The sequence below is a fragment of the Phyllostomus hastatus genome, unplaced genomic scaffold (genome assembly GCF_019186645.2).
Source record: "Phyllostomus hastatus isolate PE091 unplaced genomic scaffold, TTU_PhHast_1.1 phas_scaffold_46, whole genome shotgun sequence".
In the NCBI taxonomy this organism is placed as follows: Eukaryota; Metazoa; Chordata; class Mammalia; order Chiroptera; family Phyllostomidae; genus Phyllostomus; species Phyllostomus hastatus.
Genome location: NW_025334032.1, coordinates 43,045,043 through 43,159,738, shown reverse-complemented (window position 1 = coordinate 43,159,738; position 114,696 = coordinate 43,045,043). Strand labels below are relative to the sequence as shown.

Genomic DNA, 114,696 nt, shown 5'->3' with positions numbered 1-114,696 from the left:
AATAAATGTTTTCCTTAGCAATGAGATGTGGAATTAAATAGCATCAGGCAGACTAGTAACTCCTTTCATGTCTAGTGAGGAAAATAGGATCCCTACAAAATGTATGCAAAAGAATGCTCACTGGTCAGGGTGAACTGTGTTTCACTGTACCTTTAAAATTGGTTTTGTTCATTCCATACTAATTAATTTGACTTTGTATTTGCAACCGTATGGGACACAGGTGTTTTTAATAAGTAGTTGTTGACTGGAACTAAAAAAGAAAACCATGTTCTTCCGCACGATGGTGGATAGGACACCGCTTTACTGCACTGAGCGCTGAAGTGTACCCCAGGGAAGAGGCGTCTAGTCCTTCACTGGGGCGGGCGGGGCTGGCCTCACTTCTTCCGGCCCCTGCTCAGACCTGATGGGCTCCACCACAGACTCCCAAGGGGGCGTTCCAGAGTGCTTCCCATTCATGGTTTTCATTGAGCTGCCATTGTCGTTTATATTTGCTGGAATATTAAAAAAAAACAAAACAAAATTAAAACTGATTTGTGGTTATTGAATATTCACACAACCATCGATGTCTCTAATACACCAAACATACTCCCAGGGAGAGCAACAGGCTGAGACAGGTTGATCTAAACGCCCGGTAAACAGAATGTTTAAAGCACGCATTAGAGTAGTCATAAATAAAAAACCTGAATGTCACCCTCCCCCTAGAAGTCATCAGCAGTACCTAAAAATACCCAGGGCTTATTTTGGTCCATCTGATCCTGAATACGACTCAACTATTTTTAAATGTTGCTTCAGAAAGCAGCTGAGGCCACTGTGCCATGATTCTGACGGAGCCTCGATTTGACACGCACGTAACTCGTACTCCCGTCTCAGTGGCACTGAGGTGACCAGTCTGGCCCCCCAGGCCCCCGCAGGTCCTGCTTCCTACCAGGAGCACGACAGGCCACCAACCTGCGGCACCGTTTTCGACCGGATGCCAGACCAACATTTAACTATGGTTAAAAATTCAAATGAACAAAGATCCAAAAAACCATTTTAACAGGGAAAAAGAAAGGTAAACATAGAACAACAAAAACCCTTACGTAAAGCAGGAACCGCTGTCTGCCTGGAAATCACTGATTTAGGCTTGTTTCGAGGGGCCCGCGTAGGAAGGCGGTCGAGAGTGAGTTCTCCCACAGTCGGTTTGACCTCAAACCGTTCTATAAAATAAACACAAATGTTGCTTCTTAAGGACCCATTGTGGCCACTGACAAAACAAATTGCCCTGATTTAGAAATGAAGCAAATGATGTAGACGTCTGTTTTATCGTGTTCCAAAGGGCATGGGTACAGGGGTTAATAACCCTCTCCCGACCTCACTGATGCACAAAATAATTGCTTTAAAAAAGTTACTTTAAGGAAATGTCTCTATGTTCCTATACATGTTTTGATAAATGTTTATTCAATAACAATTCCCATACAGAAAAATGAAAAAATCCATGTGTTTGCAGCTTGATAAATGTTTGGAAGGAATACACCTGTGGTACCATCACCCCCACCCCCACCCCTCATCTCCCCCACACAGTACCCCTACATAGAAAACAGTGTCTCAACTTCTGTCTTCGTAGGTTTGTTTTACCTTGTTTTGTATTTTATACAGGCGAAATCATATGGTGTCTCCTTTTGCAAACATTTCTATGCAAAAATAATGACTTAAAATTATTTCCATTTCCGTATTTCTTATTCACTCACCCTACCGGCTGCCTCACTTGGGCATCAGTTTCCTCACGATTCTAGAGCTTTCGAAGGTCACTTCTCTGCAGCTTGCCCTTCACCGAGGCCTGAGGCATCTAAGGTAATTTCTACTCATCAGCCATGTCCTGCTAAGGCTAGATGCAATGCTGGTCAGTGACCTTCCCTGCGTGGTAATTATCGTGATTAATGACCTCGGCTGCTGAAAGTTAGCAGGCTGAAAAATGTCGACTGGTTATAACAGAACACTATCCAAGACCCTGAAGGGTTGAGGTGACCCACAGCTAAAGGGAAATTGTCTTCAAAGGAAGGCAGCTCTGAAGATAACAGTTAGATAAGAAGAGTTAGCTTTGCACAAAGATGGACTTTGAATAGAAGATTAAGTAGAATAGCCACGTTTTGTGCTAGGAATCCCAACTAGAGTCAATGAGCAGAAGTAATAATGAGATAGCTTAAAGTGAACATTAGGAGTAAAAAAGAATGATATCTGATTTGCAGGGTTAGAATTGTGACTCATCCAAACTTCAATGCTGGCTATCAGAACTTCAGTGGGGTAGGGGGCTCACAGGGTGTGGTAATGTGTCATAGTACCTAAGGTCCTTACAGTAAAGATATTCATTTTGACCCAAGACAAATAGGCATGTTAAAATTTCTGCAGTTAACACTAAAAAGTAGAAGTGTAAAATTTTCCAAATTAGTAGAGGGGGGAAAATGTCTTTAGAAAAAAAAAATCAGTCCAAAAGAAGAAAAGGTAGGTGAGACATAAACAAGAAATAGAAAGAGAACTTAAAGGCACAAAAGAATGTTGCGTGAGTGCACACGTAACAATAAGCAGTGTTAGCATGTCCATAACCATGAACATCACAGTACGTGAGATCACAAAGGGCTTCGCAACAGGGTCCTCCATAGAGAACACATTGCAGCGTTGCTACACCAGGGGCCAGCACTTGTCACAGAGCAACAGCAGTTAAGACACTGTGGCTGTTGACGTGGCTCACACATGGACAACCTTCCCTGGAGCGCAGAAACAGATGCAAATACAAACTGGAACTCGAACCATTTGAAAGACGAGGGCATTACAGATCCGTGGGAAAAGAACAGACTACTCAAAAGCTGGTGTTGAGACCCTTGGCTCTCCATTTCCGCTGCAGACAAGACCTTACAAGGGAAAGGCTTGTCTCTTAGATGTCTACGCTTTGCAAATGGTTTCTCCTTTGCCACAGGCTTCCTTTTCACTCCCTGGATGGTTCACTTTGCTGGGCAGAACTTTATAATTTCATGCAATCCCACTTGTCTCTTTTTGCTTTTGCAGCCTGTGCTTTCATGTCATACCAAAAACATTGCCCATGCAGACACCGGGAAGCTTCCTTCTTATGGTCTCTTCTGATAGTTTTAAAGTCAGGTCTTATATTTAAACCTGTAACCCAGTTTGGGTTGATTTTTTAATATAGTGTGAGATACAGGTACAATTTCATTCTCCTGGATGTATTTATTTAGTTTTCTCAATACAATTTATTGAACAGTCCATTCTTTCCCCTTTCTGTGTTGTTGGTAACTTTATAAAGATCAGTTGACTGTATATGTATGGATTTGTTTCTAGGTTCACTATTCTGTTGCATTGGATTATGTGTCTGTTTTTATGCCAGTGCCATACTGTTTTAATTGCTATACCTTTGTCGTATACTTCAAAATCAGGAAGTATATTATGCCTCTAGCTCTGGTTATTCAGGGTCTTTTGTAATTCCATAAGAATTTAAGATTGTTTTTTCTCTTTTTGTAAAGACTGCCACTGGAATTTGAGGGACTGCATCGAATCCATAGATCACTTTGGGTAGTATGAACATTTTAACAATATTCTTCTAGTCCATGAACAGGGAGGTCTTTCTATTTATATCTGTGTCTCCTTTTATTTTCTTTCTCAATATTTTATAATTTACAGTGTACAAGGGGCTGATATCCAAAATATATAGGGAACGCATAAAATTCAATAGCAAACAAAACAAATAACCTACTTAAAAATTGGGCAAAGGACCTGAATAGACATTTCTCAAAAGAAGACATACACGGTGGAGATGGAAGATGGCGGCTTTACTCTAGGCAGCATTTTTCTCGGCTTCTATGAAGAAGGGGGAAACTCGCAGATCGGTGGAGAAACAGAGCAAGTGGGCTAGGTTACTGAATCACTTTTGAAAGCAGGACATCAAAAATTATTGCACTCACTGGAAAACCACATGGTAGGGAGACTGCTTCAGGACAAAAGGGACCTGGGGATCAGCGCAGGGTCTGGGGGTGTGCAGACCCCAGGCCCGCCCAGTGCTATGGGGTCTGCCCCAGGGCTCCCGGGAGAGGGAAGTCGCTGCTCCCTCCCCCGAATACGGGGGGTGAGCAACTCCAGGGGAGAATGTGTTGCTAGAAGGAACAGATTGGCCAGTTGGACTGGGAAAAAATCGCCCAGGGACTATGAACGCCCGCCCAGAGACCGAGGAGAAGTGAGGGCCTCCAGCCGACAGGACCAGGGGCAGCCTGGAAGAGCGCCTGCACCCCTAGCCCACACCCCTAGCCCCGAGGAAGTGCAGATCGGTGGAGAGCACAGAGCCTGGCCGCACTCGGCTGGCGCCCCATAGGGAGGCCTGAATCACGCGCTGCGATCCCTGGAGGGACGTGGCGCTTTGTGTGTTCCTACAGTGGTGGCTCAGAAATTTCCAGCCAGCCCGACCGGGGGAGCCGGGAAAGGCACCGACACCTGGTCGGAGTGTGGTTCGGTGGGGAACAAGGAGCTGGAAATGGCTGGGCTCGCGCACCGTCGGGAAGACTGACTCTCGCGCACTTTGAACCTGGAACGGGCGCAGCGAGGCATTTAGGGCGATCCTAGACCCCGAATCTCAAAAGTGTGGGGGAGGGGCACACCCTTTTACGATCCCCAGGGAGGGCGCAGTGAATCCCAAAACATCGCGGATGCCTCCTGAGATCATAGAGCTGGAACCCTGCAGGCCCCCGGAGTCTGGAAGAACGTGGAAGTGAGATCCAGAGAGCCAGTGTGCTCGGGAGCGCCCAGGGTACCTGACAGACTTGCTAAGATCTGGCTGGGAGAGAAGCATTTCAGAGGTCCCTCAGCCAGCTGAAGCCAGATCAGAAAAACTGGTCTGGCCAGTTAGAAACCAACAAGAGGTGGGGTTTTTTTGTTTTTTTTTGGGGGGGGTTTGGTTTTGTTTGGTTTTGTTTGGTTTCTCTGGCTGTTGTTGGTTGATTGATTTTATCTTGTGTTTTATGTGACATTTTATTTTTCAATTCTTATTATTTTTATCTCGCAATCCCTTATGTTTCTCTTCCATTCATCCTACTATTATTCTTTCCACTCCAAACTTATCTCTCCTGCACTACATCTTCTGCTTTTCTTTCCTTTTTTTTTAATCTTGCAAGTTACTGTAAATTTGTATTATCTTTTTCTCACTTTTCTGACATTTTTTATTTTAATAATATTTTGGTATTCTTTTTCTTTCTGTATAATCTTCTTTGCTTGGCTGGTTATACTGTCATTTGATAGGTTCCCCCTGATATCTCAGTCACAAGGTGTTGATAAGTTACTATCTTTCATCTGTGTTCCATTAATACACCTCTCAAGGTTCTATACTCTTTATTCTTGTTATCTAGACCTCATCGATTCTGCCACAAGACTGTCACTTTAATATTAATGCTAGTAAGACCTAGCCTATACAATTGTAAATGCTTCTCAATACCCCTACCTGATCTCAGCCCACTTTGCAATTTTCTGAACTATACTATTGTGGAGGTTGTCTCTATTCTTTTACTCACTACTCCTATATACTAATCTTTAGTCTAACCCTACCTTAGAATCTGACCTCCCACAGCCTCACAGCTTTCTAGATCCAACTAACAATCCTCTCGTCCCCAATAAGAGTCTTACCTTCTTTCCACCCTTTCTAAAACATGGATAGTGGGGTGAAGGATCATGGTTAACACTATAAGGAGCCAAAGGATAACCCATCTCTTCTCTACTGGCTGCTAAAGTAAATATCATAGTATACTGTCTTGCTGTTTTAAACCATTTTTCCTTACTCCTCCAACTGATCACAAAAAAAGAGTAGGGGGAAGCTGTAAACACCAGGATACACGAAGGAGATTGCACCACTGAATCTCACAAATATTCTACCACAGAAGTTCACACCATAATTACAGGGAATCAGAACAGATCAAATTAACAAACAAGAAGAAAAAAGAAGAAACCCACGAGCAATGAGAAAACAAAGAAACAACCCCCAATTGAAGGGAAACGAGGAAGCCTCAGAAAAAATGCTAACTGAAATAGAAGCAACTCAACTATCAGATAGTGAGTTCAAAACAATGATTACCAGGAAGTTCAATGAACTCACAATGAGCTTTCAGAAATTAGAGGGAAACTACATCAATCTCACTGCAAACTATATAAACATGAAAAAGGAAATAGAAACTCTCAAAAAAGGTCAAGAGGAAATGAAGAATACAATTTCTGAACTGAAGAACACAGTAGAAGGAATGAAAAGCAGGATTGATGAAGCATAAGATTGGATTAGTGAGCTGGAGGACAAAGTAGAAAACAGCATCCAGAAAGAGCAAGAAAAGGAAAAGAGGCTCAGAAAGAATGAAGAGGGATTAAGAGAAATGCAAGACAATATGAAACGTAATAATATCTGTATAATAGGGATACCAGAAGGAGAAGAAGAAGAGCAAGGGATCGAAAACCTAGCTGAACAAGTAATGAAGGAGAACTTCCCTAATTTGATGAGAGAAAAAGTCACACAAATCCAGGAAACACAGAGAATCCCAATCAAAAGGAACCCAAAGAGACCCACCCCAAGGCACATCATAATTAAAATGACAAAATTTCAAGACAAAGAGAGAATCTTAAAGGCAGCAAGGGAGAAAAAGGAAGTAACATACAAGGGAGCCCCAATAAGGCTAACAGCTGACTTCTCAATGGAAAAACTTCAAGCCAGAAGAGAATGGCAAGAAATACTCAAGGTAATGAGAACCAGAGATCTGCAACCAAGGCTACTATATCCAGCAAGGCTCTCAATCAAGATAGAAGGCCAAATAAGAAGCTTCCCAGACAAGAGAAGTCTAAAAGAATACACCTCGACCAAACCAGCTCTGCAAGAGATTCTAAAAGGACTGCTTTAAGGAAGGGAGGGAAAGAGAGAGAGAGAGAGAGAGAGAGAGAGAGAGAGAGAGAGAGAGAGAGAGAGAGAGAGAGAGAGGAACACACGTATATAAAAGACAATGAATAAGTACCTATCAATAATAACCTTAAACATAAATGGATTAAATGCTCCAATCAAAAGTCATAGAATAGCTGATTGGATAAGAAAAAATGACCCACATATCTGCTGTCTACAAGAGACCCACCTCAGGATAAAAGACCTACACAGGCTGAAAGTGAAGGCCTGGAAACAAATTTTCCAAGCAAACAGACAGGAAAAAAAAGCTGGGGTAGCAATACTCATATCAGACAAAATAGACTTCCAAAAAAGGTCCATAAAGAGAGACCCAGAAGGTCACTTCATAATACTCAAGGGAAGAATCCATCAAGAAGACATAAATATTGTAAATATATATATGCACCCAACATAGGAGCACCGAAATACATAAAGAAAATCTTAGAGGACTTCAAGAAAGATATGGACAGCAACACAATTATAGTGGGAGATTTTAACACCCCACTATCAAAAATGTACAGATCTTCTAAACAAAATATCAACAAAGATATTGTGGCATTGAACAATACCCTCGATGAAATGGACTTTACTGATATATATAGGGCCCTCCATCCAAAAGAAGCTAAATATACATTCTTTTCAAATGTACATGGAACATTCTCAAAGATAGACCACATGATAGGACACAAAACAAGCCTCAAGAATTTCAAAAAAATTGAAATCATACCAAGCATTTTTCTCAGACCACAAGGGACTGAAGCTAGAAACCAACCCCAAGGAAAAAAAAACAAAAACACTCAAATTCATAGAGATTAAATAGCATGCTATCAAACAATAAATGGGTCAAGAATGATATTAGGGAAGAAATCAAAAGGTTTCTGGAAACAAATGAAAATGAACTCACAACAACCCAAAACTTACGGGACACAGCCAAGGCAGTCCTGAGAGGGAAGTTCATAGCGATACAGGCCCACCTAAAAAGGTTAGAAACATTCCAAACAAACAACCTAACCCTACATCTACAATAACTCGAGGAACAACAACAAAGGCAGCCCAGAGCAAGCAGAAGGAAGGAAATAACCAAGATCAGAGCAGAATTAAATGACATAGAGACTAAAAGCACAATTCTAAGGATCAATGAATCCAAGAGCTGGTTCTTTGAAAAGATAAACAAAATCAACAAGCCTTTAAGCAGACTCATCAAGAAAAAAAGAGAGAAGACCCAAATAAACACAATCAGAAATGAAAGAGGAGAGATTACAACAGATACCACAGAAATACAAAGTATTGTAAGAAATTACTACAAAGAGCTGTATGCCAAGAAATTTGAAAACCTAAGTGAAATGGACAACTTTCTAGAAAAAATATAATCTTCCAAAACTCAATGAAAAAGAAGCAGAAAGCCTGAACAGACCAATAACAACAAAAGAAATTGAAGAAGTAATCAAAAAACTCCCAACACACAAAAGCCCAGGATCAGATGGTTTCACAGGACAATTCTACAAAGCATTTAAGGAAGAGCTAACCCCTATCCTTCACAGACTATTCCAAAAAATCCAAAAAGATGGGAGTCTCCCAAACTCTTTTTATGAGGCCAACATCATCCTAATTCCAAAACCAAATAAAGACACAACAAAGAAAGAAAACTTCAGGCCAATATCACTGATGAACATTGACGCTAAAATCCTCAACAAAATACTGGCAAACCGCATCCAACAATACATTAAAAAGATCATACACCATGACCAAGTGGGATTCATTCCAGGGATGCAAGGATGGTTCAATATTCGCAAGTCAGTAAATGTAATACATCACATAAACAAAAGCAAAAACAAAAACCACATGATCATATCAATTGATGCAGAAAAAGCATTTGATAAGGTACATCACCCATTCATGATAAAAACACTCAGCAAAGTGGGAATAGAGGGAGCATTCCTCAACATAATAAAGGCCATATATGAGAGACCTTCAGCCAACATCATACTCAATGGCCAAAAGTTAAAATCTTTTCCACTAAGATCAGCAACAAGACAAGGCTGTCCACTTTCACCACTTCTATTCAATATAGTACTGGAAGTTTTAGCCACAGCAATCAGACAAGAAAAAGAAATAAAAGGCATCCAAATCGGAAAGGAGGAAACAAAACTGTCACTGTTTGCAGATGACATGATAAAATCCTACAGACTCTACCAAAAAACTGCTTGACCTAATAAATGAATTTGGCAAAACAGCAGGATACAAAGTCAATATCCAGAAATCAAAGGCATTTCTATACACCAACAATGAAACAGCAGAAACAGAGATCAAGGAAAAAATCCCATTTGAAATAGCAAAAAGAAAAATAAAATATCTAGGAATAAACCTAACCAAAGAGGTAAAAGACCTATATTCAGAAAACCATACAACACTGAAGAAAGAAATCAAGGAAGACACAAACAAATGGAAACATATACCGTGTTCATGGATTGGAAGAATTAATATCATCAAAATGTCCATACTCCCCAAAGCAATTTACACATTCAATGCAATTCCTATTAAAATACCAATGGCATATTTCACAGACATAGAACAAACACTTCAAAAATTTATATGGAATTATAAACGACCCCGAATAGCTGCTGCAATTTTGAGAAAGAAGAGTAAAGTAGGAGGGATCACAATACCCGACACTAAACTATACTACAAGGCCACTGTAATTAAAACAGCCTGGTACTGGCATAAAAACAGGCACAATAGAGCAATGTAAATATAGACCAATGGAACAGAACAGAGAGCCCAGAAATAAGCCCAAGTCTCTATGGTCAATTAATATTTGACAAAGGAGGCAGCAACATAAAATGGAGTAAAAATAGCCTCTTCAACAAATGGTGTTGGGAGAACTGGACAGCCACATGCAAAAAAATGAAACTTGAGCACCAACTTACACCATATACAAAAATAAATTCAAGGTGGATAAAAGATAACACAGCACTCCAGAGAGCATCTAGGGGTAAAGTACTTGTAGCCTGACGAACGCTTACACATGCCCATCCTCTTTACTAACTTGAGTTGATATGTGAACATCAGAATTCCCACAAAATTTTACATGAAAGATTCACTGAATAGACCTCTGGCCAAGATGGAGGCATAGACAGACACACTGGGCCTCCTCACACAACCAAAAGAAGAACAACAACAAATTTAAAAACAAAAAACAACCAGAACTGCCACAAAGTCCAACTGTATGGAAATCTGACAGCCAAGCAGTTAAAGAAGAAACACTCACCCAGACCAGTTGGAGGGGTGGAGACAGGCAGCCGGGTAGAGAGGACTCGAGGCAAGGCAGCAGATGGAGGACCAGGGCAGTTCCATATTTGTATGCAGATAAACCAAGAGGAACAACTGGGGAGCGAGACAGACCCACAACCCAAGGTTCCCACACGGGGATATAAAGCCTCAAAGGTGTTTCTCCCGCTGCTGCCTCAACCCCCACAGGTGCTCACTGAGATTCTCACTGAGTGAGAACACCTGTGGGGGTTGAGGCAGCAGCGGGAGAAACTCCCAGCCTCACAGGAGAGTCCATTGGAGAGACCCATGGGGTCCTAAAACATACACAAGCCCACCCACCCAGGAATCAGCATCAGAAGGGCCCAATTTTCTTGTGGGAAGTGGGGGGAAGTGACTGAAAGCTGGCAGAGAGCCCAACAAGCCACATTGTTCCCTCTTGGACCCCTCCCCCACCTACTGCATCACTATGCAGCCATGGGGGTTGCCCTGCCCTGGTGAACACCTAAGGCTCCGCCCCTTACTACATGACACATGCATGGAGACAAAAAAAAAGTGGCCCAAATGAAAGAACAAATCAAAGCTCCAGTAAAAATACAACTAAGCGAAGAAGAGATAGCCAACCTATCAGATGCAGAGTTCAAAACACTAGCAATCAGGATGCTCACAGAATTGGTTGAATATGGTCACAAATTAGAGGAAAAACTGAAGGCTATGCTAAGTGAAATAAAGGAAAATGTACAGGGAACCAACAGTGACGGGAAGGAGACCAGGGCTCAAATCAATGGTTTGGACCAGAAGGAAGAAACAAGAATTCAAAAAAATGAGGAGAGTCTTAGGAACCTACAGGACATCTTTAAATGTTCCGCCATCCAAGCCATAGGGGTGTCAGAAGGAGAAGAGGAAGAGCAAGAAACTGAAACTTATTTGAACAAATAATGGGGAACTTCCCCAATCTGGCAAAGGAAATAGACTATCAGGAAGTCTAGGAAGCTCAGAGAGTCCCAAAGAAGTTGGATCCAAGGAGGAACACACCAAGGCACATCATAATTACATTACCCAAGATTAAACATAAGGAGAGAATCTTAAAAGCAGCAAGAGAAAAGGAGACAGTTACCTACAAAGGAGTTCCCATAAGACTGTCAGCTGATTTCTCAAAAGTAACATTGTAGGCAAGAAGGGGCTGGAAAGAAGTATTCAAAGTCATGAAAGGCAGGGACCTACATCCAAGACTGCCTCCAGCAAAGCTATCATTTAGAATGGAAGGGCAGATAAAGTGCTTCCCAGATAAGGCCAAGTTAAAGGAGTTTGCCATCACCAAGCCCTTATTATATGAAATGTTAAAGGGACTTCTGTAAGAAAAAGAAGATAAAAAATATGAACAGTAAAGTGACAGCAAATTCAGTTATTAACAACCAAAACTAAAACAAAAATAAAAACAAACACAAACTAAGCAAACAACTAAAAAAGGAACAATCACAGAAATGGAGATCTCCTGGAGGGTTATCAGTGCAGGAGGGGAGGGGTAGGGAGGGGGAAAAGGTACAGAGAATAAGTAGCATAAACAGTGGATAAAAAATAGACAGGGGGAGGTTAAGAACAGTATAGGAAATGTAGAAGCCAAAGAACTTACATGTAAGATCCATACACATGAACTAAGGGGGGGAATGGGGGTGGGAGGGGGTGTACAAGGTGGAGGGGAATAAAGGGGGAAGGCAATGGGACAACTGTAATAGCATAACCAATAAAATATATTAAAAAATAACTCTTTTAAAAAATATGATTCACTGAGTAGATTTTCTAAAAAACAATGGTTGTATACACTGTTAACCTTTACTTTCATCAAAAACGATGCCTCGCAACATAAACCACTGCAAGGAGAATAATTCACCCACTGCTAGAATAGCAGAAGAATGTTCCCGTTAAACCAGGGACAAAGAGAGCAGATAGGAGAGAGTGGCAGGTTTTCCTTTCTTCCGTGCCCAAGAAGACTGTCATTAAGCTTGGAAGAATGCAGGTGAGTATTTTGAAGGAAAACTTACTTGGATTCAACCTTCTGCTTATTTTTCTTCGCAACATTTGTAAAAGGAAGAGGAAATCAACTTTAAATTCATTGCTGAGCATGTCGGGATTAGTGATTAATTCTGACATCCTAATGTTATCTTTGATAGACTTCGAAGCCGTCGACCGAGGGACCAGGGGCAACTGCATCTGGTAACTGTAGTCCGTGAAATTCACAGGGTCATCCTGGACACTTTTAATTCTGGAAAGAAAAAATAAAATACTGTTGACAAGGCATGTTTCAGGAGTGAGACTTACACAGTATTATCAACAGTTTTATAATAAGTTGTACTACTAGAAAACTCCAAATAACTCACTCTCGCTGTGTTAACAAGGTGTAAACTTCTTGTATCAGTATTTCGGGTACTCCTGACTTACAGTGAATTGTTCCATAGATTAGTTCTTTAGGTAACTTCAGGTTCTTTTTGGCCAGGAACTTTAACAGTAGAAAGAAAACATTTCCATCATAAGAAGTCCTATAAAAATACCCAGTTACTATAAATTCACTCTCATCCCCCTTGTACCTGTCAGCTAATTTTATTAACGTGACAATTATTAAAAGGCCTTATTTAGCAGTAAAACCCTTACATCCCACTCCAACTTGAAACAAGTATGCTCCGTTTCATAGTGACTCTTGACCTAAACTTTAATAACCTTCGTTCCAATACGAGGAGACAGGCTGCCAACTCGGTCACATTATTTCCTGGCACAGTCATACATGTCCAGAAAGAAACCCAGGGCCTTGGGAACACACCTTTTAAAACTCACGCCTCACAGTTAAGAGTGTCAGTGACTGCTAATTTACCTTTTTCAACTGGGCCCAGTTATCCAACTTGACTTTCAAGGAAGTTCCGTTTCTGAAGGAGGACAGTCTAAGTTCCCAGGGAAAGTGTATAGCGAATATTTCTGCGATCAGGAAGCCATTGGAAAAATCCCTGGTCCAGCGCAATAGGGAAATGAAATGAAATACAGTTACGTACACCATTCGTGTTACAGTTACCGCCAGTCTAATATTCTGTACGGACAGCAGGTTGCTTGTCCGGTGTTCCTGAAGAACCTCGACTCGTTTCTTTCAAGTTACCTGACCATTCTCTATTAATCTGCTCAAGTCTAGACTGTGAGGATGGGTTGGAGCGACACGTTTCATCAGACTGTTTTCAGGCCCGTGCCCTAGGAGTCCAGGGGTGTCTGTGGGTGTGGGTGTGGGTGTGGGTGTGCATGATGGGAGGGGCGGGTGGCGCGGGTCCACCTGGCCAGGCTTCCCTCGCACCTGTTGACGTTCCTGGGGAAGAAGGTGAGGTCCAGGCCCTGGAGCCAGCGCAGGAGGGTCGGAGACAGGCGGCAGCTCTTCGGCAGGTTCGGATACACCAGGTACTTCTTAGGCCTCCTGGGGGCGGGTGCTGAGGGCTGTGGCGGAGGTGGTGGTGAAGGTAACTTGGGTGTGTCTGCCACGGGCACTTTCAAAGTCACTGTCTTGCCACCGGCGGCAGCCATGGGGCATCTGGGTTTCTATAGCAGCACCAGTAGAGGGCGGGGCTTTTGTGAGGGGGCGAGTCTCGTGGGTGGGGGCGGGGCCTCGTGGGGGCGGGGCCTCAGCAGAGACGTGTGCCGGGCCTTCTGTGGTCTGCAGTTTGAGGACTCGACACTCTGGGTTGCACGATACCTTCCTGGCGCCTTTGGGCACAGATTCCTGGCTCCTTTGGGCACGGAGGTGCTCTAGGGAGCTTCACCCGTGGGCCGGCTTTCCCTGTGTTCTAGTTGTCCTCGCTAATTTGGAACACCCTTGAGGTTTACATTTGGGGGGGAGGGTCTCTAAGGCCAGCTGGATGGCCTGTTTTCAGCGTTTTTTATTCTCAGTTACAGGTAACCCACATCGCGAAGGCCTGTTTCTGGCCAAGCACGTTAGGGAGGCTGCGAGGAAGCTGCAGAGGACGAGGGCGGTTTTGTTCGGCGACGGGAAACGATAGGGTTTTTCCCTTCTCAACACCAAGCCCAGACCCAGAGACCGAAGTAACCACACGCGGTGGTTTACAAGACAAATTCCTAACTGAAGGCAAGTCGTGGTGGGTAGCCGCAAGTTCGGCCTGTAGCTCCCTGGACAAAGGTTATCTGTGACTTCGAAACGGTCTATCGTCCCTGTGCCTCTAAGATAACATACCTTTGCCACGTCAGGGCAACCTTCTTTTGCACACTCCTCAGTGGTCAACTGCCCGCCCGGACCAGAGCAGGAGACGACAATGACCACGTTGTCTTGTCTCCCCCACGGTACGCCACCCCCACACGCAGTGGACGTTAGCTCTCCTGTCCCCACCAACGTAAACGAAACGTGCCTCCACTTCAGTTTTCATCCAGTCCCAGGGACTTCCCCGCTTTGCATTCTCCCACCTCCCTAATCTGCCACCAATGACTTCCATGTCAACCGGATTCTAATGTGTAAAATAAGGTTCAAAGTTGCTTTCTCTGGAGCATTTTCTCGGTCTGCTGAGATTTTGCTCCTCACTGTCCGTTTGGCTCAAATAAAGTCTTGTAAGACTTTGTCTTAGGCTGGGTACCCTTTCCCCAACGAAACATGGGAGAGATCTTGACGGCGGAGCTCTGTAATATTTGGTGGAGTGTTTATTCATTATGTGTCTTCTTAATGAAGGGTGTGAACCTGTGTGTGGTTAAGAAGAAACACAAACATGATGCTATAGACACGCTTTCTCTTTGCCCAGTGAAGCTTCTCACGGGCGAGTCTTCCATCCAGTGCACATCTTCTGAGGAGCTGTGCTACTCACCAGGTCTTCTCTGTCTACCACGACAGGCAGTAGTCACAGGTGCCTATTTAGATGTAAATGTAAACAAATTCAAATAAAATCAAATGGGTAATGCTGGCTGCACTTCAGCCGCCCGGTAGTCCCAGGCTGCTGGCGGCTACACCCCCCGTACAGCCCAGACACAGGACTGTCAGTGCAGGGAGTTCTGCCGGGCAGCTGCGCCCTGGATGACGCACAGAAGGCGCACAGATACAATGATCTGTAGAAAGAGCATGTATCCTGAACAGCTCTGCCACAGTGAACATATGTGAGTGTCAGGGAGGAAGCAAGTAATCTGGCCCGAGGGATTCTCGGCGCCCTCTCAGAGGAGGTGACCTTGGATTTGGACTATAGGCGGTATGATTTGGCGCTATGAGCTGGTGGAGACACAGGTGTTGGAGGGCAGCCCTGCTTTGGGCCAGCTATGTGGCTTTGGGCAGGTTGTTAAACCGGTTTTGTGGGTGAGAGATGAAAGGAAGTAGGGTAGACCTCACAGGGCTGTGTTGAAGACGAAATGAGGCAGACACGCCAGGAGCCCAGGACAGTGTACGGCACATGGTAAGTGCTCCATAAGTATAACTCATTGTTCCAAGACGATCATGCTAATCGGTGGGATAAAGCAGGGAGGGGATAGTTCCACACAGAATGGCTAACACGATCAAAAACACAAGGGACGTGGTCTGTGATGTGAGAGGTTTTTTTGTTTGTTTGTTTTAAAGACTCTTAGGGAATAACCCACTGGGGTTGGAGAAATCAATCACTCAGGCTTTCGAGTGAGGGCTAACCCAAGATTTAGGGGGTAATGTCCAGAGAGCCAGATGAGGGCTGTAGACTGGGGCTGCACTGAGAACAGCCTTGCTAGGGAGTTAGAGCTCTCTCGGCACAAAGGAACCAACTGATAAGCAAGCCCGCCTCTGTTTCGAACACACCTTTCTGTATTCATTCAGCCCATTGGAGTTGGAACTCCTCAACGTGGTCCCTCCTTTGCAGGGTGTTTAGTTACAGTCTGCCGATAGGGGGAGCTAGAGAGGGGCCACCGGAAAGGCAGAGGGAGGGAGCAGGGACGCATCCAAGCACAAAAGCCTCACCTGCACTGGCAGCCGGTTCCTGTCTCTCCCACTCCTTATTTAGCCACCCCCCCCGCCCCGCCCAGAGCAGGTTTTACCATGCCCACTCAGTCAGAGGTTTTGGCCACCACCGGGAAAGTGGCCCTGGGAACCCGAGGCCCAGGTGTGCCTCCAGGACGGCTCCTCTGAGCTCGGGAAGACTCGGCCCCTCCCGTCAGCCTGGAGGGCTGTGCCTCGGGGTCCTCGGCTCCTAGGGCCCCCGAGTCTTCTCTTTGTTCTCTCGCTGTCGGGGGGGACGCTGCTTCCCGAACCACCTTTCCCTGTGACCTTGATGCTCCCTTTTCAGCTTCTCTTCAGTTTTCTTCAGCGCCTGTTGCATCCGTTCTGTCTACGAAGTTCTTGCTGGATTGGATGCTGAGTGATAGCCCGAGGTTACCGGCCTAGAGTGGAGCCTTGTTACCAGACGGAAGGGGCCCGTGTGCCTGCGCCCACCAGAGCAGGGTTTCGCAGCTCAGAAGGTCAGGGTTCATCTGCGGGAAGTGGCCCACCCCAGGCACAGCTCATGCTACAGACGTGGCTCCCCATTGGCTAGGGGAGTTGGGATCCGGTCAGGGCTGTGGTTGTGGTCTCTGACTGGTCAGCGCTAGGGCGGGCAGCTGGTCATTGCCTCTGCTCCTGACCTCGGCCATAGCCTCACTTCGTATGGCTTTGCTGCTTCTCTGGGCTGGGAGCCGAAACACAAACTGAGCCCCAGTTCGACAGGAACTCTCCCTCTGTGCTCAACAGGCCCCAGGCTTTGCCGCCAACATCACTTGATGCTGACCAGCACCCCGCTGTCCCGAGGGCTTGCTGACTGAGCGGACCTGCAGGGGAGGAGGAGGCCGGGGACTCAGGGTGCCGGGTGACGCCCTTTTGAATCAAAGAGAAAGACTGGAAATGAAGTCTTATTAAAGAAATGAAGTTTCTGTGAGTTACAGTTTCCCCCTCCCGCGAGCTCATACACATCTCACTCGGCGTCTAAGAACCTTGCTACCCCCTGGGCATCAGACCCGGGCAGCACGCTCTCATAGACGGAGTGGGCCACGTGGTGACCTGTGGGAGGCCGGGACACTCGAGAACCCCTGCTGCCCTTGTGGCAGAGAGCCGGAAAGTTGACTTGACTCGCGGCAAGATCGGGAACGTGCGGTGCCGGCCCCGCTGGGTCTGAGGACACGGATGTGGTGGTTCGTGCAGATCGACACAGCGGTGGAACGTGCTTGCCAGATGACAAGCCAGAGGGACAGTCACCAGGGGCCGTGGCAGCTGATTCCAGGAGATACTTCAGATGCAACGCAGCTCTAAGTGGAGCCACCTCTGTTGAGTTTCCAGTACTCTGCAGTCACCCTCTGTGGTCCATCCACTTCCACCTCCGCCAGAGAGCCTTCAGAGTCGGTGCTGGTTACCCACCTCTCAAAAGAACACACACGGCTTCACGCGATGTGGATATTTTGTTGAGAGGGAAACGAACCGTTCTCCCACGGGGGCCGTCCATCGGCAGGTGTGTGGCGCTGGCTGTCAGCGGCTCGCGGCACGGGGCACACGGGCCAGTGCGTGGGGACGCTGTTCTCTATTGTGTCTGGTCGCTGGAAGCAGATGCTTTGTCATTGCGTGAACTCGCTTGTCCGTAGCTGCTTTACTAGGAAGCCGTGAAGCCACACTGCCCTGAAGGAGGCTTCGAGTTTTCTTTACGGTCCGAGTATGGGCTTTTGCCTCCTTCTGAGCTGTGTCCTCCAGCTTAGCCTGTATCCGCCCGGAGGGGATAGCTGGCTTCCCTCGCCATGCTTTTGTTTTACTTTTCAGTGTGGTCAGAATCTGGGCAAGGAGGAGAAGTGCTAATTATCGGGTCCCTCCAAGATCCTACTACTTCAACAGATGGAAAAGAATACATAAAGCAAGGAAGGGATTAAGAAATGGTGGAATGCAGTATACACATTTAAGATGGAAGCCTGGTGATGCTTATCATAAGTTCTGGTATTTTCTTTCCATATTCATCCTAGATACCAGAATGCAGGATTTTTATACATTTTAAATACTCAACTCATTGAATTTTGATGGAAACATTTTATGTCTCTATTTGTGATCTATAAATCAACAGCACATGGATAAAGTTTCTCAAAAGTTTGAGGCGTCTGTGGGATTGTTTGTTAAAAAGTTGTTTTATTCTGTACCATAACCTTAATTTAAGATTCACTGAGATCTGCTGGTTTCATCACCTGGCTGTGGCCTTGAACTACCTGTGTCTTCAGCTGTATTTAAGCTGAACTTCTTGAAGTCTCATGCTAGAACTACACATTATTTTATAATTGTCAATGGACGGTGGACTTTCAAAGGTGGTTATACAAGAAGACTCTGGTCCAGTTTCTAGGGTGCCAGTGATGAAGAAATAAATAACTTTCCCCCATCATACTGTCTCCTAATAATCGTTTTAAGTTGAAAGTCACAGCCGTAAGAGGCAATAGGTTAAACATGAATTGGAAACACCATTTTCAGTTAAACAAGCAGAACTATAAGCTTAAGAACACATCGACTACCTAAATTACTCCTTCCCTATTTCATATTTCCATGTCAGAATCAACTTCTTAAACAAGGCTGCAAGGTAGAATCATTTACTTAAATATTTTAAGATCTCACATGCTAAAAGTCGTCTGAGCTCATTTGGAAGCCGAGAGTCTCGGGAGCGTTTCTCCCCCTCGGGTGGTCCCCGCCATCGTGATCGGGCCAGACGCACACCAGGGGCACTTCGCTCAACAGCGCGTCAGCGCGAAGTGCAGGCCACTTCGCGTCTGCATCCGTGCAGATGACGCCGGATAGTGTTCGCCCCGTAATTGTAATTACAGCTCCTGGTCCACTCGGTCACAGCTGACAATGACTGTAACGGGCTATAATCATTACTTAACAAAGGAAGACAGCAAGAGGAACAGGTATCTTTCTCCCTCCATAAATACCCAAAGATTTGAAACGAAACCTTTCTCACCACATGTACTGTTTGAGTAGAAATGAATCAGACTGCTACGAAGTGACTGGCCAATGTGTGAGGCCCTCGGATCTTCCACTCTGGGCCTTGCTCACGCACTTGGCAACTTGCACTTGGCAGTCAGTCGGGGCTGCCGTTGGCGGGGTTTGTCGTCTCCAAGGAGGCCAGCCCGGACTCCCAAGAGGACAGAAGCAGAAACTCAACATCACTTCCACCATGTGTTTCAGTCCCAACAACAAACAGGACCCGTCCAGATTCAAGAGATGCGGAAAAACCAGACTCCCACTCTTGATGGAAAGCGAGGGAGAGTCACATTGCAAAGGGGCGTGGCAGCGGGACGGCAGGGAACACTTTGCAAACAATCTACTCCCGTTCTCCTGTGTCCTCGGGCCTTCACCAAATGGAATCTGGGCTGGCGCAGGGGATTCTCCCACAAGGGATTCAAGACAATAGAGGGAGCAGGTGCATCTCCTCCCGAGGAGAAAGTTCATCCTGCCTTTTGCCTGTGACTGTACCTTCTACTCCAGTTCTTGTTAAGTTTGTAAGTCTCGGAATAGGGGGAAGAGAAAGGTCCATCTGACTTTCCTAGAGAGAAAAAAATCCCCCCAGAAGGATGTTATCTACTGGTGAGTTAGCAGTGTCTCAGGAGAACGGGAACAGGTACGGAATTTATGGGACACCGTGCAAAATAAAAAAGCAGGCATATTGTTCAAAAATGAGAATCCCCAGATTAAGACATCAGCCAAGCATGGGGCCCTCTGTGTGCAGGGCCCTGGACCAGAGACGAGCCCGTGGCTACCAAAATAGGCACAGGTGGGCGGGTCGGCCGTGTGATCTCCCTTCTTCACACACAACCAGAGGAGGACGTCTGTGAGATTCTTCTCAATACCTTTCATGGTTTTTCCTAAGGAGGGTGTAGCTGGAAGTATAAAGCTGCTGCCTTCCACTCCCCTGCTGGAGACGTGTTCACTGAGGATTATCCAACTGAGTTCTTCCCGCAAGGAGTGGCTCCTTGCCTAGGCCGCACGTCCGTGGACAGAGGGGTATGGACGTGCATGGTGATGGCAGACCGAACAATGCGAAGTGCTGGCTGGCCTGGGAGGGGGACGCCTCAAAAACTGTTCGGTGAGGAAGCAGAAGAGAGGCAGACTTGTAGGTAGGGAGCAGGCTGGCGGCTGTTGGGGAGGGGGAGGGGAGGGATGGAGCAAAAAAGAAAAAGAACTTGTGGGCATAGACAGTCATGTGGTGATTATGCGGGGGAGGGGGAGGGGGAGAGGGGATAAGGGGGATAAACAGTGATGGAAAAAATACAACAAAAAATTGTTAAGGGAGGACACTATTTCTTTTCCACCTTGTGTGTTTGAATGGCACTGCTGTCCCTGAGAATTAATTTGTCCCTGTGCGCTGCAGGGGTACATGTGTTTGTGTGTGTGTGTGTGTGTGTTCAACTTCCATTTGGACAATAGAATTGAAAAGGACATCTGCCCTTCACCCTGCTGGGGCGATGCCAACCTTGACCAGATTCTGAATGCCAAGTCCACCAGCCTCCACCACAGGGCTGCTGGCCTCGTGGGGACGGACACTGTGCGGCGGTTCCAGGTCCGAGCCAGTCTCACCCGAAGGTGACTCCAGAGGCCCGAGGTCCGTCCCACTCGGTGGCCACGGAGGGGTCATTCTACACCACTGACCATTACTCCCGATGCCGGTGACGCGCCGGTGATTTGGACATGGGCGGTTAAAGAGATGAGCACAATTGACTCACATTCTCCAGGACCTTCCCCGACAAAATCAAATACTAATTACAACGGAAAAAAAAAGTGTTTTATTCCAGGGATGATAATCACACTTGAACACATTAACAGACGTATGCTAGTATTTAAATTAGAAGAGTTCTTTGATAAGACAATCACATGCAAGGTAAGATACAAGGCACCGGCGCTCAAAAATTTGAAAATGCCAATTTTCTGGTTCATGTTTGATCTTTCTCCCAGTGGCCCGAGGCCAGTGAGGAGGGTACACGTGTTGCTCCCAGTCTCAGAGAATACCTCCAACTCAGGAAAAATGCAGGAGAAATCTTTTGTGTAAAAGCCATCTTCATACCTGATTGTAGTTCATGAAGTTACTCTGTCATACAAACACTCACGAGGACATTGCAGACCTTTCAGAGATGTTTCGGTAAAACAGGCACACTGAAAAGTCTCTAGCTACATAGGGGACACTTTAACGAACATGCTACAGCCTTGTTTCTGCTTTTGAAAAATCTAAACAAATGGTTTGTTTTCAACGCGATGTTAGTGACCTGGGCATTATATACAATGAAGGTTTATTTCACATGGGTCTCTGGAAGTCAGCCAAGAACTAAAAAGAAAGGAAAACAGGCCCCTGGGTTATTAAAATAGTGGTCACATGATTTTATCAAAATTCGATAAATTTTAAAAACTCATCAAACTATTTTCTTCTGCTTTACACTGACTTGTACGTATCTCGATTATCTTATTTTGAAATCCATAACAGACTCAAGTCTGGCCTAAAATTACAAAGGGGACATAAAAGGTTTGTATCACGTTTTATATTGCACTCGAGACCAGTTAAAGCAGAAGAGAATAAACGGAGTATTAACCCCCGCAAGGGACACTATTTTAGGAATATCTTCTCCGACCCAACACTCCCTTACCAACTCAGTGTGTGCTGAACCCTTGCTTTGTGTAAGAGTTAAGAGCACTAGTATTCATGTCTACACAGAGGGCACATTTTTAAGGTCTCTAAGTTCCCTAAGTGGCACCCCACAGCTGGAGGAATAATTCATCTCCTGTCCCCTCCAGCCCCGGACTGCCCCGCTCCCAGGGTCTGGCCGGGGCCTCTTGATTGAGGGGAGAGGAAGTCCACTTGCTCCGTTCTGGTCTCACCAGCTGTTGGCGATTCCTGAAATGGAAGAAGGCCGGAGGGATACAGACAAAGGCACTGAAGAGAGACCTGGAGAGGCCACCCTGGAGAGAGAGGCAGTCTTAAAATAGCCCTAGTGGGTGCGTGATGTTCTCCACACCTCCGGGGGAGAGAGGGCGGGAGCGTAGCTGTCAGTCCTGCCCTTCCTGGACCAGGTCCACTTAAGGTGGAGCAGGGACTCGTGAGGTCTTTGCAAGGAGGGGACCATTTGCCTTTTTCTCTACAACCAAACGTTCTGGTGGCAGTGTGTGCATGCAGCCCTGTGGGTTTCCTGAATGAGTGGTCTTCACTTCAAAGGGGGCATCAGCTGCTCTTCTCTAAACCATCTGCATATTTTGTATTAATATGCAAAATACAGAGACTCAGTGACAATGACCAACATTAGAAGGTTAATGCACTATTTGAAGAATATAGACCATTTAAAATGCAATATGTGAATAATTTTGGTTCGAGTTCACGTTTTTCCTTTTCGTTCTAAAAACATAAAATGGGGAACACATTTTTTAAAAAGTCAGCAGAAGTGCATATGGGAAAAACACACGGATATTTTAAACACACTGCGTCCAAATACAGTAACCGTGCTACAACAGTGGTACCCGCTAGCACACTCACGATGGAAATGGATAGCTCACTGCTTCCCTGGTGTTCTCACACTCGCTCTGACCCTAATCTTGAGCACATTCGAACATGAAATATACGCGGTGCCGGTGACATAGAAACCTCTGCGGCTCTGGGTGTTGGAATCGCTTTACTGCCTTATCGGTGCTGTAGGAAGTTCTGCAGCAGCGTGGGCAGCTGGAGCTGGGGGATGAGGTGCAGGCGCGGCCTCCCGATGCAGCTGCGGATGCACAGCCGGCAGAGCTGGCTCAGGGAGCTCGGCGTCGCTGCGCGGGCAAGAAAGTGTGTCGGTTAAAGTCAGACAATGAGGTTTGCTATGCTGCAAGATGCACTACACTACGTACAAGCAGAAAATAGGTGCAGGGCTTTGTAGCCAAGTAGGGCGGGAGGACCCCTGTACTAGGGAAATTCATATATGCCTTTATGAGAGCTCATTGGAACTGAGACCGTATATTCCATATATGTTCTTTAAAACATGTAGTCTGCAGGCTTATGAAATGATGGCTGCACTCAAAACCTCAGAAACAGATACTATTTTTTGAAGGAGATATAAATCAAAGAAGGGTCATGCACTACAGAAAGGAATTCTTAAGTTTTTTTTCTCAGGCTAGATTTACTATTTAAGCCAAAGCTTAACTTGATTGTTGTGCTTTGACCAGACTTAAGAAACCCTGTTTTAGAACAAAAGTAAGTGTGGAACTGTTTCCCAGTTAGGTTCCTACGACGCTCGAGGGGAGGCGCCCGCCCCTATAAAACAGGGCGTGTCTGTAAACATTTATCCGCAGACACTAAACAGAATCCCATACTATGCATTGCCAAACACTGGATGTATTTAACTTAACCAAAGGAATAGACAGCTCAGGTAAGATGGAAAAAAGAAAATGAAGATCACTGTAATGATCTTTTCCATTCCCCAGAAAACAGTCCAAATCTTACGCCACTACTATTCTGCATGCCAGCAAAAGGGCCTCCGCGTCCCAGGCCGACATGTCTGCGGCTCCGACGCCCGCCTGCCTCCTGCTCACCTTCGCGCTGAAGCAGTAGCCTCTCCACCAGGCTGCTGGAGGTGGCCACGTCCACGGGCCGCAGAAGTTCCGTGTTCTTGGCGTTGATATCGGCCCCGAATTCTAGCAGTAAGTTGACGATTTCCGTGCTGGACTGCTGAGCGGCGGCGTGTAGCGGCGTATCCCAGTATTTGCCTTTCTGCACGTCAGCGCCTGCGTGGCGACCGGGATGGCCGTGAGCACACACACGGGTTGTCCTCAGAGACACCTAAGCACGAGGCGTGGCAGGAGGGGGCCCTCCGCCCCTCTGTCGGGAGTGCTTCGCACCCACACACACTGTACATGTGCACTACCTTAAAGCTTGGTGCATCTGGATGGGAATGCACACATTTGTTACATTTTCTAATATCTTCTGTATCCTGAAAATGTCTACTAATAAAAAATTTAAGTTTGAACAGTTCCGAAATTAATGGTACTATTATATGTGTTATAAACAGTGTGCAGTTAGGTTGACTCGACTGTATTCATCGTGATTGACAGCTCTTAGGATTATTCAAGACCGTATTGCTTTTCTTCTTTCCATTTATTTTAAGGCAAGAGGGCCCTTTTGTTGTTCGGAAAACCCATGATTCTAGTTATGTGAGCTCTTTACGTGAAATGCGTATAGATTTTCCTGTCACTTCTCACTCACGTAGTTTAAGTCGATAAACACATAAAGGCATTGAGCTTCTTGACTGGAAAGGCACATTATATTTCTGCATGCAAAGTAAAAGTTTTAAAAATGCTTAACATTTAAAAATACCTCACAGGGGAAATCACCTACTGCACAGCTTTTTGCCTTAGAGCAAGCCCTAGCACGTGGTGGTCGCTGAATGCATTGGTGGGGAATAAACGCTATTTAAAGTGCGAAGAATAACAATCCCATTTTCCGGTGCGTAAATGGTTACAACGCCAAGAAATGTCTATCAATAAAAATGCACCGGTCCTTTCCAGCTCCGTTTTCTGGGACGTTCTGTCAAACTAACATTTGTATGAGGCAGCGCCTTCTAAGAGTCCCTTTATGACCCTCCTGCTGCTTTCAGGTTTCAATAAATGTAATCGCTTTCAATATTTTTAACCCAATGTAAAATGTTTAGCGGGAAAATTACAGTGTACAACAAAACCTCCATAGAGAAAGCATGCACTCCATTGGTTGTATCCGTTTTCTGACACAACAGTGCCCAAGAATAATAGTCCATCCACAATTGCTACCTACTTTTCAGTCTCTTCTTTTACCCAGTGTGAAATACTTGACAGAAAGAAAATATTCTGAGCCAACTGTGGAAAGGTGGTAAAGAATAAACTCCTCTGGTCGCATAAACTCCTCTGGTGATCTAGATGGGAGACCATGGAGAGGGAATGACCATCGGCCGACAGTGAGCAGAGTTCGCCTGGAGGAGCCTTACTAGCAACGGGAGTGAAACAGGCGAAGATGGGTTTCAGACATTTCGAGCTGAGCTAAGACACTGGGAGTAAAGGGAAGGAGTTACTAAAGATACGTCAGGGTGTATCAGAGGCCAAACGAGTGTTGTGCACAATGGCACGCAGAGACACCCCTTTACTCGTGTTGCGTACACTTTAAGTGCCCACCACAGGAGAGGCACCGTGCTAGAGGAAAGAGATGGCAGGGAAAGAGGGAGCCTGCACCCTGCAGAAGCCCCCAGCCCTGGACGGGGGCGACCGCCCTGGTCTCAAAGGCCAGGAGAAGTGTCTCAGGGGCTACAGCTGAGCCTCGAGGAACTGGTTTGTTGCCCGTGAGCGGGCACGGACTGTCCACCTCTGCAGGTGAGTGGGACAGAGCTCGCGGTCCGGGAACGTGGGGGAGCCCCTGTGTCTGCTGGAGGATAAGGCTACCGAGGCAGCTACTGGCCCTGCAATTTCTTCTGAAGGTTTTCTGCACAGATCTGTACCTATCAGGCAACACTATATTCCACCTTGAAGATCTGGATGTTAGGATTTTTGTAAGCAGGGGTTTTGGAGCTTTGGGGTGAAGCAGAGTTCATCCAGAATGGCGTTCTTTTTATTGGTTATGTGCTTATGTGCGGGGATGCTTAGCATGAGAACACTTTTAGCATGGAGATGTAATTTTTAATGAGGCTAGCGCAGAGATATAAGCGGAGAGCTGAGTAACTGCTCGTGGGTATGCATGGGATGCAAGAGGCTCTAAAGATAATTACCAGCGTAGAGAAGCTTCCGGATGCAGTGGAACTGCTGCGACTGGCAGGCCGTGTAGAGAGGCGTCCCCAAGTGAGGAATGTCCTGGTCGACGTCTATGCCCCATGATATCAGTATCTCCAGACACTCGTGGTGACCTGCACACACCAAGGAGAGACAGTTTCCCTTTGCTTCACGCCCGCCCCACCCCCCACGCCTCCCCCGACTGCCCCCTCCCCTGGCCCGGGCCCCCTGTGGCTGTCACCTTTGCTGGCGGCCTCATGCATGGGAGAAGGAAGGCAGGACTCCAGCTGGGGTTTGGCGCCGTATTCCAGCAGGAGCGCCGTGCAGCTCGCGCTGCCCTGCGAGCAGGCGTTGAATAACGGGGTCACGCCGTCGATGGTGATCGCGTTGACCTGTACCAACCGACGTGTGAGTGGGGGAGTCGGAGAACCACAGGGACTCGCTGCGGGGCATTTCTACAAGTGAGGTGATCTGCTCACAGGCGTAACCGGGGAACCGCGTGCCGTGAATAGCACACAGTGTACTTAGCTCCGACACATGGGCAAGGATCGCTGGGAAACTTCAGGGGGTACCCAGAGACGGGATGTGGTGGAAAGTTCACAGGAGTGAACATGCAATGAGTAGGAGCCATGAAAACATACCCACTCGAGGATGAAAACACAAAACCGGATTCCACGGCCAGGTGCCTTTGAGTTGGGAAACAAGGCAGCGAGTGTGACGGTGGCGACAGTGTGAAGGAGCCACTTTGCCGGTGGCAGTTTAGCTATTTCTGAGAACGTATCTAAGGAAAACCGTCCGGGAGGTGAGCAAACACCCTAGGCGTAAAGATGTCCATTTACTGTTACTTGGAATCTCGAGGGCAGGACGCAGCCCCAGGGCAGTCCACATCGTGATTGGAAACCCTTCTTCCAGTGCAAACGAGAGGGGGCGGGGGCAAGGGGACAGCTTTCTTTTCACTCCGCCGCCGGTGAAAACTACTGAGGAGGAAGGGGAGGCGGAGGGAGAACTGGGCCGGGTCCGCCTACTCGGGGGGAGACGTCACAGTGTTCACGTTTGGGGCGGGGACTCACATTAGCTCCAGCTTCCAGAAGAGTCCGGGCACACGCCACGTGGTCGCCCAGGCAGGCCTCGTGCAGCGGGGTGACATGGTCGATGGTCACCGCGTTCACGCTGTACCCCTAAACGGGACGGGGATGATTTTGAAGGGTGAGCAGAGAGTGCTCTCAAGTCATCTGTACGACTGTCGTGAGAGGCGGGTGTGAAAAATCAAGAAGTCTCGGGAAGTCAGGCGTCAGGGGAGCACGACAGGCCAGGCCGACGCCAGAGCCAGTCCGCTGTCAAGGAGTCTGAGCTGCATAATTGTCACACTGTCCTATCCAGGCCCCAAACCGCTTTAAGTATTTTGTTCAGTGCATTCTGAGAGTATTATTTAAATTTGGCTTACTCACCTTTTTTTCTCTTTAGGGATTGTTTGGGTTGCTACTATTTTTTTAATTGTTTTGTTTTGTAGAACTAGAGACTATTCAGAGCCCTGGCTGGTGTGGCTCAGTGGACTGAGTGCTGGCCTGTGAACCAAAGTGTCACCGGTTCGATTCCCGGTCAGGGCACAGGCCTGGGTTGCAGGCCAGGTCCCCAGTAGGGGGCGCAGGAGAGGCAACTACACACTGATGTTTCTTTCCCTCTCTCTTTCCCTTCCCCTCTGTCTAAAAATAAATAAGTAATCTTTTTTTTTAAAGACTATTTAGAATCTGGATTGCTCGCTTTAACTGGGGCTATAAAATCCCCACTCAGCCCACAGTGGAGGAAAAATGCCCTGAACCGTAGTAACCTGCCGTGTGAACGTTCGCCAGAAAGCAGGTCTGACGAGGCCCTGTGCTGGTGGGCGGCTCAGAGCTTGATGCGGGGTCACACTCGGGTTGCAAGCCTTCCTCCGTAAGTCAGAAATTGTTCTACCTGGATGAGCCCGTTAACCTCTAAATTTTGGGGTCATCATGAGTACTGAATGAGATGATGCATAAAGAAGCAATTGCTGTTACTGTGCCCAGCGTCCAGAAAAGGGTGGATGTTATTATTCAAACCCTACAACTAAACATGTGTAGGGTTTTTGTTCCAATTAAACTAATGATATGGGACTAAAATAATGAAGTATTATCAGGATCTTAGACTCTTCGCCTTCTTGCTATTTTTGGGAAGTCATGGCCGGTTGACAATCACGCTAAACCCTATAACAAATGCAGATGCTCAGGGCCAAATCCCGGCAACATATTAGAGATTACCAAGCTCTCTAATGCCTGGTGGAGGTGAGGCATCTCCAAGTGAAGGAAAGAAGAGTCACCCTAAATCGTTGCCACTAGCAAGTGGCGATTTTTAAGAGCCCTGATATGAACCTTTCGGAGGCTCTGAAGGGGCCGGCCGGCAGTCAGACCTGGAGAACTGATTCGAGAATGGCCAGATGACGGGAGCACCTGCAAAGTTGGGATTCCCTTTCCCGTGGGGCTTAGAGGCAGCCCCTGACTCTGCCTGGCCGGCCTGGCCGTGGACAGGACATGCATGTTATGGAAGATCCTAAGACGTCTCGCCTCTCAAAGACCCACACAACCCCTTGAGGGGGTTCCCCTGTGGACACTGATGATGTTTCTGCAGGTTATTTCTTTTTCCATCAAGTGATGAGCAAACAAAACAGCCACATGGTTATCAGAGGAGCAGACGGCCTAAAGGGGACATCTCACTCTAAACCTTCCCTTCACAGAGGAGACAGGGCGCTCAGAGAGGTTGGGGTTCACCCCTAGCACCAGCCAGCCTGGTCGGGAGGCCCCCAGCCCCAGGGTGGTGCCCTGCACCCCGGGCCACACTGCCCTTCCCCCTCAGGGCTATCGGGCAGAACCTCCTCTCTGATCATGCTGGGGAACACGGGGGCAGTGACTTTCTGGCCCGGGTGTGCAGCCGAATCATGCTGGGAAGGTGCAGAAATGCATGGGCCAGGCCAGAGCACTTTTTCTGCTGAGTCTGAGGAGCAGGCGGGTGCAGAAATGACCGTTCTGTCACTCTCACAGGCACACCCTGCTGTGTTCCAGACACCCTGGCGTACAGAGGGTGGCCTGGGCGTCTGCTCTCGTCACCCGTTTGGATATCTCAGGCTGAGCTAAGTCTGCAACAAGCTGAACACATTGTACAGAGCGAAGGATATTTAAAATGCTTAGCAAATAATACACGATTCTAATTATTTCTTGCTTAAACATGCCTATCAGTAAACAAATGTACTGTATGCGAAATCTGAACCGTGAAGACACAAGAACATGATGTTTCACCTGTGATAACAATGTTCGCAGGGCGAGGAGGCGACCTTGACTCGCTGCTTCGTGTAGCGGTGAGCGGTCTGCCCAGGAACCTGCCGGAAAAGAAAGGAAACAGGCGCCTCTGAGCCCAAGTAAACCCTACTACATGGGGTCAGTTCCTGGGGAGCAGAGACTATGTATCTTCGCGGCCACAAGGGGCCCCAGGCGTGTGTACATCAGGAAGCTGGATTCCTCTGCAAAGGATCCTGACGGGCGGTCCCCGCATCCAGGGGCACCCGGGTCTGGACTTGCCCTGCCCCAGACGTACCGTGCCTTTGGAATTCCCTGCAGGGAGTAAGGGGGATTAAGGTCTCTAGATCCATCGCCAAAACAAACAAACTAAAACTTACCTCTGCCTCCTGGTTTTTCGGGGCAGACCCTCTCCCCCAAACCTTTTTCGGCACCTTCAGCGGAGAAGGCAGCCGGAGCAGCGGCCTCCCCATGCCCCCGGCCCCTCCATGCCCCCAGCCCCGCTGTGGTTTCCCGTGTGGGGCTGTGAGGGGCTGAGCCCCGAGGGTCCTGAAACGTGGAGCAGCCAGTGGGCCCTACACAGGGGCGGCACAGGTCAGAGGAGCACACTGTCAGCTTTGTCGGGAACGGTGCCGACGGTGGGGCCGGTGGCACCGAATCCCAACTGCCCTGAGCCTTGGTTGGGGGTGGGAGGGGATACTGACCCGTCACATCCCCGAGTCCCCCCCTTCCGACATGCCTTTCGTGACCCTCCCCTTAGAAAAGTGCCCGCCCCTGTCCCTCTCTCCCCAGCCCCCCCCAGGGCACCCAGCCACCACCCAAAGGTGCACCCTCCCCTCCCATCTCTTCCCACCGGGTGGGTGGTCCACAAGGTGTCTTTGTAGGTTCCTAGATTGGTCCACGGTGATTGTCCTGTGATTCGAACAGGACCCGCATTGCTGGTTCCATTTAGTGGACACGCGAGAGCACGTCCCCTGTTTTAAAGGGACTCAGTCCGCAGACTACGCTCACCAGAAAAGCATTCACTTAAAGGCCGTCGGCGGCTGATGCATGCATTCCTGCAGTGCTGACCAGAGAGAAAACCCTCCCAGGGCAAGGGGACCACGGTTGCTGGCGCCCGTCTCCTTGTCTACTGCCCCCTCCCCGCTTTTGGGGTCCGCGGGCTGCAGTAAATAAAAGTACTTTTTAAGAACTGCTCATCAACTCCCGTGCAGTATAAACAAAGTCCTCGAGCTGCTTCCAGACGTGAACTTCATGAAGAGCGCGTCTGAAGCCTGTTTCAGTGGGTCATTGTCCTCTAGAAACTGCCGCATTGTTCCTGCACCGCATGCCTCGGGAAGGGCCCTCGCGTGCTTCTCTGCTCCTGCAATGTGGTCTGACGTTGGGACTTTCCCACCACACCGGTGGCGGCCAGATCAGTCCGCTGAGTGAAATGCGGGGCCTACGTCACCAGGCTAATGAAACGACCAAGGGAACCTGGTGTAGAGGACAGAAGTCAACCATCGCCAGTCTTTCTCTAACCAATGATATGTGGGGTTTTATTAGAAATAGAGTTCCCGGGGGGGGGGGGGAGGGGGGAGAGTCTTTCTTCTACTTCCTGGCGCTGATGTACGAGTCACAGTAATAACAGCTAACGCCGAATCATGTTCGCTGTGTGCACAAACCAGTCTAAGCACCGTGGACAGTATCTCATTTCCTTGTCACAACTCTCCGAGGTAGATACAATTATTATTTCTACCTTAGTCGGAGAGCTGAGAGCCCGAAGAAATGAAATCCTTCAAAGGGAGTCGCATGTCTTACTCCAGAGCTGACCTAGTTAATGGTGCTGCACTGTCTTGCTTTCGCATGTCCGTCCGGGGTTATTTCCTGCTCGCCCCCCAAAATCAGTAAGCCAGACACACCCAATTTTTTGTGTTTTCAACCGAAAGAAGAGTTACTCTCATTAGCTTTTGTGTGTTATTTCTTTACAGTGTGCAATGCTCCTATGATATGTTAGCAGCAGAATTGAAATTAATATGGCACACCAATAAATATGCATTGATAGGATAGTTTGGTGGCAAAATAATGATTGATAAGACATAGGAACATTATATTCTCACTGCATGAAATGCAAACATCGCCATCATAAATAATATTTTGGGGAGTAAGTATGTTTCGAGTTTCAGCTTCTAAGATAAAATCTGATGCTTTACAAATCTCACACAGCCATTTGTTCCATCACTAAACAACTTGATGGAGGAGTGAAACTCAGCACACTCCACAAGATGTATCAATGTTCACTGTGAATATTGAAACGAGATAATGATAATATTCACTTTCCAGACAGCACGTGTGTGAAACCACTATGTTCGGTTTAATCAGCAGAGCAGCAGTAAAGTAATAAGGTTTCTAGAAATCAATGCTTAAATATGTTTGCATTTAAACGATGTTTTAATATTTATAATAATCATGTGTGCCAGGCTGTATAAGGACGTAATAAAGTTCATTACCCTTAACTTATCTCTACCAGCTGTTCTGCTGAATCAAACGAAGTCCGCTGGCTAGCACTGTGTGCTCGTCCTTCATCATTAGCGACCACGGCCGCGAACCAGACGTGGGGACCGGGGAAGGCCTAGGGCACCGGCGGCAAACGCAAGGCCCGCAGGCCGAATCCGGCCCTCCACCTTGTTTCTCCTGAGCGGCAGCGCCGAGCTCCGAGCTCCTAATTAGGGAGTCGTTCCATGTATACAGCCCTAAAATTACATGCGGTCCCTTCAAGGCAACCACAAGGCTGATGTGGCCCCCGGTGAACATGAGTTTGCACCCCTGCCCTGGAGAAACGGCCCTCGGATTCCTCCTGGGTGCACGCTTTTCTAGAATATGACGGAGACCTTTAAGTGGCAGCAAAGTTAACAATATTTGCACCTACAAGAAACTGGTTATTCTTTTGCGCACAAAGTGTTTGTCCATCAAAATGATTGCATTACCCTCTGACTCATTTCAGCACTGCTTGCTGGTGTTCACAAAAAAGAAACAAAAAGCAGGAGGAATAAAAGAAAAGGGCCCCTGAGAAAACAGGCCACACGAGGACTAACGCAGAGAAACAAAGCCTTCATTGAATTGACCACCTACATTTCCACGCCCAGGGTCCCTCCCACACTGCCCCACAGCTTTCTGTCCCCACTCCGTCATTATCCTTTTTTGTTACCAACAGGAATCCATCACGGCGGGAGAACAAAAGGCTGACGCCAGAATCTACGCACTGTAGGTTGTGTAGTTATTGTAAATAACTGTATTTGCTATTATTTCTATTACTCTGACTTCCATTGGCCTGAAAAGGGAGTTCCTGCTGGGAAGGGTAGGCAGGTGGACAGAACCAGCGGAAACGTACCATGTTGAGGGGGGGACCCCTTGGCTGGCCAGGCAGAGACTGGGGCTTGGAAGAAATAACTGCCCTGCTCTTTCCCCAGCTGAGCCCAGGGGGCCTCACTGCGTAGGACCCCTGAGGTCCGTCATTATGGCGTCCAGCAGGTGAGAGCAGGAGGAGACCAGGAGGTGGTGATCAGAGGGACAGGAGAAAGCCGGTGGGGTCTAGCGCCCAGCAACCGCGGGAGGAAAGGATGCCCAGGCAGGCCTGGGTGGTGGCCTCCCCGCACCCTGTCAACATGCGAGCCCCTGATGTCACAAGATGGGGAAAGCGCTCCATGCGAGACAGCACCAAGCGGGATTAGGAAGGAGCTTCTCGGGGCTGCTGGGTAAATGCACAATCAATAATCCCTAGCATTCTGCTGGACCTCAACTGGCAAATGAGGCAGATTTTAACAGGCATTTTAGGGAGCAACCTTTTTTTTTCCTCCAAAACCAAGGAGACTCAAGCCATAAATAACAGCATCTATTGCCCGGAATGCTTTTCAGTGCTATCAACTTAAATAACTATATGAAACAATTGCATGACTTATAAATGTATTTAAGGCAACAGTCAACTACGGCTGCTACATTTTCTTCCTAAGTGAACTATCCTAAATAAAGACATGACAATTTATAAAAAGAGTAATTTATAGCACATGCATGCTATTCAATTTAAAAAACAAACAAACTTTTTTTGTTTGAATTCTGCTTAGTTAACTCCCCGGCAACCCCTCCTCATTTGCTTCCTGGTAAATCCTTGGAAGAATTTCTGTAATTAATCTGGAAAGAGGGGAGAATTAAAGGGTACCCCGTCCTGCTCCAGTTTCTGTTTAGAACTCTGTCTTCACCCCTCCCCACTTCTCCCCTTCAGAATCTGAAATTTAGCGACGGTGCATCTCTAGTCAAGGGCGTTCAACACCACATATCTCAGCTTTCAGTACGAGCACGCTCTACGTTACAGAGATCTGCAAGCTTCCTCAAGACCAAACAAGCGATAACTATCTCTGTACACGACAATTCAGCCACCTTACAATCTCATTAGACCCTTATTCGGTGCCTATGGTTTTTTTTAAATGTTCAGTTGAAGGCTTTAGGATAAATTATTCAGTGTGAAAATCGTTTCACAAATTATCTGCCGCTTTCACCACTCGAATCAAAGGCCTGCTCTTATGGTTCCTCTGTCTCTCCCCAGGAGGTGACTCCGGATATATTTAGAAACAACAGCAGTTCCCAGACACCTGGTATGTAATTTGCAGGGAGAGCGGCTGCCCTGGTTTGTAAACATCCCATCGCTGGAGCGAAAACACACGCGGTCTGGGATACACACGGTTGGGTGAGGGTCTGCACCGTACCCAGGTCGCCGTCTCCCCAGGGCACCTCCAGCCAGCCGCTGCTGAGGCGGATCCGGCTCATGGCTCTTGTTTTTTTTTTCTCAGCATGAAAACGTGACTTGTCACTTGCTAGCTCTCTTCGGCCATTTCAGGGAGCTCTGAGCTTCGTGTAACGTGACCTTGCACCTTCAGAGAGAAAAACAGCTTTTGAAAAGCTGATTTATTTTCAAAATGGCCTTTCCTTACTATCACCCCTCTTTGAGAAATGGCTGGTCCTAACTTTATTTATTTTTTCTCCTTACAGGGAGTGCCCTGCAATGAAGTGAAAGTATTGCAATTTGATCTCTGCCCATGGTTGTGATGAGACCGTGATTTTTTTAGGGACTCTGACTTCTCCTCACCTGAGCCCCATCACGGAACTGGGTTGCAGACTCCCTGGAGAGGTTCGCAGCTACGCAGTCTCCAGGAATGAAGCAGAGTGCAAACTATGAACACGTTTGACAGCTCACTTTGCTACCAAACATTAAGTCAACACTTTTCTTCCTGTGGAGGCGGGCTTCCCATGAAGCCCCCTCTGAACCTTCCGTTGAGACCCCTGACTACACAGATACTTTCTGAGACTCCGTGGGTAACTTCCTGTTGCCTTTCTTAAAGAAGAACCCCAAAGACGGACACGCTTCAGGCTCCACCACTGCTGGCTCATGCCTACTCCCAAGTGTACAAAACGATTAAAAATCACCAGGCATCTGCTGACTTCTATTGTTTACTCTTCTGTTGACCAGCTGCAGCAGATGGAAGGAGCCACAGAAATTCTGGAGGGCAAGACTGGTAAGGAGGCCAGTGGCTGGGCCGGCAAAACCTGCGTCTTCAAAGGCTGAGACGGTCCTTGCCGGCCCACCCCCATCACCTCTCCGAAAGTTCCCTCGGGTAATGCTAGTCCAGATCTGAAGCCACCAGGTTGTCCTGGACCTTGGGAACTTCAGGAAGGATCCTGATTACATGGACATGCAAGGCACGCTTATGGTTTTCTTGCTCACGGTTTACAGCGCTCCATTGTTTCAGAACACAGTGTGTGGGCCGAACAGAAAAACAATACCACCACGTATACGTGCAAGAACGATGTGGCTTATCTCAAGAAAAAAGACTACATTTTCAACAGATTGTGGTTTCCAACATCAAGAGAGAGGAGTTTTTAAGACAGTTTTCAGACAACAGGGCTGCTCTTGGGAGAGGTGACTCGCGGCCGACCTTCGGTGCCGCGGACACAGGCCGCTGGCCGCCGTGGGGTGGACCCGAGTTCCAGTCCCAGCGCCGACAGGAGCTGGGGGGCCGGTGGGAGTTGACCTCGTGAGTCCGTTTTCTCCTCTGGAAACAGCAGGGACTTCTGCCTCGAGCACGGGCTTGTGAGGAGTGTGAACTGCTCGGCCCCTGACCGAACACGTCTGAACACGGCAGTGCGGGCCCTTCCCCGGGAAGCACTCACTTCCGTGCATCTGTGCGGGGTGTGTGATCGCATCTTCCAAACGGAACCCAGTCTAACCTAGCTCGTTCCCGGTGACGCAGCCTGAGCTCACCTCATTCCGCTGGCTTACACGCCTGCAGGAGATACAAATACTGCCTTTGCCAAAACGTTCATTCGGTTTTTTCCGTACGATGGCTCTAGTAGCACTTAGTTGTCTTTAACTTCATTTGAAATGATTTTGTTAGATTGTATTGTGACAGCTGTCATATCAGTGTGCGTGAAAAAAAATCAAAACTGGTGAATTTTTGAGTAGCCATTTTAACATTGAAGAAGGGAAAAATATGCAATATTTTTGGCATATTATGTTTTGTTATTCCAAGGTAGGTAAAAATACAATTGAAATGCAAAAAGACTTGTGCAGTGTGTGGAGAAACTGCTGTGACTGACCGAAGGTGTCAATAGTGGTTTGTGAGGTTTTGGGCTGGAGATGTCTCGCTGGACGGTGCCCCACAGTCAAGGAGAAGAGTTGAAGGTGAGACTGATCAAATCGAGACATTCGTTCAGAACAATCAAAGTTATACCACGTGGGAGATAGCTGTCATACTCAAAGTATCCAAATCAATAAAGTTATTGGTGGAAATGAAAAACGTGTCTTTTACTTTAGGGGAAAAAAACTAAATGGAGTTTTGGCCAACTCAATAGATAGGGTCAAAAGTTAGGGACAGTCAACACACTCGTATGGTGACTCTCCAACCTACACTTCCCACCTGGCCTCTCCAGCCAATTTGAGGGCTGTGTTATTGCAAGGAAGACACAGCCATACTATTCAGATTCCTTTTTATCTATTTGTTTCCATTGGTGGACATCGTAGGGCATGGTTCCATGCCACAAAATACAATTCTACAACATTTCAATCACTACTACACAATATATATCAAGATTTCATTCTACAGGTTTATCATTATTGATTTAGCTAATCCCCTATTAAATGATATTTAGGCAGTTTTCAGTTTTAGGGAATAAATAGTATTTCCTGTCTTTGTGAATGTGTCTAATTATCTGCTCTGTGTAAATTCTTAATATATGCCATCGAGCTATTTCCAGCAAGATTGGGCCTATATATATTCTCATTAAAAGTACTGGGAAAAAATTGAAACTGAATCTAACGAAAGTTTGCTAAGTCTTTTCCTTCCTTTTTTTTTTGTTTTACATCAAAGCATGGGACATTTCTCTTTTCTAATAATTTTAATGTAATTAAGTTCTATCAAAGAAGATTGCATAAAACTGTATTTTCTTTACACAAAATTAGATTTTTAACGTAATGTAAGAGCTTATTTTCAATTCCCTCTGGAATCTATCTTCATGGGAAGTGTGTGAGACAAATCCAGGTGAGTTGATCTCCTGGTTTTGAAGCTTTTTATCACCTCACACCACTCTCCTCCGGGGCTCAGGCCTGTGGTCAAGTGCATGTGTAGGTAGCTGACCTACAGCTTCAGGAGGAACGGGAAGCTCTCGATTCTACACTAAGTAGTTGCCGGAGCCTCTCCTGGGCTTTCAGCACCTGGAGACGAGTTACTGCTATCTCCCGGGACCCAGGACACAGCGAGTACTCCGTAACCACTGGTGGAGTTGTGAAACTGTCTTCTTTGTAGTGGACCGTCTTTGATCCATGCTAATGGGTTCTTAATTCTTGCTGATAATTGCACTGTTGAAAAGCAATTGAAAGGAAATGCAATTTGGATGGAGGGAGAAGAATCCCTTTGTTTCCTTGATCTTTTCAAGCAAGGACAGTATTCCATCCCATTTAAAAGTACACTGTGGATGTCTTACAATTTTACAATAATTTATACATAATATTCTTCAGACTCCAACGTTACATAGGAAATACAGCTTTACAGCTTGGGGGGAGGCAGGAGAAGGTAATTTGTATCCCTGAATCTTCATTTCCGACCTTTACGTCTATCATCTACCATGCTGACATCCTACTAAAATGAAAACTTCAGTTATTCTTTCCAAAATTAATTTCCTCACCTAGCTGCTCCTGGTACCGGGCCATTCTCCCTTACGCCTTTCATGTTTTCCTATTGTAAAAATTACGACGTTTGAGTCGAGCCCTTTAAAAAAAGTCGCTGTATTCATTTTCCCGCCTACATCATTGCCTTGTCCTTTCGGGTCCAATTTAAACGACTCAAAGTTGCCCGTCTAATTGCTCGTAAACGGTCTTTCTTGCGTGACAACATCTTTCCTGGCCTCCGTGCCACCTAGCAACACCTGCTGACGGGGAACGGGGAGCCGCCCTGGGGCTACCTACGAGCTGAGTACACGGTCACCACGCGGAGTGGCAGGTGCGTCCTCCCCGCTAACCAGGGGGAGCAGCGCGGTGCGGTCCTTTCCCGAGTCCGCCGTCCGGGAAGCGCCCCCGGTTTCAAGTTAGTATTTGCAAACACAGGTCAACCGGGTTTATGTCAGGAGCCAACAGACTGGCAGGGGCCGCGCCACTAACCTTGACTGGTCAGAATAGCCCAGCTAGCGTTTCGTTTGGGGGGACACTCCTCTCTCCTCGCTAGCCTTCTTTTCGGGAGGGCCTGCTTTAGGCAGCCCCTTGCCGCCGCACTAGCTGCGCGCATAGTGCGCTTGGCTGCCCGCGCCAGGCAGGCGGGTGTCGTGGGAGCAGGTGCTCTGGCCACCAGAAACACCGGCGACTGGGACCTAGCTACTTCTGCCTTCCCTTCCCACTTCCCACAGAGACTCCTGTGGGGCTGAGCGGGGAACGGCCTCGACATTGAACTTTATTCAGCAACCCTCGGAGCGGGTTGATAGGTGGTAGGTGCGGGGCAGGGGGAAGGGCCCGAAACGCGGCAGCATTTTCTATTTTTAAATCGGAGCCTCTGCTGCAGCCGGAAGCATTTAACTGTTTGTGCGAGAGGGCGAGGGACAACGCACAGAACTGCTTTTCCTCGTGGGAAACACACTAGGGGCGAGAGCTCTGTCTTTAAAACGCCAAAACCCACTAATTATTTACAAACCGATCTGCTGGTAGTAGCTCCAGACAGAACTCTGCAGCCAGAGCGCGCTGGGACCAGTAGCCTCCCCCTTCGTCCTCGGGAATAAACAGTGTCAGGGGCAGCTGGCAGCTGGCTCCAGCCGTCACCTGGTAAGGATCTAAGTTTGGAATTGGCCTCCGTACAGAATCACAGGCATCTTTTTTTTTTTTTTTTTTATATAGGCACAGCTCACAATTGTGGTTTTTCCGGAGGCCACTTGTAGACCAAAAGACGTCAGCAGGCAGTTTCAGTGCGGCTGAGATGTTTCCTCCGTAAAAGGCAGAGGAGAGGGCCGCTGGAGACACCAGAGGAAAAACCAGACCTGCGCCTGGTATGCGGGGCTGGCACCTGATCCTGAACTAGGCACCCTGTCCGTGACTGCCCGAGGCATGACGGGACTTGGAGGATTAACTGAGCTGCCGATCCCCTTACAGGGCTTACCGAGCGCGGCTTCGACCCCGAGACCCGCCCGGAGGAGGAATGCTCACACACTCGGCCACTCATCTTTATGTTGTTTGGTCACTGTTTTCTGAGACTCTACCTCCGGTGAGCGTGTATGTGAAAACGAGTCCTGGGGTGTTGCCTTCACAGAACAAGCAGGAGGAGAAAACATTTCACGGGCAGAATTCCTTCCCACGCGCTCCCTGCCGTATTAGATTGCCAGTACGCACCTCCAAGCTATCCCTAACGAAGGCCAAGAATAGTTGGTCCTTATCTTGAATTGAGTTCTAATCCTACCAACTATGTGACCCAGGGCGAGTGGCTTACTTGTCGTGGCCCAGTTTCCTTCTCCATAAAGAGAGGAGCTGGGGATAAGGCCCCATGTTCTGATCTAACGCTCTTTGGTGCAGATGCTACGGCAAACGTAGGAAGGGCAAGGTGGCAAGGGTGCTTCAGGCATGTGGGGCCGCCACGGCAGCGGCCAGACATGCCCAGGAAGACCGGTTCCGCCCAGGCTGCCGGCACGGGGGCGGGGGGGGCACCGTCTCAGCTGGAGTTGGAAAACTGGGGACCGTGGTCAGCAGAGGTCCTGTTCAGCCCTGCACAGTTAGGTAGTTACCCCTGCCTGGTGTCTTTCACCCCTGGCCCCAGGGGGCCCCCTCCCCCGCGGTGGTGGCCCTTAGGCAGTATGATGGTCTCCACAAGCCACATGGTAGAAGTAAACACTGATTTTTCATTTAATTTTTTAACACAAGTCGAGTTGGCATACAGTGTTAGTTTCAGGTGTACGACAGAGTGATTCCATATTTCTACACCTTACAATGTGACCATCCCACTGACTCTGAGACTCGCCTGTCACTGGGCAAAACTACTACAATATTATTGACTATATTCCCTTCAGGAGGAAGGGGGTGGGGGAGGGTGAAAAAGGTAAAGTAAATACCAATTTCTGTGTGTCAAAGAAATTTCAATGTTAAGCTTTTGACTTTTGAGCTTCGTACTATTATTTTGTATAGTAAAAGAAACAGAGGATGCTCTATCATGAAAACTGGGGCAATTTTTTCCTTCAAACAATGTTGGACACCTGGCGAGTAGTGGTCTATTCCTATGGCTGCCTCCCACTGCAGGAACTGAGCGCTGGGGTCTGTGGGTTCCCGGGCTACAGCGGCGCCTCTGAAATGGCAGGCACGCCAGGAAATGTTAGTTCAAGGAATAATAGAACGTGGAAGTCCCAAGAATACTTCAAGAGGGCTTTCTGTAGTCCTTGGGGGCAATACAGTGCATTTCTGGGGCAGTGGGGGAAAAGCCGCTGGCTTTGGCTGAGACATGCGCGGTGCTGGCCTGCAGAATACGTGTAATAATTCACCCAAACATAACCGGGTGTGCTAATGAGCTCATTACTTCTCTCAGAAATGTTGAATGCATCAGAAGCGAAAGTGATTTTTCAAAGTGACTCCATGGCGTTGAAGGAAAATGCCGTTGCGGTTAACTTACTAGAAAAAAAAGTAACAAAAAGATGGAATCCACTGAGAATGCCCAGCTTCATGATTTCTCAAAAGGGTGCGTGAGGAAATGACATGCCTGGCATGGAATCAGTTCAACGCTCGGTGTCTGTGGTCATACAGATAAGAAAGCACCGGGAAACCTCTAAATACACAGAAGAATGTAGCACCTTTCCTAGTGTGAATACAGAAACGGACTGGATGAGCTGCAGCATATCATTGGGACTTCGGAGTAGGCAGACGTTTTAAAGCAAACCAGTACTAGATAAACCACTAATGAAAATAACATAAATTATACCGCACAGAAGATAATGGACTCGGAACTATTACATCAGAGAAAAACTGCAAGCTATTCCATAGACTGGAGATGGTGTTCTATTACTGCCCACAAAGGCAAAAATAAAAACGGGAACCTGGTAGGAAGAATACAGGAAATGGAACAGGGTGATTCTATTCCCGGGGGGCCATTCTGTTCCCGTTTTAACCAATGCTCATGTGTCTGAACACTTGGGAGGCCTGTGATTGGTTACCAAACCTTAGTGGGAAAGTGACAGCAAGAGAGGAAAAGTGTCAAAGAAAAACAATGGAAATCACCAAAGACGTGGAGGCACTTCTATGGGAGAGGAATCCTAGTATTTTGGATACCTCAAAGCAGAAAGTTGAAATCCATGTGGGATTATGATGGGAATCTACAAAACCATCCACTTGCACGGTTAGGAGTGTGTGGACATTTTCAAGAACTTCTGAAAAGGTAGAAAGGTGGACCAGTCACCTTCTACAGTTTTAAAAGGTAGACTTGGAACACAAATGTAAAACAAAAACTTTTCTTTTTAGCTTTGGCATTCGCAAACTTCAGGAGATCGCTGCTCCCAAAGGCTGGTGTGGAGCTAAAGTAGTGAAGGAGTGATCCACAGATAAAGATTTTTGAGGATAGATTCCCGAGTTTGGGGACTTAGATCATGGAGTTCTCCCACTGTCCGAAAAAGAACAAGACGAACAGACTCCCGCTTGGATCCAGGGTGGCAGTTTCCCCCACCGTAAACTATGGAGTATTTCAGACATAGACGCTATCCCCTACCCGGCTGAACGTCATCCACTCACAGCTGGTCTTGTTTCAGGTGCAACGTCCCCTCCCTAGGGTTCTAATCCCTACTCCTAGGATTATCTTGAGGCAAATCTCATTATATAATCCCACCCATAAATTATTTCAGTATGTATTCCAAAAGATGAGGACTCTTCATAATCGTAACTTGAATATCTTAATCACTGTACCTCAAAACTGTAATTTCTATGTCTCCGCAAATACAGGCTGGCAATGGTCATGTTCTAAAGATAAGCTCAGTTCATAAACTTCTTTCTCTAATTTTACCTAAATTGATATAACCCTGAAACCCTTTATCTCTGGGCAAAAGTCTGGGATCTCTCCATTTTCTCAAATGTCTTTTTGAAAATATAAGATTCCCAGCCCTGAAAACAAAAGGAGAATGTTTGGTTTTCCCACATTACCAGGAGCTCACTAAGTGCGAGATAACATCTTCACCTGAAATCATCACAAAGACGCTCTTTACCTGCTGGCGCTAAATCTCCGCCCTGGCAAAGTCGCATCTGGAACAGGCCATCATTTGGCCCCTGATATCGGCCCTGCGGTGAGTCTCTTCACAAAGCCATGTGCGTGTGCGTGTACGACTCTTAAGGGTTGTCTCTGAGCCCCATTCCTGTTCTGCTCTGTTTCTGATGGAATTTCACTCAAACATGAGGACCTTGATCTGCTGGCCTGCTGCTGGGGGTGAGGCAGGTGGGGTCAGAAGGCAGGCCTGACCTGAGCATGCCGGCGACACGGACGCATTGTTCTCTAACAGTTACCCCTAGTTTCAAGGCCCTTCACGGCTCAGGCAAGGGTTGCTGGGAAACCTACAGTGACATCTGGGGGTTTCTGGGACCTCCTCCCTGAGTGGGGAATGGGCAGCTGGGAAAGGGCCCCGGGGTCTGAAGAATCACAACTTGAGAAAAGACATTCGGGATCGGTAGAAAACCACGCCTCTAGCATCGGGGACCCAACGGCTGCGGTGAAGGATATTTCATTGGCTTGTGTGAGCAAGGCCTGGAGAACAAATATTACTAAGAAGGTTTATTCAGTGTTACTGACTTTTGGGGGGTGTGATTAAAAAACTATAAGCATAAGATAAAATCCAGTGAAATATAGTTTGAAATAATAATGCTGTATTCCTGCACAAATGTATTTTTATTGTAGATAGGGAAACATAATGGGGAGGGGCTTCTCCGGAGGGCCAGCGCCTGTCCCAATGTTCCGGAAATGTCACGTGAAGAATGATTCTCCTGCGGCTGTGACCTAGAGCTGATTTCTCCCCTGCTCCAATGTCTGTTAATAGGAGAGCTAAAATCTTCTCAAAATGTTTAAAATATCTTCTATAATGTCATAAATATAAAAGATGTCTCCAAATTTGGAATATTTTAAACAATGACAAATGACTTAAATGATTTTTAAGAGATACAAATACTAATCACTACATGTAAAAGAAAAGAATAAAATACAGTTTTAATTCAAAATACTGACATGCTTGAATCATGAGAGACCAACATAAACTGTACTAAGGCTTAGTAATTTCTAGTTGTGTAATAATGAAAGAATGAGGTGGAGAAATGTCACTCATTCATTCATTCATTCATTCAATATTCATCAAGTGCCGGTTGATATGTCCCAAGGACACAAAAATGAAGAGAGTTGCTTCAACTCTTGAAGCAACCTGAGACTCCAGGGAGGCATTCTAGAATTGCATGGACCTCAATGGCTGATTAAGTAACCTTCATATGTCTGGGAATGTCAGGTTCTTACACTCACGGCAAACTCAGAAATTCCTGTCGCCTGGTGATAGTGATGGCCCCTGAACTACTAGAAATGTTCATAAAATATACAATTTTCACTGAAGTTTAATAAATTGTAAGCAGTGATCCACGATACTCCATCATGAGGACGTGACCTTATCACAGGGCATTTCCATGACTCAGATTTTCGTGAGGCCCCAAAGAATTTTATGGAAAAGTGGGCAAAACTGGCGTTGCCATTACTCTTAGCACGGCATCTCTGCAATCACGTGGCTAGTGTGTCAGCTGTTAAGTTAATGGAAAGCGATGAAAATGGAAAATGCCAATGCAGAAAAGAGGACTGGACATTTCTCCAGGCTTCTGTTACACGTGTGGTTGGAAAACATTATTTACTGCATTAAAAAAATCCTCATTTTGCCCTGGCTGGCATAGCTCAGTGGATTGAGCTCGGGCTGTGAACCAAAGCATCGCAGGTTCGATTCCCAGTCAGGGCACATGCCTGGGTTGCAGGCCATGGCCCCCAGCAACTGCACATTGATGTTTCTCTCTCTCTCTCTCCTTCCCTTCCCTCTCTAAAAATAAATAAATAAAATCTTTAAAAAAGAAACAACAAAGAACTGAAAAAAAATCCTCATTTTATTTTTTAAACACAATATATAGAAATAAAATATTTTAAGCTCTCATAGATATGAGTTTTAAAGGAAAAGGCAGACAACTGTATTTGAACAATAAAATAAAAAATGGAAAAAATCTATTTTACTTGCATTAGCCATTTATCTACAGGCAGTTTAACAAAGCTCAGTGGATCCACTCCTTAATTAACGTTAGTATTCATGGCATTATTCTTGCTAGTGTATGGTGTAAATATAAGTGCATCACTCATGTAAACTTTGTCAAATCTTGTCTCTTTATCTAGGAGGAAAGTTTGAAAGCAAATTAAAAGCTCACAGCTCTCAAGCACTTTGGTTACTGGTCAACCCCACTAAATGTTCATGGTGCACTCGTTGTTCCGCGACGATGGTACATGTAAAACAGCTCTTGGTATATTGTAACTTTGCTACTTTGCAACCAGAAAACAACAGACAACCCAACAAAAGTAGCCCGTGGAAATGGAGCAACAGAAACACAAGCCTGGAAGAGCTACAGACTCTGATAACATATCACCCCATGTCACGGTGAGCCTATGGCCGCACAGAGAGATACGCTGGTTGACATAATGTATAACTGACTAGCCATTTCATGTAAAAGTCAGAGTTTAGAAAAGAGTTAAAACATGAGAAATGAAAGAAAAATAAACAGAGGGAAGGAGCTGCCGATTTTAAAGTGGCTGGAAGTACAAAGCCCCTCAAATATTACGCACAGTCTCCTGGGAACCCATTCTGAACAGGTCCTGGGAGGTTTGCGTCGGTGCAGTTGAAGGCAGGAGATCTGGACGGCCCCCCAGGGGAGGTTTGCTGAGTTGAACTGAATTCAACCCAAGCTGAATTTTACCTCAGCTTTTTGCCAGCTAAATCCGAGTTTAACAGACAAAGAAGCGATGGCCGTTCTTAAATGAGCAATAATACCCTTGTCTTACACTGAAAAATCTCCGGATAAATTTAACAATTATTACCTCGGGGCTCTCAAATGTTGATGCCAAAGGGCACATAACCCAATCGGTTGCTTCATCACGCCCATTTTTCCTCCCCAATTTCTCTTGACTGCGTCTGTGTTCATTAATTCCCAATACCGTCAACCTTGAGTGGGAGGCCTGGTCCAAACTACTGCGCGTTACTGTGCGGAGACATCATTAGCTGCTCTCCCGCATCCATTCTGGCCGGCAGCCAGCCCATTCTCTCTCCCTGGACTAAGTGATCTGTCTGGGACTTGCTTCAGAAGAATCCCCAAGGCAGCGTTTGCGAGTCTGATTGTGTGCTTCTGCAAAAGCGAGGTTGTATCTCCTAATGGGACATATCTTTCTGTGCCATTTATCGGCCAGGATGTCACTCAAGATCGGAAGCTTTATCATAATAGATTTCTTAGAAAGCTAATTCCTCATGCTAGATTTGCCTTGCTGATATTTTATTTAAGATCTGTGCATCGATATTCATGAGTGAGATCTGATTAATTTTTAAATTCCATTTCCCTTCTCCTTCCCAGAAAGTGACCACGCAGCAGGCACAAGCTCACTGTTGGGCGGGGCATCATGTGTCAGCCACTTCTGCGTCCACACCTACCTACTGACATCGGCACGAAACACAAACCTGCTGCTTACTGTCCGCCCATTGTCCCTGGAAGCTACTGCGTGTGACTGGAACCTGGAACCACTCCTCAGAAACAGGACCTCACATCCAGGGCAGGGTCTTCCTCTAACCCTCCAACCGAGGCCGCCGCTTTGACAAAGCTCGGTTTCATCCATCCTCCCACCCGGAGAAAATTGCCCCTGGCACACCTCAGGTGAGGAGGCCCACGCCCACCTCGGCCACCTCCCTCCTGACGGCCTGTCCTCTTCCCGAGAGTCCCCAGATCACCTAACCCTTCCTCACCAGGGAGCAACGAGACGCCTTCTGTAAGCTGTGTAAACACATGAGACACAAAAAATCTCCCCAAACTGCTGTTGGTATAACATGAGGAGAGGTCAACCCTTTCACAGACCCTCTGCAGACAACTGACAGGGCAGGATATGACAGGGAGAAAGGAAGACTGACGCTGTTAAGTCAGATTTTTCGGAGGAAGGCTTGTAAAAAGTTGGGGAAAATCCCCTCGGGCTAAAAAAGAACTTTCCAGAACATCTGTCAGAAAGGTGCAGCACATGTGTCTAAGAGGTATGGAATGGGCTCTGAAAGATCACGCAGCTTAACCCAGGACCATAGGACCAGGCGTGACCAGGTGTGACCAGGCGTGACCAGGCGTGACCAGGCGTGACCAGGCGTGCGGGGGCAGGCAGCCCCCCGCCAGGGGAGGTGCTTGTTGAGCGAGTGTGGGCGGTGTGGACCGCCTTCCGCAGAGCAGGGCTGAACGTGAACTACCTCACTGATGATACGGGGAATCTTTTAAAAAGTGCATTTGCAGAACCAGTCCTTCTTCGGTAACTGGACTGCCCAGGTATGCGTACAGGTAAAAACGCTACAGCTGTTTAAAAAAAAATTAAAAAACTCAGCTAACAGGACAGGAATAATAAGTAACTGCCTTAAAAATGCTAATGGTTATCTACAAAGCCCTCCAGAGACATTATACTTGATGGCAAAATGTCAAAAGCTTTCCCTCTGAATTCAAAAACAAAAATGCATACTCATTGTCACCGTTCTATTTAAAATTGTGCAGAGGATTTTGATCCATAATATAAAGGAAGGAGAAAGAAAAAAGGGTACAGCAATGACAAAGGAAGAAATGAAACTGTCATATTCACAAGTAATGGGATTTTCTACCTAAAACACCCCACAGAACCTACAGATTCTTATTAGAATTAATAAGAGAGTTTAACAAGGTTGCTTGGGATAAAATTAATATATGAAAGTTCACTGTATTTCTCTATGTGTATGTCTATAACATGTAGGTGGAAAAATGAAAAAATGATCAAGACACTGTGCACAGGAGCACAAAACATCTCAGTACTTAGGGATAAATTTAAAACATATGTAAGTCCCCTCGGGGGACAACCGTAGACATTACAAGAGACGTGAAGGGAAGCCTTCATATAAAATAGGGAACGTAACGTGTCCGCTCTGTGGAAGACCAAGTTCTTCAGAGATGTAAATTCCGCTTCAAATAAGTAAGTGATTACATAATAGGGTAAATGAATTCTAACAAAAACCCAGCAGGTGTTCTGTGAACCCCGAAGAAGACGCTTCTAAAACTGATGTATGGAATTTCAAATTACCAAGAATGGAAAGGACCAAAACTACTGAGAAAATAAAATAAAGTGGGAGGATTGCTCTACCTGCCCATGAACCGACCCCCACGGACAGACCCGATGCGGGGGGTGCTGCAGGGGGCGGGGCTGCCTGTCCAATAAATGGCGGGAATACACTGGCTCCCCATGAGTGACAACAGACTAACGCCATGCAAAAAATCAGTTCCCCGTGGATGATTTGAAAGGAGCTTTAAGAAGAAGAGAGTACAGAAAAATACTTCTATTATCTTGAAGTGGAGCAAGATCGTTAAGGTAAATTACACAAAAACTCTCAACCACGGTGGAAAAGTTTTATAAATTTGACTGTTTTTAAATGAAGAGCTTCTGTTCACCGAAAGAGAAAACCCATAAAAAGTGAAATAGCCACAAAAGATAGTTGTGAGTAGTGCTTGTATGTTTTCTTCACTTTCCATCTGGTTGTCAGAATATATAAATAACTTCTAAAAATCAATGAAAATCACTCCAAGGAATAGATGGCAAAATATTCCGCAGGCATATCACAAAAGAGGAAGTACAAATGCCCAGTGAACATATGAAAATGGCACTATTAGCCAGGGAAATGAAATTTAAAAGATACACTTACATTGCCACCAGATTGGCAAAATTTAAGAATACGAGCAGTACCAAACATCAGCAAGAACGGGAAGTACCATGAATTCCCATACGCTGCTTGTCCAACTACAGACACAGCCGCGCTGGAAAACAGAGGGACGCGTCCACGCCACGCGGCCGCCCGGAGCGGGGGACAAGCGCATTGGAACTCGCGGCTCCCAGCCATCCCGCCCATCACTGCGCCCGTGGGGGACGGAATTTACAGCGCAAGGAACGCATGAACTCGAACTACATACCGATGAATCTTTTTGTCATCTTGTTCAGTGAAAAAAAAAAAAGGAAGGTGTGAAAGAATATTTAGAGACTGATTCAATTTACATAAAATGTTAAAATAGGCGAAGCCCGAACCTTATCCAATGGGGATGTTATTTATAGGAGCGAAAGCCAAACACGAAAGGAAGGGACAGGGTGGCTGGGGACGCCGGTCACTCTCTCTCTCTGGGCCCAGGGCGCGGGCGCCGGGGCTGGAAAGGGGTCCCTGGGAGATGATGCCCGGGGTTCCAAGAATGCTGTTTCTGGACTTGGGTGGCGCTTGAACAGGTGACCGCTTTCCAGTCTTATTTTAATAACGTCTATACATGACCTCTGCTCACTTTTTGCCGATGTAGTTTATGTTATGATTAAGAAAATACTAATTAACCAAAACAGGCCAGCCCAAAAGACTAAAATCGAGGAGGAAGTTCCCAGAAGACAGGACACTCCCACAGGGGCGGATGAGGCGCGCGCGGCCCTGCCTACCCTGAGGCCCTTCAGTCCCAGCGGAGGCGGGGTTTGGGGTCCGCCCTGCCGGGCCCGACGGCGCGATCCGCAGGACATCTGCTTCTGACCTCAGCTCTTCGCCCGTTTGTGCTGAGGAGTCGTGTTCACCTGTACGAAATGCCCAGGATGACCTGAGCCGGGGACTTTCTCTCAAAGCGCGCACGGTGGACAGGATGGGAAACGCACCAGGGAGCCTCAGTGAGCCTGGAGAGCCAGGCGGCCGGCGAGGTAACCCTGAGTGCCCCTGGCAGGGTTACCTGCCGCAGGTAACCCTGGGTGCGCCTGGACATGTCTCACCGAGACTCTGTCTGTGTGCTAAACTAATTGCCATTTTATGTTGCTCGGTGACTCATGGCGCCCGTTTGGAGCCATTGGGCTGAGCCGCGTCTCCGGGTTCTGGAATGGGGTGGGTGAGGTCGTGGGTGTGATACACTCACAAGCAGGGACATGGGTTCTCTGTGTAATAGCTTCTCTGGTCCAAAAGTGATTCACCGATAGATTAAGTAGCATGAAAAAGTCACCGTGTCTCGGAGCTAAAAGTGGACTTAGGTATCATCTGCTTCAGCGACTTACAAACAGCCTCAAAGCCCCCTGTGCACGCAAGACAGCTGCCTCTCGGTGTGTCAGCCCCGCGTGGGGCTCCGTCTTCACGCCGTGCGGCCTCCACGCCAGCAGCTTTACAAATTAAGCTTCCAACTCATCACCGAAATGGGGCCAAGGCCTTAAAAAGCAAGAGAGATTCGAACTCCACTGATCTCGCCTACTGCCCTCACTTGGCAGCTACAGAGCCTGAAGCTGAGGGAGGGTAGTTGCGTCCCCAGCACAGCAGGACTGGAGCCAGGATCGCCTGCTTCCTCCCCGCGCTCCTTGTGGAGCAGCACACTGGGACTCAGCAGCTGGGACACCCAACCGAACCCACAGACTGTTCGGGGGGACAGGAGGCTGCACGGCCAGGGCCGCCTCCCTCCGGAGGTGTCCGTGAGGACGAAATCAGTTTATTCTCCTGTGCGTTTAGAACAGCGCGCGGTTTTTTCCTAAGACCCCGGTTAGTGTTTACCCTGCTCATAGAAAGCCCACTTTTCTCCTCCTTTTGTTCTTTTTCTCTTTTTAACTCACTTCGTTCACACAAATGTGCAATCTCTCCCAACCGCCGGCTTGAGGTTTGGAAAGGGCCCTGAATCCACGCAAGGAATGACATCAGCCACCCGGGGCCTGTGCTCTGAGTGTGACAGCTGAGGAGGAACATCTGATCCGCACCGCGGGCCGGGACCTGAGGTCAGAACAACTTGCACATAATCCCTCCCTCGCCGGCCGTCTGGCCCCGAGGAGTTTAATCACCACGACCCGTGGTGAGCTCATGGCGCCGGCTGAGGGGCAAGGGAGTTTGTTCCTGCGAGTTGGGCACATTTTTGGGAGGAGGTCCTCACGCAGAAGGCAGAGAAAGCTGGGCCCCCAGGAGCCCGCCTCGGCGCCCATGTGCAGGTCTAGGTGGCATCTCAGACGTGGTGGCCGGAGGGCGGCAGGTCCTTGGCCGCCTCCCTCCACCCAGGGGGCCGGCCCCACCCAGTGGGGGCTGCTGCTGGCTTCCCTTCTGGGGTCTCGGCTCCAGGAGACAGCTCTGACCCCAGAGAGCCCTCTCCCCACACTGACATCCCCGGCTGCCCGTGGACGAACAGCCACTCGTGTGTGCAGGCAAAATCGAGATTCCTTAAAAAAAATTTGAAGTTTAAATTTATCATTGCTACCACTTTGCTCACTAAAAGCATGCTAAAGTACCTGGGGCACAGGGTAGCAGCTGAGTGGGATGAGGGTGATGAACTGAAGTCCAGAGGTCGTACGTGAACCGCCTTTAACGGATTCCCGTTAAAAAGAAACATGAAAAGTTTTTTCTTTTGTTTGTTTGTTTTTTAATTTGGGCAGGAAGATCACTAGCAATTCATGAGACTAAGAGGGCTCTGGGAAAAAGGACAATAAGTCCGATTAAGAAAAAGGAGCGGAGGGCAGTAGTTATTGATTTAATTTCCATGCAGCGCTGATTTCCCGTCTTTATTTGTTCTATGAGAATGAACTTCCAGGATGTCTCATTAACATTATTCAGTGTCCCCAGCCCACACCACTGGGTGAGGCATGATTCGAACACACAACCCCCTGCACTGAACGTGGCAATAAAATCCGTACACTTGAGTTTGAATTTTCTCCATGTCTCCCTTCTTTTTCTTCTCCTTCCTCCTTGATTCCTTCCTCCCTCAAGTATTCATTAAGTACCTGCCACGTGCCGGGCATTTTTCTAAGTTCCAAGGATGAAATGAACCCCCCGTCTTCACGAGGCTGACAAACTGGTAACGGCCGGACTTGGCGGTGGGGCCCACGTTGAGTTTGTTTGGGACATCGCGGCAGTCCGGGAGAAAGCCACACCCGAAGTCTCACGTCATCGTGCCTCCTCAGGACTGTTACCCAGACCCTGGGAGACGGGCTGCAACCCAACAGAGACAGGAAGCTCTGGAAGAACGACACTGCTCACTCGTTTCAAGATATGATCAAAGAAACCAAATCCCACAAGGGGCAGAAGCAACTGGAAGACCAGGGCTCACATCCGACTTGCCTCTGATGGGATCAACCACCTCGAACAAGTCCCTCCACGCTGTCAAGCCCTGTGCCCTCCTCTGTGAAAGAAGCGCCGTCCCTGCTGTTTTCGGAGGGGCGTGGTGACATGGAAAGGGGCTGTACGTAAGGACAGCCTGCATGAATTACCACAAGCATATGACCTACTGTCACGAGAAAGTGTGAGGCAGGTCACATCGAGTCATGGCTGGGAACAGGAAACGTCCAGAGACGCTTGCTCGCCGCCCCGTGGAGTCCCAGGACAGGGGTGCGAGAAAGAAGGCCCCCGCTTCCCAAGGAAAAGGATGTCTCCCATGTCTCACTTTCCCCTCCTCCCACAGTATTACCCGCACAGTTACTAGGAAAGCATCACGTAGATGCACTCCAATTAAAGGAAAATTTATCTTTGCACAATGAATATAGCGGGACCCTTTTAAGTAACACGTTTACATGGTAAGACAAAAATTCAGCAGTTTACTAAAAGCTGTTTTATACACAATTTATAAAGCGTGCCCTACACATACTCTGGTATATGCATATTTGGTTGCCATTTCACCAAATTTTAAACAACAGTTTTAAACAATAGTTTCAAAAGCACCAAGGCTTCAGCTAGTTTTGAAAATAGCATTTCTGCTAGAATATCTCAGTTCTGACATTACTACTCGGAACTGGGTGACTACCATCTCATAAAACTGCTGGCCAGCACCGTCTCAGCGGCGTTGTCTTATAAGAGTCAGCTGATGACGAGGCTGGACTGAGCTACCTTCTGAAAAAAGGTCAGGGCCGCCCTAGGCCGCTGTGTTGCTCCGAAATGCTCCTCTCCTGTCCGCAAAGTCTCCGGGACACACTGCACTTTGAGGAGGTTCTTTGTCCATCGTCTTGTCTAGCTTTCCTGCCTAGCTTCCTGCCTAGCTTTCTGCAGTAACAGTCCTTTCTGGCTGGAGGCTGAGACTCACACCTGGCCATGAACGTGGGCGGCCTTACAAGTAACGGCCTTAATGTTCCCACCGCCTGGATCATCGCTTTGTTCCCCGACAGTAGTGTGTGCAGTTTAATGGTCTCGTGCTGAAGAGAGAAGGCAGAGTCGTCATCTGTGATTTATTATTCTCCGAAGACAGGCTCCTCCACCTTCAGGCCGTCCTTGAGTGGCTGGGGAAGGAGCAGGCATCCCTGCAGCCTCACAGGGAGGCTTTGCAAACCCGAGCGTGGAGCCCAGACCGTTGAAAGCACGGCTAGAGTTAGCTGTTGCTGGATGATTCTATGAAGTAATTCTGCACCCTTATTTCCAGATATAAATCTGCTTATTAAAAATAAGATTTATTTCATCCTTCCTCATAAGGGAAAAAAAGCTTTTTGTAAGAGACACCCAGGGAAATACCGGTGTTTTGCTTGTTTCCTGAAGAGATCAGCTGGCAGGGAAGAACAGAAAAAACACAGGAAAAAATGCCCAATCCCTGAACTGACTCAGTTCTTCACTCTTAGTGTTGTCGTTACTATTAGCATCATCATTATTATTTTTCTTCCCTTTTCAGCAGCTAGGGATTGAGAGAAAATAAAGTAAAAGGGCAAGACAATGCTTTAGTGGAAGTTAACGTGCGTGCCCTGGTCTGCTGGGGATTTCGCAGCTTCCAGGCACCCACCCCACCCAGCGGAGTGCTGGAAGTCTGCTCACCCCCCGCTTCTCCTGCTGCCCTTCCGGAAACACCCAGGTGCCCAACGGCGCAGCCACGACCGGGCATGTGACCCGGTTTGCCTGGGAATGCATTTCTGCCCAGTGAACTTCTGGCAAGAAGAGTTTCTCGGACAGAGTAAGATCGTGGAAGTAAGTTCTGCAAGCAACGTTAAAGCTCCAGCTCTGCACCAGCCTGGGCACCAGAGCACGCGGAGGGGTCCAGCCTCGGCGGCCAAACGCCCCGCAATGCCGAGCTGTGCGCTGCCGCGACAACGAGGCAGGATCCCGCTGAGTGCGCACCGGCAGCCTGTCGGAGGAGAACACACCTGAGTGGCCGGCATAGCTTGGGTCCTCGAGGCACAGAGTCAACTGTTTACTTGTGCTTGTTGCTTTGGAAAACTTTGTCTTTTCAATACTTCTTCAATAGTTAAAATTCAGCGTGGAAAGAGCCAGCAGTCAGAGACGTGGGCGGCACAGGAGCCTGAGGCCTGGGACTGCCAGCACCTGGCTCACCTGCTGAGAGACAGCCCAGGAGCAGGCAGCTGCTGGAGAACTCCGGGTCAGAACGCCGCTCCTTCCCCTTACTAACCGGACAAGCGGACCACTCATGTCCTCTCTCAGAGCTTCAGTCTGTTATTCTTAAATCGACACAGACAGAAAGCCAACCACTGAGTCCTGCAAGCATCCACCCAAGGAGCTAAGGGGATGCGGGGCAGAACCCCTGCTTAGCAGGCGAGTCCTCGTGTTACCGTGCGCTTGCAGCTGCTGCTCAGAAGCACAGTCCATTCATTACCCTTCCACCAGCCCTTCTTCATGATTGCTCCTCTCTGTTACTACCTTGTGGCATTCTTGTCCTGTGTTTGAAAAATTTAAAGGACAAGGTAGCATTGATGGGGTGTTAATTATACACCAGACACAGTGGCCAGTGGGTTAGGTCATACGTTATATCTCATATAAGATGTATGATAACCCTTTGAAAGAATGTCACTATCTCCATTTCGCCAGTGGAGAAATTGAGGGCTGCAGGATTTAAACGCCTTTCCCAAGAAGACAGGTGTACCTAGAAAATGCTAGAGTCGTAATGGAAAACTTCTGTGGCTACATCACTCTGTCATCTACGATGTGATTTTAAACTCCATTTCCCCGTGATGTAAGGTCTTTCATTCATTCCACAAATATTCACCAAGTCTCTTCAATATCCAAGACGTTGTTTTCCTCTATGGTATTAGCAGTTTTTTCAAAATCCCAGTGACTTTTTGCTTCATACGTTGTAATCCCCTTCTCCTGAGTAATCTACTTTTGGGTCACAATTCAGTAGTCACATACAATTATTTGGCAAGAATCATATTCGCCTCATGAGCCTCCAATTAATTACAAGCTCCTTTTCTTCCTTCTAATTAAATTCTTTCTCTTCCAAATCTTATTTTTGTTCATAATCAAAACACTCCTTATAAACCCGCAGAACCAGGTTTGTGGTTCTACATGTGCGTGCTTTTTAAAATTAAGCTCTAAATAATTATGAAAACAGTCATCGAATCTGACTTTCATAAATAAAAATTGTCTTCAAAAGTATTATCGTGACTTCCAGGAGACCCTAAATGCTGGGCTTTCTCAAACAGATGTCCCTGTCTTTCACACTCCTGCCATGTGAGTCTGTATCCCCAATCAGATCACTCCAATTAGATGTGCCAAGTGTCGTTTTAGGACTTAATATCCACTGCACAGGGGACAGTCTCCCTAACCCAAGCTGCTCTTGTTCTGTTGACGTCTTTGAGTAATGCGAGGTAAGCAGACATAAAACTTAGCTCCTATACTGGATTTTACTAGATGGGCTATTTCATCGTAACTGCAGGCAGTGGAGAGAGGGAGCCACGCTCAGAGTTTCCTCTAGCTCCCTCTTTTCCGGTTCGTGGGGAGTCACGGGCAGAGGAGGAGCCATTCCTTCTCAAACTCAACAGATCTCTGATTCCACGCATTTTAACTCTGGAGGAACTTGCACTTTTTCCTCTCCCTAGTTCCCCCTTCTGGATCACGGCTCAAGAAGGAAGGAGGGAAGACACAAAGCTCCCAGATTCAGGGATTCATTTCATGCATCATCTCATTCTAAAAATTACTTATACTACTTCCCTTGATGGATGATACGAACCATCATTTTTCTAGTGAACGAGGCAGAGTCAGGAAACAGAATTAGCTCATAAATCTCAGCGGCCAATCAAGATGCCTTCGGGTGTGGCCGAGGAGCTCTGCCACTCAGAGCCGCTCGTTATTTAACGGCTACCAAGTGTGCCCAGGCCTCTTCAGAGGAAGAACCACCCCCTTGAGCACTCTGCCAGCGGCGGACCTCACTCCATCCACCAACAAGGGGCTCAGCCAAGTCAGGGCGGCCGAGAGCAGATTTTCCACGGTCTGGCCTCAACGCGAGTTGCCTCGTTCCATTTTCATTTAAACCGGCGGCACACTTGACCCCCCGGAGGAGCCAGCGGTTCTATTTAAGAACGGGCATGGCATTCCAGTGTCCCATTTCAGCTTGTGTGTGCTCTGCCCATCGTTTAAGACCATAAGCCTTCTGGAAAGCGTGTATGTATTTCTGGACGTTTCTATTTTGCTCAGTAGGTAACGGTGACACGGGGATGGAGCTGCCCTGAAGGGGCGGGAACGCCTTCCAGCCGTCTCCCAGGCAGTTAATGCTGTTCTAATCCCCAGGAAAGAATGCTGAAAGGGTACTCAGCTGTGACTCATTTTATAGGGCGGTCAGTTCCGTAAAGACGCGTGCGCCTTACGTGACACTCGGACTAAACTGGGACAGTTTCACTGAAAACACTATTTTATCCTCTTTTAAGAAAAAATCCTCTGAAAGCCCAGCTTTGGAGATTCATCAGAACCCAGGTGTTCTGTTGAGAGAAGGGGAGGGGCACATGGGCACCTTGACCCCTCACGGCCCCCTGGCCACCCCCTGGCCTGTCCAGCCCTGAGGCTCTTCTAGAAAACTCCTACATCTACTTAGAGGACAGGTTTTTAAAAACCTGTCCCCCGGTAACCAGTGGAGAATTATAGGATTGAACAAAGGATCATTCTAATATGTTACCCCTCAACCTGGATTTCACTCAGTGGACTTGCGTCATCCCAGGCCACCTAAAGGTGCCAGCAGTTTGTGTGAGACTCCTTAGCCTCTCCGTCTGGGGCCTGACATTCCTTGGGCGTTTGCAGTCTAAAAGGCCAGTGGTCTGCCTTGTGGCATTGCTGAGAGGAGGCTGCACGGCGTGAATGGCTTGTTCTTTGTGCGGCCGGTGAAGGAGAAAAGCCAAAAGCAGTCCAAGCAGGCCTTAGCAAACCCTTCCTCCTCCCCGCCCCTCCCGTCCTCCCTCCTCCTGCCCAAACTTTTCCAGGTGGTTTGGGAGGAAGAGCCGTGGTTTGCCCGTCACTGGAGACAAACCCTCCTCTCTCCTCCCAGGGCCAGGAAAGGAACTGGAGGCACTAACACTGCCGCAGGAACCCTGGAACTGCCCGGAGCCACTCCGAGGACGGTCCCTGCAGAGTCGGCGTCAAGTAGCATCCTGTCTTCCCCAGGATGTGGGTCCTGAGATTACGCCAGGGACTTTGGGAAACGCTTATGGCGACCACCACGTCCACCATTAGTTAATGACTCCTTTTCGTAGGTTAACAATCCAGCAAGGCGTTGGAAAGCTCAGACTGAACAGAACTATTAACTTTGGGAGGTGCGATTTGAAAGGATGGGTGTTTGTTTTTCACAGTGGCTCCGACCCCCCAACTGCGTGTGCTCATCTGGGACTTACACTCCAGCCTTCGTCCCAGCTGACCCAGGCCTGTTTCGTTCCACATTCTGAACTTTCTCCCCTTCCACATCCGGCTCGGTGCATCTCCACCTGCACGGAACCAGGTGGGTCCTGCCAGGGAAGTTTCACCTGAAGTCCCGCCTTCTCTGTGAAGCTCCTGATGCTCTCAGTGGGCTCCTCAGAGAACGTTCCTTGCGGAACTGAGCTGCTTTCAAGGTAGCGCCTTATGAATTTCTCCTTGCTTGCTGGTTGGGTGTTTTATATGCGCAAAGTTTGGCTCTACTCACTCAAGCCTCCTTTCTCTCAAGACACAAGTCATATAACGTATGGGGTAAGTATGTACATATATATATGCACACCTGCATATGTACAGATATATATGTATCCAACTATGTACATGTACCACATAATTCTGTGCCAGGAACAGGGTAGGTATCCAAGTATTTCCTGAACTGAATTAAATCCAAAACTATCAGTTATGTCAATGAATAAGAAAAATACCTATTTTAATAATTTACCGTCTTCTAAGAGAAGCAGTAAACTGGAAAGAGAAGGTTGAGACCTGGTTTCCATTCTTAACTGTCCTTATTATATAAACATTTTAGAGTTGACCCTGACAGTGCACCTATCAATATAAACACAATTCATTTTGAAACTTTTCACCAAAATACTTGTCATTTTTCAAAAAGCTTCGCGGGTAAGCCATGAGCATACCTGTTCTTTCCGAAAAATCAATTCCTTTAACAATAAAACTCCGAGGCTTTAGGGAAAGCTCTAGGCAGGAGACGGGCATTAGAAATAAGAATCGTGATAAGAGGTGGAGAAGTGACCAGTGAACAGGCAGTGACAGTGGGAGGCCTGGGAACATCATGACTGAGGGTCCGTGCGCGCTCACGGGCGAGAACGTGCCTGTTGTTGGTGCGGCTGGCATTTCACTGGACATCCCAGGCAGAAGCGCTCTTATCTCCGCCCCCCGTCCTCTGAGCTCCCAAGGCACCCCATTTAACCTTGCAGAATAGTGCTTACCGTGCTTTCAAAGGACTTGGTTCCCTGCCCGTCTCTCCCACTAGACTGTGCTCACCTTGAGGAAAGGCACCGTGGTGTGCTTGTGTATTTTATCCTTAATGCCCAGCACAGTGCCTTTGATGTAGAAGATACACAAGTAATCGCTGCGAGTAATAAGCGAGCAAATAATTGAATGGCTAAAGGAACAAAGAGAAGAACAAAGGAACGAGAAGGTTCCTCGTAGGAAAGCTGATTGCTCCTAAGTTATCATCGGCTATGCCAAGTTCCTTAATTCCACAAACAAATGTGTCCCTCCAAATATAGAGGAAGGAGGAAGACGTTCATACATTAATAGGATTGTCTTTTGTGAACTTGGAACTTTGTCCCCAGATTCCGTTTTTCATTGACGCTATCATAATAGTTTCCTCCCAGTAAGGGTGCTGGCAGATCCGAAAACCAGTTGAGCTCGGGTAAAATTAAAATCTTTTTTTAAACACTGTTTTTTGTAGCACTTTTGATTGTAATGTTATGGTTTTGTCATAGAAGAGCAATTTTATTGATTCAAGTTATTTTATGTGGATTTCTACCTAAGTAGAGAAAATGTGTCTAAACCTCACAGCATTAAGGTGTTTTTATGCCTTTATATCATGAACAACATGAAAGAAGCCATCCTACAGGTTTGCTTCTTGGAATTTCTCACTGCTGAGATTCTGAGAAGTGTTTCTGACAGAAGTAACCTCCCGCACACATGATCAACAACACAGAAGCACCCCAAACCACGTGAAACTGGGTGCGCATTGCTGACATCCACTCTAAAGTGAAGTTCCTGAAGTTTAAGTTAAAGTTAAAAGCCCTGGGATGGACTTCCCTGGTGGAGAAACAATGCCATTACACCCTATGAAATTCTAGTCCCTTTTCCTACCCAGTTTACACTGGTCTTCACAACGACAGGCACTTGGACTTGGGGTGACACACTTACACTGCGGCCCATTTCCAAGTGTCAACGGTAGACTTGTTAAAAAATAAAGTATGCTGCATGGCAACCCTAGGACCAAATTTATCAAACCACAGTCACCAATGTATCAGATGATTCCACGTCTACCCTATACTCTGTATAAAGTCTCAACCATGAAAAGCAGGCCTGAAGTGGTTGGGTGTCACGAGATTGCTTTTCAAGCAGCCTCCCAGACAGGCACCGCCTTGATGGGTTTCCCACAGTCTAGAACTCGTCCATGGCCTGGCAGGCTCGCAACCTGATCTATCGGCAAAGCTGGAGCAAATTCTCACATCAGCGGTGCGCTTACACCTGCAGGAGCACAAAACTCTGCAGACTGATGACATCAAGAGGCAACTACGCGAATCTACCAGGAGGACTACCGGTGTCAGAGCTGGGGCGAGTCTACGTGGAGAGCGGCATCACCATCAGGGGTTACTTGGTGATGAAAAGGCAGGACGGAGGGAACACATTAAATAAATCAAAGCAAGAGTGGAATTCCGAGTCTGGTGGCTTTACCCTGTCCACACCAGAGACAGGTGACCGAGCAGCGACGGACGCACCTCTCTGGGGTGGCGCCGGCTGGGGACTGAGCATCTGCCTGTGTAGTCGGTGCATTCCTCCCGTGGCTGACACGTTTTGCTGTAGCTACGTTACATCTAATTCTGGGAGACAGTTAGTTTCCTCAGGTGACATCTGTGCTCTCTGCCAGTGTTATCTAAAGGAATCATCCAGTTCGTTCACTCTTCTTCTTTTTATGTATTTCTTCTTACCATTCTTTCCTATCCACGCCAGCACCACCGCACACAGATCTAGGTCCTCATCCCCTTAAGGCAGGGGCTCCTCAGCTCCCTGCCTCAAACCGGACCCACTGCCCAATTCCAAGGACCGTTGTTATAGAAATCTACCTTAAATTAGGATTGCATATGGGACTTTTCCCATTTTGCCCCTGCACTTGGGCCGGAAACTCTCAATGACTCCTACTACCTTCAAAGTAAAGTTCAAATTACTTAGCCTGCCATTCAAATTCCTTCACATCGGTGCCCAATTTATTGTCATTTTTTCTACTTCATAAGCCTTCCACTCCCAGCAAGTCTATTCTCTCTTAATATTCTAGTGCACCTCTAAATCCACGCTTCTCCTCATTCCTGGGGTCCACTCAAGATCGGCCTCACCCATGAAGATATCTCTAAAAGTCCAAATTTGAAACTGATCTTCCCAGTTATTAGATTCATTTGATATTTAGTGTCTCTGGAAAATAATTATCATAGGTTGCTATACTATCTGCTCAATTAGAATAAACTACTTACAGGCGGGAACAGTACCTTTTGCCTTTGCTATATTCTTGTTTCTTTAGTTCCTTGATGTCAGGGAGGCTCTAAAACAAGACCTTAGCACTGGCCCCACCCACTTGCAGGCGAAACTACTGAACTCCCTTTAGACCCCGAGAGGGAACTGGGAGAGAATCGCCCTTCAGTGAAGGAGTGATTGCAGGAGATCAGTGCTCTCCTTTAGGCTTGCCGGCCCAGTTGAAAACACCTTCCACTCCTAGCAGTCTCACGGTCCGTCTCCCAAGTAGAGGGCTAGCTTTACACATGGGCGCGGTCTCTGATACACAGAGTTGTCATCAGGACCTTAAACAGCAAGAACAGCATGGGAGGTAGTAACACAGAAAAGCGGAACAAAGAGGTCCCTTCAGTACGGCGGTGGAGTTGATAGCAGTCTTCAGTACAGAAAATGAGAAGTCAGGTCCTAGTTATAGTGGAATAACAAAGGGATCGAGCAGGGCATAACCTTAAATATCTCAGCTGTCATTTAGCTTTTCTGCATTCTTACTGCATACACAGATCTTGGTCTCAAGCCCCATTGGAAAGTGCTTTAAAAAGACTGCCTGACACGGGTCCAATACAATGAGCCAATCTGCGGTAGCATCTAAGAAGACTCGGTTTCTTTCATTTCACACCACAGCACTGCCGCTCATGGGGAGGGCATCCAGAGTGTTGTCAACAGGGTCTTCTGTGATTATGAGAGACATGAAAATACCCACATCAGCTCGGGTTTCATGGAATTTGGCAACTCCACGCCAGAAATGTTGGGGAACCATCTGGCTGAGTCTTGAGAGTAGGAAGGAGAAACCTAATTCAAAGTGGAGTAAAGGTGATAATCTTCCCTAGGAAGGAGGGAATTGCCAGATTAAACAAAGATAATTGAGGCTGATTAGTTAATTATAAAAATATAACCAAAATAAAAATAGTGTATTTGTAGTGAATAAAAGAACAAGCTGTGATAAAATGAAGATATATAATACTTTCCTGGGCAAGAAAAAATTAATTCTTAGAGGTAGGAGATCAAGAAAGAATTTGTAAGGTCCCCGATTGTTTTTCTAATATTAAAAATATTGGAAACTAATTACGCTGACACTGGATGAAAATTATCATCATAGAGCCTATTATTTAACATACAGATTGATGCAAGATAGTAGAAGATAGAATTTAGTTACACAGATCTAACATTACAAAAACACAAAATTTCTAAAAACTTGACATTCCTAGGGGAAGTGTTTTCTATTGGGGAGTTTTGATGTCTTTCTTTCCTCTTTGGGGTGGAGTCCCGGAGTCTAACAGACCTTCACACGGACTCGTGGGCAGCAGACGGGAGCGGGGAAGCCATTTCACAGGCTCCCGTCACTGCCCAGAGTGATCTCAGCAAAGACAGCCAACTACAGAGGAGACGCCTGTTTCTTCTGGTTTGTAAATATGGACAAAAGGGGGCTTCCAGAGCTCCCTCTAAAACCCTTGTCAGTTCACCAACAGACATAGATTTTTAGCCCCTATTTTAGGTTCTTAGGTACTGCAATGCTCGCAATCCGTCCACAAGATTTTCCTGTGGATTGGGGTCACCGGCTATGGGCTGCCGAAGCTTCAGGGCCTGTGATCGTGGGATCTACTCAGTCTTATACCTGCAAATGTGGTTTTGTTTTCCAATCTGGTCTTCCATGTTTGCTGTCTTTAAACAAGGCACTCCGTCGAGCCGCCTAGTGCAGGCCGCATTTCAATAGCTCCGCCTGTTCTGAAGCAGAGCTGTGGGGCGAAGAGTTAACTGCTGCCTTTTTCCTCTGGATCCCACCTTCTTGGTGAGGGTTTCTTGCTGGCATGCAGATTTCCCCCGCTTTTAATGAGCTCAAAAATCAAACAGATTTCTCTTTTCTGCCTAAGACAAATCTTCCCTAGGAAAAATATACTCATTATCTACCTCCTACACACACACACACGAAAGGTTTTCCACCTTAACTTCCCATGTACCCACAGAGTAATTCACATTTAAAATGAATTATTTTCACAAATTGAAAAAGAGAAGAAAACAGACTTTTAAGAGGTCAAGCTTTCTACTCTGGGCTATTTTTAAAAATTACATTTTTTAAACTATGTGATAGTATCTTTTGATTCTGAAAATTTAAGTTATGGTAGAAGTATTTGGGACTCTAAAATTGTGTCTGCTGCCTTTCAAAGCGGAAGTCAATCAAAAGGCTCTCAGAACCTAAAATATCACCTTGAAACCCACTGTAAGAATTATTTGCATTATACGGAGATCAGTCCGCTAGAACGTACGTGGTTTTACAACCTTTGAAGTCTACGATTGAAATTATTGTTTCCCATTAGGTCTCATACTTCAATGTCTTCTAAGAAACATGGATGGATGATATGACTGCACACCCATAAGATTGCTAATTCCTATTCCTCTTCCAGTCAAGTTTGTACAAATGGAGCAGAGCAGCAACAATGCCATTAGGGAAACACACGCCATAAATCTTAATATTTGACACGCCGTGCGTTATTTTATAATCCAGTGGTTAATCTTGGTAAAATAAAATTTCTGAAAAACAAATAACACCTCCAAATGTCCTCTTCTGAATAATTATCTATCCTTGAAGATTTGAATAAAAAAATCATAAAGCTTTGGGCCCACGTCAGAGGACAATTGAAATGCGATCAGTCATTGAAGCCTAGAAAGCTATGGGAAGTGAAATGTTTAAAGTTTTAAAATATTAATAGAATGATGTATGCTTAAAAGCATGTTTCTATTCACCTATTCTGCAAAAGATACCTTCATTTTATTAACCCACACATTTCCACAGCAAAGTAATCTTTTAGGAAACCACGAAGTGAGCTAACAAGTATTCTCTGTACCGAGTTTACAAAAATACTCCCCTTGAAGCAGCCCACAGAAAAAACAAGTGACGTTCTGTCGGACTGTGCATGAAAGCGGAGTTAAATTCAACTTGAAGCACGAAAGCCCTGGCGCCACCGTACCTTGCCCTTGGGTCACTCCGTAGAACTCCGCGGCTATCCGCGCCGCCTCTTTGCGGTTGCCCTTGACGATGTAGAAGTGACTGAGGATGGCCAGGCTGATCTTCACGAACAGCTTGAAACAGAACAGCGAGAGGATCGTGAAGTAGACATTGGATAACTGCTGAGCAAATGGTCGGCTTTCTTCTAACACCGACATGGCTGCACAGGAATCTGCCGCGGCGGCAGCGAGAGCCAAGTGCCCGAGTGTGCCTGGCTCTCGTCCGGGATGCCCCTGAACAGCTGGTCCTGCGGGAAGAAAGTATCAGCTGGTAACGGTGCCTCCGGCTCCAAATATTTATACTGCCCACGCAAGCTCTCCGCGGGCTCCGATTGGTCTGAGCGTGTTCCTGGGAGGCCACTGCATGCAACACGTGCCCCGCTGCAAGACTCCTGACTTTCCATTCTCAAAATAAACACCCGCTCCGCCTCTCCGCTCCGAATTCCAGAACCCGGGTATTGCGGTGTATATACGGGTTGTTTCCTTTCAAAAAAAAAATGTTTGAGTATGCAGTCAGCATGAGCACACTGAAGACTTTGTGTATGGGGTTCCCGTTGCTAATGTAAAGGATACTCAAAATAGCAAGGTAAGACTAAGTCCATCAAGTCAAGCCTTTAAAATGGTCCTATTTGTAGATCATGAACTAAATCCTCAGACAGGCCATGACTGCATGATCCAAACAGCGACTCACCAAATTAGCTGATTGTGTAGCTTTGACCGTTGTCAGAAAAAAAATTTTTTTTATACGTGGGTTGAGTGGAAGGAGATAGAATAATAGGTTTCGTCTGTTCATTCATTCATCCAGTGAAACTTTTTTTAGGTTTTACTTATTTTATTTTATTTTTAGAGAGGGGAAGGGAAGGAGAAAGAGGAGGAAAATGTTGATGTGCGAGAGAAACATCCATCGGTTGCCTCTTGCGTGCCCCCAACTGGGGACCTGGCCAGCAACCCAGGACTGGGAATCGACCGGCGACCGTTCTGTTTACAGGCCGGCGCTCAATCCACTGGGCTAGGACAGCCAGGGCTCCAGTGAAAACTTAAAAAAAAAATACCTACTTTGTGTCGAACATTTTCCTGAGAAAAATTGAATATCCTTGCCATGGGGATCTCATAGTCTAAAGGAAGAAGCAGATGGGAAGACATCAGGCCAATCCAGGTGAGGGCAGGGTGTGGTGGGAGCACAAACAGGAAGGGCCTAATCCTGGTGCAGAGAAGTCAGAGAAGGCTTCCTGGAGGAGGTGGCATCTATAGAGAAATACCAAGTAAACACAAGTGTTTCATCTAGACTGCCCAAAACCAAGCAAAACAATGTACTTCTTGGGCCAATGTACTTTTTGGGGCCTATAATTTTTGTTAACCTTAATCTGATGTATTTTATGAAAGAAATGCAAATGTTTATAAGGGCATATTTTAAAGAGAGAAATAGAGTAAATTATTAAGAACAATAATGAAAAGTGGCAATATTTTGTACATAAGTCAAAAATAATATGACAAAATATTAGTATAGTATCGCATAGTATAGACAGAGTTAATTTATACATTTACGTGACCAAGTTTGAGGCCTGTTAATTGTTGTATTATTTCCCAATTCATCTGAGAAGCCCCAGAATAACAAATAATTTAAGAAAACAGAAGTGGTCCCTCTTGAAATCAAGAAGCATATTAGCGATCGGTCAGTTTGGTAAGTGATGGGCGCTTAGTGTATGCTTTTGAAGTAGACTGGTGCACCTACAACACCCCTAAGACAGCGGAGGCAGTGCTGTAAGATGAGTGTGTCAAATGACGCAGGCTGCTTCTTCCCTCGGGACCGAGTGGCACCCAGAAAAATAAATCGGGTCAATGTGCTAGAAGCAAACCCCTGAGCTCCTCGTAGAAATGGCCCTTGGGATGTTTACAGGCAGAGGACTGGACTGATCGGCCGCTCGTGGACCCAGTGACCATTTCCCGTGTGTTTTGTGAGTCAATGAAACTGACTTCAAAGGACCGAAGATGAAGTCACTCAATGTCCCCCGGCAGCTGCGGTGCGGGCGTGCCAGCCAGGCTTCCCTTGGCGGGTGGCGGCGGCGACCGCAGGCGGCACAGGCCCGGCCCGGACAGCTGGCCATCACAATGCTCTGAGTCACCGCGCGCGCCCACTTCCCCTCTCCTCTGCCGTCACCCACAGTCCCGCCCGCGCCCCGTCTCACGTTTCACCGCCTCCTCTTACCGGTAAGCGCTGCTACGGGAATCTCCCCATCGGCTCATCAGGGGCCTGAACTCTGGGGGGTTGAGGGACACTTCCAGTTCAATGAGCGCTAGCTAGCGCTGGGCATTACATTGAAATCCCTACAGTTCTACTACTAGAAAAATACCACAATAGTTAGGATTTTATGCCAAGATGTCGGGTTGTATTTTAATGAGTTCCTGTATTTTCTGCGTTGGTATATACGTTCCTTCGGCAGCTGTTACCGTCTCTCATTCTATTAATCACTAAAAATTAAAACAAAACAACTCACCGTCAGTGAACTCATCAGATATAAACTAGATGCTGTGCTTCTCACTCTACAGACCCCTCCAAATAACACCACAAATTATTAATATTTAAAAACCCACCTGAAACACAGGGTGCCCCTGTTTTCTCAGCATGAACATTTTCTTGAAAGTAAAATATTGACTAGTGATTTCAGTTATTGAGTGAGATGATACTTTCATAATCTCTGATGTTGGGAGGGTGTGGAGGAGGGATTTGGTGGCCAGTGTATCACAACGGCTCTCATCTTGTTAGTCAATCAGTCAGCCAATCAATCAATCAGCCAATCAATCAAATCAAAATTGAGGTCAATAATTGTGTTCCCATAATGGGTGGTGTGAGAGAGGTTAAACACACAGGAAGAAAGAAATCATTATTCAGAGTGTTGTACGCTACATGAATCTTCTCATTTACTATCCCTATCTCAGAGGGGCCAATGTTATCATCTGATTTTAAAGATGAAAGTTGGTTGCAGACAGCTTTAGTGACCTGGAAAACTTCCTCATGAGCAACAGCACTATTTGAACATAGTTCTGACTCTAAACTATATGCTCGAAGTTACTGCTTGTACTTTCTACTTTGAAGCACTTACACTCAGAATGAGCAGATGTGACTTATGCACAGAGAATGAGGCCATCACCCAGACTCTCTCTCTCTCTCTCACACACACACACACACACACACACACACACACATTAAGGGGATTAGTCAGACTGTATTTAATCAGGGACCTAAATTAGTGCCTGCATTAGTAGGGCAGGCTACTACTTCACGTGACGATTCCGGGAGATGGAATCTTGTGTGCTCGAGACTGTGTGTCAGGGAGCTCCCACTCTTGTGGAGCAGCCAAATAATAATCATTTAAAAGATGACTAAAGGCTGTGATGAGTGCAGTGCTGTGGAAGGAGTAACAGAGGGGGCCCACTATTAGGACAGTGAGAAGACACCTTTTGGAGAAGGTGGCAGTTGAGCAGAGCCCAGAAGAATGAGAGGGCCGGCCACCGGAAGAGCAGCCGGGAGAGAGGATTGGGGATGGGACAGAGGTGCAGGGGGTGGGAGGAAAGGATTTGGTTTCCAAGGACCTGACAGAGGACTGTGCGGAGCCTGAGTGAGGGGCATGGGGCACGAGAGGACCATGGGAGTGGGTAGGAGCATTGGTTTAGGGCCAAGGAGGGTGGGTGCCAACACCCAGACCCTGCCTGGGTGGAAGCATTTCTTCCCCCAGCTGGGGGCGCTGCTTGCTGGTGCCCTCCACTGCCAGCCATCCTGGGAACTGCCTGTGGCTCTACCTGCTAACCCTCCCCCACACTGGCCCTGTCCCAGAGCTTCTTCTTGATGCATCCAGGGCAGAAGGCAGCATGACAATAACACGGGATTTTACTCTAAGGTAAATGGAAGGCGGTTGAAAGGCATTAACAAAAGCAAGAGAAGACCATTTTAGTGGGCGTGCATAGAATTAAAGAAGGCAGGGCAGAGCCAGGGGGCCGTCGATGGTGGCTGGCGCTAGGGTAATGGAGGTGAAAACGGAGAAAAGTGGGCCAGTGCAAGACACACTTAGGGGTGGAATTAATGGAATCTGTCAATTAAGTGGATGGTGAACAAAAGGAGGCATCAGAGAGTAACGGCAAAGCCACGGCACCATGAAATGTTCCATGTGCCACAGCACAAAACTCAGGGCACCAGAATCCACCGCAGCTTTCCCAAGCTTGGATACAACAGTGCAAGAGAAAGGACTGGGGAGAGGGGAGGGGATTTCAGGGGAAAAGGGAAAGGTTTGCAGGAACAAGTATAAAGGACACATGGACAAAAACTGGGGGTGGGGGTGGAAATGGGAGGGAGGTGGGGAGGGTTGGGGGTGGGCTGGGATGGGAGTAAAAGACAGAAAACTGTGCTGAACAACAGTTAAAATAAATTTTTTTTTAAAGAAAGGACTGGGAAAAGACGCCAGTGCTGAATGTCTTGTGGAATATTTTGGGGCTTCATTTTAGAAAATTGTCCCCGAAGAAATATGCAATCAGTATAAAGTTTAAAACACAGCCACAGATGATTATGGGCCCTGTACTCCAGTTCTGTGTATTACATGGTGCTTGTCTAATAAATTACGGGCAACTAGCTGCCAAGTGGCACTTTGTCACTACGCTGAGCCTAAACACCGTAAACCGAATTACCAGACAGGGAGAATACATGCCCCATGTTCATTGTAACGAGCCAGCACAGCCTCGGAAGTCAATAATGGCTTGATATTCCAGAAAGTGGATAAGTCCAAGATACACAATGCAATTTTTTTTTTTAAATAGGCATTACACAAGGTCTGCCTTTGGGAGAGGCTGGAATGCAAGAAAGAAAGGAAATGACACAGAATTGTTGAGAGGCTGCCGCATCTGACCTGAGATCAGAGCTGCTTCCACGGTGACCTAGAAGGTCCTGCTGCCGCCAGTGACCATGGAGACCACACTGCCTCTGCTGTGGCTCTGGAAGCTGCTTCACTGGCCCTCGAACTCAGAGACACCCGTGCCTGCACACAGGAATGCCAGGTCCCAGTTTCCTCACTGCAGCCAATCAACCCAAAGTTTCCTTAACAACCCACATCTGATTGGTGAGATCTAAGTCACATGTCTGTACCTTGGCAACACGGAATTCTGGGAAATGTAGTTTTCTAGGTGCTGCCCTGAGGCAGCAGCATGCACAATGTCCAGGAACTTACTACCCAATGGAGAAAGCACTGAACGCTTGACTTGGCGTGGTGAACGCTCAGTTCAGTGTACCCATGATGTGTTGTGGAACTGTGCACCTGAAACCTGCGTAATTTTGTAAACCAGTGTCACCCCGACAAATTCAGTAAAAAAATAAAAAGAGTATTTAGGTAGACATGAATGACAGATGCCCACTGTAATTAACATTCTTGATTCCATCTTCAATGAACTCAGTCCCTGAACAGCGAACGCTGAAATAATAATACACAAAGTCAGGAGCCAGAGACTGGCGGAGGCTTGATCTGAAATGTTCCCTATGAACAGTGATTACGCGGGAACCTGTGCTGGTACCTTCAGGGGAGGATCAGGGGTCAACCTGCTTTCGGGTGCAGTCAGATGTTTGCAGGACCCTCTTCACTCAGGACAACTCTGACGGATTATTTGAGCTCATTGCAGGGGGCTGCTGCTTGAGAGCCGCGTTCCCAGTGTGTGAGATCCGCACTGGACGGGCCGTCTAACGACGAGCGTCTTTGCTGATTCCTCGAGGTCCTCAAACAGCGTACTCCCCGCTGAGCCAGGCACAGCGAGGAGTCTTTTCCGGCGCGTGTTCGGGCCCCGCCCCCCCGGGGCGGTGTTCCGCGTGCCGGCGTCAGCGCTGTCTGTCTTCTCTGCCTCTGGGATTCACCTCCCTGCACCTGAGTCTCCAGGGGGCCGACCGCCGTGAGTCATTCTCTCGCATCTTCCAAAGCAGCTTTAGGGAAGCGGGCCCCCCGGCAGGTCCCGGTGGGAGGCTGTTTGGATCCTTTCAGTAGGACTAGAGAATGTGCCTCCTATTGCTCAACTTCCCTTTCAGTGGGTCCTCTTCCTTGTTACCGAATATGACGGTTTTTGGTTGCAATGCAACAGATGATGATCGAGTCGTCATTAAAGCAAGTCTTCTACAGGGACAAAATCCCGCTGGCATAATGAGGATCAGATACAAAAAAAAATAAACACATACATAAAATAAAAACCGCAGTGGAAATATCAGGACAGAGCTTCACGGCCCGTTAAACAGATTCCTACTCTTTAATACGGTCAGCTTAACCAAAAACATATGTTTTGACCACCCTAGGAATATCCTATTATATTTAGAAATAGTAATTCTATTAACTTACACACACACACGCACACACTCATATATATGGTTCGGATATGAATATATATAGTGTTATTTCTAAATAATTTTAAAATACATTATCTTATTTCATTCTTATATAATGCATTGTCCGCCCAAAAGTGTTGCGTGGGCTGAATGCAGGCTGCAAATAAAGACCCCCCCTCCCCCCCTTTCCGCACAGGGAAAGGCCAAGTGAGCATTCAGCAAGAAGGCACCATCTGTAATAAGCCAAGAAGGGAGGTCTCCCCATAAACCAATCTTGATGGCACCTTGCCCTTGGACTTCCAGCCTCCGGAACTGGGAGAAAATACATTTGCTGGTTAAGCAACCCCCCCCCGCCCCGCCCCCAGTCTGTGCTCTTTTGTTATGGCGGCCCCAGAGGACCAATACAGCCCCTATGAGGAGACAGCGCTAATCGCTCCATCTTACAAGTAAGGAAAGAGGCCCAGGAGAGGTGTAATGATTTGCCCAAGGTCAAAAAGCAGACAGCGGCATAATTTCCAGCAGACTCGGTGGCGACAGGACCAGGCAAAATACATGGGGGAAGGTTTGAAAAGAAGTGCAAAGGCAAGAATGTTTCGGACGCAGAGCTCCAGTGTGCAGCCACGCAGCAGGGTTGCTCGTCCCGCGGTGGTGCTGCGGGGTTACAGACGCGGAGAGAAGCAACCTGGTAGGGACATCGCGTGGCCCAGGAGAGGCAGACATGAGTTTTCATCGGTCCTTTGAGGCCAGACGACCTTGGGAGCCGACTTAGGTAGAATTTTCCAGCTGGGCCTGGAACAGGAGTCAGGGAGCAGCTGGGAAATCAGCTTTGCAGCGGCAGGAACAGGAAAGGCCTGCCGTCTGCACGGGGCGTGCTTGTGGCCTGATCTCAGAATTTATTGCCCCCGCCAGGGAGTGCAGTTTCCTTCGGATGTGAAAGGCACCAGGACTGCCGTTTTCCCAGTGCGGCCCGGGTCCAGTGGGGCAGGTCTGGGAAACGGAGCGGCAGCCGGGTGGCAAGGGCCTCCCTCTGAGATCTGGACCCAGCCTCCCGTGGCACTCACCGCACGGGCTTCCTCTCAGCCCTCTTCACGCAGCAGCTCCAGGGACCCTCCCACCCGGTCCTGGCCAGCACCTCCCTCTGCCTGTCGTGGTCACTCTGGGGCGGTGACTCCGCAACGTTTCCCCCCTTCTTCCTTCCCCTGAACCTTGACCTTGTGCAGCCCTCCGGCACACGCCTCTGCCACTTGGGAGCAGGCTGTCCAGGCAGGCTGCGGCCTGGAGTGTCCTCGGCCGCCTGCAGCCCTGTCGGAGCCTCGGCGTAGAGAGCGTTAGCTCGGAGCTGCACGTGGCAGAAAACGCTCCCAGCGAGTGGCGTGAACAAAATAAAAGCTTGTTTCCCTCCCTGGAGCGCGGTGGGGAGGGAGAGGATGGTGGGAGGGCAGGGCTGGTGACCTAAGTGTGCAGCCCTCAGGGACTGTACTGCTGGGTCACCGTCATAGCAGGCCGCGGACACTCGGCCATCGTGTTCACGTCCCAGCAGCGGGGAGGAGCAGGGACACGCAGAACCATGTCCTCCTCATAAGGATGTGTGTCAGAAATCACCAAACCACCCCCACAGGCAGGCCACGGCTGTCACACGACCAGACCCAGGTACAAGGAGCGCCGAGAAACGTGACCCTTACTCCACGAGACAGCAGGTTAGGGCTCAGTCTCTAAGCGTCTTTCTCCTTCTCTGTCACGCTGGATGTGCATTAGAACGCAAGGAATTCTAGATACGACCGTCTGAGTGAGCGGGAAATACATTTCTACTTGTTTGAGACATCCGAGAACCATAGAGAGACCCGGGCTCCCAGCTCGCGGACACACCTTCCCGGGACTCCCTGGCGGCCTCCCTAACCACTCGGTCTGCAATCACCATCGCTCTCTGCAACCTCCTCTCGTCCTTCCAGCACTTTCTGCAGAATCCCATCATTCATTCGTTACTTGTTTCACGCCTACCTCCTCCCCGGGGCTGTGGGGGGGCGCTGTGGGAGGAGCTATGGAAGGAGCTGTGGCCCCAGTCGGTGAAAGGGGTGCTCCACACGGTGGTTGGCGCAGGCAGGCTGGTCGCTACACGACAGCTCTCAGGAAAGCGGTGCTGACCGAGAAGCCCCACTGTCTGGAGAGCACGTCTCCCACAGCGGGAGCCGGGGTCCCTAGACACACTAGGGCCGGAAGGGCGGCCTGGGTGCCTCCCCCTCCCCCGGATGCTTTAAGCTTTTGTCATCTACTGCTTATGGCTTCAGCTACGGCTGGTCTCTGGTTTCAAGCTCTGGCACAACCTCTGATTTGAATGTTGGGTCACTCGCAGCTGTCGCTTGGTCTGCAAAGGGGCCAGGCAGGGCTGCGGTCAAGACCACGGCACAGCTGCAGGCTCCCTGAGGCGTCACCGGGGTGCCTGGGAGTCCCCCCAGACCCTGCAGACCGGACTTCCGACTGCAGACGGCAGTCCTCTTCCCAGCAGCTTTTACTCAGACGCAAAGACCACGTTTCTAACTGAGTTTTCTTTTTTTCTACTCATCCCCCATCCCCTCACTGCCCTGGAGCCCCCACATTTCTGTCACTGGTTAACCCCCAAATGGAAAATAATTTAAATAATTCACTGAATAGGTTCTTATCTACAGGTAACCTTTAGGTCTTTCACCTTCTGCTCTGACATGTTCTAAAGGTGATTTTCTGCCTCCTATTCTCAGTTGTGTGTGTGTGTGTGTGTGTTTTTTTATATTACTGGCCTTAATTTCTAAAGGATATTTAGCTCAATGCCCTGTTCTGTCTCCATGGGATCATTCCGTGAGAGCTTGGGTGGAAAGGACGACCGTGACATTGATAGTTTGTGTCTGTGCTTTGCATACATTTGTGTGTGGACAGAACTGATGTTTGGTGATGACGACACTCGTAGCTTTCGCGTGCTGAGTGCCACCCCCCCCCCCCCGCCACTATGCCGGGTGTCACGGGAGGCTGTTTGCATAATGCGAGAATGAAATGCACTTAGCCCACGCAAAGCAGTCTGCGCTGCAGGCCGCTCCAAGTTCTAAGGGATGAGTTGTCGGAACGGCGCAGTAACGGGAAATCATTTCAATTTGAAATTTTAAAAAGTTACCATTTTCATTTGGGTAGCACTCATCAAATGAATACAGAGCAACTAAGCATACACACACACACACAAAGAGATTGAAAAAAAATTTAAAGCTGTGATACAGTGCACAGAATTGGAGAGTTGAGAACATCTCATTTTTTCATTTGTGTACGAGTATTTTTTTTATTTATAATTTCCCTTCTATGAAAAAATGTTTGGAGACTTGACCCCTTCCTTCACACAACCAGGGGCATTTTGTTTTACAGCAGAAATGGAAAGAGACCGGCACGGCAGTCCTCGTGCCCTGCCGGTCCCCCCGCTGGTCCCGTTCGCAGCTCCCGGTGGCTCCGACACAGGCCTCCCCCGCCCCGATCTGTGGGTTCAGCTCTGCGGCTGTTAGGTCCGTCCTGCCTGCAGGAAGGAAGAGCGCCAACAGCATCAGTACGCCCGGGCCCTGCAGTTTAGCACATTTGACCAAAGATCCCCAGTTGGGACCTGGTAGCATCCTTAGTGACTTCCGAGTAGCCCTGTGGACCCCCAAACTGCAGTGTTCCCACCTCATTCTCACCCACACCTTACACAGGACTTCAAGTCTGCCAGGATCTCCACCTCCGAGTTCAGGCAGACTGTCCAGCATAGTACCCGGGGGTCTTGCCTTGAATGCCCCCCGATACCTTGCAGCTGCCTGGACACACCTCGCCTAATCACCATCTCCCTGCCGGATGCCTGAGCCGTGCCTCTGTCAGAAGTTTCCCAGCATGGCTTTCTTCTCTCACACTCGGGAAATCAAGCCCAGTGAGCACACGCAACATGTTGACGTTCCGTGGCTAGAAAGCCGGACACTAGAGAAAAAAGTTACCAAGAATTATTTCTGCAAGAATTAATGTAAAGCGTCCAAAACATTCTAGATCTCCTTCACCTATGTGTTTTATTATAGCAATGTTCCCCCCATACATATAGATAACTTTTAAAAGATGTTACACACACAAGAAACAATTCCTTCCTTAAAAACACTGATTGTCGGTTGAGGAGGAGACTTTGAAGTCCACCCTGAGCTGCAGGTGTCCACACCTACACCCAAAGGCTCGGCGAAGAGAGCGAGGAAAAAAACCCAACCTGCAGACTGACTAGGGGTCTGCTTTTTCTTGATCTCTGTTTGAGAGAGGACGGAAGGATGAACCATCATTGCTTTTTTCTAGTGACCTTCCCGTCGAGAATCACTGGAGGTTCAGGATCACTGGGGACCTCTCCCTGGAAACTCCCCACAAAAACCACCAACTGCTCAATATGGGGATTTAGAGTGAGCCGTGCCTTCCACCACGGGGCAATGTAAATGCAGGGGAACACCTGCCGGGTTCGGGAACAACTCTGGTCCCAGGCACCGACCGTGGCTGACTCACAGCCGTCCTCAGAAGCCCCCTGGGGACCTGGGGCTGGCCAGCCTCCACGGCAGAACCGGCGAGGGTGGCGAGATCCTTTTCTTGGCGTCTGTTACAGACATCAAGCCAAGTCACAGCCCCTTGCTTCCCCACCTGCTCCTAGAATGTCATATACTCATCGCCGACTCCCGCCGTATGCAGCGCCAGCAAGCCACAGAGGCAGAACTTGTGCTTCAAGAGTTTCAGTTTTAGCAGGATGTATTCAAATCACCTGACTGTTAACTTTGAACTTCCTTCCAACATAAGGGTTCAGAGAAGTGTAATAGCGCAAAAAATCTGAACATATTTCAGCATCCAGGAGCTAAAAATCTAAAATTCTCACAAACCCTTTCTTCCTTTAGCACAGACCTTTCAAAGTCAGGATACGAAGAAGTCAGATGCTTCTTCTCTGGTTGCATATGGGCTTTCAACTTCTCAAGTATTCCCAGTAGTTTAAAAAAACCTCAGAAAAAATAGTGATGTGAAGGATTGGAGTTTTCTAACCGTCTGTGTCGTATACTGACTTCCCTTTCCAGCTTTACATAAATACGGGGCAGGCAAGTGGCAAGAGGTCCACACAGAGAATACACTTGGCTGAAATAATGGGCTTTGCCTGGCAGGGAGGTCAGAGGCGCTGAGGAGGCGGCTGAGTGGCTCGGTGACAATGAACGAGCCATGAACATGCCTCCCCTCCACAGCGGTGCGTGTGTGTGGGAGCAGCAGACTGTGAAAATCACAACTCAAGGTCAAGGACCTAGTGCGATGTGTCCACGTGGGTTAACGTGAGGAGCAGGGCCCGAGGCCAGCTTTGGGAACGGAGGGGAAGGCGAGTTCTCTGAAGGCCAGGCAGGATACACGCGAGGTGAGGTGCTGGGGGGCAAAACTCGGGCGTGGGCGTGGCTGGCACCGGAAAAAAGACTGAGTTCATTCACAGCGTAGGATTAGGGACAAGAAAATACTCCTCCTCCACTCGCAGAACAGAGGGGCTCAGTTTCCCTGGGTTTTGGTAGACATCCTTAAGGACATTCTAAATATGAAATTTATGAAATGGGAGAGTCCCTGCATCAGGGGTCTCAAGACCGCCGCGGTTCACTGATTCGCCAGGACTCAGTATATGGTGACCCGGCCACTTTACTCCAGGGAAAGGATTGCCAAACCCAGTCGGCAGAAGGAAAATGCACCTGGGAAGAAGGTGGCAGGGGTTGAGGGGAAGCCAGCCACAGCCCCCGAGACTCCTCTCCCAGCGGGGCCCCACCGGACACGCTGAAGTCCCCCAGCAACGAACTGAGACAGCACGTTCAGCGCTGTCACCCCAGAAAGCATCACAGACCCAGCGTCCGGGGTCTTCACTGGGGAAGGTCGTGGAGACACCCTCTGCACAGCATGGGCCAGAGTTCCAGACTCCCAGAAAGAAAACAAGTGTGTGGCATAAACCACCCTGTTTCTACAAATGGTTTGGGGGCAGAAAGCCACTTTTATCATTCTGGGAGTTTTATTATCAGTGTGGGGCACTGTTTTCCCGATGCCAGCCCAGGGTGGACCTTTCCAGCAGGGACTTCTAAGGATGGAGGTCCCAGGCCTGTTCACCCTTCCACCCAGCTGCTATGGCCCCTTCCCCCTTTCATTTCCAGTCTGGACAAGTGGGCTTTGTATGCCAATGGGTATCTAGAAACTTTCCTGTAATTGAGAATGGAGATGAGGAAAAGAAGGTAATCGGGACATGTCTAATGTGTCCCAACAGGGCACTGGCCCAACTCCAAGTAGCATGTGATCCCCCAAAGGCTGAAAGCTCTCACCTGTACGCCCATGTACAGCTGGGGACAGCTTCCTCGGGATGAGTGTGAAGAGATGCAAAGTTGAACCTGGGCTCTGCAGTGACCTGATGCCCACCGTGGAATGTCAGAGATGTGACTTCAGCAGTGAGCTTCTGGGTGAGTCAGAGGAGGCCAGGGAGAGAGGAGAGTGGACTGGACTCCTCTACCAAGAGAATGCCCAGGTTTCCCCAGCCCCTCGCCCCTTCCTCAGAGGGTGGTTGTCTAGATGCTGTGGACAGCGCAGTGGGATAGTAACTGCCTCAACTACCCAAAGAATCCCAATAATTTTTGGATGTCTTTGTCCAGGGACTATGGAAGGGCGTCTTGTTTTTCATTTTCCTTGGCAGGGTGAGCTCTAGATCCTCAGGACCCAGTGGTCTCTGGTGCCCCTTCAGGTGCCCCTGCCAAGGAGGTTCAGTGAGCTTGTCTGCCACATGCACGTGGGACAGGCAGCTGTGAACACAGCGGCCACCTTGTCCTGCAGGTTAGACACTGGGTGCCTACAGGTGGGCTGAAGACAGAGGCCTGGAGGCAGTGGATGAAGTTATGGGGACCTGCACCTTCACTTCACCTGCAGCGCCGTGACCTTGACTCGCATCGGAGCCACAACGACTAGCTCTCACCTGGTCGACCAGTTGGCAGTCTCACCCTTCTCTAAGAAATTACTTATTTACCTGCAGCCTGCACGGTCTTTACATTCAACGCATCTGAAACCCTCGAAGACTGCTGTTGTCTCCTGGAGGGTGTTCCCACTCACCAGCCTGGCGCCGAGCCTTCTACCATCTGTCCTCGGCCTGCATGTCCCCTTGGGTTTCGTCCTTTACACCATTTTATCGATTCACACTTTAAACCCTGGTAACTGGTGTATAGTATGTATTTTTTCCCATGGAAATTTCTTCAAAAATATCGTATCATATGGAGTCAGGATGTCGCAATTCAATTAGAATTCTTTTTTTTTTTTTTGCACCCACTATGTGCTAGGTTCTTTCCTGGCCACTCAAAGGAACTGAACTATGTATGACCCTCCGTGATGGATGGCGTCATTCATAGTCTCCTTCTGAAAAACATATCCAACTGGGGTCCTCAGTGTGCCATACCTGCAGCATGCTCCATCCACGGCAGCAACTGCCTTCGGGAGTGGGGTGCTAACCTTGCACACCCCTCGTAAGGACGCGTCTGAGTGCGACGCTTGTCTCCTCGGGTTAACTCCCCTTTTCTACCCCTTACCTGCCTACAAGGCCTGTCCAGAAAGAAGTCCAGCCTTTGTTAATATAACGAGAATGGTTTGTGTGGCATCAATGTAACCTGGCAGCCAAGGGGAGTGGACTGGAATGCGCATGTGTGAACAGTGAGGACTTCACTGTACTAGTCAGTGGGGGCGGTAGATGCCATTGAGTGAGCAGGTGTACTGTGTGGCCGTCACATTCAAAACGACTGAGTAGAGCAATGAATCTGCATCAGGCTTTGCGTTAAGCTGGAACATTCCTCCACAGGAACTGTTCAGATGATCCAGAAGGCTGCGGCTATGGGCAACTGGTGACTGGCAGCTTCATCACGGCAACACACCTGCTCGTGCATCACATTTTGATGTTTTGTCAAAACATCAAATCACGCAGGTGACTGCCCCTCTACTGCCTAGATCTGGGGCCCGGTTACTTTTGGGTTTTCCCAAAACTAAAATCACCTTTGAAAGAGTAGAGATTTCAGACCGTCACTGAGATTCAGGAAAATACAACAGGGCAGCTGATAGGGACCGGGAGAACTGTGTGAGGTCCCCAGGTACCTACTTTGAAGGGGACCGAGGCATCATGGTCCTGTGGACAATGTTTCTTGTATCTTCTTCAACAAATGTCTCTATTTTTCATATTACATGGCTGGACACCTTCTCGACAGACCTCGTATGTACACACACCTTTAGTTAAAGCATTTCCTCATAAAATAATTTATTCCTCTTCCCTCTTCTTAGAGGAGTGGCATGAAGAATAATTACTTGCAGGCAAGCAGATGGAAACTTAACCTTCATCCTAGCTTCCTCCTCCTCTGCAGAAATATAATGAGCATGTCTTCCCCAGCTGACCACTTCCTACCTGAGTAAGTGCTGACAAAGCCTCCTCTCACTACCGCCATTAGGTTCTCGGTGGGAACCGTCACAGGGTAGAAGACATTTAGTGAAAAACTGCTGAACTTTCTTTTGAGGTCGATAATATTACTCAGATAAATAACAGCTTCGGTTTCCTTCTGTACAATCTTGGTACTTGGCAGGCTAGAATTTGGATCAAAAAGCATTAAGAGAAAAAGGAGAATACTCTATAATGCTAAAGACTACCATTCATAATGAAGAGATAAAAGTGGCATAAATTTCAAAATGTAACCTTTTAAATTTCATAATGCAGAAACTACAAAGAGGAGAGAAAACATGAACATGGAGACTTTAATACATTGCTCTCAATCCAGCAAAATCAAGATAGCGAAAAATTAATAAAGATATAAGGTAGATCTCATAGTATAGATCAAACTCTGTGTACCATTAACAGAAAATATACCACCTTTACAAGTGCACACTGAATATTCACAGAAGTGATAGTTTAGGCCACAAAGACCTCAATAATCCAAAGAATAAAAATAACACAACCAGCATTCTCTGCCTGCATGAAATAAAACCATACATTAATTTAAAACAATCAAAATGAAATAGGTCCTCTCTTCTGGAAATTGAACACACACACGTAAACATGCACACACACAATTAAATGAGCTCTCAAAGAAGAAAAGCAAAATTTAAAATCTAATTAGATGTTAATTAAATATCTAATTCCTAAAACTAGTAAACCAAGGAAAAATGAAATGAAAAACTTTGATAACATTAAAAATTAATAATAAGACAAACAACAGTAAAATTAAGAAATGGAAAAGACAGTTTTTTTTGAAAAAAATCAACAAAGAAAAATACTAATCAGAGAAAAAAAAGAGAAGGCATAAATATAGGTAATTAGAATGAACAATTATTGTTAATTAGTAAATGTCAAAACAGAGGACTAGCATCTCATGGGAATAACTCAGCCATGTTGTTTAGGCACCGCATTACATATCTAACAGATGCTGCTCTGTCCGACATCACCACAGACGTGAATTCTTCCTCTTAAGTCTGAAGCACTTGGTAGCGTCCTTGGTACTTGTTTGCGTTTCAGGTTGGTTTTTATTTTATTGACTCCACAAGATTACAAACTTCATGAGGGTAGAAAGTGGTTAGTATACATCTTTGTATCATTTGCAACGCAGCAGGCATCCAATAAACAGTTGCTTTATTGAATAAACTGTGGCTGCCTGGAAGATAGCATTTAAGTTTTAAACTCATCTAAAGATCTGTCCATTTTTCACTACTGGGCTCTACTCTAATTTGGCAGGGACGGTCCCTTATTAGTGCTGTACTCTCAAAGCTTCAGCTGGCACATAGGCACTCACTGCATGGCTGTAGGAAATTAACTGAATGATCATAATGCAAAGCAGCAAGGGCTCATCCATGGAAGACAAGAGCCAGCTATCCGGTTCTACGCCAGGTGTTCTTGACCTCTTTTGGCTTATGTACACAGCATCTAAAAAAACAAAATTAAGCAGATTACTGGACCCTGTGAGTTCTACTTTTATAATTTCAAAAATCCCTGGCTGTGAAAGCAGCAAAGGTGTGTGGTGACAGTCTATTTAAGGTCAGGATCCACACAATCTGAACCTGAAAGCCCCCGAGGGCGATTACGTATGGATGCCTTGCCAACCTTCAATTCTTATGCATTGTGCTGTAACAGCAACCCCTCGGCCATTTATCGCCTGTGATCTTAAGAACCCAGCGAGGTCTGTTAGAGGAACTACCAGTTAAATGCGTACACTGGAATCGAGAGCATCAACCGTTACCGCCTGAAACCGCTTCAGCAGCCGTTGGAAGGCAGCAGTCACAGGAGCCCACAAGGTCGCACGTGGAAAGTAAACACCGGCAGCTTTAAGGATGCCGAGGCCTCTTCCGCCCCCTCCCCCCACCCCCGAATGGGCTTCGGTTCTAGCTTTGACCCCTCCGACTGCGGGAAGACCCGGCGTGGGGTAAAATGCCGCTGCCAAACGCGGCACGTGAGGTCACGCTCCAGACGACCACGCTAGGCTGCTGGTTTTCAGTGCAAATCAATGAACTACAAACCGTCCCCAGGCCAGGGTCCCAGACCACCTGACGGCAGAACGGTAAAGGGAGAGCATACACGCCGGGAACGGGGACCCGGGGGAACCGGAGTTGCCCGGTGGATGTAGGGCAGAGGAGGCGGGTCTTCGTGGCGAAACACCGCCCCGCCCCTGCTCGTCGCTGATTGGCGGAGGCGGTAGGCCGGAGACAGGGGCGGGCCCGCGCGAGGCCCAGTCTCCGCCAGTCGGCGCGGTCCCTCCGCCCGGTGGGTGTGTCCCGGGGGCGGGTGCGCGCGCGCGCTCTCCTCAAGGAGAACCGGAAGGGAGGCGGGGCCGCGGGGGCGCGCGCCCCCGGAACGCGCGCAGCAGCGCAGGCGGCGCGGATCGCACACAGCCGCTCCGCCACCGGAACGGGGTCCCGGGTGTGCGTGCGGAAGAGGGCTCGGGGGACTCGGCCGCGATGAACACGGTGCTGTCGCGGGCGAACTCGCTGTTCGCCTTCTCGCTGAGCGTGATGGCGGCGCTAACCTTCGGCTGCTTCATCACCACCGCCTTCAAAGACCGGAGCGTCCCGGTGCGGCTGCACGTCTCCCGGATCATGCTGTGAGTGCGGCCGAGGCCCGGCCGGCGGAGTGGGGCGGCTGGTGCGGGCCGGGGCGGGGCAGGGCGGGGCGGAGGCTGGGCCGCCGCGGGTCCCCGGGTCCCCGTTCAGGGCGGCCTCGGTCCCCGGGGGCCCGCGTCCGGCGGGGCACCTGGCGGGCTTCCCCTCCAACTCCCACCCTTCCGCCACCAATTCCCGGGCTTGCTCTTAAATTTTAATTTTGAGTGTTCCTCGGGTCACTGCCTGCGCTTCCTTCCTGTTCCTCACTTCCCTCCGCCCACGCCCGGCCAATGAGGGAGCTACACAACAGCGCGCCGCGCCGCCGCCCCCCGCCGGGCCCCCGCCGCCCCGCGGGGTCCCCAGCCCCGCCGCGTTCCCCGCTCCCCGCGCCCCGAGCTCCGCGCCGCAGCGCTGCGGGGCCCCGGCCCCCGGACTTCGCCCTCTTTGACGTGTCCCCCGCAGCGCCCGTCTCGGCTGCTCGGTGGCTGGAATTCCTGGAGCCGCTTTGAACTTGGCCAGGGCGGTGCGGGTGCTCCGAGAGGAGCCGGCATCTGAGCTCCCCGGTGCGGTTCGGCGTTTATTTGTTACGAGCCAACCGCTTGAATAAATCTGCGAAAATGCCAAAAATAGAACTTTGGGATGACGTGGGCATTTCGCCCTTGCCTTTTTCTTTTCTTGATTATTTTATTCTCTAGCACTTTTTTCTTTGATATGTAGAGTTGTTGTTTTTTTTTCTGGTTCTCCTACCTTTCTTGTCTGTTTCCGCTTCTAACAAGTTCTCTCTCTTTCTCCAACCTTAGTTTTCATTATTTGTCAGAATCTCCATCACGCCGGTCATCTTAACAGTTACCGCATTCACCACTACCCCGCCCCGCCATCCCGCTTCTTCTTCTTCTTTTTTTTTTTTTTTTTTGCTCTGGTGATATTTGTTAGATAACTGTGTTTTAGGTTCAAAAATCAGACCCTGCGTGGAAGTGAGCCCTGCCCCTGCCAACTCGGGGGGTTTTGAAGAGCCTGGTGCATCGTAAACGCCGAACAGCTGTTAGGTCTTGTTAATTTTGAGTCAGTTTCTTACAATTCCGGGCCTTAATTTCCCTCTAAAATGGAAGTACACCCAACTTGGACACTTCGAGGTAACTGTGAAAAGACGTAGTGGCCATGACGCAGGCACACAGTAGGCACTCGGCGAATAGCAGTTGTGATTGTTTTTCTCGGTTTTCCACGCCGCCCCCTAGAACGGGCACTTTTTTGCACCCAGTCTACCCAGGCACGTGTCATCGAGCAGTGACACTTCTTTTGAGCAGTTTTTATCTCCCCTGGGCTTTGTTAGGGACTCTTTTGAGGTATGTGAAAGTAGCTGAAGACCGACTTTGATGTTGAATGTGAAAGTTTGCCCTGATTTCAGGGTTACAGGGTTCTCGCGTTTTCACGCTCTTCCTTGTGGAATCGCTGTTTCCCCTGTGCTACAGCTACATCCTGTCTGTCACTCCACCTAAAGAACCGTGTGGGTTTTGTACGCTGATATGTTTGCACGGTGGTAAAGCTTTTATCTTTACTTCTAGGAAAAACGTGGAAGACTTCACTGGACCTAGAGAAAGAAGTGATCTGGGATTCATAAACTTTGATGTGACGGCAGATATCCTTTAAGAAACGATTTCATTGCTGTTCTGTGGTTCGGTAATGATGCACATCTTGTAGGAGGACAGTCTGACTGTCAGCCAAGCCTTGGACATTTCTGGGCCTATGTTTTCACCAGTAAAATCGTATTAATACCTCCTCATTGATGTCTGGAGGAAACTTATTTGTAGATTCAGCACTTACTGTGAGAAGATACTCTAAATTCTTCACAGAAACAGTACGTAAATTGAAAGCTTCAGGGGAGTTTGAATGTATATTTTGGAAAGAGAGAATTAGATCATTTGGATTAAAGAAGGAAGAATGTTTAGTGCTCATCCAACCTGGATGGAGTATTTCTTATACAATCCCAAAGTACATCTCCATATTTCATGATAGAAACGTGGTTAAAGATTGAATTGCATCTGTTATGGTTTGGAAGGTCATTATCCTAATGACTATTGGTAAGTCATATTAAAAAAGAGGTATAATTTTGATTAATTTACAAAGAGAATAGTAATTATCTACCCTTTAAACTCCAAAGTGACTTTTTAAAAATCAGGTGCCTGTACTTGTATAGAAGGATTTCTGGCACCAAGAATTAACCAATCAGACACAACCTTATGCAAACTGACCAATGAGATGCAACTCTATTATATGACCTCTGTAGTTACAGTTCAGTGCAGGGCGTTTACACCAGATGGCTGTTGTCATTTTTTCATTTGACACTCTGACGGAAGAGAGGTCAGTGTTCTTGACTAAATAGTCAGGAATTGCATGTTTTTAAAATTCTTGCGGCACACGGGTCGAAAATCGCTGGCTTGGACGATTACAGCGAAATTGCCTGGTATCTCAGCTGCTGTGTATGTGCTGGGAGTCACCCAGTTCAGTCTGGTTTTCTTAAGGCCGCTATTAAAGCTTGGAACTCCACCTGCTCTTAGAGAGAACAGTCCTGAAATTTAAAAAAAAAAAAGCTGTTTTAGACTACTCAATCCTGAAATAGTGACTCTTAGTGGATGCACGTGAAGGTGTTGCTATCAGTATGTACAGGCATATAACAAATAACTTAACCATTTCCATGGAATGCTTAGTAAAATGCAGACATCGACACAGTTCATTTTGTAGTGACACCAGTCTTGTAATTTATTCTGCTGATTTTTATCTTTTTACATTAGTAAACCGATGAAACCAAATTAGTGTCCAGCTGTGTCTTCTGCCAAAGCATCTCATGGACTGAGAACTTTCGATCTCCGCTGGCACGTGCCCAAAGGCACCGCAGAGTTTATTATACTTGGTGTAATCACTGGGGCCTAGTGTGCGTTCGCGTATCGTCACATTTAAATTGTGGTGACTGGTCACTTTGGAACTTTAGTGGAATCCTGTGTGCTTGAAATACTAAATCCTCTCTACCTTTTACATATTTTTATTACTGGCTCAGTATGTTTCTGGGTTACCTCTCCTTTTTTTTTTTTTTTTTCTATTTTGGTTAGTATTGCTGTGAACACTTAAGAATAAGGAAGATCTATTTTATATTCCTTAATTTGTTTACATCTAGAGAATATATTTGATTGGAATGTCAAGCAGTTGTTTCTTTATTTATCAGCAGAATATTCAACAAAAAATAATGTAAGTATATATAAAGAGGAGTATTTTAGGAGATATGTAAAACCTTGTTCTTTATGAAAATATATAAACTTTAGATATTCAAAATGTCTGATCTGAGTAGTTAGTAAAAATCACAAGCCTATGGGGAGGAGAACCTACTGAGAAAATGCTGCCTCCTTTGGCCGCCTCTGTATTTTTTTCTCTGTCTGTCTCTATAGCTCTGTAGCCATGCGCTCTCCAGAATGGGCCGCATGCAAGGTGCCCCACAGGTGTCTAAGGAAAACGAGCTACTACTTCTTCTCTGAGGACCCCGAGCTGAGTTGCAGTTTTTTAGTTTGTTTGCCTTTGTACGTGACGTGAGGTTGCCGTGGCAGCCCAGCCTCCTCACCCGCCAGGCTGGACACCACACAGCCCCTTGGGTGTTTCTCAGTGGAAACTAAAGGGGAAAGACCTTAAGCTGTAAGCATGTGCCGGATGGAAGGGCATCAATTCTCAGACCCCACGTGGTGGGGGCGGGGCGGTTACATCCTTCCTAGAACACGCAGACACTCTGGAGGAGGGGAGCAGTTCTGTAGGGCAAGAGGTTGAGCGGGCTACACACCTCTCTGTATTCACTCCTTCCCATTGAGCTCTGTGCAAAGGTGTGCAGCATCTACCCAATGAAGTGGTATTACCACAGATATTATCCAATTTTAAGTAAACTAATCCTCACGAGATGGAAAAGAGAAAAGGATCCCCGCAAAGCCATCACAGATCGAAGACGATGCTAGTGGCCCAACCCAAGCGCAGGCGGGCAGCAGCAGGAACACGGCGGAGCTGATGCCTGCTCTTCTTGGGGCTGCGCAGCCCCATTGAAGGATTAAAAAGGGAAAACCTGGACAGATCCAATACAGAGTTGGCTGAGAAAACGCAACGTTAGTCAAGGAGGCTGAAACGCACGTGTACATGTACTATCAACAAGGGTATTCTTGAAGGATAATAGCAGTTTGTCTTACGTACATAATTTGTAAGGAAAGGTGCATGTTTGGGGGTTTGTGTTCAAAGTAGTATGTGATGGAAAACCTTTGAAGACCACTCCGAGTGGTGACACCAGGAAGGGTGTTGCTGACCTTTGGGTGCAGGAGGACATGGGAGGGGGCTTTGCCACCCACCTTAGGAGTCTTTGAGTTAAAATAGTCTCTCCACGGCTATGCTCAGGATGATAGACAGCAAGACATTTGAGTCAATAAAATTTGTGATCTGTGTTTATAACTCTGGTTACCCAAATATGTAATCAAAATCTGTAAAGGCAAATTTTGAATCATCTCTGAGACCACTTTATAATCCAGGTAAGTATTTATGGATACTGTATTTTGCCGGGTGTAACACGCTGCCATGTATAATGCTCACCCATGTTTGTGGACCAGACTTTCAGGAAAACAAAACTCTTTCATTTTAATTTTTTAATTCAATTTTTTATTTATTTAGAAACAAAACCGATTGTCATATTCCAGGGTATTATTTTGCATACAGATATTACTGCTTTCTAGAGTTATACTTTTAATATGTATGCATAAATAAAAGAATTAAAAACACTTATATAGATACCAAATTAGTACTACCCATGTACAATGTGCATCCTTATTTTTCTCTCAAAAATTTGGGCAAAAAAAGTACACATTATACATGGCAAAATATGATATAGAATATACATACATGTATGTATAACACGTGGTTTAAGCTGTTGTGATCGTGTCATGAAACCATGCTTACACAGTTAATATCTGTCTTGAGAAGTTTTCCTTATTTTGGAGTTGTATGGGATTTATCGGTATGAGGACTTAAGGTAGTCTTTTTAATCATAAATTAGTTCATCCGAGGTTTTATAATTAGAAGCTATTAAACTCTTAGTTTAAAATATATTAAAGCGCTATTAGTTTGTGGTAGAGATGGATTAGTCCAGGCTGATTTTCGGCTCTGGTTGTGGCTAGAGTAGGGGTGGAGATATTATGGAGGATGTTGCTGAAACAGAAACCCTGGGACGTAAAAGCAGAAGGTGACCGATTCTCTAACGAGTGAGTTCAAACAGCAGGGGGCGCCTGTGGCGCTCAGGCGAGCGTCTGCGTTCGTCTCGCCCAGGTCGGCCTCACGCCCGCCGTGGGCGCGGACCAGGGGTTGTTCGCAGCTCCAAAGGAGCCTGCTCCTGCACTTCCTTTGCCGTGTGCTCATTTTCCAGAGACGGCAAATTAGCCAGCCTTATCTGCTGGCTGTTTTTTTCAGTTCGGTGTAATTTTCAGCACTTCGGTCAGCTCACTGTACAGAACGTTTATTTTGAGCGTATCTTTTGTGCCAGATATTTTGTTAGGCCCTGGCATTATTGGGTTGAGTACGTTCTGCTCTTGAGGATCTACAAAGCATTAAAACAGAAAAAGCTGTTCTGAAGATAAGGGTGACAACTGGAGACACACAATGTCCTACAAGCCTCGGAGCAAACCATGCAAATAAATGCGTCCCTTTCCTGGTGACAGATACACCTAAGTTGCATTCGTGATTCTGGTTTGCCCCAGCCTGACTGGTAAGGTAATACAGGCTGGGATTGCACGGGTTGTTGCTTTGGTGGATGGACACGCAGGAAAAGGCACTTCTCTTCGCCGTGTCCTCGATTCCGTGTTCCTCCCTCGTGCTGTTTCTGTTCCGCGTGAGGAAGAGGCTGAGGTGCTGATCTGAACCCTCGCGCGGAAACACCTGGTCCACGTTTCCTCCCAGACGCGCTGGGCGGCCGGCCTCGCCGGCTGGTGGACGGGAGCTTAGGAGGAACGCAGTTCTTGGGGTTTACTGGTGACCACAACTGTGCTTTCTCTCCACTCTGTGTCCCGAATTTTCCAAACAGTTTATCTATGTCAAAATAGGAGCCGAAAGGAGGTGTCTGACTCTAGAAACTTGCCATAATAACACAGCGATGTGCCTGTATTTTGTTTTAATGTAAAGAAAAATATTAAAAAGGCTTCTTTTCTTCAGTGATTCCACGGTGATTTAAACACCTTGTCATGACACAGTCGGGCGGCAGGGACCTGCGTTCCCAGCGCGATGGCACTGTGTCCCTGCCTCTGTGCGGGGCCCGTCTGGGTTGGAGGGCCTCGGAGGTTTGTGGAGAAACGAGAGTTGAGTGTTCCCTTTTCGGGGAGTGGAGCTCCTTCTGCCGCTGCCCGGGCCTCGCCCTGGAGTGCGTGCAGGGCTAAAGCCGTGTAGAAAGCTTCGAGGACCCTAAGTAACAAGGTTGCTTTAGCAGAAGGAACGATAACCTTCTGAGATATATCTTCCTTTTCTCCGAGGAAAGTCTGCTCCCCCTTTCTTGTATCTGTCCAGTTGTTACCATTTTGTGCTTGAAGATTTGAGTCATTCCCCCCAGGGTGGGTTCATTGATGATAAACTGTTTGCTTACCAATACTTTTAATTTGAAGCGATGCAGATGCTCTTTCTGGTGAGTTTTCTCATGCGTTTTCGTCCCGATGTAGGCGCTGAACCAGGTTGTGCTTTGGGACAAGATTGTTCTGAGAGGTGATAATCCGAAGCTGCTGTTGAAGGATATGAAAACAAAATACTTTTTCTTTGATGATGGAAATGGTCTCAAGTGAGCAATTTTTTGTCGTTTGTTTCCGATTTAATGATGATGTGCAGGGACGGGGGGGGGGAAGGTGTGTCTTTATTTTTAAAGGAAACTAGTAGAGGGTGGGGAGAGGCAGGCTGGACCAGGAGCCCGGTGTTCACGCACCTCCGACCCGGAAGGTGGCGGCTCGGCCGCACGGGCAGAGGCGGGGTCCCCGCTCCGCCCAGGGTCTGCCTGGTCTGCGGTGCTGGTGCAGGACTCGGTGGGCGCAGGACTCGGTGGGTGCGGGACTCCTGGGCGCAGGCCCCTGGTCGGGCGGGGGGAGGCAGTGGGTGCTGGCCCGGTTGACACTGAGGTTCCCGGTTCCCCGTTTTGGTTCCCTTCCCCGAGCCTCAGTTTCCTCCTCACACAACGTGAGGGAACTAGGGTAAGGGACCTTTTGAGTCACGCTGAGTCTTTCCGGTCTGAAAGGCTTGTTCGGGCTCGCCCGTCCAGGTGATGGTAGGCAGCACGGGGCTTGGGAGCACGGTCTTCTAGCTCCCACCCGAGGCTGATCTTGTTCTCTCCACGTTCCACTCGTGGGAGCTCTTGAACCGAGGGAGCTTAGGGGGGTCAGTGCGGGGCGCCCCCCCCAGACAGGGGGACCCGAGACGACTTCTGTGGGCGGGTTAGGGTGCCCGTTAGGAAGAGCGGGTCGTGTGTGAACCTGCGGGCCGGCCCAGCGCTGGAGCTGAAACGCCCACGCCGAACCGCCCGCCCCTGCTGACGCCCGCGCTGCTGTCTCCTCTGCAGGGGGAACCGGAACGTCACTCTGACCCTGTCCTGGAACGTCGTGCCCAACGCTGGGATCCTACCTCTCGTGACGGGATCGGGACACGTCTCCGTTCCATTTCCAGACACATACGAGATAATGAAGAATTATTAAATTATTCTCAATTTGAAGCAGCATATTTTTATACTTAATGAATCGTATCTCCTTTATGTCCTCCTTTGAATCTCATTTGTTTTTGGCTGTTAACTTAATTTTCTGTGTAAGAAGTAACATCGAAAGGCATATTTGAAGGGAGAGGTTAATGTGCCGCTTCACCTCAGTGTTACCATCAAACCAGGAGAGGAGGCCCTCGGGGTGGAGCTTGGTAAGAAGAAGAGAACTACACCGTGGGGTCTGTGGGACGTTGGTATTCGAAGTGCTCCCTGACGTCCGCGGTTCCTGCGTGGACTGGGGCGTGGGCAGGGCGGGCGGGCGTCTGGCATCCCCGGGGGCTGGCGGAGGCAGGGCGGACGGCCCCGCGCCGTGCTCTGCGTCCACGCGGACCCACACGGGACGCGATTCGGGAGGGGACACGCTTCGATGTCATGTAGGTGCGTCTGCTGCCCGGAGACACTGGCGTGGGCGTTTGTGAGAAAGAACCCTGGCTCGCGAGTCGCCGGGAGTGACGGCGTTGCGTCCCCTGGGTCTCAGCAGGCCCCTAGCGCTCGCTTTCCCCGCAGGTGTCCAGCCGCTTCTCCACCCAGGCTGAACGCGTCTTTATGTGCAGTGAGTCTCCCCTCTGCCCGAAGTCTCTTCGGTGAACCCTTTGTCTCTCGTGCCCTGCCCCGGAGCGCCCTCCGGGAGGCGTCCCCGGCGGTCTGGCATCCGCACCGGGCGTCCGAAGTGTGCTGCGTGGTCCCCCTCGGAGCGGGGTCTGCCCTCGCGAGCGTGCCCACGGACGGCCGCTCTGGTCACTGTTCCCTCTGTCTGCAGGCCCGCATTTTAGTAGCCACCGGGGCGATGGGAATACTCACTGGCGTGCCTTCCCGCGTGCGAGCCCTCGCTGCACGGCGTCTCCAGTGGCCGGCGAGGCGGGCGCTGCGAACGGCCACTCCCGGCAGGCAGGCAGGCAAGGAGCTGAGCCCGGGCGGCCGGCGGCCGAGATGCTCGCAGGTCCCAGCGCGCGGGGAGGGGGCCAGCCCTGCAGCCCAGGCCTGGCTCGCACGGCCCTGTCCTGCACCTCGGGGCGCAGGCGGACCGAAGTTCACAAAGTTCAGGGCAGTTCTCCCTGCCTTCGGGTTCCCAGGCACCCGCTGCGCCGCCGCTGGCGGAGGCCGCCCTCCCGGGAGGAAGGGACTGATTCCCAGCGGCCCGCGCCGTGACAGAGGTCTCGTCTCCCTTCGTTCGCAGCATCAGTTAATGTTACTTATGTTAAAAGTGTAAGGATCCCAATGTCTGTAAAAGTAATCCGGAGGTCAGGCACATGATCATACGTGGTTTTTTTCTGGAGTGGGCAAGTGATGGCTCCCGAAGGCAGCACCCACACGGCAGTGACCCCCCACGCGCGGCCAGCGGCACCGCCGGCAGTGGCCGGGAGTCGTGAAGAACAGTTCGGGTTCCCGGCCGCCGCCGCGTGCTCCCTGTTTCTCGTGGGGCACAGCCCGGTCAGCTGCGTGCGTTTTCGCAGCGCATGTGCGCGCGGGCGCGCGAGCCCGTGTCCGCGGTGCGGGCAGCCGTGCGAGGGCCCGGGGAGGGGACTGGGTGTGGCGCCCCGCCCCTCCACTAACCTTCTCGGGGCCCCGCCTCCTCCACCTGAGACGTGACGGCCGCACTCGTGAACGGGAGCCGTGGCCGCACACGTGTAATTAATCCATGTGGGTCCGACTTCACTTCCGGTGGGTTTCACACCCAGAAAGTGGACCGCGCGTGGTCAGCGCGGGTAGACGCGGAAACTTCCAATCCGTGGGCATTGCCGCCCACAGCGGGGGGGGGGGGTTTGGGGGGGTGGGTGCGTGCTCCTGACGGAGGCGCAGCCGCAGCGGCGCAGGGCGGGGCCCGCAGTTCGGGCCTCAGGGCTGGGGGGTCTGGCCGCTCGCTGGAGGCCCGCGTTGAAGCGCGCAGAGCAATAATTGACCCGACGGGTCCACCCGCTGTTTGGGAATTTGGCGAGGACACGGGTTCTAGCCCAGCCAGCACGATGAACACGTCCCTTATTGTTTTTACGTACCTAAGGGAAGCTGCTCCGGACAGGGATGCGCCCACGTGGGAAAACGTACCCTAAGTCTCAGGAACTCGTTTTGGGTGTGAACGGCGTTGTTACTTTTCCGTGGTTCCACATGAAACACAAATTTGGCTTTGTTCACTCTGATAACCTCACCAACCTCAGCATCGCTGTTTTAAAGAACCAGAACTGAGTCTCCACGAAGGCCCAGTCTCTGAACTTACGGAAACCCAAGTGCGACGAGAGAACCGTGTGAGCCCACAGGTGAGAGAGGGACTGCGAGACTCGTCCCTAAAGTCCTTCTGGTTAGAAGGGAGTCGGTTTTAGCATGCAGTGCTCACACACACCCTTTTCTCCAGGAGTTTAACCTAAACAGAAAAGGTGTTTTTCAACACCCACCCACCCCCCCGCATCAATTACATTTGGTTCCTTTATGCTTAAAGGAAAGTAACAAAACTTCAGCATTTCCTCAGGGTTATTTTGGATTTTGTGTCTTGGAGTTGTTTTACAGCTCTCTGCGGGGCCTGGCCAGCCCCCCGACAGTGCTAGAGGTGGGCTGCAAGGTGGCAATGAGCTTTTTCCCTCTGCTGTTCAGCCACACTGGAAGAACGAGTTGCCTTGGGCCACACATTAAATACATTGTGACGTGTAATCACACTCAGAAAACTCTCATCATGTTTTAAGTAAATTTACGATTTTCTATTGGGCCGTGTTCACAGCCATCCCGGGCCGCATGCGGGCGGCAGGTTGGACACCCCTGGAAAGCTGTGGATCTTTGGGGTGTCGATTAGTGGAGGTATTCCCTCATAGCACTTTGAACGGGCACTGTAGGGGTCGGCGGGGGCAGCCACGGCCGTGAACTTGGGCGGCGGCCTGCCGCCGTCAGCCGAGAGCTCGAGCGTCTCTGTGAGCGCCAGGGGCTGGAGGGGCCATTTCAGAACGTTGCTGTGTGTGTGGATGCCGTCTGGGAAACTGTTCACTTCACAAACAGAGGCTGACAAGAAAACAATTCATGAAAGCACTGGAGATGTGTCTGAGGGTTTTCTTCATTGCAATAAAGAGCGTTTTTCTGATGAACAAGAACTTTATGAGTCCAAGCATGCATTTGGAAAGGTTTGCAGATTCATGCTTTTTGTGCGAAGCTGGTGAACTAAAAGAAACGGGATGAAACCAAGTCCAGTGAACTGAAGTCTTCTCTTTCTTGTTTTTTTAATGTTTTTTTTTGTGTGGGGTGGGTGGCGGAGGGTCATCACACCTGAAATCCCTCTCCGGGGTCTGTGCCCCTACACTAGCCAACCTATGAACTCTCTGCGAGCAGCCTTGTCAGAGGCCTCCTTGTGTCTCCCCCAGCGCCTGCACACCTACTAGGCGCCCAGTAAATACGGGTGTCGGAGGGCAGCCTTGTCTTTCTGATGGGGCCACACCACCGGGACAGCCCCTCATTGCGGTGGTGCCCCCTCGAGCTCCGGGTGCCCTTAGCTCTGCCCCCTCCTCTCTCCCTCCCTGCCGCTGCCGTCACCTGTTTGGCCGGGTCCAGGCACATGCAGCCCTTGCTCCCACCGCTGCTGAGCAGAGAGCCAGGGCCAGGGCCTGGCCGGGAAGAAAGACTGATACGCAAATGCTTTACTAAAAATAACGCCACAAAACCACCCCACAGCCAGACTTAAAAACTCTCAGGACGCCCCCTTAGCCCATGAGGAAAGGGGTCCGACCGACTGTGGAGGAAGTCTGTTTGCGAGACCCTTCCGCCTCTCGGGCCCAGCCGCTGGGCCGGCTGGCTGCGGTCACATCGGTCACCCGGGCCTGTTGGACGGCGGGCCCCCTGGGTTACGCAGTTGCACTTTTCCTCTCTTCCTCTCAGGGGACGCAGGCCGCCTCCCCGTGAGCTCGGGCACAAGGACACCGAGTCCCTCAGGTGGACGGAGCATCTGCTGAGATCGGAGGGTGTTTTTTTAATCCTAAGTATATTTTATCCGGAACAGTAGAACAGGGCAGGTCATTTTTTCTTTTTTTTTTTGGCTCTTGTTCTGTTTTCTCCCAGCCTGGGCAGCCCGATGTCCAAACGAGTCCACAGCCACTTCTCTTGCGCTCCTCCGGCCCTGTCTTTCCGGGCGAGGCGCTGCAGCGGGGATTCTGGGTCAAGGGCGAATGAGTTAGCCCCGGGAAGGGAAGGGAACCATGTCACCTGGATCGGGGGGCGTTGACTTAGACCATCAGCGTCCAGGCCACGCGGGAAGAAAGAGGCTTCTCCTCTGGGACCCTCCTGCCCCGGAGAGTAACGGAGGGGCTTTTCTTTCCGGAACAAGTCACCCACGCACATCCCGCTGGTCTGGCTGTGGCCACGGTGGGACATGGGCCTCTGGGAGTCGGGAGGCACCGATCAGTGGACGTTTGGGACAACAGAGTCCCTGCCTCTGTGGAGCCCAGAGCCCACTGCTGGGCGGGCGGGAAGGGCTGGGCCTGCCTGGCAAGGAGAGGGCGCAGAGGGTGGGGACGAGGGTCCCCCGTGTCCGGAGGACCCCACCCGAAGGCCTCGTGAACTTGGAGGGAACGGGCCCTTGTCAGGACTGACTTCGCCAGGGTGTGTGGGCCCCCACGGGATTATCTGGGGAGTCTCGGGCTTGGCCCGTCTCTGCGGCCTCTGCGGCTGCTCTAAGACCCCCGTCACCCCGCCCTGGGCGCAGAGACCAGCGGGGCCCTGGGACGGACGGGCCTCTGGCTCCCTTGGGATGAGAAGTCTGCAAAGGCCATCGTGTCCGGAGAGGCAGGTGGCTGCCGGCCTTGCTCTCAGCTCCGCACTTGGAGCCCAGCTGGACACGCCGCTCGTGGAAATGACACAGATTGCTGCAGCAGGTGGCATCCGTGTTGCAGAAGCTCGAGAAGACCCCGGTCCATTTCTCTCATTCCTGGACGGGCCGGTGTGGTGTGCCCCAAGGGCGCAGGGGCTGCCTCCGGGTGGGATCCCTCCGCCATCGGGGACCCTGGCCCCCACCCTCCGCGCTCGCTCAGCACGCGGGAGGTCGGACTCCCACCAGGGCTGCCAGTCCGTCCGTCCCCTCCAGCCGGCTGACGAGGGTCGGGGAGCTTCGCCTCAGCCTGAAATTCTGGAGATGCGCCGAGATTTCCGTGTGGACCCGCAGTTGATTCATCTTCATCGCCACGCAGTGAACCACCGTTTGGATAGTAACCCACGGCAGTCACGGCCTGCGTGAGGTGTCGGCCTGTCCTCTCGAAGGCGGCAGCCGCTGGACATCCCTGGACAGCCTGGTGCGCGTTCCCGTGTCTGGGAGAGAGAGACCTTCCGACGTGTTTGTCTCCTTGCACATCAAAGACTGGGAGGGAAAGAATCTCTAACACTCAGCACCCCAGATCTTCATCTCGTTAAAATGGTCTAAATCACAAATCACAACTAGACTTGGTTTTTGGCGTATTGTAATTATCATCAGTCTAGAGCACACACGGTTGAATTGCTTTAACAATCTGTCTGCACGTATGAATGGAACACAAATACCATCATGACTCCGTGCGCACAACCGTGCTCTAAGGAACACATTCTGAACGTTAAAAATTGTATCATTCCAGCCCCTGGCTGGCGTAGCTCAGTGGATGGAGCGCAGGCTGCGAACCAAAGTGTCGCAGGTTCGATTCCCAGTCAGGGCACATGCCTGGGTTGCAGGCCATGACCCCCAGCAACCGCACATTGATGTTTCTCTCTCTCTCTTTCTCCCTCCCTCCCCTCTCTAAAAATAAATAATCTTTTAAAAATTGTGTCATTCCTTTTCCTCCTTATAATCGTATTGATGTTCCTTTACCCCAACACACTTTTATTCCAATGACTTACAGTACAGTTAGTTCTATTTTCAAAAATCTCACATCGATAACTCCACCTCACTCTCTGATAAAAATGTGTGCATCCACTAGAACTGAGCTTTAAAATCTTTCCTGTGACCCCGGCATTCTAAGTGTTGACAAGTTACCATGGAGAAAGTTATTTCTATAGTTATCAACAGTACAAAATGATCCAACTACGTCTTGGAAATTTTGGCAGATAATTGCCAAATAATCATAACTCTCAATGAGATGGGGTCAGGTGTGGGGGGCGTAATCAATGGCGCTTTTGTTAAAGAGACTGGCACCCCCCTCTCTGTCTGTTCCCAGGCTGTGCCCCCCAGCACGGCAGGGCCCTGGAGGAGGACAGGGCCCTGGAGGAGGACAGGGCCCTGGAGGAGGAGAGGGGGGGAGAGGAGAGGGGGGGAGGGGGGAGAGGAGAGGGGGGCGGAGGAGGGGGTGGAGGAGGACAGGGGGACGGAGGAGGGGGTGGAGGAGGACAGGGGTATGGAGGAGGGCCTCGGGCTGGGGCACCAGGTCCCAGGTCAGGGGAGGAGGGCTCAGCGCTGACCCCTCTGAGCAGCGTGGCCTCAGGGCCAGCTCCCACATTCCCCCCTAACTGAGGACCCCGCACTTATGTAACCCCGCCCCCCCACACCAGCGTGCACACATACAGGTTCCCAGGCCCCGGGGATTCCCGTCGCCGTCTTCTCTGCCTGTTGCCCAACTTCCTCCAAGTAGTCCCCAACTTGGCTTGCGCTTCGCCTCCACTGGGTTGTGCAGGTTTTCGCTTTTGCCCGGCCGGTGGGTGTCCAGGGGAATCTCCCTCTGGTTGCCATTCCCTTTTTCCCTGATCCCTGAAGTGTCTCGGCTTCTTTCCAGCTGCTGCGCCCTCGCACGCCCTTGCAGGTCACGTGCCTGCGCAAGCCCCGCCTCTGCTGCTGTCCGTCTTCATCCACTCATAGATTCCCAAGCCGGGGACCCTGTTAGTTCCTTAGTTCCTCACAGTGCAGCCAGGCTTAGCCCCCCCCCCCCCCCCGCCCCCCCTTCTCATGGTGCCCTTTCCTGCGCCACCCAAGTTCTAACAACAAACACACGAGTGAGGTTTCTTCCGTCAGGATTCGCTGGGACTGCTCTTCCAGCCCGGGGGTGGGGGGAGGCAGCATCTGGGTCTGGCCTCTGTTCCGGCGGCTTTGCGGCTCTGCCCCCCCTCCAGGAAGAATTGCACTCAGTTTGCAGCGGGGTCACCTGCTCAAACACACGGGCTGTACGGCCTGGAGCTGTGTGTGAGGTGCAGACTCACGCCGATGGCTATTGCTGTCATTTCCTCCGTTTGACAGTGTGGGGCGCAGGGGTCGCACACAAGGCCCGCGGCCACGTCCCGCCCTCCAGCTAGTTTCTGCCCGGCGGCAGCGCCGGCTCTCACTGTCCTGTTCAGGAGCAGACACACTTGTATAGCCCTGACATTGCATTCCCGGCCCTTTGGAGGCCACCCCGAGGCCGATGTGGCCCCCGGTGAAAATGAGTCTGACGCCCCTGGTAGGGGAAAAGAGGTCAGTGCGCCGGACCAAACAGGCAGGTGTTGCGTGTTGTAAACATTCTTGTAGCACACCGGTAGAAAATTAGTCATGCGGATGAACATGCTAATGGCCCTGAAAGGTATGGAGAATTGGACCCTAATTTTAACCATCTGGAATAAGAAGAAGAGCAGGGAAAGAAAACAAGAAATAAACTTCGGCTGGAAGTTGGTGCGAGCGTTGAAACACCCCTGACGATTCCGGATTGGATCCCGGCCAAGGCACGAGGGAGGCGGCCACGATCCGCTTTCAGTTGGAACGTTTTTCGATCTCAGCCCACCCTGTGGTTCCCTGAGGTCTGGGAGTGGGCGGGGCTGCCACGTGGGCCTCCACGAGCTGGTCAGGCTCAGAGCGTGGCCCTGTCCGCCCACACCTGGGACGTGGCGCTGGCACAGTCCCTGGCTCAGACCTCACCTCCTGTGCACCCGCAGAATCTTGAGCGGGCAGGGTGGTCACACACAGCACCTCAAAACACCTGGGACGTTCTGCTTTGTTTTTGTGGAAAGTGGGGAGTGGTCAGCTCTGCCTGAGGTCCTCCCCTGTGGCCTCAGAGAGCCAAGAAATAGAAGTATTGCAACTTGCAGGGATTGCACCCCTCCCCCACTAAAGCTCTGGCGTGGCAAAAAAAAAAAAAAAAAAGTTCAGACCGGAATAGGAATCAAAGAAAGAAGAGTCGAAGAAAAGTAGCAAACACTCCCCATTGTTACACTGTTGGGACAGACGTCTGCTGTGCCCGGTCTGCGGGGCACTGCGCTGGCTCCTGGAGCCGCAGCAGCGGCCCGAGCAGGAAGACCCATCTCTGTACTCACCGCAGCCAGGAGGCCAGGTCTCCTGTCCTGTCCCGCTGGCGTCGGTCCTGCGGGAAGGGGCCAAGGATCCTCGGGGCTGGTGGTGCAGCGGCGATGAGACGGTGGGCGGAACGGCGCCCCCGGAGACTGGAGCCTCCCAGCAACGGGGCTGAAGGGGGACGCAGAGGAGGGCGGAGGGGCAGGAGGCCCAGCTCCATGCCCACTCTGAGTGCAGCTGACCTTGAGCGACAGGCTTACTGGCTCCAAGGTCAGCGCGTCCTCCTGACGAGGATGTACGCTAGGGCGAGTTACCGCGCGCCCTCTGGGGGTCACCTGCCCATCCTCTCACTCGCCTGATCCGGTGACCTGAAGCATCAGTGTCCCTGGCTAAAAAAACACATCCTAACGGGACTTCATGGAAGCCCCAGGGCCCAACCAACTCCACAAAAATTAACAGAGAAAGAGGCAAATCCGACCTCAACACCGCTGTTCCAATGAGTTATTTAGTGAGACGGCTCAGAATACGTTCCTATGTAAATGTAATATTTTAACTCAGTGCAAACTGCAAAATCGCTGGAGAGGGAGATAATTTCATCCATGCAATTTTTCTAGTTTCTTGATTTTAAACATTATCATTTCCTTAACTTTTCAATAAACAGTTTTGGTGCCAAATCATTTCATGAGCAGTCATTCATAGGGCACTATGCCGTCTGAAGACACCGCACCTGGGTGCACCGGTATTTAATTTTACCTCCGTGAAGGGGAAATGCTTCATGCTGGCCAGGTGCGCTCTTGGGAAAAGCCAGGAAAAGGTGCCACTATCATTGCCGCCCTCTGGTTCGCAAACCCTTACGCTTCGCTGATTTCTGGTGCTTTGGTGCCCTCTGGTGGTGCAACTTGGGAAAGCAAGTAATAGTAAATCAGAGCCCTGATTTTCAACCGGTGTGCGGGAAGAGTTTAAAATACGTAACACCTGACTATTTAGTCAGCGGAAACGATCTCTTTTCCCTTAGACTGTTAAGTTAATAAAATGACAATGGCCAACACAACAACAGCAGCTTTCTGGCATGAGTGCATCAAAATTACACCTTATTTTGGTCAGATTAGCATGTGTGTGTGTGTGTGTGTGTGTGTTGTGTTACAGAACTGTCGTAATTAGTTTATGTGTACTATGAGATGAAAAAGGTTGAAAATTGCTGCTATGTAGTATCATCCACAGTAATGGGCGCAAGTCACACACTGAAAACCATCAAGAAAAATTGCCCATAAAGCTGACCTTGTTGGTTCATTTAGTTTTGCCTCCCATGAAGATTGCTAACAGCTTTGACACTTGGAGTTAATAAAAACAATAACCAACCTCATAAACTGAGAGTAGGCTTGAAAACCCGTCTTATAAAAAATGATAAATCTTTTAGAAACGGGACTAACAAAAAATCAATTCTGTTACATCTGTGTGCACGTCAGGAACAAACACCATCTCACTGAGACAAGACAGGAAACTCAGAAAAGCCCTGGAAAATCAGATGAAAAACAAGCCCACACACAGCATGAAAAACGGCATTTCTTCTCCCAGGCATCTGAGCTGCAAACTGACAGAGTGGAAGGGTGCGGCCCTGGAGTACATAGTTTTCCATCACTTTAATTTTACCCTTCCAATCCCATTACATTTTAGGGACATGCCTTTTAAAAGTTTATTTACTTATAGATTTTAAAAAAGATTTTACTTATTGATTTTTAGAGAGAGGGGAAGGGCAGGAAAGGAGAAAGAGAAACATCGATGTGTGGTTGCCTCTTGTGCACCCCCAAGTGGGGAACCTGGCCTGTAGCCCAAGCATGTGCCTTGACTGGGAATCGAACTGGCAACCTCTTGGTTCACAGACCTACACGCAATCCACTGAGCTACAGAAGCCTGGGTGGGGTAGGCCCTTTAAACAGAATACAGCTGAGCTCTGGCTGGGTAGCTCAGTTTATTGGAGCATTGTCCCCGACAGAGTGAAGGTCGCGGGCTCCATCCCTGGTCAGGGCACGTGCAAGAAGCAACCAGTGAATGCATAAAGGAGTGGAACAACAAACTGATGTCTCACTTTATTTTTCTCTCTCTCTCAAATCAAATAAAAAGTTTTTAAAACTGCAGGTCCCGCCATTGAAGATCCTAGCTTTTGGGAAGACGGAGGGCGTGTGGGATCCGAGGTCAGAGAGGTGAAGTGTCCGCCGACTCTGGGCCTGTTTGCACTTGATACGCAGCCAGTCTCCTGCCACATGCAACGCATACAGGGTCCTGGGAGGAAGTGGGAGTTCCACAGTGGGAGGGGCTGGGCGACACACCCTCCTCACCTGCCCTCAGCACACTGAGCTGTATTTGTGTTTGCAGACCAACATAACTCAGTTGTGCATAGCTCAGCTGAGCTCTTTATGTATTCCACATTTCACTGGCCCTTGGTATCTGTAACACTTGCCTGGGTTGTATGCCTACGATCTCAAAATGTCAGTGGCTCAATCATACATTTATTCATTACTCATGATCCAAGCGGGTGGTCCGAGAGAGCAGCAGGGGGGGTTCTGGGATTTGAAATCAGAGCCCCTGACCTTGGCTGCTGGGCACCCAGTGTCAGCACATGCTTCTGGGGTCCCTGCACTGGAAAAAAAATATATGTATATATATATATATCACAAAAGAAGGAACAGGGCGAATCACACATGCCAGCCCTGCAGGCCCTCTCAGGGTCGGAGAGTATGTTGTAGCCTATACACATGCAGATCAGGGCAAAGCCCTCGGCCCTCCGAAACCCCGGTCGGCCCGGGTTCTCCTTTATCTGGACTGTGCTGGTTGTCAGCAATGAAGAACACGCCTGTTTGCTCCCGGAGGGGACTGTCTGCTCTCTTTCTGTCTGTTCCTGTCTGTTCTTTCCGGTGGTGCTCGACCGTGGTGCTGGATCAACAGGCCTGTTACCTTCCTTCACCAACTTTGCCTTAACCATGACTCAGGATCGGCGAAGCAGGGAGGACTCCCTTCCCTCGCCAGTGCAGTGGCGAGGGGACCACGGGGCAGGAGTGCAGCCGCAATAGCAGGGTAGGGGATGCAGGGTGACACTGGGTTCGGTTTAGGGGTTCAGTGTAGGGTCTGTCTGCAGGAGACCCTCGGGGTGCAGGACTTGAAGCGAGACTGCGATGGAGAAATGGCAGCCGAAGTAGAAGACACGAGAAAGACAGATGCAGAACGATCGCTAATAAACGAGCTAATGGGTGATTTATGCCAGTGTATGTGTTTGTCTGCATGTGCGCAGAATGGACACAGCATTTAACCCCTTCCAGGAACGTTTATCAGCACCTTGTTTGAGGAGAGACTGGTTGTTAGAAATACCAGCTCACAGGTATTTCTGTTTTATAACATTCACTTAAACTGTTCGGTATACTTCGGGAGTTTATTCTCAAGCAAGTAACATTTTTGTTGTTCTTGTTGCAAGCAAATACCTCCTTAGGAGGGTTCCGGCCAGGCCTTGGACCACGGGCTGGGCTATTCGAGGCCCTGGGAGGAACGGACAAAGGAAACTAGCACTTCTGGCCGATGTCCACTAGATGGCACTATTGAGTGCAAGATCCAACCTGCTGTGGGTTTTAAGGCAGACATTGGACCAAAGAAGACGTTTATATTGGGTTACTTTCCGCGTCTACGTTAATGTTCAAGACGAGACCCAGACCACTTTTGTTCGTTTTGGAAATGAAGAATCAAAATTTGTCACCTGGACATTTGAAAACACTGTTAAGTTCTTAAGGAGCTGGCATGGTATATCGTCGGCTATTTCAGTGGAATTCATAGGAAGAACATTTTTGTTATAAACCACCATGTTTTGGTCATGTTGACACATATTGTAAGTTTTGGTCAGAGCTATTTTCATTTGGGGGCAAAACAATTTCGTTTTCAGACTACTGGAAGAGTGGGGGCTACTTTTTCCCTCCAATTTGTTTTTAACCAGGCAACACAACATCTCGAGTGGCTGCCCTGGTGTGCAAACATAAGCTGCCTCTGAGTGCCTAGTGCCACTTGGAGTGCCGAGAGACGTTACAGACGAAACACAACTGTGAAAAATAAGCAACGCGCCCACGGCGGTCGGAGGAGCACAGTGGACTCCGGTTCCGTGTGTGGGCGAGGAACAACGGCAAATGCAACGACTCCACGGGCTTCTGTTTCCCGCGGATCCACAGCGGGGCGGGATTGCGGGTGGGGGGCGGGGGGCTGTCCGTCTCCGTCCCCGCGCAGGGAGGAAGCCGAGGACCGCGGGGCTGTGCAAACCCACCGCCTGCGGTGATCCGGTGGCGGCGACCACTTGTGGGCCTGGAGCCGTCCGGTCCTCCCCACGCGCCTCTCGGGAATGCGAGGCCGGCCCTGCGTATTCCAGCGACGAGGAAGTTCTGTTTTCTCGTTCATACACCCTCTGCCTGGAGACAGAGCGCATCTATCCAGCGTCATTAATAAAGTTACGCATGCTAAGGCGTTATTTGAAACGCGGATGCTAAGGAAGATGTTCACACTGGAGACAGTGAGACAGAGGAAGGGGCTCGCTGTTGGGGTGCCGGGTCTCCAGGTGTCGCCAAGCGCGCGCTGTGGTGAGGTCGTGGGAACCTTTTTGGGTTCCTCAGTCACATGAAAGGGTCTGATGGCTGACTGCTGACAGCCCCTTGGGGAGGCGGGACTCTGTGCTGTCCTCTGGGACTGCCCCCCGCTTTCGGAAAGGGCTCCTCGCCGCTCCCTCCCCCTGTCGCCTCTGCGTGTCCACAGCTCCTCATGGCCGCGTCCTTTTGTTAGAGAGATCGGATCGGGTGGCTGGACTATGACACCCATTGGTCCTTCTTTCCCACCCTGTGAGTCTTTGTCCCCGAACTTCTCTGAAAAGGTGCCAATGGAGTGTTGGGATTTATATTTAAAAAGTTAACCTAAACGTCACTGTTTATCGATCACTGTTCAAGTCCTGGCTGCCATACTGTGCGGCCTCAAATGAACAGGGTTCAGGGGGCTGCCCACCTCCTCAAGTTCCGGATGTAAATGTATCCGTGTTTTCGTTGTCGTTTCAAGTGTAGGAAAATGTTGTCTTTATAGCAGATAAACAAGAACTCTCAAGGTTATACATTCGATAGAAGTAAAACTAAAAAAAATCTATAACCCTCTTTCCTTCCAAGAGGGGAAACAAAATAGAAATTTACTGATTGGTTTGTGTTGTAATATCAAGTTCTGTGCTTGACCTGGCTGGCATTGCTCAGTGGATTGAGCGCAGGCTGCGAACCAAAGTGTCGCAGGTTCGATTCCCAGTCAGGGCACATGCCTGGGTTGCAGGCCATGACCCCCAGGTACCGCGCATTGATGTTTCTCTCTCTCTGTCTCCCTCTCTTCCCTCTCTAAAAATAAATAAATAAAATCTTTTAAAAAAAGTGCCTACCATTCATTAGATGGTGAATCTAGTTTCCAATTCCATTTTAATAATAATAATAATAAAAGTTCTGTACTTGAACGTGGGTTGGGTGTGGATTCCAACATACGTGCGTGGGGGAAGTCAGCGCAAAGTTAGAGAGTTTGTCTCAGTATATTTCCACTCTGAGGTCAGTATGTTTCAAAGCATTGATTTTTCTCATTGGCGTGGTTTTTTTTTTTTTAAATTCTGAGAAAAGGGAAACGCTGCCCCGGGGGGGTGGGGGGGGGCGCATAGACGGTGAGAAAAGCCGAAGGAAACAATGGACATGACTCACCCTGTGAGTGTGAGCCGGGGTTTGGGAGATTCCCACACGCCGCAGAAGTGCTGGTGGGGGGACAAGAGAGGGGGAAGAAAACCTCAGCTGTTGTTAAGAACCTCACAGCAGCCCAGAAGAGAGTCCGGATTTTAAAGAGCAAAACGCCGGCCCGCGCCACCCGCACTGCCCGCCTCCTTTTTGCACGGCGGCCGTGGGAACCCGATTTCCGTGGAGACTGGAGTCACGGGGCGGTTTCCTTCCCTGCCAGGTCCCACGGCTTCCTTTTCCTTTTTTTCTCAAAGAGTCAGAATCCCCTTCTGATTCATTGTCCATCCTAACGTCCGCCCTCATCACACGAACCAAAGTGAGGTGGCGTGGCCTGTGCTTGGGCCAGCAGAGGTGGGCTTTGAGAACCGCGCCCCCACCCCCCACCCCGCCCCGCCCCGCCGTCTAACCTGCCCGGTTCTGATAAGAGCGGCAGCTTTGGGAACAATGCAGCCCGGGTTTACTCTGGCAAGTGGCTTTTCCTCCAGGGGGTGGGTGCTAGCGGCACCCCCTGTTTCCCAGGCTCTCCTCCTCCGCCTTGAGCCTCGGAACTCGCAGCCGGGGGACACAGGCATCTCTGGGGACGCAAAGCAAAGCCTTCCTTGTGCTGCGCGTGGAAACGGCCCTGCGCCCCGAGCCTGGGCGCTGGCGGACGGACCCCTCTCCGCTGCGGCTGGGCTGGGCGTCTCTCCTCTCTGCACGTGGATCTCATCAGGAGGAAGCGCAGCGCGGGAGACGTGTACTTGGTAATGACTGTGGTAGCCCTCATGCTCCAAAGTACAGTCTGAAAACATTATCTTTCTCATGTTAGTCATTTCCCAGCGATCACGAAGACGCAGGAGCCAGACTGCCTGTCACGGTGGCTTAGATCCACCGGCAAGAAGGAGCAGACCTCCCCGGCCGTCTTCCTAGGGCTGGGTCACTGCGTTCGCTCCTTGGCACGAAGCTTCTTGGTTCTCGGGAGAAGGAGAGAGCTGGGACTCTCTCCTCTCTAGCTGTGGGCGTGCCATTGCTCACGCGCTGGCCTCTAACACGAGCGGTGTCCGGGGCAAAGGGACCAAGGTAAGGCCGCACAATGTTTGCTACACATCTAGCAACCACAGACCCATCCGACGGAACGTCAATTCCCATGCGTTCCCTTTCCCTACCTGAGCACGCTTACCTTTTACGTGACGTGGCCGCGCAGGGGTGAACTTGAAGGAGGCTGGGGCAGACCCAGCACCTTCCAGCAGAGCAGACTACCTGGGCTGGAAGAAGAAACGGGCAGAACTGAAGGGGGCTGGGGCCGGAGTGGGTGTCGGGGAGCAGTGGGCATGGGGGCCTGGCTGCGGAGCAACGGGGAGGCCAGACTGCGGTCCTCCGTCTTCGGGTGCAGGAGGCGGAGGGGGGGACAGGTTGACAGGCTTTCAACAGGGAAACGATGTTATCGTGTGACCTCCTGACTAACAGGATGATACGTCATTAACCACGAACGATGACCGGAATGCTCTCCAACTCATGCGCTTGGACCCCTTTGACTCCAAAAGTGGAGGGTGGGGGTGGGTCCAGACGCCGGCCTTGCGCAGCAGAAAAGCAGAAGGACGTTCGCTGACTGTCCGGGAGGCTGCAGGCCCTGGGATCCCGCGGCGGCGGGAAAGAAAGTGGGCGGGGCCCCTGCTGCCCCAGCGGGTCTCACCTGAGTCTCACCTGCTGAATGCACCGCCTCTTTCCATCGGGGCCCCGCCCCTCCCCCGACTCCGAGGGGACCTTGAGGATGAACTTCCGTGTGCACGTCTGTTGGAATTTGTATCTTTTCCACTATTAAAACACATTGAAATAAATTCCGTATAATTCTTACCCCGGACGTGCTCTGAGTGCGCAAGGATGCGATTCTTGATACAACACCTTCGTCAAATATTTTTAGGGGGACTGTAGTAACTACACGTCAGCGTGCTGTGTGCGGTGAGAGCGAAAATTATTGTAAATATAAAAAGCTGTAAGCTAACTAACCATTTCATGTAATTACATAATTTCTATAATTCAAGGGGGCCCTGCGTGTCCTCATCTCCTTAACTCAGACTCTTTTGCGTCGAAATAATCCTGGAAAATAATGGCCCAGCATCTGCAAGTGGCTATTGCTTCCCCTGTCCCCCCGTGTCGCAGGCAAGGCGACGCTGTGAGTAGTTGGCAGTTAGGAGCGGGGGCGGCGGACCAGCCGAGCGGCGCCAGGCTGGCCCCGCGCGTTCCCGACGGGGAACGTATCCCGGCGTGAACGCGTGGGCAGAGCCAGCGCGGAGCTACCGGTTCAAGACCGCATTTTGATCTTTGGAAATGCCAAACTTCAGAAACGTGGGTCTATCATCAGATAATTTTTAAACATTTCCGCATGTTCGAACTCGCACGGAAAAGAGTCGACTTAAAAGTCTAACTTTAGGTGCTTTAAACGTACATCACTTCAGCCCGTGCGCACCGCGCGTATACAGGTGTGACTGCGGCCATCCCAGCGTGGAAAAGTGGGTTTCACAGTTTTGACTGCATTGTCCTGTTAAATAACTGGTCGGGATGTCTTCGCAAAGCCCACTGTATCTTCGACTGAGTTCATTTCATTGACCAACCCTTGCGGCGCTGTGAGGACAGAGTTGCAGTGCGCTCTGAAGTTCACGTTCAGCGCGGAGGCGGTGGGAGCGCGGTCACCACCCCTCCCCCTCCGCCAGCCTCCGGGCTCTGACAGCGGCCTCCACAATTTTCCTTCCGCCAGACACGCTCGCGGTGTCCTCCTGCTTGTCCGCGCTGCGGCTGTGGCCCAGTCTCGTCGTTAACGGTGGGGTCTTTTCTGAGAAATCATATCCCTTTACTCTTCCAACAAGACAGATTTTGTAGGGGCAGTTCACCAAGTCGTATGGGTGTGTCACTTGCAGAAGACCCCAGGAAGATGTGGCCGGCATGGAGCCTGGAAATGTCCAGCGGCTGCCCGGCTAAAGGTGGCTGACCGCGCCGATGACCTCTTTCCGATGCCTTGGTGATGGAGGTGAGACTACCACGATTACCATTCCTTGTGGAGAACTCCGGACATCCCAAGTGCCGGGAGGAAAAGGAGGCCCAGAAAGGTCAAATGTCACGTTCAAGGCGCACAGCCAGCAAATGGCAGAATGCACGTTTGAGCTTCAGTCTGCTTCACTGCAGAGCAAGTGCCCCTAACAATGAAGTTCAAGTCCCAGGCGTGTGGTCTGATACACTATCCCTTGCGCCTCTGCCATTTGTTTTTATTCTTTAACATTTATAAAGCATTTGTAAGACACTGTCTGTATGCCAGGTAGACTCCTATCACTTTACAGTGTGTCAACAATCTATGATGATCTGGGCGCAATTTTGCATGCGAGGAACGGAGACCCGGAGGGGACAATGAACTTGGCTGAGGCCCACTTACATGCACGACGCTCACACAGGCTACCCGGCCTCTGCTGTTTCTCAGCCCCTGTGAAGGCACACCGATCAGTCGTGACCCCGGAGACCTAACCTCACGTTACTTCTGCGGAGCGCAAGGAAGCTGTATCTTCACCTTGGATGCTGGGGCATTGTGTAGAACCAGGAGATCAAGTTCAGATTCCGTTAATCACACATGAAAGGCAACGCATGGCTCCCGGGGAATCACGTCTCCGTTTTGATTATTTAATTGAAGAAGAAAAAGTGATATTTTGATCAAAAGCTCGCTGAAAACTGTTATTGCTAAGGATTTAAAAGTTAGATCATATTTTGTTTTAAGCTGTTTATGAAATTCGGTCTTGGGGTTTTATAATCCTCAAATCGGCTTTAATTAATTTGTCAAATCCTTTTAGCAGAATTTGTTTCAGTGTTTTTGTGCACAGACCAGAAACAGCTCTGTGTTACTTTTCAGTAATCTTCAGATGGGGTTTGCTCATGTGACCTAATGGTCTGTGTAAATAATCTAATTCACAGTGCCCCTTCTAAAAGGGGAAACTTCAATCCTCCGCTTTAATTTCCAGTGTGATCTGTAATAGTCACACACATTTTCTCTTACTAGCAAAAACAAAACAAAAAAAACAGCCTCACACAAAAAAAGCCAAACCCCAAACCATAAAACCCCAGCTGCAATCATGTCATTCATTTGCATGAATAACGTAAGACATAACCTGCAAACACGCCAAGGTTACGATTTGATACTTCGCCTAAGGACATATCCATTAAGCATTGATAAAAATGGACACTTTTGCTTTAAAATGGAGTCCACTCAGGTGTTTCAATTTTAATATCCCAGATTAATTCACGCATCCAGGGGGTAAGTTTTTCTTATCACGCCTAAACAATTTCTCTGATTTTAGTTCTGTCATTATTCTAATAAACTCTTCATATAAAAGAATGGAGAATGCTATGGTAGACTATATTTACAGTCTGATATCTTATATTACCTGTAAAAATTCTAAAAATAGTTAACTGGAAAGACAAATAAAAAGTCAACATACAATTTATTTCAACCTTCTCTTTTCCAAATATATAATCTTTATTATATTTTTCCCATTACCATTTAGTCCCTTTCCACCCCCTCCCTCCAGCAGTCACCTCAGTGCTGTCCATGTCCATGAATCCTTTTTTTTTTCACTTGTAAAAATATAGTTAGAACCAAACTTTTAAAATATCTTCTCCTTACAGTCACATAATACTTTTCATAAGTTTCTTAAACTTCAAAGGTCAGTGGTGTTTGCCAAACAAAGGGGATATTTCATTTATGTAAATAACATGAAACTTTTCTTGGCCATATCAAAAGACCATGAATTGTTAACAAATTATTTGTGTATATGCTTGAAATAATGCGCTATGGTTCCTAGACTGAATAGAGAAGGGAACGAGGACTAGAACTGATTTCTTGAGAGAACAGGAGAGCGTTGAAGAGGTTAAGAACATGCATGGGAGGTTCAAGAGTGACTTTAGGGGGGGAAGGGGGGCAAGAACTGAATTCACTGATCCTGACAGTTGTTTGGTTTTTGTACGGACGAGGTCATATCATCTGCAGATGGAGACACTTCTACTTCTTCCTTTCAGTTTGGATGACTTTTACTTTTCTTGCTTAATTGTTCTGGCTAGGACTTCTCATAGTGTGTTGAATGTAGTAGTGAGACTGGGTATCCTTGTCTGTTGCTGACCTTGGAGGAAGAACTTGCAAGCTTTCACTGTTGGCTATATTAGCTGTGGGTTTGTCATACATGATCTTTACTATGTCGAGGTATATTTCTTCTATACCTCATTGGTTAAGAGCTTTTATTGATTATAGAAGAGTGTTGAATTTTTTCAAATAGATTTTCTGCATCAGCTGAGATAATCCTATGATATTTAAACTTCATTTTGTTAATGTGGTGTGTCATATTTATTGGTTTGCCTATCTCGAACTATTCTTGCATCCCTAGAACAAATCCCACTTGGTCATGTGTTAGTGTGCTGTTGAATTCAGTTTGCTAGCATTTTGTTGAAGATTTTTGACCAGAGATATTGGCCTGTAGTTTTTCTTTTCTCATACTTATGTAGCTTTGCTATCAGGGTAATTTTGGTAATTGTGTAAAATGGGTTGAGTAGTATTCCCACCTCTTCAATTTTTGGAATACTAATTCTTCTTGAAATGTTTTGTGGAATTTACCCATGAAACCAGCTGGCCCTTTGGGCTTTTCTGTGCTGGGATGCTTTTTATTAGTGATTTAGTCTCCTTATTCATTGTTGGTTTATTCAGCTATTCTATTTCTTCATCATCCAGTCTTGGTGGTTTGTATGCTTCCCAGAATTGATCTGTTTCTGCTAAGTTATCCCATTTGTTGGCATATAATTGTGTAGAGTAGCCTCTTATGGCCTTTTATATTTCTGTGCTTCATATCAGTTGTAATGCTTCCACTTTGATTTAGAATTTCATTCATTCAGGTCTTCTCTCTCTTTTTCCCTTGGTTAGTCTAGCTGAAGTTTGCCAATTTTGTTTATCTTTTCATAAAAATAATTTTTAGTTTCACTGACTTTTTATTATTTTCTAGTTTTTATATTATTTATTTCTGTTCTATTTTTATTATTTTCTTCCTTCTGCTAATTTTTAAAAGATTTTATTTATTTATTTTTAGAGAGGGAAGCGAGGGAGAAAGAGAGAGAGAGAGAGAAACATCACTGTGCGGTTGCTGGGGGTCATGGCCTGCAACCCAGGCATGTGCCCTGACTGGGAATTAAACCTGTGATGCTTTGGTTCGCAGCCCGAGCTCAATCCACTGAGCTACGCCAGTCAGGGATTCCTTCTGCTAATTTTGAGTTTAGTTTCTTTTTCTTTTTCCAGTCCCTTGTGGTGGAACTGAACTAATATTAAATAAAGATTATGTATTACTTATAGTTTATTTTTTTTAATCTAGAACGTTTCCCCCTCACTTTTAAAGTTCTTTATTACATTGATTTGGGGGGAATATCAGAATTTTTTTTTGGTAAAGTACCCTAAATTTGAAGTATATATAATTAATTCTTCTAACCCTATCATTTTCTGGTAGTTGAGAATTAGGTTAAAATCTTATTTGTATTCAGGTTAAACATTTTTAGCATACAGTGATTGATAACAGGCACATAACACCAGGGTGTCCCACAATGCAAAGACTGGCCCTTTGGTTAAGGGGCGACCACCAGACTTCTCCAACAGGAGGCCACTTAGCCCCTCACAGGTGGTAAGTAGTCCCCAGGGGGCACCGAGCAAATACTCTGTTCTCCGGCATCCTTCAACCTAATGGTTTGAGCACCCATTGCTTGAATAAATTATTGATTATTTTGTGCCAAATGTTTTATTCTTTGCAGTCTGACTGTCTATAAAGTTGAGAGCACAACCAAATAAAATAAAAATCTAGGAAGTGTTTTTATTTCTATCGCCTATTAAAACTCAAACGACCATCTCGAGTGGGGTCTATCCCTGCCTCGTGTGTTGTTTCTTGGCGCGGGACAGCAGACCCCTCGGGTGAGCTGGCGCCGCTGGGAAAGCAGAGCCCTTGCGTTACGAGTAGGAAGGAGGAGGAGGCGGCAAGGGTAGGCCCAGAAGGAGGACCCGGAAACAATCTCATCATGGCCAGTTGCCACCAGGAGCTCAAAGACATGGAGCAGCCCAGGCCGAGTGGAGAGGAAGACTGCCCTTTGGAGGGGGGCGAGGGCCACCAGCCTGCAGGCAATAACAGAGGGGGACAGGATCCCCACTGGCCCGGCCTCCAATGGGCCTCGCCCAATAGGCAGGTCAGTGATGGGGCAGGGATGATACGGAAATGCTGCTGGAGGGGACGAGAGGAGTCAGGAGGAACCCCAGGAGCTGCAGTTGAGGTGTCATCTGCGTGTCCTTATGGGGGTGCTCTCTGACCCCCGAGTGTCCTTATGGAGGCACTCTGACCACTGTTTCCATCATGTGAATTTGCCTTGTGCCTCGCCTCCTGCCATTTTCCATGAGGTTCATTCTGTGATTCCCACTGTAATCCTTTCCTTGGATTTCCTGACATGCTTTTACCGATCTGTTGGTTGGGAGCCTTCTGCAATTTCCATGTGCCAAGTGGGTTCTGGGTTACCAGTTTCCTTTTTTTTAAAGGGCTTAGGAATACATTTAATTGCAGATCCACACAAGGGGGCACTTTGTATGCAACGACAAGCTATGATCAAGCACAAAACAGTTTTCAGCACAGCTGACAAGAGTTGCACAGGACACTCCCCAGCTGGGGCTACGTCAGTGACTTTTAAGGAAAACATTGCGCTGGGTTACCGTTTTCTCATTGGAGACGGTCTTGGCATACAGACGGATGTTCTTGCCAACAGTAATTTCACCTATTTGTACGGGAAAAATGCAAGGCTAATAAAGCCATTTAAAAAAACAAACAAACAAGAAATAGTACAAGCACTCAGTTGTCTTGAGGAGTTCACCTTCTCGATCCACCCAAGCCAGAACCTCACCTTGGTCCTAAGTCTTTTCTCGTTTACTTGTCACTTCTCTACTCCAGTGGAGTAATTAGTTATGCCGAGATAATTACATTTTTAGAGCTTTCAAACTCTCTTAATCCATGTGTCTGAAGAAAGATCCAGGACATGGAATCAAACCCTTTCCTTTGTATTTGAGGTCTGTCTCAAGAATTACACAGAAGAAGCTCTCTCCAACTCCTCTGGAATCGCTGACCTATTTTTTTCTCATGATAACTTTGCCATCGGCATGCATTTCTGCCCGTTGGTTGGAGCCGATTCTGGTGTGACAGTCTCGCTCTCTGCTCCCTCTGACGTCGGATCAGCGGGCACGCCGGCAAGGTCGGGCCCTGACAGGTGTTCCGCTTTGAGCTAACGAGTCACCGTCAGCTCTGCAAGGGTGAAGCTTCCCCCCGCCGCTGTGTGCTGCTTCTGCGTCTGCTCTAGTGTCTGTTTCCTCCTTCCTTTCGCTTTACCCCAAAGTACCCCAATATTCTCTTTCTCACACACATCTATCACTTTCTAATGAGTATACAATTATTGAAATCGCTCATCTTCTCACTCAATACATCTTTTTTTTTTTGAAAAATTACATACTGTTAGAACCAGGACATACTTTTTGTGTTCTTATCCCTTAGTGCACAGAGTACAACTTTTGCACATTTTTCATCCCATTCCACTCGCTCTGCTTGGAATTCCGGAAGTGCAGGCCTACAGGGCTAGGGGCACACTCCAACCCGTCTTACGTCCTGAAGGGGAAGGGGAAGCAGGCAATCAGGAAGTGCAAGGGACTGTTGGCCCTGTCCTGACATTTTTGTGTGTCCGTAATGACCGCAGTGCATGCCATGGTGCTTCCCTGAGAACGGCCATTAGATGGGGGAGCAGATCACTTCTGGACCGTCTTAGGGGTGCGGCATGGTCCTGCAACTAGGATCCAGTGTGTTCTCCTGATTTTACTATGGACCGACTCCCACTGTGGCAGCTCCCAGGAGGTGTCCACAGGGCTGACTCCATGTGTCTGAATGCGCGACCGACGTGACAACAGAGGACATGCACAGAGTCACTCTTGCTTCCCATCACACACAGCTGCAGGTCCTCACGTGATGAGGGGACAGTCAAAGCTCTCCAGAGACGTCCCTTGCCCCGGGCGTCATCCCCTCCCTGCGAGCCTCAGTGTGGCCCCGTGTATAGCTGAAGAGAATCGGGCTCTCGTTACCTTGACCTCCAACGATTTATTTCTCCATTGTTTCTCACTCACCGCTTCCATGCTCATCCTCTAGAATTTACGACCACCTCTGTCACCTTCCGTGATCTTAACTTCAAGTATCTCACTCCCTGGAAACTCTACCTTTTTTTCTCCCAGGTACATCCTTTCCCTGACTTTCTAAGATACCACAACTCATTGACCTCACAGGGAGCTCTCATTCACTGACCCTGACACCTCCACGGTGCTCGCCCAGAAAACACTCCATCTTCCCCTAATTCTCATTCCGAATGTTCTGCCCTTGTACCTAGGAAACGGGGCCAGGCTGGAGAAAAGCACAGACTCGTGACCACAGGAAACGATTCATGACCACTGATCTCAAGTGGACTCAGTGTTGTCAGCAAACGTATTTCCCTAATTGCTTTTTCTCCCGTCGTGTTAGGCCATTATGCCACAACTTCCCCCAAACTGCCAAACCTTCTTCTCAAGTACTCTCAGCTGGGGATCTTGCTACATATTTCCCCGATGAAACAGAGGCAGTTAGGAGCGACCTTCCACATGTCCTCACCACCGAATCTACCAGCCTACCTCCATCTGTACCGTCCTGTCTTTCTTCTCGTTACCGTAACTGGACTGTGGGTCATCCTGGCTAAGGCAGCCCCTGCTTAGGCACTCTACCCCACCCCTATTATCTGCTCCAGGGTCACCCTCTTGAAATCTCTCCCCCTTGCTCCTGCATTAACCACATTTCCCATGCAACCCTATTATAATAAAGAACCCTCCTTCACTACTACCAACCCTTCCACCTCTTACACTAATTCTCTGCTCTCTTTGCAGCAAATATCCTCAAAAGTGTTAGCAATACATGTGGTCTCCATGTCCTTTACTCTTCTTCTCTCCTAAACCAGCTTCAGTCAGGTTCTGGTCTCTTGACTGAAACAGCCGGCAATTAAAGTTGCCAGAGACGTTTGCACTGCCAGTGCAGGGGTCAGTGTTTCAGTTCCCATCTCACTCAACCTTTAAGCAGTGTTTGAGCTAGTTCACATTGTTGTTAAAATATTCCCTCCTCCAGGCTTCCAGAACATGGCTTTTTCTCCCCCTGCCTCCCGTGTCCTTGACGGCTTCTTTTCAGTCTGGGTTGTTCTCACCTTTTCCTTTTCTTTAAAGATTTTATTTATTTATGTTTAGAGAAGGAAGGGAGGGAGAAAGAGAGAGAGAGAGAGAAACATCAATGTGCGGTTGCTGGGGGCCGTGGCCTGCAACCCAGGCTTGTGCCCTGACTGGGAATCGAACCTGGGACACTTTGGTTTGCAGCCCGCGCTCCATCCACTGAGCTATGCCAGCCAGGACTTCTTCTCGCCATGTCTGTGGGCTCCACCGAAGTTAACTCACAACTTTCCTGCAGCTGCCCCCGCTTCCCAGTGGGACTCACTCTTCAGGGGCCTCTGCTGAACTCCGGCCTCACACATCCCACTGCCTGCTGGACGTTTTCACTGGGCAGGCTACAGGCTTCCTGAATTCAACATGGCCAAGACCAGACCCTTGATTTGCACGGTGCCCACCCCAGCCTGCCGATGCACTCACACCCTCCCATCTTTCTGAGAGGAGAATTCATCTTCTGTTTTCTTAGGCGGAACTTCTGCTGTTCCTGACTCGCCGTCACTCCCAGCGACGAACCGTCAGAACATTCTGACAGCTCTTCCTCGGACCCTTGGCCCGGACACTCCCACCACCTCGTAGAACTTCCACCGCTATGGCCTCTCTCGACTCACCCCAGGTTCTCACTTGGACTTGTGCGATTGGGTCCTGCTACCCGGGCCTCTGACCTTGCCCCCTTGCAGCGTACACGTCACACGTGACCGGAAAGATGCTTTTGAAGCCCAAGTCCGAGCACCACGCTGCTCTGCAGAGGGGCCTCAAGGACCTATCTCCACCTCGAGCAGAGTGCACCTGTCTGACCTCTTCGGCTATCACGTGCCTCTGCTCTCAGCTCCAGCCACGCGGGCCCCTCAGCTGTGCCAACCCCCCGCCCCCCGCCCCCCGCCACTCGAGGCCCCGGCGCCCCTCCCTCCGCCAGGCCTCTCTGCGCGGCGCTCCACCCATCGCTTCTCCCCTCCCCACCCCGCCCCGCTTCCCCCAGGGCCCATATGAGCGTCTGGAAAACCCTGCATTCGTGTGCTCATTGGTCCTCTGTCTGCCCAACAAAATACAAGCTTCCCAAGGAAAGACGTCGTGTTTAGTTTGTTGTTGAATCCCTGCGGCCCAAAGCAATGCTCGACACACAACAGTCCTTCAAACTAATTTCCGAATTAACATACGAAGTTCAACAAATTAAGTCATCCACATTTCAGACCAGAAAACTACGATATGATCGGCTTGTTTTCTTTTCATTTATTCTAAATTCTCATCCCACATAATTATAAACTTAATACATGTCTTCTCCTCTTCAGATCTGGTTCCTAAAACAAGGCCCACAGAGAATTTCTAACTTTTTGAAGGTCCAGGAATTGGCCAAGGCCTGAGAAATACCTAAAATAATGATTTTCTTTAGCCAACACAGTACAGAGATTCTTAGCGATGTGATATTTGTGTTTAGTGATGCTACTACCTTTACATAAAGAATATAGCTCATTATGTTGGCAGGCGAATTGGAAATAGGCATTGCATTTATGAGGGCATAAAAATAAATGTAATGCTTATTGCCTTGAAATGTGAGCGTCAGCTACTAGTGCCTCAGTTTTATAAGACACAGAGAAGAGGCACAGATGTTCTATTACCTCTTCTAGCTAATTTCCCCTTTTTTTCTTTAGACACCATGAGCTGCTTCTCGGGATTATAGCCTGTATCTCAGGAAGGGAAGACAAGTGTACTGATTTTGATTGAGAGCTTTTCCACTAGTATCCCCAGGTGATTAAAATATTGAAAACATGAGTGTTACTAAAGAGTTGTTTTTCTCAAAGTAGTAGACATGGGGTGGGAACCGGATGGGGTCCAATAATCTGGGTTCAAGAGGAGAGTTTGTCACTGTTGGCTGTGTGATCGTAGGAGTAGTTCTTAAACCATTTCCCTATCTAAAAACTTGGTAAAATTCTACCACCCCACAGGAAATTTTGAGGATAAACTAGGAGAAGACATACATGCACTTTGCCATCTACAAAACACCATTACGCATTTAATCAGGAAGAACCATTAAAATATCAGTTATGGATGATGCTCTCACTAAATGCCATTGATGCTGAAACTAAAGGGACTTCACTACACTCTGATTTCACAGGTGAAGGGGCCGAGGCCCGGGGAGGTGACCTTGCTCAGCAGCAGGAAGGAGGGGCTCCAGCTTGGAGGTGCAGTTTGGTTTGCTTGCAGCCTTTTCCTGTATAGTCCATTAGCTAAGAACAGTTACTATGTTCTTAAATCGTAGGAAAACATTGAGAGAATAATAGTTCATCGTGCGT

General features: G+C 48.6%; 3 protein-coding genes and 3 long non-coding RNA genes across 8 annotated transcripts; 2 read left to right on the top strand and 4 right to left on the bottom strand.

Annotated features, from left to right (window-relative positions):
- Window positions 1-342: 342 nt before the first annotated feature.
- Window positions 343-13,762, bottom strand: SPATA4 (spermatogenesis associated 4). The gene is made up of 6 exons (XM_045821255.1): window positions 13,539-13,762; window positions 13,074-13,203; window positions 12,586-12,704; window positions 12,250-12,470; window positions 1,080-1,196; window positions 343-491 (listed from the first exon to the last, which is right to left on the bottom strand). The coding sequence occupies exons 1-6, from the start codon at window positions 13,760-13,762 to the stop codon at window positions 343-345; spliced, it is 960 nt and encodes a 319-aa protein (XP_045677211.1).
- A 1,783-nt stretch (window positions 13,763-15,545) lies between these two features.
- Window positions 15,546-18,001, top strand: LOC123807689. Its single transcript, XR_006783685.1, has 3 exons — window positions 15,546-15,621; window positions 16,477-16,648; window positions 16,917-18,001. It is a non-coding gene; the product is annotated as an uncharacterized LOC123807689 (long non-coding RNA).
- A 2,947-nt stretch (window positions 18,002-20,948) lies between these two features.
- On the bottom strand, window positions 20,949-67,829 carry ASB5 (ankyrin repeat and SOCS box containing 5). 3 transcript variants are annotated; one of them, XM_045821730.1, is made up of 8 exons: window positions 67,813-67,829; window positions 62,881-63,165; window positions 29,234-29,313; window positions 26,996-27,103; window positions 26,167-26,317; window positions 25,925-26,059; window positions 23,730-23,921; window positions 20,949-22,970 (listed from the first exon to the last, which is right to left on the bottom strand). In XM_045821730.1, the coding sequence occupies exons 2-8, from the start codon at window positions 63,074-63,076 to the stop codon at window positions 22,843-22,845; spliced, it is 990 nt and encodes a 329-aa protein (XP_045677686.1). In that variant the 5' UTR covers window positions 63,077-63,165; window positions 67,813-67,829; the 3' UTR covers window positions 20,949-22,842. The 3 variants fall into 3 exon arrangements, with proteins under 3 accessions (XP_045677686.1, XP_045677687.1, XP_045677688.1); XM_045821731.1 differs by lacking the exons at window positions 62,881-63,165; window positions 67,813-67,829 and adding an exon at window positions 37,914-38,052; XM_045821732.1 differs by lacking the exons at window positions 62,881-63,165; window positions 67,813-67,829 and adding an exon at window positions 33,970-34,111.
- A 4,758-nt stretch (window positions 67,830-72,587) lies between these two features.
- On the bottom strand, window positions 72,588-73,965 carry LOC123807397. The gene is made up of 3 exons (XR_006783642.1): window positions 73,911-73,965; window positions 73,074-73,220; window positions 72,588-72,789 (listed from the first exon to the last, which is right to left on the bottom strand). It is a non-coding gene; the product is annotated as an uncharacterized LOC123807397 (long non-coding RNA).
- Window positions 73,966-78,021: 4,056 nt separating this feature from the next.
- On the bottom strand, window positions 78,022-80,438 carry LOC123807532. Its single transcript, XR_006783663.1, has 2 exons — window positions 80,300-80,438; window positions 78,022-79,203 (listed from the first exon to the last, which is right to left on the bottom strand). It is a non-coding gene; the product is annotated as an uncharacterized LOC123807532 (long non-coding RNA).
- On the top strand, window positions 80,090-88,119 carry SPCS3 (signal peptidase complex subunit 3). Its single transcript, XM_045821464.1, has 5 exons — window positions 80,090-80,374; window positions 81,935-82,008; window positions 83,536-83,612; window positions 87,086-87,201; window positions 87,970-88,119. Exons 1-5 carry the CDS (start codon window positions 80,232-80,234, stop codon window positions 88,100-88,102), a joined length of 543 nt encoding a protein of 180 aa, XP_045677420.1. The 5' UTR covers window positions 80,090-80,231; the 3' UTR covers window positions 88,103-88,119.
- Window positions 88,120-114,696: the final 26,577 nt, after the last annotated feature.

What these genes read in the sequence shown, in the direction of transcription:
- ASB5 (XM_045821730.1), bottom strand. Translation starts at nt 63,076, where the DNA reads ATGTCGGTGTTAGAAGAAAGCCGACCATTTGCTCAGCAGTTATCCAAT. An exon ending in CGGAGTGACCCAAGGGCAAG is followed by an intron (nt 29,314 to 62,880) that starts GTACGGTGGCGC and finishes CTTTTCCGGCAG; the next exon opens with GTTCCTGGGCAGACCGCTCA. An exon ending in TTCTGGAAGCTGGAGCTAAT is followed by an intron (nt 26,318 to 26,995) that starts GTGAGTCCCCGC and finishes CGGTTGGTACAG; the next exon opens with GTCAACGCGATCACCATCGA.
- SPCS3 (XM_045821464.1), top strand. Translation starts at nt 80,232, where the DNA reads ATGAACACGGTGCTGTCGCGGGCGAACTCGCTGTTCGCCTTCTCGCTG. An exon ending in CACGTCTCCCGGATCATGCT is followed by an intron (nt 80,375 to 81,934) that starts GTGAGTGCGGCC and finishes CTTTACTTCTAG; the next exon opens with GAAAAACGTGGAAGACTTCA. An exon ending in AAACTTTGATGTGACGGCAG is followed by an intron (nt 82,009 to 83,535) that starts ATATCCTTTAAG and finishes TAATTTGTTTAC; the next exon opens with ATCTAGAGAATATATTTGAT.
- SPATA4 (XM_045821255.1), bottom strand. Translation starts at nt 13,762, where the DNA reads ATGGCTGCCGCCGGTGGCAAGACAGTGACTTTGAAAGTGCCCGTGGCA. An exon ending in TTCCCCAGGAACGTCAACAG is followed by an intron (nt 13,204 to 13,538) that starts GTGCGAGGGAAG and finishes GCGCTGGACCAG; the next exon opens with GGATTTTTCCAATGGCTTCC. An exon ending in ACCTTGTTAACACAGCGAGA is followed by an intron (nt 12,471 to 12,585) that starts GTGAGTTATTTG and finishes TTTTCTTTCCAG; the next exon opens with AATTAAAAGTGTCCAGGATG.